We start from the raw sequence: 105,094 nt of genomic DNA, 5'->3' as shown, positions 1-105,094 counted from the left end.
TGGTCGAGGAGATAAGTTTAAAATGTAGGTGAAAGGCCCAGCAATGACATCTGCTCCAATTTTTAATAAATATGTTTTTAAAAGATCAAGACCTTGAGACTGGAGCTGTAGGTACAAATCTGGCAGTACCAATCATCTATCCATGAAAGAGGACCATGGCAGTCCACCTGAAAGTATCCTCATGGGCTGCAGAGATTTAATGTTTTTTTTTTTCCATCAGCTCCACCCCATGCAGGTCAAGTACTCAATGCAGGTTAACAGGGACAGCATGTATAGCTTGGATATTTTCTTTGACCATTCCTGGTGTTCATAATACCAGTGTTACCTCTTAAACAGTGTGGTCCCTTGGCATCACTTCTATCAGTTAACATTATTGTGGGACTTCTGCTGAATGGAATACAGGCAGTGCTGGGTGAACGCTATTTTGTCTGTGTTTCTGGAGCAGGCTAAATGGGCCAGCATAGTCATTAGGTGTGGTGCATTTACAACAAACAATGCACACACAGCAAACCAAAAACACTCCACTCGGAGGGCCAAGTGCTGACAGTGTGGTTATCTCTCTAGGAATCTCTGAAAGCTAGGAGATTGGAGGTATTCAATCCAATCCCAGCTGGCAGTCATTTCTTCAGGCCTGTCCTTCAGTAATTCTCCACAAGTGTCTTAACACCCTACCTGGTCACCACTCATCGTGAATGCCTTCACGCCCATGAATACCCCCAATCCCTGTCAAGTGTGACACATCCCACAGGTTAGATAAGGAAACTGCAAAAGAAAACAAAAGGTGTTTTTTTTGTGTGTGTGTGTGTGTGTGGGCATGTTTAGCTCTGAAATAAAACAGTCAGGTGCCAATTATTGATATACACATGTCTTTGGTAGTGCACTGAAACATTTAATTATCCCTGAAATAAACATTAAAATATTAATTAAAATACAAAATAAGTGAAGCGCAGGATGAAAATACAACAGGGGGACTAGTCCATAAACAAGACTGGAATCTGACTCATTGATTATGTTTCAGAATATTTAATTCCCTCTTTATAACGATTGATAGCCCCTCTTAATCATTTAATGGACATTGTACCACACAGATTTTTCAAGAATGGTTTATTGACATTAAACCAATGAAATTCCAAACAGTATTCACTGAATACAAGATACAAAACAGATACGGACTATAGGCATATATTACAAAGCATGCTTAAAACTAAATATGCCCCAGTATTTATAGGGAATCCTTAACTTGATTAAAACTACTTGTATAGTCATCAATGTGGGTTAATTTCCTCAAGATGTAAATTAAGGGATCCCAATACCCAGTACATAAACCCAGAATGTCTTTGTTTTTGAGTTCTGTTTTCTTCACACTCACCACATTCAGGCATAAATAGGGAGAGTGCACTTCCATGTTCAAAATGGGGATTAAATTTACAATGAATTTCTACAGGTATACCTGATCTGTGGTCAGCTGGCCCTCACTTTGCCCCTTGTGTGCTAGTTGGAAATAAACTGCAACGGAATGGGGTTTGTGAAATTTAGTGTGCATACTATGTACATTTCTCCACGTATAAACTAGTCTGAGAACTAACAATCCATGCAGACTGACAGAAAATGAGTGATTATGCTACTACTGATATATCCTGCATAATTTTACATAAAATTCTGATGTGTGACAAAAAAAAAAACAAGAAGATAAGAGGCTGGAACTGTGACTAGCCATTTTTCTTTTTGTAATGTTTCTCGCAGTAACAAAAAATAAATGTTTCTTTGTTGCAGTATTTATCTCTGGAAGCCATTAGCAAAGAAAAAAGAGTAATTTGCTTCTCCACTTCCTCACCATGAACACCCTGTCCTCCACTTTGCCACGTTCAATAGCATGTCAGGAAGAGAGCCAAGAGAGACAGACAGGTCTGGCAGCAGTGAGGTATATCTGGAGTGCATGTTAACATGACAAAAACCCCTTGCCAGATGGAGGAATAGCTGAGTCTGGGCTAATGTAAAACTCTTAATAGATTCTCGATGTCGTTCCCTCATCAGGGTGTGGACACATGGTCAATACTCATGTTAAATGAAATGTTGGTAAAATTAATCTGAATTCAGAAAACAGAAATTAGAATATTTAAATGTGAGGCATCTTAAGCAATACTACAAAAATTATGAATTGCAAACAAACATGAAATAATAATTATAATGCAAATATACATGTATGTGTGGCACTTATTTCTCATTTATATCAATAATGTTTGCGCTAAACATTCTATCTCTACAGTAATGACACAATCCTGTATTCATGTGCCCCTTCTTCAAAGACAACTTTACAAACTTGCAGTCTGTCTTCTTCTCCTTGGAGCATGCCTTAATAGATATAAAACTGCTTTGAAATGCAAATAAGAAGTTGTTGCAATGTTGTTCACCCCTGGCTGTACAAAAGTCACATATTTTCCCATCAAAACTCTACAAGGCTGTTGAAATGAGGCAGTTGAATTTTCATACTGTACCTTGGCATTTTGTTGGACGAAAATCTTAATTCTATTTGCCATGTATAGTGTCTAACCCAAACGCTAAAGTTTATGCTGGGCTCCTTTTAGAGCTTTAAGTTATGCTTTTCTATGTCTTTACATAAATGGCTGGTTGCTGGCTTTTTGTTGTTTATGGAGACACCCATGTAAAGATTTGCCTGTTTATCTGCTTTGTCCAAACTTGACTCACTATATCATGTTGCTTTGGGATACATTACTAACTCAGGTTATAGGACCCATCTCCATATCCTATGTAGTCTGGTTGGTCACTTGCTGTGCATAAAATGCAGCAATGGTATGTTTTAACCTACAGCTACCAATGCACATCAGCACTAAATTTTGGAAGACAGGTCTGAGTTTTCAGATTGCAGATCGAACAGATGGCTGCACTTTAAGGTACGGAGTGCTCAAACCAAAGCTGCTTGTTTTATGTTTATGCACCATGATCCTGGAATGAGCTGCAGGCCAGTCTCAAACTCGAGTTGCTCATCTCATCGGCTGATTTAAAATGTCTTTTCTAAACTTTCTTCGGCCATAATTTTGTCATTTTGCAAATGACATTGATTCTATACCTTGCTTATTTCCTGTTTGTGTCTTATGCCCAAGTTTTTTTTTTTTTGCCTATTATTAGTATTGTGTACATGTTGTACATTCTTTTAATTGTGATGTCTCTTGGCCAGATCTCGTTTGGAATGTTCTTTATATCGACGGGACATCTTTTGTAAAATGAAACTTGAATAAAAAACATAAAACATTACGAACTAGAGTGGGACTCAGTCGACTGTATACCTGCTCCACCCTTAACAGTTATTGTGACACCCCTAAAACATAATAATTTCTTACCATCGCAATGATTTCACCAAAAAAATTAAATCCATTCATAAATTTTTTATGAATCTTACCAGTCATACCCACCTAAGCAATTGCATGACCTCCCCCCACCTAGCGGTGGAGGACGGAATACACGCAGCAGTTAATAAGCTTCAGTCGAACTGTCACCTAACCTATCATTTTTCGTCCGTCTCGAAGACGTTGTGCTTTTCTATATTTGGGAAAATTATATTTCTAAACCAGGGGTACACTATTTTTTTTCTGTATCAAGGAAAACTGCTCTCCTAGCTTCCGGAAGAATCCTCCCTGCTCCTTTAAGACCGAGGCTGGGAATTCGTAGTGACGTACTGCGTCTAGGAAGAGAGACGAGGGGAGTGCAGCAGCTCAAGCGAACCTCGCCTCTTGCTGCGGTCGGAAGGGGAACAAAACAAAGCAGATAGACCCGTGCCTATAGAAAAAAAGGACACAACGACAGCTCTGTGATGACCGAGACTACTAAAACGCACGTTATTCTACTGTCATGTGGCAGTTTTAATCCCATCACCAAGGGACATATTCATATGTTCGGTAAGCGATTTGGTTTTTTCACTATATTCTTGACGTTCTGATGTTCCAGATGTTGGCTGGAATCCACGCATCTCTCGGGTGAGATTGTGATTGTGTTGGTCCGGTTAAAATAACTGCCATTTGGGCGAAAGCTGTATGTATCGGCGTGTCAAGGTGGGTGCGATTTGATCTGGTCCGTTTCTGACCAGAGACCTTGACTTTACAGTCGCTGTCCATGCGTAGTGGTCCTGAAAGGCCGACGGTTTCACTGACAGCGATATAACCCCTTTTCTTCAAATGAAATTGCTGTACCATGAAATGAATGAGAGGTCGTTTCCACATTGCCTACTTAGTGTGGAATGGAACAATATCAAACTGAACTTGTGAAAGTGAGGTGATCATGTTTACAGTATATGGAATCTTTAGTTCCTTGGCATGTGTCTGTAATTATTATGCATGGCCGCGGTAATTATTTTTAGCTTTCCGCCGTATATATTTAATCAGTGGTACACATAGGATTACGGAATAGGCTATACAATTCTAAGTCAATCAAATATACTATTTATTCATGTGATCAAAGCAGTCAGGAAACAGGATTACATCTAAGGTCTCCCGCAAATATAGCTTTCTTTTGGCACTGTATATAGCGTGTACTGTATATAACTAGCAAGCTGTTTTGGGCTTAGAGTATCACTATCAGACTCTACTGCGTCACTCGGTGTGAATGAGACTGTATGTAACTGTATGTGAATGTAACTCCACCATTTACCTAAAATGTGATGCCGTTTAAACAATGGTAATCAGTGACATTAAATCTGCTTTTTAAGTACATAATATGTATTAAGCTGCGTTAACTGATCAAAATGCTGTCAAATTATTTTTTGTTTCTGTTTCGCTCATGGATTGATGCAATGTAGAAATGGGCTATTGCTCCTGTAGGTAATCATAAATTCTCCGCAATTCCGATGGGTCGCTTCCTTTCGCTAAATTTTAAAACGCGAGAAAACACGAAGTAAAGTTTGCAGTGTTGTAACTGACTTGTGAAACAAAAAAAGATTCTCTTTCCTCCAAAATAGACGAATCGTTACACAACAGACAAAATGCCCGTTGATCTTAAGTATCAAAACATCCCCAATCTGGCGTTTTTCTAACAAGATGAATGAGATTCAGGACCATGTCACTTGAGATGAGACTGAAGCAGGCCTTTTAACTATGGTAACGACAAACATCCCACAGACAAGTTACCTTTGTCATTACCAGTGGAATGGTTGATTTTAGGCGAAGGCAGACAGTCTTTTTTGAAAGGTAGGGGGACTTTCGACCAGTTGAATCATCTTCCCCCTGTTGTGCAGTTGTCCCTTGCAACACCCTTGATTTGTGCCTGATTGGATCGCTTGTTTGGGTGCAGGCCTCGGGAGAGGGGGTGTCGCTTAGTACCATCCTAGAGCAGAGCAGCGTCCTCAGGGCTCCTAAACACTTCATGAAGATTTCCATCAGTCTCCAGTCTTATCTGTCGCTGTGCTGTCGCAGATGGCTTTAACAGTGTAGTGATGTGATTGGTTCTTGTAACATCATCTGTGAAACCAGGTAAGAAAACATTAAGGCCATTTTATGTCTTTTCCTTGCATGGAAAAGACCCATTTGAAACAAAGTTAGATTACCCATAATGTCATTAAACCTTTTTCACTCCAATAAACATCTACTTTTTAGTTGGTATTGTGTTGACTTCAATCTGCAATGAAATGAAATGGCAAAATAACTCAATTGTGCCCTCCCACACACATGGAAACAAAGGATGTATTTAATAGGCTGTATCATTGTTTCATATAATCAATAGTATGAAAAATGACAAATTAACAATGGTGTTTTAATACATCTTTGTCAGAATACACAAACATACAGTGTCCTCCTATACTACAGTATTGAAACAGCTGAATATTTGGTGAAGTGAATCAGGTTAAGTATACCCTGCTTAAAGGTACAATGGCAATGCCCAACCAAGGAAGACTGTACCCTTTTGTAAATGCCCAGTTCTTTAATCATCATGCTGTGTGAGGATAATGTTGTAATTTAAGTGTAAGTAAAGTGTTCTGGCCAGATGTCAGCTGTGTGTGTGTAAATGTTTCTGCCACATAGGGTTTGGAATTAATAAAAAAGCAGTTGAGCTAGCTGACAATATATGCTTTCACTGATTTGACGCGGTAGTCATCGTAGTTACCTAGCATTCAATAAACTGATGTATAGTTAGCTAGCTAGACAAAGTAATAGCAAATGTATTTATATGCTAGATGAAATGTATTAGCTGATTGTAAAGTGATTTTTATCTGAGCAGTTGAAAAGCAATATAACAGGATTTAACATAGTTGCATTATACTGTAAATATTTGTTTATAAGGTAGGTAAATATACAGTAGTGAGATATCAGTTAAGTTATCAGTTGTAGCTACCTTATCTCTCTGTATTAAGACAGGTAACACTTGTAGCTACATTGTCTCTCTGTATTAAGGCAGGTAACACCTGTAGCTACATCATCTCTCTGTACCAAGGCAGGTAACACTTGTGTCTACATAATCTCTCTGTACTAAGGCAGGATACATTGCCTTCCTCCCTTGATATCCCTGTTTCACTTTGGTATTTGTGGAACAAATATAGACAAATATAGACTGTTCTAAAGTACCTTGTAATCTGCTGATGTTTATCTTTTAAAAATATATTAATATATTTTTGAGGTTATTTAGACATTCTATTCGCAGATTTGGGGCCAATGTGCTTTGCCGTTGACTTTGAGTATTACATTTACAAGATTACTGCTTTTCTTCATGTTTCAAAAATGTTTCCATAATGCAATTGACTGTCATCTCGGATTGTTTTGTAAGAAACTAAAAAAAGGGCACTTGCTTAGATGACTCAAAGGTAAGGACAAGGAACATTGCCATTAGGCTTAACAGAGGCCCTGTGCAGTAGTGTGTCTATTTCAGTATCACCTTCACACTGTTGACAATGTTTCCACAGCCAGTAATGGTATTATTGGTTAATCTATTATATAAAACTATATATTTTTTCTTTAAATCTGTAATTAAAATAATCAGGTGTTGCAGGTGTTATTCCTTCTGTTGTTATCTTAACACAAATAACCTAATGTAAATTGTGTTAAGAAAGCCTTCGCATTCTAGTGATGTTGTTTAGGTCATGAAGAAAATAAAACATGCTGGCATGTGTATGCTTGCTGGATATTGTAAAAGATTTCCTACAAGTAAATAAACTACAATCGCCACAGATTTATGGTGATTGAATTATGGTGGCTAACTTTTTTTACTAATTAGCACTTAAGGTTAAAACAAGGTACCAAGTTAATTCTATGACTGAAAGAGCCTTCTAAGACAACAGCAAGCTCATACCTGCTTGCCTAAAATACACTTTAGCAAACAAGTTGTGCAGATTGTGTAATTTTCTCAAGCTAATGCTTTATTATAATAAATTCATTATTAAACCAAATATTTAACCTACGACTGAGTGACAACCACATTGCATTGTTTTTTTTTCTTCAAACTGAAAGAAGATTTGTGGCAAAAAGGTTTATTTATATGGCAGATGTTCTGATCTAGGGAGATTTACAGGGCTTCCATGGAATAATACATTAAAAACATATCACAGGATCAAAAATAAAATCAATATCATGGGTACAAAGGAGCAGGGCTTAGGATAGATAGGCATCCAGGGAAAAACAGTGCCATAATAACAACAAAATAAAAAAGTGCAGATAGCGCTGTTGTAAAGGCAACAATACTTTAAATCTTAGCGTTTACAGAGTGCCCAGCAGTGATTCATAAGAGAAATGCAAACTTGAATCATCATACTGTCATTGCACACACAACGCCTGACAATTTTGCAACAAATATTAGCTTTGAAATAAATCACCTTAAAGTTCTTGATCTACATAAGGAAATGTCTGCCAGCTTATTTTCACCCTCATTGAAGATGAAAACACCCTAAGACGAAATTTGTGAGGCTTTACTAAGCAATTGCATACAGCCACTTTATTCTCTCTTTATTCTGCAAATGAGAAATACCTTGATTCATTTGTACCTGAATTTATTCCAATACAGTTGCTGTTATCAACTTCAGATGATGGCAGACCAATTTTTTTTTTTTTTCATATTTCATCCCTCTGGGTCGACTACACTAAGCCATGCTTAGTGGTTGTCATCCTAGTTTGTAATCGTACTATGTGTGTGTTTGACAGTATTGAGAGCAGAAAGGGGAGCTGGCCTAGTATCTCGGCACAGTGTGAAGGAACCCTCTCAGACTAAAGATGCACAGGGATTACATGTTTTCTATGTTCAGCCATCCCTGATGGTGGATCCTCTGATCTCGTGAAGCAGGTGCTGCTTCTGCTCTCTTTGCATGAACCACAGATCAAACATGAATTCAGGAACTCAAAATATCTTCCTTTCTGGGTTTCCTGTTCAGAGGATTACAGCACGGGGGGGGGATCTTTTTGCATTTTATCTCACAGTGTGCAGGCATGTAACCTATATGTGCGTGACGTCTTTCTCTTTTATCAATTTTGAACTTAACTGAAGCTCGCTGCAAAGGGAAAACACCACTTTTCGCATTCAGTGCACACTGAATGTACCACTTATACCAGTAATTTTATTTTACTAGCTAATCTTGTAAATAATGCACTTAAACTATGAGAGCTCAGAGCAGTAGCTTGAGGGAGTTAAATGTTTTCCCAGATGCACGGGTGATGTGCCTTAAAAGGATTTTGGATATGAGCACTGCATTTCCACATTTGGAAATGAACTGGTCGTAGCATAAAGTGCTAACAGTAAAATTGTTTAAATGCTCAAAGGGTCTGGGAAGCTATTTTATGTCATATCATGGGAGCTGATTTAAATGATTAGTGAATAGTCAAGAGCAACTGAAGCAACTGAAGACAGCGCATATATCCTCTTCCACATCATCAGACATTTAACTGATAAATTACTGTGTATGTTTATTTTACAGTATTTTTCTGTAAACATAGGTTTCAGTTGACAAAAAGCTGGAGCATTTTTTCCCAGTCCTTTTTGTTTGGGTCCAGGGGATGAGGGAATAAAAATGTGATCTCAGCACTTGGAACATTTTGTTCAGGAGTATGTGTCACGCACTGCGTTCCTGCGCCTGCTGTGTTAATAAAACTCCCAGAAACTGGACCGCGCCCCTTTGGCCATCTTGATGAGGAAGAGAGGTTTAGATTGAACAGAATTTATCCGGTCTTCTGGTTCTGCTTTTCTTTGAGTTCTGGCCGAGTTCTGGTGTGTCTCCCTGCCCGCAGGCGCCGACAGCACAGTGCTGAAATAAAACCCTCCCACATGACTGAGCAAAACACTCCAGCCCTCGTCCCCTCTGCCCTCCTGATACATTGTTAGACGGACGGGAGCCTGGTTATTAGAGGTGTGGGCAGCGTGCCACACGTGAAAGGGAGTCTCAGTTCATTGTCTGAAGGCGGCTGGACCAAGGCCAGCCAACCCATGGCCCTAGAGAGCTTCATGTGTGTCCTTTGAATTGAGTAAGTGACATGGATCATGATGATGAAAACATTGTTGGGTGCTGTGAAATACATTGTTACAACATAAACACAGGGGCGGCAGTGGAGTATCGTGGTAAGGTGCAGGGCTTGTAACTGAAAGGTTGCTGGTTTGATCCCCGCTGGGGCACTGCTGTCGTACCCTTGGGAAAGGTATTTAACCCAGAACTGCCTCAGTAGATATTTATCTGTATGAATGGGTAACATGAAAAAATTGTAACTTGTGTAAGTCCCTCTGGATAAGAGCGTCAATGTCAATAATGTAAACATGAAGGACTCTTTCTGGCTGGTGCAGGTTATCCATATCATCTTGCCAGCAGCAGAAAGCCAGCAGAACCACAAAGCATGCTTGACACAACAACATCTGATCTCACATAATAATGAATACAAGAATGAATTATAAAAATATTTCAACGCTGTTAGTATAAAAAATGGACCGCATATTAAAATCGGCAAAGAGTTTTGATTTGGGCCCTTTGACAATAACACTGGCAAATTCTGACTGCTAATCTAGGTCAAGTCGGTCCCCCCTGCTCCAAGCGCATGATGTAGTTACTGTAGGAAGTGTGGAAGGGCGAGTAAAACTGCAGTGCGGATAATATTCTCTGGTCCTTTTGCTTGAACACTAAAGCTATACAAAATTAGACACTTTTTTTAGCTTTGGGGGTAGCAGAATTTGAGGCCTTGAAATAGCTGTCAGTATAGAGACTTTGAATGTAGGTGATGGGGAGGAGTGCAGTATCGTTTAGCACATGCTGATCAGTAAGGATGGAAGGAGCAAAAGAGGAGGAGGGGTAGTCCTGCATGTAAAGGAAAACAGAAATGTGCAGGAAATGACAAAAATGCTCTAAATCTTGGCATGGATATTAAGATTAAATTGCTTTGGGAAAATGTCATGTTAGAATCAATTGAGAGGTCAATAATAGGAATGCGCATCTTGATACGTTTCATATTCAAATATTCTGACTCCAAAGATTGAATTTTCAAGTAATTCAGCCCACGTTTCTCCCTAAAGCACCACAATACTCTATTTCTGTGTAAATAATGACTCACAGCACAGAGAGCTGCATTCACTCACATTTACAGACAGGAAAACTCATGCCAATTACTTATCTGTTATTTTATGCATAGTTTGAAGGCTCGCTTTCCTGAATATTGATGAAGAAAAACATAACTGGATTATTCTTCATTGTTTGATGTTGTCCAATATTGAACAATTAGCGTTTGAATACTGAGTTGAGTAACTGATTGGTAGTCTCACTGTAGAATAGTCATGTTATCAAATACTGCATAAAAAGAGCAGCTTTTACCTTGCTAGGCAGCTAATGAGGTAAAGTAAGAACAAGATGACAATCTACAGTAAGAGCATTATGGTGACCAGGACAAGGAGCACAGCCTGTAACCCAAAGATTGCAACTGTTTCAGTCCCAAGTTAGGGCACTGCTGTGATGCCCTTGGGCAAGGTTCTTAACCTGAACTGCCTCCCGAAACATCCGGCTGTATGAATGGATAACAGGTAAAAACTGTAGCCTGTGTATGTCCCTCTGGATAAGAGTGTCTACTAAGCAAATGTAATGTAATGTAGTTTTCTAGTTAGATAACAGACAGAGAGCTGGAGAGAGTGGTGCATTGCTGTGTCAGTATCAGAGGATAAAGCAAAATTTCATTCTGATGTTTCAGAAAGGTTGGAGTGCAGTTTTCAAATGTCTGCCAAACACTAAGCAAACTACTGCCTTGGAGAAGAAGATAAAACGAACTACATAGCTTAGTATGCTGTTCCAACAGCGAGCTAATATAAATGTACTTTAAACTGTCATTTGCTTGATAATTTAAGCATTTTATGAAATTAAATTTCTTTTTATGATTTGATTTTTTTTTTGTACTTTGGAATCTGAAATTTCTGAAAAAAAAACAATGTTGTTCAAAAAAATGTTCATTTCACATATGGCATCAAGAATTACACTTGCAAACGGGCAGCCAAAGTAACAAATTAGCAGCATTGAACATCACGTCAAAAACACACAGAGGCAATATTAGTGTTTGACTTGCGCTATTTTCTTCTCCTGATGTGCATTCAGGTTTTTTAATATGCACCCAATGACTCATAGAAGTGTATCTACTAGTCTGACATGTTGAGTTTTGCTAGTCTTAAATGTGGAATATGTGTGAACCATGGCTTTTTGCTGGTTTCAGTGAATAAATATGTAACTATAGGCATTATTATGGAAAAGCCCAAAATAGTGTGAGGAGAAACTAATAGATGATTGTGTAAAAACTAATGTGATTTTGTGAGGATCAGAGCAATGGAAGAAAGACAGTTGCATACATATATTAATACATGGGGGAGGCAGGTGTTAATTGGAGCACTAGGCTATTGTAATGGCTACTATTAAGGAGGAGACAGAGACATAGGCATAAAGCTAGAGTATAACTTTGAGAGGGTATGTGGTCTATTTCAGATGTCTGAGGCAAAAATAATACAGACGTGTCATAAGAGGTCACCTAGAGCCAATCACACAAAAGAGCTGTCCTGTTCCTAAAATGGTAAAACCCCTTGCCACATAGAATTTTCTGGCCTCGGGTTTGTTTCATTGTACCGTGTGATGCGTGCTGCAAAAAAAGCAGAGTCATCTTTCTCCGCTGTGCTATCCCCGATTCTGAATGCCATGTTATGGAGGACGGCCAGGTACATCAAGTTCCCCAGCCTCGGGAAGCGATGTCTTCAGAGCTATCGACTGTGCCCATGTTACATTGATTCCCGACTCGAGCACGGAGGAAGGAGACAGAAACAGGAACACAGACACACGCTCATTGATGCTTGTGTGTGACTCCAAAGGTGTTATAACCAACGTTGTGGCACGGCTCATTCATCTGTAGGAATAGCGCTGTTTTTGCGAAAATGAGCGATCGGGAGCATGGGGGTGACTGGCATTTAGGTAGAAAACTGATAGGAAGGGACAGTAAACGTCGTTGTGTATGTGGCATGACTTGGTTTTAAGCCAGCCAGTTGTTTTGTAGCATTTACAGTGATAACGTTTATAACATTAGGTATGCTTATCTTGCTCTTTATTTTAAGGTGACAGTGCATACCCATTATGCACCCAGACTCCTGTTCAGACCCTGACTACCCCAGAGAAAAACTCATGCTTGTGCTTATATTTTTGCACAGTGCCTAAAGTCTTGCCAGCTTCTTTTCCTTTGTGTCCCATGGCTTTTACCATATGGCACATGCTTTTCCATATCCCTCTTGCTGTACTGGTGTTTCGGTGCCGCAGCTCTGTAGCATGTTGGTTCACCTCTCTTCCACCAAAAGGTATTCAAAAGAGTTGGTTTTTAAAATGTTGAGTTTTTCCTACCATGCTTAGAGTGTAGAGTGTAGTAGATCTTGCACAATGTTTGAAACATCTCTTTTCTTCTTATTCCATCTATAAAGGGGAGCTCACAAAGGAGACTGTTGTCAGTGTCATACTGTTCAAGGTCAGGCTGTGTTGGTTTCTGGGTCAGATCTATCCACTTTATAATGCTCTGTAATTCATTTATAATATATTGTATTCATTTTGATATTGGCAGTGTGACCTATGAAGGAAAAGGGTAGTCAGTTTCTTCCTTTTAGTTTCTCAGTTTTAATCAGTTTTTTAGGGCAGGAGTATCTGATTCATGTTGTATTGTATTGCAGTTGTGAACAGTAATGTACTTAGAAAATGGATGTCTCCACAATAAAATCTGTTCTTAACATGATCTTAACCACTTTGATGTTAAAGTTTAGTTGCAGCCACATGCCGCTGAGCAATCTGTTGACTCCAGAACTCCTCCAGACTCTGTGATGTCATCAAATCTGCATGGCAACCTGTCACCATAGCACCATGTAGTACTTGCAATGTTTGTGTGACATTTCTCGACAAGAAAATCCTAGCAGGATATCACAGACAATATTATATATTGTCTTATATTATATATATAAGAATGGTAATATCATTTTCACTTTAAAAACATTGCTGTTAAACCACCTCCGAGAGTCATGAAAATGTCAGCTACAAACAATTTAATGAACAAAATGTTTTACATTTTTTATGAATCCTGTGGTCCTCGTTTGGCACCCTTCCATATGTGAGGAAAAGGAATATATAGTTGTTCTTATTATGTGATGTATTTGATCTTCGTCCACCTTTAAAATTCATAAAATAAAAAGGCTTTCTGCTCCATGGCAGAAAGATGACCTTCAGAAATCAGTGGGCCTACAGGACTACTTAAGCCTGGAAATCCAGCAGTAGTGATTGCCGGTCACACTATAGGTCAATGTGAAATGCCATGCAAACTTTTCATTGCACTGCACATAGAAGTTATTATTGCAGGGTGACAGGAGGAGGGGCAGGGTAGGAAAACTTACTTCTGTACTGTCTAACCTCATCTGAACACACATAATTCAGATACAGCTTCATACAGCCACACAATAAATGGCCAAACTTGGCTTTTGCATACATTCTTCCTAATCTTCTGCTTCTGACGTTAGTTCCCAAGTATTCTGCTACATTGAACTATTGCGAATCTTCCATTACCCCCAATAATAATTCTCACCATTGACTTGTTGGGATGGCCAATATGTAATCATTCAGCCCATAGCTACAACTGTTCATTGTAATGAATTGCAAACTTGCTGCCTCCTTAAATGTGCAAAGTAATATGGGTGATATCACAGGTGTAGCTGCCCATGGATGTGATGGCAAGGCCACAACATCCCATTCAAGGATTATTCCTCTGACCAGTCCCATGAGAAATGCCATCATCTGAATGTTTTCAGAATGAGCAAGTTTAGGTACAGCATAAATCTATCGGTGTTAAAATGGAGCTAAATAAACTGAGGAAGCGATATATGTCACTTTTATGATAATGGCTAAATAAACATGAGATTATTCACTAGCTCACACTGTGCACTTGATTGTTTCTTGGGACCCCCCTGCAGTCATTCTCAAGACACATGTGTATTCCGAACTAGTGATGGGAATAATGGCTCTTTGAAGGGAGCCGAATCTTATGGCTCTGTTCCTTTCCGAGAGCCGTTCAAAAGAACGGCTCATCGTTCGTTTAGGGGGCGGGGATTACTAGGTTTATCTACAAATCAAATCATATAATGATAGTCCTATTGCCAGACCTAATGTCATTGTGTAGTTGTGCTTCACAGCGTAACTGCCAATAAACAATCAGAAGGCAAGGGGAATCTCTCTCTCTCTTAGGAGGGATTGAACCAGCGACCCTTTAGTTACGATTCCTGCTCCATAACCACTATGCTACACTGACTCAACTTAAGACAGGCAGTGAAATTTAGGCACAACGATAAAATGAACGGCTCTCAAGTATGACTCGGATCCCTTTGTTCGTACCAAAGACCCGTTCAAAAGACTCTGATCGTCGCAAACGTGACATCACTATTCCGAACTACTTCGTTTTGTTTTAAGATTTGCTCGAAAGGTGTAAATGGCATTTATGAAGAATTTTCAGCCAGATTCTTAAACTTCAAAGGGAACTGCCCACTAATGTTTTATCTTTGCAGCCCTAGCTTCAGTGTTATTTCCATCACTGAGAGGTTTAATGATTGTGGGCCATGATCGTTAAGATGCCTCATTTTATTTGCATCCACACACAAAAGCGGATTCCTGCTGTGATGGCCTCGTTAAACTGATGGGCCAGAAATGTGGGACCTCAGTCGGCAGTGCTTCTGACAACAGCTGGAGCCGAAGGGCAATGACAGGGACCTCTGAAGATGAATGACTGATTTGGTTGTATCCATATCTATCAAGAATATATGTTGCAGAATGGCTGGCTGTTAAATCTGGGTTTTAGCCTGTATGTTCATGCTATTAATTAGGTAAGGGAATCCAGCTGTTCCCTCATCCACACCTGCCATTGCATTGCAAGATAAATGAGCAATTACAAAGCCTAGTGCATAAAATAATTAAGAGCTAGCATGAAGTAGATATTTAGTGTATTTGGATTATTCTCCACAGGGAAAATGGCAGTGTGACTGCTGAGTGTCTGAAGCCCACCCCATCTCTCTCTCTCTCTCTCTCTCTCTCACACACACACACACACACACACACACACACACACACACACACCTTTAAAATCACCAAGTCTTTAACTAAAGGAGAAATTAATGGATCGGGGGCACAGGAGGGAGGTTTAGGTGTAACAGTGGAGGTGACATATCAAGGTAAGACTGTATTTTGTCACATTTTCCATTTTTCACCAGGAGAGTGAAACAAAATGCAAAATGTTTCTCTCAGTTGGTCTGTGTTTGATCATCCAGAAAGATTCTTGTATTTGTTGGGGCATCTGAATCTGCTTTCAGTTTCTAACGAAAAAATGATGCTGTCAAATTCCAATGTGGCAGACAGTGCTTCAGGAAGAGTATTCTTGGCTAAATATCAGAGTGCAGGCTTCATGGAAGCTGTGGTTTAATGTTTTGCACAGCATTTAATTTCTTGCTCAATTACAAGTGAAAATAGATTGCAACAGAGAGCATGAAAGAGCTTTGCAAACTTGCCAAGCAAACAGGTTCAGGTCTTTCAGTAATTTTACTGAGTTTTAGTAATAAAATCCTACATTACAGTCACAAAACCATAATTACAAGATCTGATTCTGTTCCATCAACCTGCTGCCAAAAATGATCAGAGGAATGTTGCACCACTAAATGCAACTCAGTCTATTTCTGCATCTGAACAACAACAGTGTCTATCAGTGCCAAGCCTGTAGCATAACTTTGGGCCCATCATGACTATTATCAGCCATTAGAAGAAGACCAGTCAGCACAGACTCCATGCCTATTGTTGTTACTTTTGTGATTGGAAGGGTCTTATGGGAAGCTCAGTGATGGTCTCATGGTCAAAAGCTATAGTCATAGCCAAAGACCTTGTGGATGTGCATATGATATGTGGCATCTGTTTGGATCCACTGGCCTCTGTGCCAAACATGGGAACTGGCTGACAATGACATGAACCTGCTGCAAGAGTGTGGGGTTAGGGAAGAGGACAAGAGATAGGAAGCTCAGGCAGAGCAACAGCCACCTAACACCTAAACAGAGGTTCAGGGAAAGCAGTCTCCCACAACAGGGGAGGCCTGATCCAACATTGTGTCAAAAACTAATACTATCACAGGGAAGGAGTGGCAAACCAATCCGCATATTATGGGACAACAGGGTGACTTTTATGACCAGCTCTGACAAAAATAGAAGCCATCGATGTGTGGGCAGAACAGAAGGCAGAAAAACAAAAAATAGAGCTGTCAGCAGTTACGCGGGGAGTGGGTTGGATGCCGGCGGTAATGGAGTGGGCCGCAGGCTGCGCGGCTGCGAAGGCTGCGGTATCACAGCCTGCCAGTCACATATCAAAAAGGTTTCTGTCTTTTCTTGCTGTCTTTAGAAACACGATGGAAGAAGATTCAGGCTAACTGGGACCACCACTGCCCACCAGTACATTTACATTTCGTGTTTGTTGCTGTTCCCCTCCTTTACACTGGCACTGATGTGAACAGGCTTTGTTTGTCTTTGCTGCAATGGCGACACAATCACATCTTCGCTTGTTCCATTCTACACATTTGTCTATTGTTCATTGTTCATTTCTGTCGTACACAGTGTGTGTATGTGTATACGTGTGTATATGTTTGTTTGGTTGGCTTCCGATTCACAAATGCATCTGCATATTATTACTCTGTCTACTGTGTGAATAAAGGCAGTATCAAAGAGAACAGGTTAGATCTGTGGAGGGTAAAGGCACCATAGGGTTTTTCCATTAGCGGATGCGGCCTGGCTGTGGGAGTAATGATTGGCTGAGGCTGGAGATTTGTGCTCCAGGAGCAGCTCCCCTGCAGAAGGTTCCACATCCAGTGCCACGTGCTGGCCTCCGCCACTCTCCAGCCTCATTTAATTTCATTAAAAAAAGCTCAGATCATTTCCTGAAGGACTACCTTATGCAAAGCAGGATTTTTACACAGACAGCTTAAATAGCTGCAATGTTCGCTTTTGAAATGTGAAGGAATATCAGAATATATTCATAACCATGTTTCATTCCATTTCATCTTTAGAATCAGAACCATTCAGAATTTACCTTGTGCATTCATGCTTATAATGTCTGTAAGGAACATATATCCACTTGTGCTCTGAGACAATACCAGTCTTAAAGGTACTAAAGATTTACATTTACATTTACATTTATTTATTTAGCAGACGCTTTTATCCAAAGCGACTTACAAAAGTGCATACAGTAGGTACAGCGACAGTACGGGGACAGGATGTGTACAGTTCCACAATGAGACAGTTCTCAGCTGAGAGCAAGGTCTGTTTGAGGACGCAGTACTATCAGATTTTTACAGTAACAGCCTAAAGGGCAACTAGTACGATATACTTTCGAACGGCAAACTTCAACAACTTCAAACGGCACAATGAGCGTCAGGGTTAAGGCGGCAATAAGAGACAAAATTTAAAAGCACAATTTAAAAAGCACAGCGATTTACGACAGCACTGATGGGCGGGGGGGGGCTGCAATTGTGTGCTGGGTCAGTCCAGGTAGAGTCTGAAGAGGTGCGTCTTCAGGCCCCGTCTGAAGGACTGGGGTGAAGGAGCTGTCCGTAGCGAGACCGGGAGTTCGTTCCACCACTGGGGAGCGATGTAGGCGAAACGCCGATGTCTGGCAGAACGAGCACCTCCTGCCTTGACCATGCAGGGAGCAAGGCGTCCAGTTGCTGCTGAGCGTAGGGGTCGGGCTGGTGTGTAGGGCTGGATGAGTTCTTGGAGGTAGGCAGGGGCTGTCCTGTTGACTGCAGAGAAGGCGAGGGTCAGCGTCTTGAATCTGATCCTGGCAGCGACAGGAAGCCAGTGGAGGGATTTCAGCAGGGGAGTAACATGGGAGAATTTGGGGAGGTTGAAGATCAGTCGGGCAGATGTAAGAATTCTAACTGTAATTGTAATTGTAATGTAAGTTGCTGTGAAGAGTGTCTGCTAAATGACCATAATGTAATGTAAAGTCCCATAGGGCACCACAGTAACGTAACGAGGATAAGTGCTATTCCGCAGATGTCATCCGTGTGACTCAGGCCCCTGATGACTCAAAGGTGTACCAGCAGGAACAAGTATCATATAATACAAATAGCGTAGTAAAAACAGGCCCTAAGTTGGGTTTGTTCAGCATTCAGAGGCAGAAGCCAGTAGCACTTATTGTCAGTCCTGGCTATAAACTAAAGGGAGTCACGTGACATGCACATGTACTCGGATAAAAAATCATATTGTGAGGAATTTTACTTCTGTCATTAATGGCAAGTATATGAGCAGAGAAATATGTCAGTATTATTGAATGTTGATATTTTGTTTCTTAATCAGTTAAAAATCTATTACTGGTAATTGCCATATCCTGGTTTTCAAACAGTGCTCCTTCTCTGCTTTATTGATGTTTACTTTGCTTATAACAAGATCAATATTGAAACACTGGAAAAACGCAAACATGTTTTAACCATTCTATCTTGTAAAATGATGGTGCATCTTTGACACTGGTGTGTCTCATACATTGGCAATTACGCTACATCCTAGCTCTGACAGGTGCATATTGTCACCAGCGCATTCCAGTTTATCAGATATGGATGTCACATATCTGATGGGCTGATGTTTTTGATGGAGCAGCTTGTCGGCGTGTGGAAAGCCTGCTGGGAAATGTATCACAGGTTCATTCATGTCACCAACCGCCTCCGTTGTCAGAGCATGATCAAAGCCCACGTGTGGGAAGCCTGTGAAACAGGGAATGCAGAGGGATTTCATTCAAATGTGTTTTCAGTTCGGTGTTGACTAAAACATGGTTGTGCTACATTAATCAGTTTCACACATGGGTATTCCATGCTCACCCGTTTCACACTCGGTTATGCCAAGTCAACCCATTTCACCTCAGGAAGTTTTGTTTTGATTTCAATTTCTCACCTTTCACAAGATGACTGCTGCTTGATGGTGTGTGAACATTACAGTGTACTTGTCTTGCAGCTGGTGCCTCTCTGAGCAGTTGTGCAACTCTTTGGTTTGTGTGCAACAGAGCAATACATATCTGGCACTGTACAGCAGATTCATCCTAAACATCTCGCATCAGGCCATGTGGAAATGCAGCCACTGTATCCTCTTTTGGTTCATTCCCCTTAGACATCCATCAGTTTCAAACTGTTTTACTTGTCTTGAATTTGCTTCAACTGAGTTTCTTCCAGCTTGATTTTTTCACAATATTAGTAAAATGCAATCTGACATGCTGTGGGTATGTCTTGCAAATCTTCCTGCAAAAAGCACGCCTCTTGTACAAATTCCATTCAACTTGATTGGATACATTTCTGTTCTCTTGTGCAGGAAGTGGACAAGAGTCTCTGCTAAATGAATGTAATGCGATGTAATTCAAAATGGCAAAATATCTAAACTGAACTTTTACCTGGAATACAATCGGACGATTGCTAATCCATGGGCATCTTCAGTTAGGAGAATTTATTGAAGAGAAAACATACCAGGTAAGGTGTACAAGCAGGCAGAGAACATTCTAGTACACAATACAGAGCATGTGTCTTTATTTTACATCCCTGATGGTCCCTCCATTATAGAAGATAAAAGGGAATCATTAATCACTGTCCTCTCTGCCAAACAGTGGGGACTGCGTGTTTATGCATGGAAGTCCATCAAAGGGCCACTAGGGAAGGGGGGGTTCCTGCACCATCAGGCTCCATTGGCTGTAAATCAGATCAACTTACAAGCACATGCAGGGAGACCAGCAAACCATGTTGTCAATATCCCTTAGGGCCGGGACACGCAACATGATCACAATCCCAATTTAGCAATCAATAGTGCAGCCACATCAGGCTTTAAATTTGGTACCTGCATACAAAAATCGCACGTTGTACATCAGGGGTTATGCAGTCTGCCAGTTTTAGTCAATAGACTCCTATCGTGTCTGTGAATACCACTGGAGCTCCTACAAGCTACATACAGAATGTAAAACCAGTCCCCAAAACTCTCATGGTGTGTCAGGCTTTACCAGCCAACCTGACGAAAAGGGCTGCTGGTGACAAATGACAATTTGAGATGGTGGTGTAACAGCTGCTGCCATGGCATTAGATGTTTGGATGTAAACCTGGTCATTCAGATACACTACCCCTCTCATCATTTTTCTATGATTTCTAGTTATCTGAGCATAGTACAGGCTCCCTAGAGAAGTAATAATGGTGACAAGATCTTCACATTGGACAGAGAAGATGGATTATGTTCTGTACTTTAAAACCTCTATAAAAATGATTGTCAATCAAAATCAATCAATAGCAATGTTACTACAAAAACAGGCTTTTTAGGAAATGGCAGACTAGCTAGTTCTTGTAGCTATTCAAGTGAATCTCTTGCCACAGTGGTTCTCTTATCTCTTAAAAATATGTAATATACTTAAAAAACTGTACATCCTAATGTTTTTCAGGTTGTTCCTTACCCATAAATTGGTGGGTATCCAAATGAAGTGCATCAAACTCAGAGAACCCTCCCTTTCTTTTCTATTTTTCACTTGTTCCGATGTCTGAATGAAATATTACCCCTCTCCAGTGAATTATAAGAGAATGGACAGCTGATTTCAAGCTCTCTGCAAGTCAGTCATCTCTTTGCTCCTCCTTGCCTTTAGTCCTTAGTCGCATAGTTTGCATGTTCCCTCCCATTCTCACCATTGCTCACCTACAAAAAGACAACAGCTTTTCCTTCTGCTCTAGTGTTGATTTGCTGCAGGTAACACCAGACTCTTTCTGGCTGTAATAGGGACAGCATCTTCCAGCCGTGTGGCTCAGGCCAAGGAAAAGGATTGCGCTTGAAGAAGAGAATTTGTAGGAGGATGAAATTCAACTGGACAAATATAAACCAGAATGTTCTGTAGTACTGCAGAGAAACAGAGCTAGACAGAGTTGATTGGACATGGTGAATGGCAAATGTAGAAGGCTACTCGGGATGTGCAGCCATGGATGAGAAAGAATGACTTGTGGCACTTGCTTAGCAAATGGAAGACAGAAAAAACATGCATGTATTGCAGCCAACAGGATCTGCAGAATTTGTTAGATAAAACAGGGGGGAAATTTTTAATTTCATGGGAAATGATTTTTGTTGCTATTACAGAAGCTAGGTGATTCATTCAAGGTTGCATGTCTCATGTAAAGGTCCAGCTGAGATAGTATAATGTAATCCTTTCTTATTGACATGATCACCTTTTCATTAATATGAAGGTCCAATACAGATGCATTTGTGCTCATCTGAGAATTTGCGAGAAAAGCTTTAAAACCCAATCAACAGGGTGGTGCTTCAACCAATGAGAGGGAATGAATGAATGAATGGGGTGATGAAATGCATTCTTTGAAACTCATTGCTTTGGAATTGGTTTACAGAATCATGGAAGAATATATATATATATATATATATATATATATATATATATATATATATATATAGTGTTTTAAAACACATCTTCTGTTTTAATTAAGAGTTGTCTTGAGGTGTCATCTATCTATGACCATATTTGCTGCATGTGCATTTCATTGCTCAACATTTTCATTTAAACACTGCAGACCTCATTAATGAAATTAGGCTTTGAGTGCATCAGCCTAGTTAACATCAGATCAGTCTGTCTTCAGCGCGCATTGGCAAAATAAGCATTACATAGCTCTTAGTGCTGCCTGTTGGGTTTTCTTTAATTTACACGCTAAAATGATGTTCCAAATCTACCCCACAATGTTTTTAGATAATATACAAGGCCTGATGATGGTTTTAAGAATTTGGCGCATCACATACATAGCTGACTGCCTCTGTAGTTGTGTAAAATGATTTATAAAATATGCCATACTCTAAATGGGAGGACACACTTCATCTGCTATCCTTCAAGTCTATCCTTCAAGGGGTAGACTTATCTGTATATTTAAACTAAGCACTGTTCATAAATAATCTCTGCAAGATGAGGTACAGCTGTTCCAATTCCAATAGAGCTCAGTGTAATGGTGGTCATACTCAAGGTTTAAACCCCTTGTTTGAAGCAGGTGGCCCATGTTGCCTAGAAACATGTCTAACATGTTTTGCAGGAGTTACAAGAAAGAACAGCCAAAACAAAGTTAGAGGTAGCTCTAAAACGTGTGACCATGGGGAAAGGGGGAGGACAAAACAGAGAATGCTACCCCCCCCCCCCCCCCCCCCCCCCCCCCCCTTTCCCTGGTCACAGAGAGGGCTTCTGTGGGGTAATCAGGATTACCTAAGGGATTTAAACCTAAGATGCAGCATCTTCAAAAAACTTCTGTAAGAAACCAATAATCAGAGCAAGAGCTGTGTAAACCAAGCCAGAACTGGGGTAACGTGCCTAGTATTGCAATTGTGTAAGCAATTCCAGTTCTAGTAAGACCCTTGCCGTGGATACCACAAAAGCATACATAACCGTCCCTCTGTGCATATATCTGTGTCCATGACAATATTTTTCACTCTCTGTTGAACAAGGTATCGGTGCAAGATGCATCCAATACTGTGCTAGCCTACATAGGACCATATTATGAGAGGTATTATAGCAAGTTAATACAATTGTATATTTTAATACAGGGCTGATCAGGTATGGTGAACTGTTACTGATATTATACATTATACTTTCCGTTTTCAAACACTGCATGAGTCCTCTCACATACAGGTAAAGAGTGTGATTTTTTTCTGGTAGGTTTAAATGGGTGGAAAATTGCATAATACTCTTGTTATTGTTGTAAGAGGAGGTTCCATCTCTGCATTTTCAAAGTAGCTTCAAAGTGATCTGATTATAATCGTGAGAAGGTTATTAAACAAGCAGGGAGACACTTCATTCAGTATGACACCAGTTTTGATGACAACAGCTTTCTCAGAACAGAAGCCGCTAAACTCCAAAGGTACCTGGGAATCCAGAGATTAGAATAGTTCTGTTTGGGTGGGGTTTATTTACAATGGTAAATTTTGATAGAGGAGCATGGCTTGTAACCCAAAGCACTGCTTAAATTCCCAGGTGGGATACTGCTGTTGTACTCTTGGGCAAGGTATTTAACCAGAATTGCCTCAATAAATACCCAACTGTGCAAATGGATAGTATAAAAATAATAAAGCTATGTAAGTCACTCTGAATAAGAGCATCTGTGAAGCAGCTGTAATGTGTGTTAATACACATTGTGAAGGAGAGCCTTCACCTGTCCTATACAAACTGAATGTTTGTTAGTCTTGTTAAAATGTTAAATGTTCGCGGGCCTTTTGTCTTCAGTCTAATTCAAACCTACCAATAGGATATCCTGTTTCATTAATTCCATCCAAATCTGTTAATTAATTGTGTAACTGTTTAGCATTGTAATTACCGGATATGTGCCTAAAGCCAGTCATTGGTTAATGGACCATAACCGCCTAATTAGAGGCACATTAAATACAGGTGTGTGGAAGCTGCTAAGAGACTCTTGAGTGGCTTATAGTCAAGACTGTGTTTCTTTGCATTTTAAACTTTTGTTAAGTCTGTCCCTACTGTCCAGTTGTTTTTTTGAGAAGCGCTGCCCGGTTTCTTCACGCCTGTGCAAAATTTGTATAAACAGGTTTGCTGTCCCCAAATCCCACTCCCCTATTTTTCAAACAAGTCATCCCTTTCGGCCCTGTGACACATCACTGGAGAAATACCGGAACACGTTTTCAGAACAGGCTGGGCAGTTTGTCCACTGCCCACTCCGCACAGTGGGAAGAAACGGAAAATCAGCAGGAAAACTAGACACGTTTCCGCCGACGTCTTAATTACCACTGACCCACATATGCCAATTCGACTGTGAAAGCGACAGAGCAGATTTCATTCTTAAATACGAAAAAACGACAGCAATATCGGGGAGCCAAAATACACTGGCTTTGGCAGGACACAAACGATGGACATAATTAGTCATTTTCAGTGCTGTCTAGTTGTTGGCACCCCACACTGGTTATCCTTATGCAATCATTTGATAGAGATTACCCTGCAAAGAATTGGATTTTCAGTTTTGGTGTATTCATGTTCTTACTGTGCTCTCCTTTTCTATATTGTCTGTGTCAGGGTTTCTCAGTCCTACTCCTGGAAGCCCACTGTCCTGCATATCTTCTATCCATCCTTGCTCTACCTACCTGACTGAACTCATCAGTGGCACTTTTGATTAGCTGAGCGCACCTAATTTAATCAAGCAGCAAGGATAGACAGAAGTTATGCAGGACAGTGGGCTTCCCGGAGTAGGACTGAGAAACACTGGTCTAGGTCACTGTTCTGTTATTTTCTTCTTTCACATTTTGTTCAGAACTTCCATCTCCTTCTACATATTAGCTTTATACCTCTGTATTCGCACCCGTTTCACCCTCAGTAACACCTTGTCACAAATTATGTTAGCTGAATAATTAAACTGCATGTATTTACTCACCTCTGTTGCGCTTGCTGAACGCTGTGTGATTTCTATTGTGAAAGGTGCTACATTAAACACAGGCTGACTGAACTGATTGAATCTCCGCACCCTAAGCTCTAATACTCAACAGCGCTGGCACAGTTGCTTCAGACAGGCCCCAGCAGTACAGTAATAGGATTTGATGGCTCTACCTATCTGCTGAGTCGCATTACAGGAATAATTACTGGAATTGCAGTCGGGGAGCCGCATCGCGCTGGCGTTGCAGCTCAGACGCGGGATTCAGGAGGAAAGCCGTAGATCACACTCCATTGGCTCGTCCCACTTTTCCTCTGTAAAATCAGCAGCACAGCTGAGACTGGGGGAGCAGGACCGCTTTCAATAAGTACAAAAATCTTGTCTCACATAGTTGGAAACAAGCAGAGCAGAGCAGGAGTTTTTCTAGGACATGTTGGTTTTCACTGTGGCTAAAGACAGCATTTATTGACTATGGTGCTACAGTTACTGTTAAGGGTCACTTTTACACACCAACCTTGGAATCATCAGTTAGCCATGCTACACCTAGTTGGCTATTATAGATCCTGCACTCTTCACATACACATTCCAACAGCAGCAAAGGCTGGTTTTCGCATTGCGAGTCACACAGTGCTCCGATTAGAGGACACCTACTGTGGTACCTGGTGAGTTACTAGGGTGCGCTGAAACAGCAGCGAGTCCCTGGCTGAAATAACCCAGTCTCAGACTACCCATGTTTAAGCAGTAGCACTATAGTACAGAACAGTAAAGGTCTGTAAGGTTTTACATTTTAGAGAATGAATCAAGAAAATGGGACAATATGACCATTTCTTAGGGACAATTTTGTCAGGGCTCAGGCACGGACTCAGATGTGGACCACGAGTGCTCAGATTCCAGGCGTTTATTAACAGGATAGGCAAACAAGCAGGCAGTCGAAATCAGGCAGGGTCAAATTACCAGGCAGGCAGTCCAAGGGCAGAACAAGGATCAAAACCAGAACAGGCAGGGTCGAACCAAGAAGGCAGGCAGATCAGGCAATCAGGGCAGAACGGCAGGCAAAGACATGTCAAGGAGCGGGCAAGGCAAAAACCAGAAAATCCAAACAAGAAAACACAGGCGGGACCAAGGCAGGTAGAAACACTGTGACAATCTGGCAAACAAGACAGAGACAAGCAGGGTAGATATAGGGCTGGGCTGATGAGGTGATGGGAAGCAGGTGTGCAGGCAGGTAGGTGGAGATGATCAGGTGGGCGGAGACAGGGCGGAGAGCGGGGCAGGGTTAGAACACAAGGAAAACAAAAGCACATGGACATGGGAAAACAAAAACACAACAGCTAGGGGGCGGCACAATTTATTGGTTTGTAGCCGTAGTGATTTTCTGAATTGCTATATTTTTAGTACAGTTGGATTGCTTACATGATGATTGGTCCCTGATAGAAGTGAGTAGAGACTTTTGAAAAGGAGAGGCATGAGTGTCGTTTAGAAATGAAGAAAATGGAGATGGTTTGGAATGAGTATCATAGCTTTGGCCTTTTTATTGAATTTATATAATCTGATAACAATTCTGACCAGTGAATCAGAGGTAGATTGGTGCATTCAAAGGCTAAATTAACCTATAAGTAGATCAAATTATTTTAGTTGGTGTTCTGTACCTTCTCATTGGCTGTTAAAGAAACAGAAGGGGGTTCAAAGGTTAAATATCAAAGAGTTGAAGGGGGAGCAAGAGGTCCTGTCAAGGATTTATGGACAATGGAAAATGTGCAGAAATAGGTTTGATTGTATGGGCAGATGCCACAGTAGATGAATAAAGAATTTTAATCCTGACGCACCAACATTGAGCCACAGAGCCAAATTTCCCTAGAGTTAAAAATAAATCATCTCACTCAATCCAATCATACGCCTGTTCAGCATGGAGAGAAGAGAGGACTTCTTTGGGCTCATAAAGATAAGTTAAAAGTTTATGAAGTTAAAAAAAACATTTACTGGAGAATGACTATCAGCTATGAAACAGGTTTTATCTGGGTGAACGATAATTGGTGTCACTGAGGGAATGAGCTTCTAAAAGTTCTTTTATCTTCTGTACACAGCAAGGACATTGGGCAGTGCTCTCAAGGGTCTTTACCTTAGAATTGTAAACTTTGTGCCTTAAGTCAAAGTTTCAGGGAGTTTGAGGGAGGGCACAGGTGAGCAGCACTATCTACATGTATTGTCAGTGCCATAGGGGTTGAGTGTGCCAGAGCCAGATGGTGTTTGAATTTCACTAATTGAAAACAGGGGAAGTGGGGCTGTTGTAATTGGTGAAATAGTTTTCTGGCATCTTCTCCATGTTCCTAAATGTTTAATTCACACTGTGACAGAAATGTGCTCTGTTTGTCTTGTGGCGAAGGTATTAAATTCAGATTAAAAAAAAGCTTGGTGGTTTGTGCAGGGACATAGTGCTGATCAATGGTTAATATTAATTGAAACAATTCGCAGAGGTATGTTGAGCATTCCTTATTGTTACATGAGGTATAGGATATAATTTGACTCCAGAGATACGCTTGAAGTGACTTCCAAAAACAGATGTGGTTATTTCTGGAGTATAATTAATTTCTGGGGAAGAAATCTATTTCAGATCAGAGGAAGTTATCAAGTTCTTTGTTTGAAAGCAGCAAGGGACTGAAACACCATACATGTTGAGTTGGCATATCTTCAGGAAAGCTGAGTTTCTGTGCTAGTACAGTATGAATATGCGATATTCACTAAGGTTGGGAGAAGATTACTATCAAGTAAACACATGCTAGTTCTGATGACTATCTCAGTAGTCATCTTGGGCAATGGTCTGGTAGTCATGGTCCTGGAGTGCACTGGGGAATAAAAGGAAAACTGTTTCTTGGAAGCGGTGAGTAATATCCATGAGCCAGACATAGAACACGAGAAATTAATTAATAACACAGAACGATTTTGAGCGGAGTTGTTGATTGAGAGTTGTCTAGGGCTTGATTCAGAGAGCTCTGCCAAGAATCAGATGATGGCTTTCAAGATCAGGCATCTAAAGTATGAGGTTATTAACAATGGCAGTTATTACGTTGTGTGTGGGTTCGTGAAAACCGCAGGTGTGTTGAATAAGATCCCTGATTCAATGAAGTAGCAATCATTGTTACCAGATATTGCTTGCCTCTCGGTGGACTAAAATGGCAGTTCCAAAGCATGTGCCATTCTGTTTAGAATTGAAAAGAGGTCCGACTCATCTCCTTTTAAGTTTTACAGAGATTTGTTGAAAAGAGACAAGCGCCTTGAAGAAAAAGTAACCGATTCAGTTTCAGTTCTTTATATTTCAGTTTGTGAAAGTAGTCAGATTTTAATCTGACATGGGCTAATTCTCTCTGAACATTGGGTTTGGGGGGATGGAGGAGCAGGGTGATGAGAGATCTCAGATCTTATATTGATCAGTGTTTGACAGTGAAAGAAAAGAGGGCATAAATTTAATGTAGGTCTGATTAATTTGAGTGTGAATGACTCTGCTCAGCTGTGATGGCAAGCCCTCTGAGCACATTCAGCACCCCTAGAGAGATCTTCAGTCGCATGTTAAGGTGGAGGGGAAGTGCCAAAGTCTTTGTGGATAGAACATTTAGGTGAGACGTTTAGACGCCAATTCATGAAACTTTTTTGGAAATCATAAAGGCTTTCTGACAGACAGCTGGCAGATCTGCAAAATAAATATGAGTTTAGGGATTTAAATAAACACCAAGGTCCAAATGAAGGGCTGAATACATTTTTGTGAAGAAAATGCAAAATTTACACTGTCAGCAGAGGAAGAGATTGTTACATTTGGTATTAGTGTTCTGCACCCTATATCAGACAAAGGAATACTTACACTGATCACTATGGAAGACTCAGTCACAAGGGAGGTAGCTGGGGTTGGGACTTAAAAAATTAAAAAAAGAGCACAGCAGTGGAAAAGCTTGCAGAAGCCATAACAAGCAGATTAAATATCTACAGAAGAAGGACAAGGAGTCACCAGTTGTTCAGGGTGGTATGTTATGTGCATTATACTAACGGCTACATACAGCTTTGCAACACATACAACACATTACAGATACCCAGACAGCCATAGGCTGTAGGAAAGAGGCAGGGGAGAAGACAAGCTGTTTTGGTGAAAGGCACTGAATGAGAGGTAAGCACTGGGAGTTTCCTTCTAGATAGGGCTGTGTAACCACCCGGTTCATACTGACTACCACCAACATCACCCCATCTTTCTAGTTGTGCTCACACCCACAAGCTTTACATCAAATCGACTGCAGTGATAGCACTTCTCCACGTCAGGCAACACAAGTGATTGTGGGTAACTGAATGTTGTGGTCAGGGATGAGGAACAGGGAGTCCAGCATTGAATACTAACACGGTGCCCCAGATGGCTATCGCTTGCAACAGGAATGCTGTGGGTGCCCCGGGCTTAATGCGTTAATGAACCCGATGGTAGTATTAGGAATCAAGGACAAGTGAGAAAAGAAACATCAGCTCACACATGCTTGAAGCACCTGTACGCTGAACAGTCCTCATCTAGTAAGACATACAGGCACACAGTGTCCCTCACACCTGAACAAAGCAGTGGAAAAACTGTAGAAAAATTGGGGGGGCTGGGTCAAAATGCCACTGTGGTGCATAGGTGATGGTATAAATATATATAGACAGAAATTACACTATTCTTAACCCATAATCTGGTTCATAATGAGGGGCAGGTGGAGCAGATGCTGAAAGCCGGGGTGTTTCAAAGGCTAATGGAAGCATGTCATCGCCAGCTGTTATTATGAACAGTGTGTGTCAGAAGGCTTCCGGTATAGATTACACCAAGACTCAAACCACCACTGGTTCATTTCCTATGACAGACATTAGAGATACATTTGAAGGCCTCTATAATGCATGGATTTTCAGCTGTCTGGATCTCAGACTCAAAGACTCAAACCACCACTGGTCCAGTTAATGGCAGGTTTCATTGGTGGTAAATAAACAGGGTAGAAGAGCTTTTTCATGAGTCCTGAGGGATTATTTCCATTCGAGCTGAAAGGGGCGCATCTACATTTAGCTCTTAAGGAATGGAGTAGTATGATGGCTGTTGTTTAAGGGCTGTGTGGTATATGTGGCTGCATGCATAGCCTGCATATAATCAGACTCTCTTATAAACTACAGAAATGCATGTTCATACAGAAGGGAAACCAGTTCTAAGGGCAGGTGCTGGGGAGAGACAAAGTTAAAAATCCAGACATAACAGAGACTATTCTGACCGAACCCTTAGACACATACAGTGTGCTGGAGTGTAGGCCCTGTGAGCTGGCAAAAGTTTATGATGTTGGATTAATGAACATAGATGGGTAGCAAGGAGGTAGGTCTTTTTAACTTATTCATCCAAAAAAGTAATACCATAGTGTAGTGGTGTGTAGGTGTGCTAATGGTCCTATTCCCAAAGGTTGGACCCTATGATGTAAAGGAGTAGACGCTGCATGGAAGAAATGCAGATAGAATGTGCTGGTAAGTCATGTGATGTGATGTTAAGTCATTTTTGCATGAATAATCTGAAAATCCAAAGTTTCATACCAAAATATAGATATTTCAACACCATTTTTGAATAAAAGTTGCATTATGGATGTAACTCTTGTCTCCAGCTAACTTCATTGTTAACACATGTAACACCCGTCAGCCATGTTGCTTGGTTGGGCAGGAGCAGTAAGAGCTCAGCTTTCAAATATGAAAACAGTCTGATGTGAACCACAGCGGAGGACTGTCACCTTATATCATGACACAATATCCTGATCATTGGAATAACTGCCGCAATCACACGTGGTGAATATGGTACCTACGGCTGCTTTAAATTTTAGCAAAACCACGCCAAATAAGAAAAATGTCTTTCACTGTGATTGCATGTGTTGGAAACTTCGACAAAGGGTCAAATCTGTAGCACCCGCGCTGTTGTTAACCATATTGATAGCTGAGCTGACTCTTCCGTTCTCTTCCTTATTGATTTGTTCTTTGTTGACTGTGAGTCATTGCGTTTCTTTTTACATGTGAGCGTCATCCTCACCTGTGACTAAAGAGCCACTTTGTGTTTAACTAAAGCGTGAAACCGAGAATCCAGTTGCATGTTCCAGTGGAGCGAACAGCATTAAAATGCACCATGGCATTCTCGAACATGTGAACTTCAAGCTCTAGTTTAAGCTCTCCTCATTCGCATTCCATCAAAAGCAGCACCAGTTGGCCCATTAGGATGACAAATTCATAAGAGAACCTAAGCTTTTAACTTGACTTGTTGGCTGACAATGCATTCTGGGAATCGTGACAAGCAGTGGCACGTTATTGTCATGTTTTTGCAATATGAATTCAATATGAAGTTAGGTTAATTAAATATGTTAATTCCTAACTGGATTCTCTTTGATCTCAATGGATGTTTATGACCTGTTCTAGGTTCTAGGTCACAAAAATACAGACATATTTATCCATACCGGAGAAATAATGGTGAAAACTCTATAACACACCCTTTTTCATGATCTGCAGAGTCATACCGTTACCTCATCTGAATGCAAGCCTTTCCATTTCTGTAGTCCTCACAGCCTAAAAATATGTGCACATAGTTTTCAGCCAGCTTAATGCATTCGATCCTTCATGCTTTAGACACTTCAAACACTGGAATAAATCAGAGTAAAAAAAAGATTACTGATTGCTGAATATGAAATAAAAAGAAAGTATCTAAAAATGATCCCCCTGAACTCTTTGAAAAACATCTGCACTCTGTAGAACCTGCTTGTTGCTTGTCTGTAGAAAATGCTTGTTTATACATAAATACAATAGCGTATAGTTCCCTAACAAGTATTTTAAAACCTTATACAGCAGGACTTCTCATGGATAATTCTGGAAATGAACACTGAAAATTCCATAGGCTTTTTAATCACTGTTATGAAACATGATTATGAAATAACTTAAAAAATGGCTCCAATGTATAGCAATTATGCAGAACTATACTAACGAAAATGATATATGACTGTAAATAATGGTGAGCAGCTTACGTACTTTATTCTCATTCAGTCAGTCAAAAAATAGAATTAAATGACAGTTATAATGGACTATGTTGTCGGCTCTACAGTTATTTCAGACAGTCTGTGGCAGATGTACAGCCCTATTTAGAGTGCACAAAAAGACAGTGATGTTATCAAAAACTAGACAGGCGAGGCCTGTGTCACTCAAGACTGGTGATGCCCCTAAAAGGAGAATGAATGGGGAAAAACACCTTGGATTAATGCCGTGATTAAAAATATTATTGGGTCCAGTGATTGGATTAATGATACGATTAAAAAAATATATTGCTAGGTCTTGTGAAATCTGCCATTACAGCTTTTAGGAACACTTAAATACTCTTGCATTTCCACCAATCCACACTCAGAGGGAAATGATCTTGTCCTCGATACCCTGCGCTTACAGGTATACATATTAAACAGTTTGCGGTTGATTTAATTGAGGTTAGAGAACCATCCTCCCAAGCACAGCACCCTGGTCCCAGGTTCAGCACTCTAAGAGTGACACCACAGCCGTTGGCTTTGTACGACAGCACACACATACAGAACTGCAGGCTGTAACTCCCATTATCCCACCTCAAACCCCTGGTACAGGTGTGACCACACAATGATGTGAAAGAATGCCATTAAAATATATCAGTCAATGGCTGATTTTTAGTAGTTATTCACCCTTTCACTTGCAGGGTTGAAAACATGCAACAATAAACTCAGACAGCAAGGCATGACAGGGTACTTTCAGAGGAAAAATTGTAATCTTTTAATGCAGCTGGTTTTGGTTTTAGTTTTCATTTCCAATTACCAACAGGTGGATTAGACATGCCTGAGTGTCAGAGAAATTTCCCTTCAAAAGCCGTCAGGAGAGCCCAGACTCAGAACAGCACTATGGAGCTTTGTTAGGCGCTCTTGATTGAAGAGCAGTGGGCAGAGGTTCACTTGGCCAGGAAGGATATTGCAGTTGCCTGATTAAGTAAGGACATTACAGCAATGCAGTCACTCTGAAGGCGAGTCCTAAAATTGGGTTGGCTGGAGTAGTGAGAATGATGAAAGGAGTGTTCCTCTGGGGGTCTGAGGGGAAATCACCCAGGTGTATTCTCGGTGTATTCTGTTCCTAACTCTAAGCACTACAGACGCAACACAAACTATATAGCAACTTCTCAAGTACAAGACTGAAGCGAATTTCTGTGGATGTTAAGGAGGGAGGATCATCAAATTGTATGACATCTGCAAGTCTTCAGCATTCTTATTGTGGGCCAAGTAACTGTCACTAGTTTTTATTTTACCTGTGATTTACTTTTATTTAAAACTTCAATCAAAATGTTCTTTTTCTCTGGTATTCCTGAGCAAACTGGAACCAGTCAGAGTGCTGGTGATCTCAATATTTCGTGCATATCTGCAAAAATAAAGACTGCGCATCTTTAGGGACCACAGTGAGACCATCTAGTACACAGCCTTGATTTGCAGTTTTATTTTCTTTACAGTTTTAATTGCATTGGTACATACCTGATTTTATTCCATCTGAGTATTGTGCTCCTGTACCTTAACTCTGCGTCTTCCTCTCTAGGGAGCCTTGTTCTTGACAGCAAAGTAATTATTTGACTACCTTATTTGGACATGTTGGATATAGCCTGCTTTGTTCCCCTCTGAAATGTCAAATATTCATACACAGCAGTGAGTCATAGTGGTGGGAAAAGACCAAGCTGTAAAGAAACAGAGACTAATGCTTGGGGTGTGTGTATGACAAGCAGACATCTTGAATTTACGGGTCTCTAACATGCGCTTAGATATTTGTGATTTGATAGTTGTTTTTCCTCTCTGCCAATTGATTGGTGAGAAATATAGAATTGCTCTCGTTAGCAAATGTCTTTTTGTGCTCCCCCACCCCCTGTTTTTTGATAGATGTATCAGATTTTATATCAGGACTTCACTCTGCACTGTAAGGCAAGCCTCAGCAGTGCTATCAGGGGATGCACCCAGTCACGTGCGGTAACTGTATACCTGTCTAATTTTTGCAGAGAAAGCCAGAGAATACCTGCACAAGACAGGGCGGTTCATCGTGATTGGTGGCATCATCTCGCCAGTCCATGACTCCTATGGAAAACCGGTAAGAGATTGAAACCATATCGGCACTTATCACCGAGCTACAGCAACAACCTCAGTTCACTGAGGTACACAGTCCTGTAACACTATCCAGGGGCTATGGGGTTCAGTCCTCAAAGGCCCACTGGTACATAATGCAGCATGCTTGTACTCTGAGTGGGTCCTTACTGGAAAGTACATTTACCAGTTCTGATAAAGCATCTAAAATGGTTTATGCTATGACATGTCCTGTTTAATATATTGCTGACACAGACAGACTTAACTTTTCATTTGCAGCCATGGCTTATCAGTCTACTTTCTATTCTATTCATGTGGTCAATCTCAAACACCATGAATGGCATTTATAAAATAGCATGAGTTAAGGGTCTTTCAAGTGGGAATAACAATAGAGTCACTTATGTGAACAGCACTGTCCTTCATTCCACATTTAATACATGTGATGCTATATATGTGATGACAGTTGGTTGGTAAACATGCTTTACAAATCTTAACAACTAAAGAAAATTCCAGCCATTCTTTTCAAATTAGCAGCTCACATCTTGCAGTAGTAGTTCGGACTGAAAAAACACTTGCAAATTCACATGTTGTGTTGTATTCCAGTGGTCAAAAAATGTCCATTCCATTACTAAAGGAGCAGCAGTCTATGTCAGCTTGTGCAATGCTTAACAGGCTCATCCTTCCACGTGTAGGCTGATTCCTACAGCTCACATCCGGGTTCAAGTCTGAACTGTGTCATCCCCAATAATTACTGGGGGTCCATAGTTGGCCACAATTGGGCGTCAGGGAGATGTACCCTCATTTCACTGTCCACTCCCCTGGTGCACTGTGGGACTTGTAGTGTGAAAAGTAGTCTGTATGCAAACTTACCGAAGGATTGGATTCACTTGCTCCAATGCTCCTGCACAAGTGCAGAGGATGTCACAGTGACGAAGCCTTGAGCATAATTGCCTATTGCAAATTTGGGGGACAACTGGCAATTCCAAAATAGAAAAAGGGGGGAAAAGCATACATGAAAATACTAAAGAGACTCATCCTTTATGACATATGTATTTCTGTTTTTTTTATTGTTAGTACTGTTTCAGTATAGCGCTCTCTTACCATAGGGCTGGTTATGTAAACTATAGCTGATTATATGCTACGCTATACTCATGAGGCCCCTTTCTGAAATGAATGCAAAACTTGCCCCAGTTTTCGTGGAGTACAAAGGAAAGAGAAACATGAATATTTCATACAAAAGGAGGAAATGGAGTTGCAGTCAGAGGAACTTGCTGCATTGCCTCGATCGACTTGAAAACCATTTCTTGTTGGGGAAATAAACATGGACATATTTGTCATACCAGGAAAAAAGGGGTCCAGTAATTTTATTTTTGAACAGATACAGAAATGTTGTTCATTTGACACATGGAAAGATAATTGGGCAATTAAGAAGTGGACTGTTTATATATATGCATGGGGTGAAAACAGGGTAGATTATGTGTGTGTGTGAGGTAGTGGTGGATACGCCAGCTGGTGTTTAAACTACAGCTACCAAATTATTAATGAGTTCAGTTTTTAGAAAGAAATGTAACGTGAATGTCATCAGATAAATAAATAAACTGCATAAGTAAATTAAAACAATTAGCATGACTTCCCATGAAACAATGTAGGATGTTTCTGTGTATGTCTGTCTGTGTGGCCTTTGCTTAGCACACATGTCATTGACCACATGTGTGCTTAGCATATGTGTGCTAAATTGTAAAAATGCTGGAATTTGAAGACTAGCTGTAGTCCTCAAATGTTAGGGCACATGTATGTTTGCAAAAAAGCTCTACAATTTAAAGCATTTATACCAGTATGACATGAGGCAACTTACAAGTGAAAATTCTGACCACATTACTGCACAGCCACTTAGAACAATCAAACAAGATACCAAATAAATGCTATCTAGTGTTTCTTCTCTTCTTTCATGTTGCTTTGCCCACTGGTTTCTGATTTTATTATCTGAGGATAATTATAATTATTTAATTATCTGAGGAACTAAGTTGATACAGAATTCATTACTTCTTTCTGAGGGAAGGTGTTTGGCATGTGTCTGGTGGTTTCAGACACATTTATAACAGTTGATTAAATTATTATTTAAGACCGCTAAAAAAAGAGAGAGAATGAAAATCATATACTGACTATAAATGTTGTATTTACCAACTGTCAAACATAAATGTACACAACAACCATTTACAAAAGGCCTTGTGCCAAAACCAACAACATGTAAAACGACCGAAAGGTGGACATCATTCACTTCTCAGTCCCAAAAATATGCACAAATAGAAAAAAATAGGGGTACACAAATCAATCCAACCAAAAATGAAAAGAGATTGATTTTACCTATCTTCAAATGGCCATACAGTCCAGCAAATGTAATCCACAAAATCTGGAAGATGCAAAAACAGATGAGCAAATGTGGGCAAGGGTGTCCTGAAAGGGTATTGTGAGACATTGATGAACAGTCCTTTTAACAGGACTGTTTAACAGTCCAGAACCTTTTAGCAGCAAACTAAATGCCATATTGAACTAATAAGTAAGATCTTACTTGCCTGACAAAACTACCAGGTTTCCTGGTCTACAAATGGACACAACCAAACTTTTATTTATACTTACACAGGTGAGTCTTTGGGTGTGTCTGAGAGTAAACAGGGTTACTCAGTCTAGGTTGATGGACCTTGCCCATTTTGTAACTTACACATGCATGTAAATATGCTCCACTATTCCCTCCATAAATACATTAGTGTAAATATGATCCAGTGTTGCCTCCATAAGCAGGTTAAATGATAACTTCACAAAGCAATATACCTGGAGATTTTTTTTCTTGATGCACTAAATCCTCTCTTTCAGGGTCTGGTTTCCAGCAGACATCGTCTCACTATGTGTCAGCTGGCAGTGCAGTCCTCTGACTGGATAAGGTGAGCGCTGTCCATTTATTTCACACCTAAAATTCAGGTGATATATGGCATAAGGAGGCTATTCATTGTGTTGATGTATTGCATCGATTGCCAGGTGATTGTATTTTTTTACAGTTTTGATATCACCCACAGTTAAATTTGCTGATAACACAAAACTCAGAGGTAAAGAAATGTGTACATTACTAAAATAGTTCAAAAAGACTTCAGTGCGAATCCAAAATTTAAATTACGTTTGTAAACCAAATGTAAAGTTGTGTAGGCATGTAGGCATTATGCTGAAGCAGAAAAAAAGGTAAAACAAATGCTGGAATATTTAGAACTATAAGGGGTGCTTCCCCTCAAAAAATGACCCTGTATTAGTTTTTGATGTTGAACTGGTTGTGAAAAACACATCATTGCTAATGCTAGGTAGCTACTGAGCTACTCAACCATTGAACTATTTAACATTGTGGTAAACATAAGACAGTAAATAAAATAATATAGTAATGTCAGTTGCTGATGGTGATCAGTGATTGTTCCTCATGCTTACTTGCTGACTGTCTCTGGTAATGTATGTACGGCTTTAATAGCCTATAGTAATAAGAAAAAAACAAAAGTAAACTATGTCAGTTGCTGATGCTGATCAGTGATTGTTCCTCATGCTTACTTGCTGACTGTCTCTGGTAATGTATGTACGGCTTTAATAGCCTATAGTAATAAGAAAAAAACAAAAGTAAACTATCATATGAATGAAAAGCTTGTTAAAATGAAAAGTGTTTCTGTCACTTGAAGTTAAAACCCTTCATTCTGTGTTCATTATCATGGTTGGCCATATGGTAATGTTAATAGAGTTTAGGTTGAAGATAAGCTATTTTTATTATCAGAGCTGAACATGTCACTAGGAAGGTGGAACTTCCTAGGTAACCGAAATGTCTTGGACTGGCACTGCACAGTGACAGATGTAATTTATTTTTCACAGCTTGCAACACATGATTAAATCACACACAAATGGTAGCAATGGACCAGAATTTGAAATCACATTAACCTCCCAAAAAATGAAAGTGAGTGATATAGGCAAAAGGGAATTCTCTGACAAAAAAACGTAGGGGAAAAGAGGGCCTAGAGCAGCTGCAGGATGTCATTCATGACTTGACAGATGCATTCCTTTGCATAAATATTCTCCTTGAATAAGAAGATCAGCCAAAATTACCTGGATTTTTTTTTTCAAACAAGCATGTAATAAATGGCGACATAGTTCCATCAGCTAGTCAGCTTTATGAGGTATGTCTGCCACGGTCAGCTGATTTGCGTGAGAGATAAAAATCAAAGAACCGGGCAAAACATATGGCAGGGTATCTGTAGTCACTGACAAATCAACAGATGGAAAAAGATGATTATGCTTTGCATAGCAGTCATGTAATAAGAGGACAAAAGCAGTATTTTAGAGTTAGTTTTTCTTAAACCATATGGTTAATGGATGCCTCCCTGGGGAACCACACAGAAGTGAATGTGAGGACAGCTGGGCTGCTTGCAAAATGTTTGTTTGGGTTGATCACAAAAAGCATGAATAATAACAGGCTCATGAGTCACTTGGAGGATTGGAAGCCTGGAGACCCAAAGGTAAACTGTAAGACTTGGCAACCATAGGAGTGAGTAGGAAGAAATGCAAATGGATCTGAATGGGGGATATTACCTTGGCATGAAATAAGCAATGCACTGTAACTGTGTTTAGGGTGGACCCCTGGGAGTGCTACCAGGATACCTGGCAGACCACCTGTAGCGTGCTGGAGCACCACCGCGATCTCATGAAGGTAAGAGGACTACAGGAAACCAGCATGCAGGCTTGAGAAAGGATGAGTTGACGAAGCAACATTGAGTGCAGACTTGGCCCTATGGCTCAAATTCGAAACCGTGTCGTTTGCCACCGATGACACAGCAGTGGAACAAATCGGCTTTGTTTTGTGGGGCGTGGGGGTGAGTAGATCACCCAGGGTTTGTTCGTCTCACTGCTCGAAGGCAACCGTGATCTGTTAGGTGCCTGGAATTGTTTGGATGACATCAGTGCAGTAGTGTGACTTGTGCTGTCTGTTTTACTGATGTGTGAGTGTATTGGATTGCATTTGTCTTTCAATGTTCCTGTATGGCTGCAAAGGTTGTCGTGGCGATTCCAAAAAAGTTTCTATAAAGGGAAACAAGCATTAAAAATTGTATATGGACCATGAAGATCTACATATACATGCGCATCTACATAAAGATGTAGACATAGTAGTGTCATTTTATGCCAGTCTGCATAATATAAATCAAGACATTGCACATATGCGGTGCCTCACCCCTCCAAGACAAATCTCTCTTTCTCCAGCCTTGCAAAATGTACCCTTGAAATAGATGTCCGCTGTGGCCAACTTCAAGTTAAGGAACAGTGTGTTTTTCTGCAGCAGGGTCTGTTATGTCTGGCTGACATGCTCACTGCGCTGCAGATGCTCCTTTGGACGATGCTGAATATACCCTGAGCTGAATGCTTCAGAATAAACACTGTTTGTATTGTACCATTTCCCAGTAGTCGCATCCTGAATTTGACTGGCTGTTCAGAATGCAGTTCACAGCATTACAGCTAAGTTCACTATCATTGGTTATTATTGATTTTTTTAAATGTAAGCACCATGAGGCAGCTTAAGGTAACAATAAACTGATTTCCTTGTGATATTAAAAGAATCATTGAACATTGAAACCGAGCAGTTCTTTAAGTGATATTAAGAGGGTTCTGATATTAAACAAAATCATCTACTGGGTTCATCTGTGCACCAAATTTGAAACATATTGTCCCACCAGTGACTGAGTTGCACTTATTTGCATACTGTGCACGTGGTGCTTCAGTTTGACTGGCTTGTGGCAGCCATATTACTTCAACTACAGTAAGATCTGAATTTAACAAGGCTGATAGAGGGCAGACCTCTGTATTACATATGCAATTTTTTGTACAAATCACATCATGGGATCATGAGAAGAAATCAAATATGTTTGTGAGTAGAAATGTAAGGGGCACCAAGAAACAGCAAGGGCCTCAATAATCAGAAGGTGTCTACAAAAACATCGCATAAAATTTGAGTTGTATATCTGCTAGTTTTGATAGCGTTTTACAAATAATTTGAGAAGTACATCCATAAAATTGTGCAGCATTTTTCCTACTGTTAATTCATTAGATTTTTTTTTGAAAGTTTAAAAATTAATAAAACCAATGCAATACCACAGCTATTCTGCATCATAAGCAAATGGTTCCATCATTTCAATGCAGCCATACTGTTTTTCTCAACATTTTGAATGCCGAATTCCATGTCAAATATTATGGTGGTTTATGAGATGATCAATGTTCGGTGTTTTTGAGTAGCACCGAAGGTTTTGCATTTCCCATCACTTGTGGCAGCCATGTTTTTAATGGACTAGTAGACCTTGAGGGAGGCATCTCCATGGCAACCAACATTTTCAAACCGCTACTGCATCATGTCTTAAAATGACTGTTATGAGACACCCGCAAGATGGGCGGAATGCCACACTGGCATTTAAATGTGTAAAATTCTGCCACCTATGCAGCTGGGCTAAATTACTGTGGTAGCTTTATTAATGAGTTCAGTGCTTTGGTGCTCTTAGCGGGAGGCTGACAGGAAATGTAATGAGCGTGCCTTCTTCCATAGAGGGTGACGGGGTGCATTCTCTCCAACGTTAACTCCCCGTCCACGACTCCGGTGATTGGACAGCCACAGACTGAGACCCGGCCGATCTACCAGAACAACAACAACATGAGCAACAAGCCCACTGCTGGTAAGAAATGAACGTAATGTAAAAGCGAGTCAATCAGTCCCCCATTTGCAGTTACTTGCGCTGCTTTGAAAAAGCTGGGAAAAGGATGTTTTTTTGACTCTTGGATTTCACTTGGGTAGAACTGTTGGCTAACTGCTCTCGGATTCCAAAGTTAGTCGCAACGGCTTGTGTGTGACAAGCTGTTGTTGTTGTTGTTGTTGCTGAAGATATCACGCAAGCAGCTAGGTCAGCTTTGAACTCCATCTGTCGCTGCAGAACCAAAGAATTCCCGCTATCTCGTTAAAGAATTGTAACAGTTCTCAAAGTGCCTTGAGTATAACAGGAGCTGGGGAAGCCTTGTGGCATGGCACTGCCATGGAGTAATCTCACCCGCTAATGTGCCATCGCCTGGGAGTTCAGCTCTGATTTACTCCGCAGCATTACGGCTGTCTGTGAAATGGATGGAGGTTTTTCTGAGCTCTGCCGTTCCTGTTGCTCCCTGGTAGTTAAGCTGTGAAGATGAATTAGACTCAGAGCTGCGTTGTTTTTATGTTCCTTCTTAGTTTGACTGTGAGGATAAATTCACCTTCGTGCACACTATAACAGCTTTTTTCCCCCTCGTAGTTAAACTGTGGGGGAAGATGAGCGAGAGCCTTGGGAAGATCTGCTGCGTTCGCCCCCATAACGAGCGCTTCACCTTCGTGGGTAAGTCCACAGACAAATCTGCTCCAACCTGTTCATCAGCTCCAAAAGAAACCAGTTTACTTAACCTGATAATACATCTTAGGCATTTCTTCAAAAATGCTGAAATATTTCTTGCCTGACATTATGGGCTTAGTGACCAGATGGAGTCACCCGGGTGACTTTAAGATCAGTGAATCTGCCCAGCACTCAACCCAAAAAGACAATCCCTAAACTTCATGAAATCAACAGTGTGTTGTCTCTCAAATGGTCAACAATAGAATAGAAATATTAGAATAGACAATGAATAGCCAGCAGAGCTACAGTGGAGCAGTATCTATAAAAAGACAACATGCCGGGCTGAACTGACAGGTGATGTAAAAAGTACCTAATGAAATTGTGTTGGAGTAAATTTGATTAAATGCTTGTTTTCATTGTTGTCCCATGTTTTGGCTGATGATGAGATGAGAGACCGCTATCAGACATCTGCATGTGATCACAGCTTCCCCTTGGTCTCACTAGACCTAAGGAAACGGGAGTGATAGAGGGCTTCTCTTACTTGCAGTATAAATGTCATTGATAGTCAATTGCTCATTGATTAATTGCCCACTTAATTCCAATATGGATTTTTAAGTACACGTGTGAAAGTCTGTCTTATGCGTGGTGGTGCTGTTCATAAATTTGTCAAATTTGTCTATATTATCTGATCAGTCTGTCTAGGAGTCTGCAGTGATTTGCCATGGCCTCAGTGAGAGTGATTGAGATCTGTGATTATATGCAGCTGACACAAATGGAAGCCTCACTACATGTAGTCATGTCCATGTGAAACTATATGTAAGAAACTATATGTGCATGTGTATGACCATGTCATGTGATGTCATGCTACAAGCCTAAAATTCCCCCATAATGTGTTAGATTATTCACCTGAGGAACAGCAGTGAGCTAGGCATACGTTTGGCATGACACTGATGAAGGTGGACTGACTGAGCATGAACTGGATCTCTCTGACTCCATCCATTTCTTGTTTCTGTCTGTCTGGAGCAGATGAGAATGCAAACCTGGGAACTGCAATGCGATATGAAGAAATTGGTATGTTAACCGCACTGCCTGTCGTTTATATAGAACAATACCCCAATGAGGAACAAAGTTTGTGTGCTTGAGTGTGCGTGTGTGGTGTGTCTTGAGAGAGAGAGAGAGAGAGAGAGAGAGAGAGAGAGAGAGAGAGAGAGAGAGAGAGTGTGTGTGTGTGTGTGTGTGTGTGCGTGCACATGTGCATATATGTTGTGCATGTGAGAGTGTGTATGTTGTGTGTGAGTGTGTAACTGACCTGCTGTGTGTATTTCAGAGCTGCGTATCCTGTTGCTGTGTGGCAGTGATCTGCTGGATTCCTTCTGCATCCCTGGCCTCTGGAACAACAGTGATGTCAGTATTCTCCATTCCCCCTGACTGTCTCTTTCCTCTTCTCTCACGCCTTCCCCTTGCATATTACATATCCACACAGCTTATCCACATAAGCTTTTCTTGTTATGTTTGGGCATATGTGTTATTACTATGTTTGGGTGGTTTTTTTCATGGTTGATATTTTTCTGGTTGACTGACAATATTTCTAGACAGATAAGGCATTTTTATTAGAAATGTTTGCAGAATATTTTCTGCTGTAATAAAAACAATAATTTGTGTTGTCATCAGTAAGCCATGTTGCCAAATACAAAACATATTTTTATGTACCATGGGAGTCACATTACATAAAACACAGTCTAGCTGTAGTCTGCAAATGCAACAACTAGAGAAATCACTACACTTTGTGAGGCCAATGATACAAAGAAATGAATATACTCAAATTTATTCATTTTTTACTAGTCCACAATTAACCCTCTTCGATACTTTCCTCTCCAAAAACACACAAAATTCCCATAATTATTGTAGATACCTACATGTATATGGAAGAAAAAAATGTCCATTTGTAGCTTTTATTGCACAAACAGTATTTTAGTTACCTAATATGAAAAAATGATATTAGAGCAGTGCAATTTTAGTATACTTTATAGAGCTACCTGGGTTTTCTGTAATGTTGATAGAAAGTTAGTGTAGCTATAATATAGTCAGCAGCCAGTTGGATTCCTTCTTGGGTCAAAGATTCCAGGCAATGGAAGCAAGCTTATGAGCAGCTCTGAAGCCACCATTACCCAAATTGTGTGCAATGTGTGATTTAAGTTGTGTTGGTCACCTGGAACAGATTTTTCTTCTATTGGGAGTAAGCGGAAACCAATTCTCCATTGTAATGATTGGGACACAGTCTTGTAGGAGGTTCTGTCTTTCACACAAGAACACACTGGGATGCTTACTCACCATGGTCAAAACTCAAAATCTCAAAGTCGCACCACAATGGAGGTACATCCTAGTACAAAACAGTGCCCTGTAGATGGGTGCTACACATTAGTGGGAGGCCTGTTACAACTTACTACTTTTGCTACTCTCTTAATAATTAGCACTTTTGAGGTGATAGGTGATACTCTAAATTAAAATCACTGTCATTTGATATTACCATGAAGCCTGGTCTAAACCCCTGAACCCCTCACATTTTTAATAATGCCATTCACAGATTATGATCACTCTTCCATTGGTTAGTAATGAGCACACTCACCTCATGATGTCAGCATGACCATTATCAAAGCAGTCAGATGGAGACCATGTAATACTGATCACTGAGAGGGTCCATAGGTGTCAATAGTATACTATTTAATCCAGTTATTTAATATGAAGAGGGTTGTATATATAGATTTGATTATAAATCTACTCACTTTACTCCACAATCAAAATTGTTTCTCTGCCCATAATGAACTTGAAGCCTCCTTGAGTAGTCACACAGTTTTTAAACTCCTAATAAATCCCTGTGTTCCATTTTTTTAAATCCAGAAATCTTTTCGCCATATTTCATATGTTTTTCATATGTTTAGAAAATGTAGTCTTCTTGTAATATTTAAAGTAGTACCTCTCATGAAACCCTTCATAATCTTTTCATGGTCCCCTCAGATGGAGGTGATTGTGGGGGATTTTGGGATCGTGGTGGTGCCCCGTGATGGTGCGGATACAGAACGGATAATCAACCATTCCTCCGTGCTCCGCAAGTACAAGGTAACGTCCGTGTCATAAACCGGTTTAGCATTTATACAGTCAAACCTGCAGACTCCAAGAGTATAAGCTCAAAGCCTTGTAAATCTGTCAAGGTTTGCCATCACTCTATCAGCTCAGCACTGGTGGTAGAAAATCATCTCTCTGCACATTCAGTCTATTCTAGTGTTTTGACCAGTTGAGAGCCAGTGTGTCCTTGAATTGTAACTGAACCTGGAATGATAAATAGCCTGCGTATATAGCCTAGGGAAATAAGACCGAATAGATAAGGATCTTACATATTTATCATCTTTCAAATGATTCTATGAATCATAGGCAACACATGTAAATGATAAAAATGCTCCCTCCAAATGAGTAATCCTCCCACACTCAGTGTTGCTGATGACAGCATCTGTTTTTAGCGTAGGGTTAAGGACCCAGATGGACACTGTGTAAGCCTAACTCAGTCTAGTTTGATTGGACTGTCTGTTCCCCCTCCTCTACTTTAACAGCATCTCCTCCTGAAATGCTCAGCTGTGGATTACTGCTCCTTGGTAGATTAAGGGAAATTACAAATCCATATAAAAGTGTGATACACTGTCTGATTTCAATCGAACCATTTTCTTTTTCAGGACAACATCATTGTGGTCAAAGATGACATTAACCACCCGATGTCTGTTGTTAGTTCTACCAAGAGCAGGTTAGTGGAAAATAACTGATCAGCCAAATCTTCAAAGTACAGTTATACACCTCTTGCTCCAAAGTCTGTCTACTACATCCTAGGTTAAGACTTGATTTAACCAGCATAGTTAAATTCAAATCACTGTTATTTTACAAACTCAACTCAAACTTCTACAGCTCTGGGGGAAGCTATTCTCTTATCTTGGGCTCTAACCTGGCTGCCTTCTCCACACTCGGCCAAAGGGCTCCTTTTGTGCTGTGCTGATTGCAAGCAGCCATTTCGTTCCCCTTGTGTGAAGAATGCATATGGCCAGGAGATGGCAGCATTTCAGCCACACCTCACCAAATCTGTCTGCCATCACCAACACCATATACAGTATATACACGCAATCAAGAGAAGTAACGCATGGCTCATGGGTGGTAATGACTGCCTATACTGTACCACTTCATTAATGTGAAGACAATCCACAGCTCTGTGATCCAACCAAAAGAAACTCTTTGTAGCATGTGGAAGATTGTAATCTATTCCTACTTTGTCCTCACCTGTTCCTAAGTTAAACTTAAAAGCATGCAACTCAGTTCTGTCTCTATATAATGCAATGTGGTATGAGTTCAACTGCCCCTAAGAAAAATGGCCACTTTGCTGAAATGTCACTGTGCCTCCCCCTTGGTAGACTGGCCCTCCAGCACGGCGACGGACATGTGGTGGACTACCTGAGCCAGCCGGTCATCGACTACATCCTGCAGAGCCAGCTCTACATAAACACCTCTGGATAGAGCGCCCCTGGTGGCGCGGAGGGGAAGAGCCCACCGCCCCTCTTAACTCTCTGTATTTTTTTTTTTGTGTAAAACTTATATTCTTCCTGCTCTTCTGCTAAGCTGTGTACAGGAGCATGGTGTCTCTGTCCCTCCTCACTGTCTCATAGTGACTCACGGGTCTGGTGGTGTACAGCACTGTGTAAGAGGGCCGCGCGTTCCTCAACCCCCCTGACTGCAGTGAGGTTTCTCTTCCCACCATTGCGGGGGTGGGAGTCAGGTGATTCTGTGGATGTGGGTGCGTGGGGGATTGGCGCAGGGGTGTGGGGGAGAGTTGGGATTTGGGGTGGGGGTGGGGGTGGGGTGCAAGGAAGGCACCCTGAATGACGCACCATCGGCCTTCGCTGTTCATTTACTTCCCCCTGACTTTGACTGCATGCTTTTGACATTTTGATTTCGGCATGACCGCTTACTCGTAAAGTAGATTATAGTTCATAGTGAGTGTGTTAGCATAGAACAGCCGGGGAGTAGAGGGTAGCTGTGCACTGAACTCATCTCTCTCTTCAATGTCTGTTCATTGTCGACTAATGTATTGACAATGCTATCTCCTTGCTTCTGGCTCTAGATAACATGAGCCAATGTTTTTCTCTCAGTGGGCATTCATGCATAGATACAGTTTATTATTTCGTGTATATTCTTTTTTTGTGTGCAAAAATAGTTATATGACAAATATTAATCGCCATCTCTTTGCCTTAGGCTGAATTGTAACACATTCCTATTGCCCATAGCTGAAAGGCCACAGTTATCAGACACAGCCCAGCTGTTTCTTCCACCATGTCATGTGTGACAGTACTGAATGCTGGTCTTCTTCAGACTGAAAACTCCACAAAGCTAACACAGCCAAAGGAAGTAAGCATGAATAAAGTGGACCCATGATACTGTCTTTTTTTAAATGTTTACAAAATCTCTACAGGGTTTTCATTTAACGCCGGACGACTTTCCTGTGCGTTGGATATTTGGCCAAACATGCTAAACATGCTAAAAGAATACGAATTAGAAAGAATTTCTATCTGGACAGAACTCTGAAATCAGGACTGGGCACCTGAGAGTCACCACGATAACCCCTCCCCCTCCCTGTGGGAGCGATTGCTCACAAAGCATTTTAAATTCAGTAAAACAACGGTACCATTGAAGCAGTTTTTTTTTTTCCCCAGAGGAATCTTGAGCTCAGTCTGTATCGTTTCAGAAGCTTAGGTCGACTGGTGAAAACAGTAGCTGCTTCTCAGCGACAGGGTTTTTCATTAGACTGGATTGTGTATTGTGTATTTTAGTATGACTTTGGCAAGGGGTCATTCACTGGGGCAGCCATTTTCAGATGTTCAAAACTACAAACGATAGTGCAGACCACTCAGAGAATGTTTTTGTCAACTTAAAATTTTGTTTGTTTCTGTTTGTTCGGTTGTACATTGTAAACCATTAAATACGGCCATTCTAGAGTGATGATGCCATTTAGATTAAAAAAACCTATGAAAATGACTTGTGTTTTTTTCTACAGTGTGGGGATGCCAGGTTTGAGAAACAGGCGCGCTATTTTTATTGTCATTTTATTCGATGCATCATTACAAAAAAAACACAGCAAAACACAGGTACAAACATAATAAATACATTTTAATATGCTGTTTTTAGTCAGATACATTTACACATTAAATAGAAATACAGACACTCTTCAGTAACGTTTTTACACAATGCAGCATGTTTACTTAAGTTCTCACAGCACATTGTTCCTTATTTTACAGCCACGAGACATGACCATTATTAAAGGTCAGATTTGGCTTTCTACCATGATACACATGATGCTTTTAAAAACTTCAAAATACTGCTGGACATTGGAAGAATACCCAGTTTGTGATGTATTAGGTGTCACTGAGTTTAAAATGATACACACTGTATTACATTCACGGAGGACATTATTAGCTGAAAAACAGGTTTCAAGAAGAGGAAATCATGAGGAGGATACGGGGGGAAATTTACCGGGATGGAACACTCGTGAGAACATCCAGTTTTTGGTAGGTAAGTAAAAGTTTCAGCACGCCTCTTGAGAGCCCTGGTGAAAGCAGTTGGATGCACACCGTCATGCTACGCCTCAAGTCCCGGGATTCGAGATGGCAGACCCTTACGGTCTCTCAATGGGCCCCAGGTTGTAGCATCCTGTGGGGATGGCCTTGCGGATGTCCTCCAGGTTGCTGATGTCATCCAGGATGTTGCTGATGTCCGTGTCCATGCTGGAGAGCTGCTCCCTCTGCCTGGCCTCCATCTCCTCCAGCCTCTCGAGGTGGGATGCCAGCCCGTTCACCCGGCCGTGGAAGTCTACCATGGACCCCTCCAGCTTGGCCAGTCGCTCCTCGTCCACACTGCCTGGCTGGCCTGGATATGAGGAATATGAATGATAATGGGTTTGGGGCTGGGTATGAGTTACAGCAGGTAAAAGGCTGGGTATGAGGCAGCAGTGTGATGTAGTGGTAAGGAGTAGAGTTTGTAACCAAAAGGTTGTTAGTTTGATTCCCCGCTGGGGCACTGCTGTTGTACCTTTAGCCAAGGTATAAATTGACAAAACTGTAAGTTGCTCTGGATAAGAGTTTCTGCTAAATAACAGAATGTAATGCAATGTAATGAATATGAGTGAAGGGGTGAGCTGCCTTACTTGACCTATCATCATGGTTTGGAGCACTGTTAGACCCTATATCCACTTTGGTTCTCTGCTTTGGCTTATAGGTCTTATTCCTTGTTTTTGGTTTGGAAAAACAGATTTTGCTCAACTGCTGAATGAAGGTAAATCTAACAAAAATATGGCAGGCTGACTTCCTTTAATCTCTGTAATCTTTTTCATGTTTCACCTTGTCCCATGTGAGATGCAGTAGCTTCCCACTGTTCTATTGACTTCACTTAAGCTCTTTTTTCTTCCCTTCTCCTTGGAGTCTTCTTCTTTACTGCCACCTGTTTCTCTTTGTGACTAAAAGCACCAAAGCACTGCTCCACCATCTCTGTCTCCACTGACTGTTCCAAATGGCTGCACCATGGAAACAGACTGCTAAGCCTCTGAGGACCTTTTCTGGTGAACGGCAAACTGAGAAACCACACCACACCACACCACACCCTAGTTTCTGAACTGTGCTCTGGATGTGTTAATCTGCCTTCAATGATACTACAACACGGGGCCTTTATATGACGAGCCAACAAATAGCGCAATGATGTTGCGACGAAGGCTTCCTGTAAAAGCATTGAAACCGCTGTGTGAGACGGGGTTGTGATCCAGGACGTACCGAGCAGACTCAGGAGGTCATTGATGGCCTTCAGGGTTTCCCCCACAGCCTCTTGGGCGTTCTTCGCGTTGCTATGTGCGCCGACGGCCCCTGCAGCAGCCTGTGGAAAATGAAGAATGAAGTTTAGCTTCAGTTACTGTCTCTCTTTGCTAATCATAGTTAACATGCCACTTCTATGCACACCTCACCACAACATCCTCTGCAACTGCACAGGAGGACTGAAGCTTGACAGATGCAATCCTCGCATACACTAGCTGAGCTACTTAGTGGCTAATACTGTGTATAATACTGTTTAATATTGTTAATACTACAATTCCCACAGTGTACCACAAGAGGTTACAACAGAGGATAGAAGCAACCCCCACTAATGTCAGCTGAGGAACGCATAGGTACCTGATAATCACTAGAGGGTGCTATTGAGCATTGTGGCAAGAGGACCCTGGCTCATATAAATCCACCCAACACCAAGTGAGTGAATTCAGTTATGTTCTGCTACTGCATACTCTCTGTCCTTTTTGGCTAATAACACAGCCCAGATCCAAGCTCAGCAGTGTGGAAGTGCCTACTCTGACAGAGCCTCTCGGCACCCAAACAGCTGACATGCTAATGTTTCACACTAAAGCATTAAATATCAGAGCAGCACTCATCGTGCTGTGAACGGACCTCTTTCACCATCTTGTTCTGCTGTTTGGCGAGGGCCTTCTCCGCTTCCAGCTTCTCACTCGTGGCCGTGGCTTGGGCCTGCAGGCCCTTCAGGTCCTCCGCGAACCTGGTGCTGTCCTTCAGCAGGTTGGAAGAGGCTGTCAAAGTGTCGGGGGCTCCCTGTGGAGACACAGTCAGACACACATTGAATGTCACTTCAAGAGGCTCCACACAGCCTTTACAAAACCACTTCTGGGGTCAGTTCTGATTTGGCAAAAAAAGGCGGCCAGGATCCCATCAGGTCCGCACTATATGCATCACAAAATAGGTTTTTTAACCAAATATCATGCTTGTAACCAACATATGTGGTTTGAAGGAAAAATCCCTTTTAATTGCCATAAATTACCACACATAAAAAATGCTGAAATATGTATGTGGCCCATATCTGAAGTTACTGGTCCTGGTCAACCAGGATTCCAGCCCAGCTTTGTGTCACCCTTCAAAGGCTTCAGTTCGACCTTAGAACACACACGAAGTGTGCTGCTCCAGCTAGTCTGCCGTGCCGGGTAATCGTACCTGCATTCCTGCTAAAGCGTCGTCCAGCTTGCTCACAGTCTCCAGGGCGTCACTGTAGTCTCCCTCTGCGTTGCCCAGGAGGAGCAAGGTCTTGGAGTTGCTGCCCACTGCCTGCTGGATGGTGGCGTTGATGCCCGGGAGCCTCTTTATGGCCTCCTCCGCTTCGGCTTTGTTCAAGCTGATCTGCTTATCAAAATCTTCAGAATACATAACAGCGGAGGTTAATACCATTATCTGCATGCAAAAATACACAGGGACGTTTATTTTACTGCCATTGTTTGGAAGTAGATGTTATATGTTCTGCGCTAAATGCACAAAGTGGGCAATTATCATACTCAATGCGTGGATTTCTTTCCTTATGAAGTGGATACTGTCTGATTTGTTTTTTTTTTTTTTTTTGCACATGTTGCCTTAATGATTCCGAGAGTTCCATAGGAACATATTTGGAAATGTGCTCTGTCACACTAAGAAAATAGCAACATGTCCTGAGGGCTACGCAAATGTGCTTCACTCCTTTAGCCTTGGTCTCTGCCAGCCCTAACTCAAACTACTAATGTTTAAAATGTGTATTTTTGTTGAATACAAAATTACTGAATTTCAGGGCAAACTACAACAATGGGATGTGCAACGTGAGCATTGCACGTTGTAATGGCGAGATGTTTACACAATATTTAACATTGACCTTTAAGAGGGGAAACTAAAACAGTTCTCAGGGTGTGCAGAATGGCTGACTGTGATGATCAGACCATGGATTAAAAAGGAAGTTGTCTTACCTTTCAGCTTGTCAAGGACTTCATCAACCTCATCCAGGTTCGCGACAATGTCCTTCAAAGAATTCTCTGCATCTGCCTTAACGGCGTTTGCTTTCGCCAGAAGCATTTCAGGCTTCTACGAGGATAAGGTAAAAAATATTACTACCGTTGATTAAACCGCCTCCCTTTCATAAGATTAATCTTACAAATGGATTTGTATTAAGCAAACCAGTAGACTATTGTTAGAGCATTTCTATGTATAATTTACATCAAACTTTTCTTAAAGAGGAAAAACTTTCACATATTTACAAGAATGTTTTGATATTAACGGCTGATAAATACAGCTCTTCGGAAGAATTCTAGCAAGAGTTTGAAGAGCTTTGTGAAGAGTAACACTATGAGCAGTAGCCATTTAGTTAGCCAATGTGGGTATTCACCTGTTGAGCGGCTAATCCCTTGGCCAGGAGGTCCTCAAGCTCCGCCCGCTCCGTCTGGATGTAGGACAGGATGTTGTCGTACTCCGTCAGATTCCCCGTGACATCGCCTGTAAGGTTCTTCAACGCCGCGGCCACGCTAGCCATCTCCGTCTGTAAGGACACCAGCAGTGTCACCTCAAGGCGTTCTACATCTACGCATACGATTGGAGGCATGTACAGCTTCCAGTTTGCTATGGATCCCCTGATGCATTTTTACAGTCACATTCTACACTAGCAGCTGTGTGAATCCTCCCAGCTGATTTGTCCTGGAACTTCAGCCAAGCTCTTTAACACCCTTGGCCTTCACACTCACTTTTGATGTAGTGACTGCAGAATGATGACAGATTTTAAATGGGATGATATTTCAACATGTAGTTTTAATTTACAGCTGAAGCTCAGACCTCATATGCAGAGATGACTGCAGTGCAGTGGAAACATTATTCATACAATGTGAAAATCTGTAAGTGCAGTGCAAGTTTTTCACTGCAGTCCTGTCAGTGGTGTACCTTGAGAGGGCCTGGGATGGACTTCTTCAGGGAGGCGATCTGTCTCAAGGCGTCCATCGCCACCCTGCTTTCCTCTTCGGCTGAGGAGCTCAGGCGAGTGGCCTGTCCCTCCAGGGCCTTCACCCGGGCGGAGCTTCTGTCAAACCTGTGAACAGCAGAGTTGTTGTGGTGACTCTGCAAGAGCACTGATTTGCCGGTACTGTGACACAACTTCACACCCTCATGACTACCAGTCAATCAGTCATATACCAAAACCTCAGAATGTTTTGGCATGGTGTTTTGAGCTTTGTGGAGCACCCAATTTGCAAGTGCATCTGCAGGACAGTATAACAGGCGACCAAATCAGGAGGGTTACTCTCAGTAGTACCAAATGAATCCTACTTAGGAGAAGAGGTTTCACCCGGTAGACTCGTGAGGATGTGGAAGGTGAAATTAAAATGTAAGATTCTGCACAGTGTGATGGTAGAGCCCCTTACTTGGTCTTGAGGTCGTTGACCAGCTCGGTGACCTTGTTCTCCCCAGTGATGACAGAGCGCATGAGGACCAGTGCCTTCTCCGCCTCCGCCAGCGCGCCCTTCGCCGTCTGCTCCACTGTCTCCGCCTCCTTCTGGTGCCTGCGGTTGATGTCATCATTTATTTATATATTAGTACATTATTAATATACTTAACAGACGTCCTCATCCAGAGCAATTTACACAGCTGAGGAATCATGTGTTTATACAGCTGGATATTTACTGAACACATGCAGGGTAGCTTGACCAAGGGTGTGACAGTGGTGGCCCATCTGGGAATTAAACAAGCTCCTTTCAGGGTGTAAGTGTCTTCACCACTATGCCACACTGCTGCACTATCATACACGTCTTATCTTCTCATACTGTCATATTATATAATGTATGTATTTTTTTCTTTTTTCTATTATGCATATATACAGTACATATATATACCCTTACCATATATATATATATAATATAATATAACGTAATAATATATATGTACATATATATACCCTTACCATATGTATATATATATATATAATATAATATAACGTAATAATATATATGGTAAGGGCAGATTAGAAGCCCTCTTCACTCCTGAGGAGTAACAGCAGCATAGACACGCCCGACACTCACTTGTCTGCCAGCGCAGTGGCCTTCAGTGCCAGGTGGGAGAAGGTGCTACTCCCTTCAGCCGCCTCGTCACCCGATGGGAATTCCTAAAACACAACACAAGTAAACAGGTAGTGTAAACTCACAATGCAGGTAACAGCCGAGAACGGCAGCCAGCATGTTCAAAAGTCCCTCGTTGCCAGGTGCTCGCTGTTCTTGATAAGAGCTTCTAGGAAGCACGATGATTAAAGTCTGAGGGCTTTGAATGGTGAAGGAAATATGAAGACCGTCAGGGCCTGAGCTACAGCTCACAGCGGGTCTGCGCGGTCTAAGATGCGGCAACGGTCAAACACTCACGGCCTCTCTGATGTCCCGCTTGGCAGTTTCCAGCTTGCGGCGGACGGCGTCGATGAGGAGCTGGGTGTCGGCCACCTTCCTCTGGTAGCTCTGGTCCTGCTGCTTAATGCTGTCCACAGTGTAGGACACGGCCTGCAGGTCTCTGGCCCCAACGACGTGGGCGCTGTTGATCTTTTTGAGACGGGACTGCAGCAGTGCCTCTGTGCCTGTGGAAAACAGCAGCACAGCAATTAAAACACGTGTAAGGTCAACAGCAGCACAGCAGCAAAGACACGTGAGGCTGACTTCGGCACAGCAGTGAGGACACATATACATGTGAACTGAAGCCCAGGTGTCAGCCAATCCTTCAGACTGAAAACTCTGTGAAATGTAATCAAATCCTCACTAGAGGGCAGTGTAGCTCCAACACCCTCCACACGCAGAAAGAGTGCCTGTTGAGAAATGACAGGCAGTTTGTTTACGAGTGGTGCAGCACGTACCACCCGTGACAGGCGGTGCAGGTGGCGGAGCTGCCTGTGACGGGCGGGGGGACTCACCTGAGAGCACGTCAGAGCTCTCCCGCATGCTTTTCACCAGAGCCTCCGCCTCCCCGAGCATCCTCTCCATCTGGGCGTCAGTCACGGGGACGCTGCCGCCCCTGATCCCCTCTAGCAGAGACTCCATCTCCCTCAGCTTGGACAGGTATCTCTCCATCTGCAACACAAGGCGCGGGGTCAAAGATCTGCCGCTCTACAATCAGAGTACGCTGCACGCCTTTCAGCCGAGGTCATAGTGTAATTACTTCAAAGTTAAGGTGAGTCAGTCAGGAAAATGAGATCCCTGGTTCTGCTAATACACAGGAAGACAAAATCGGTGCACATAAGAGTAACCAGCTGTTGGCTTGGGGTTAACATGGATTCTTGGATCAAGATGTGGCCTGAGAAGGTGTTATGAGGGCCATTGCCAGTTCATATGGAAGTGCTTTGCAAAACAGGCGCTTGAAAAGCTTTTGTAACCCGCAGAGATTTCACGCACTCTTGAGTGGGAAGAGCAGACAAAGGGACAACATCTGCAGATCCTACACACTCCCTGACTCCGCTATTTTAAACAAGTGTATGTTATGTGCATGTTTTTTCAACTAAGAAACATAGAAAGCTACCACACAGACAAATGTGTGTTAATACAAGTCAATACAATACAAAAGAACCAGGTTGGAAGTGTTAACCCTATACTAGTGGTATCCAGCCTCTTACCTTGTTCTTGACCTGGTCGAAGCAGGCTGGACACGAAGACTTCTCACACCTGAGCCCTTCAAAGCCCTCTTTGCATGAACACTGACCGCTGTCTCCACACGTGTTTGACACGGACCCCATCGGGTTGCAGTTACAGGCTACAGAGGGGAAGAAAATAACAATACAGTCTTTATACAAGCAGTCCCCGGAGTCTGATGGTCAGAACCATACAATGGTCCTATACAGAAAAACAGTCTTTCTGCTATTGCAGCACCAGTCAAAAGTTTGGACACACCTGATTAAGATAATGGGAAACATGCATTCAAAGACATTCTTATCTTAAAACATATGCTTAAATGCTTGAAATTTGTTTCTTAGACAAGTATCAATCATGAGGTTGATGTCTATGTATGAATTTCTTTCCTAAATTTTTTTTAATTCAAAAAAACATTTTTGGCTATTTTGAAGGATCTAAAATATAAGATTTGATTTGTTTATAACACTGGTCACTGCATAATTCAATTTATGCTAGTTTTGATGTCTTTACTATTATCCTAAAATGTGGAAAATGGTAAAAAATAAAGAAAGGGAAGTATGTCTGAATTTTTGACTGTTACTGGAGTGTCTCTGCTGTAACAGGTGGATTAGGTAAGGGCTGTTGGTCCTGGGATAGGCGGTTCTTACACTTGCAGACGTCGGAGGCATGGCTGTGGTAGAAGCCCTCCTCACAGAGCTCACAGTGGAAGCCTCTGGTGTGGTTCAGGCACTTGAGACACTCCCCGGTAACGTGGTCGCAGTTGCCCACAGCGTTGGGGTCCATGTGCCCACTGCACTGGCAGCGCCGGCACGGCCGTTGGGGGCCGTGCTCCCCCAGGGGGTCACCGTAGAAACCGTCATCGCACAGGTTACACTGAGGGCCTGTTGGAAGGGAGAGCACAAAAAAAAACAACGGATGAATCTACCTTTAATTACTGTAACTATCCAGTGGTTGGACCTACCAACCATACACCATTTAGTCTACTTGGAGGTCTTTCCATGCTTGTGAGTGTACCTGTGCAGTTGGCAAATGATGTTCAAAGATGAGTCAATTAATATTTCTGCTGCTAAATGTGAAATGCCAGTCCAGGCCCAGGCGGGACACGGGCCTCTCAAGGACACTCACCTGTGACCCCAGGTGCGCAGCGGTCACACTTCACCTCCAGAGTCCCCGGCGTCACCGAGCAGGTCCCCCCCTGGGGACACGGGCACCTCCGGCAGCCACGTTGTGCAGGATCAAAGTAATATCCAGAGGAACAGACGTCTCCACTAGGTGTCTCGTCTCCTGAGTAACAATCTCCTGCAACAGAGCACAACGCAAACACAATGGATACTCAGGCTGACATCAGTTTGCATCTAATGACAGCATTTTTGGGAAGATTTCAGCTACAGTCTCAAAAATTGTCCCAGGCTAATTTACAGAGGTATTACTGATTTTTCAATCTATCAGTGAGAAAGTCATGGCTGGGAAGTAGCATTCTCTGATCTTTCAGCAGAAGCACCAAAGAGTAGGTAGAGAAACACCACAGCAGATACCATACAAGCCAAGGGAAGCGTTTTTAAGTTGTGACTGACAGGGTGTTTTAGGTTAGGGTTAGGGTTAGAGTTTTAGTCATGGTTTTCACCAAATGCTTGGTATTTCACTGTGACCTTGTTCATTCATGATCTTGTTCAGTACCAGATAACCAAAAAACAGCAAATCCAGGCAAGCGAATCAACCAATGAATGCGGCTCCAACCTGACAGAGCCATTCTGTGACACCCTCATTTCACTACTTCCCAAGGGGGTTTGTACTCACCAGTCTCGGGGTCACAGGTCCCCCCACGGCATTTGCAGGGCACACAGGGGCTGAGGGGCCCGTCGGCAGGGCTCTGCCTCTTGTACCCCTGGGAGCATCTCTCGCAGAACTGGCCCTCGTACCCGGCGGGGCAGCTGCAGCTCTCCACCCAGCCGGCGGCGACACCGGGCCCACGGCGGGCCGATGTCAGATACACGTTGTCAAGGTAACCGCGACCTGATGGAGGCAGAGTGTTTGAGTCAGAACGAAAATAGAGCAGGTGAACACTTAATTATAGCTGGAATATGCATGGCAATCACTTTGTCTATAATATTGCCATCCTTCTTTACGACTAACATGTTAAAGCTGTTTTACTGACTACATTTTTCAATGAAGATTAATCATAGTGCCTAACTGGTCTAGCCATTAATGCATTCACAAAGACAAAACCCACATCTGTGACATCTGTCATTGTCTTTATATACTTAACAACTGCGGAATGTTTCATTTGTAAACAGGTTATATAATACATAACTGTCTATGCGCAATAGGTAATATGCTAAGTATAACTGTTTAATAACTATTTAATACCACATGTATATTACTCCTCTGAGCCTCATATATACAGCTTTGCCTGCTAGGGCTTTATGAGCAAAAACAGTGATTGTGAGGTGAGAATACATGTCAGCTCTCACCATTTTCACCAAAAGTCCCCCGGATCATGATGGCAGTCAGGTTCTGCAGAAGCTTCTGGAACTGGAGGCTGGTGAGCTGGGGCTGCCACTTATTGCTCGGATCCTCTGTTAGTCTGCAGCAAAGGGGAAAAGTTAATCAGTGTAGCGGCAGACTCATTAATCACAGTTCCATAGCCATGCAAGGTATAAATGTTGCTGAAGATATACATGCACTCAGGAGTGAGTTTACCTGAAGGTATAGGTAGTCTTCTGGCCACAGGGCAGAATGGTCCGCAGATTCCCCAGAGGAGCGGCAACCCTCAGCCCCGCCCCCTCCAGCACCACATCGGATACAGATGGCCGGCGGACTCCCCGGTCAAGCCGCAGCAAAAAGGACAAGGACTGACCGTAGCTCAGGGACTGGTCACCCAAAAATGCATCTATTGATTTGCGAGAGGAAGAAACCGGGTGTGAGGTTTGAGCCATATGAGTTATATGTTAGGCAAAAGGAGCTCCTTCATAGAAGGGAGTTCACATCAAAATAGCAACCTCTCCTCAGTTTGTAGGGGCTGTATTTATGAACGACATTTTAGGTGTCCCTGCTAAGCAGTGGGCTTCACTCTGGATTGGTCAGTTACACACATTAAGGTGGGGATTTCACAGGTGGAAAGCAGGTTAATTGCCCGTCAGATATATAGAAGTGATGCTATTGCTGTCCAGCTAAATGTCTGGAGGAAACCACCACATTCCACAAACAGCTCAATGTCCTTCGCAGTGGAACTCACCTGGAGCAAACAGGTAGACCGGCATGCTGTCCTCTGAGATGACCTCGAGGTCCCTGTGCGTGGGGGACCAGCGGAAGTGCAAATTAGATGGGGTCATGCCATTGGCTAAAGCAGCTCGCCACCCCTCTGGCCCTGAGGAAACAATAAGTCAGCAGGTCACCAGCCAGACCAATGAACATACAGCACACTTTGTTCAACCTTATTCTTTCCACAGTTTAAGTGAGTAACAGAGATAGCGAACAAAAGGAGTGCACTACCTGGGACTGACCCCAGGATCCTCAGTTTCATTCAAAAGCCCAGCCCTGTAACTAGGCCAAAAGGGCACCCCTAACTCCCAAAGATAGGTGGTGCATACAAGGTTTCCCCAAGAAAATTCCCCAATATAGCTGGAGTATTACAGTAATGGTACAATGTTGATAGCAATGCTGCTAGCACTATGCTTCAAAAGAGAAGTGGAGAACTCTCACATTTTTAGTTGAGACAGAGTGTGGGAATTTTCAGTAATTTTTTGCCAGGACATGAGTAATATAGCAAATACATTGCACAATATGCTGTCAAATTGACAATAGTTTGTCATTACTTAGATATAGAATTGTTTCATTTTGATGCACTGTGTTCTTAAAGCAACCTGGCAACACATCATCGTCAGGGTGGAAAACACTCCTCATGCACTGTCAGTTTGTCTTCAACCAGCAACTCAAAAGATCCTTATCGTACCAGGTTTGTTTCAACTGGCTTGGCTCCTTTCAGTTATTTTGAAAGAGTATATCAATGTCCCATCTGTTCAAACTTGCAAGCATTTAGTTTGTTCACATGAGGAGATTTGGACATGGAGATTTGGTGTACATTTGGAAGCAGCTCTCCAGTTTTCCTCCTGGATTAACTGCCTTGTTTTTCTCTGCTTAGATAAAAAGACGAATGCTCTCCTCACCTTAATTTTAAATCTTAGAAATTAGCACGGATGAGACAGTGGCATTTGATGGGGATGAATTTGCCTGTGATGTGAGGACAGCTGTTAACTTATGTTAAGCCCCTATGAGAAAATGCAGCCAGCTAGCCCGCTAACTGACTTCTAACTGCCTTGTCCGCTCACAGCCCGATGGCTGAAATCTGGAACACCCTTTGTAGCGACAGAAAGGCTTTTTTCATATTTTTGTACAGACAATTATAAATAAAGATACGTTGTTTTACCCTTCCTGCTCACAGTTTATGCTTGAATTCTGACCATTCAAGGGTGTCCCTCCAATTAACGGGATGCGCGATACCCGTAGAACTCTAATGAAGAACATGCAGATAGCTTTATGTTTTGCATTGTATCTGAAACTTACCGTTGTCGAAGGTGGAGGTGATGTCGTGGACGGAGTAGCCTTCTGCCGCTGTGCACTCAGAGGAGTGCCCACTGCAGAAACAGGGCAGGCACGCAGGCAGGTCGTTAGCTAGCTGGCCGCCGCTGCTGCTAGAGAGACGACAGCTAGGGAGAGAGAGAGAGACAACCCTGCTTCAATACATACGGTTCATTCCCCATTACAGCGATACAGCCCTGCAGCAGAAATTCATTCTGTAGTGCAGAGGTCCACCGCTAGCTAACATTTTACATGCAAACATTCACAAGCATCATCATATTGTTACGATGACAGAGTGATATTCTTGTGTATGTTCAGTATGTTCAGCATAAATGCGTAAAGTGTTCACTAAGAGTACAGCATACATTCAGGTCATACAAGCATCAGTAGTGGTGGTGGATGGTTCAGACAGTGGAGTTTAAATTCTGGATTGCATTGAAACAACATTGTAAGACCACTGTGTGTTGGTTGAGTATTTCACCTAAATTGCTCTGGACTGAACAAGCTCAAGATAGCATGACTAACCCTGTCTGAACCAGTGTAACAGACATCCAACACTGTGGGAGCAAATCTTTAGTGTGGTAATACCACTGCACTTGATATGAGGTGAAAGCTTCAACGCTGAATGGTACCCACTGCAAACTGCATTACATTTACACTTTTCTGTGCTAAAGAAATTTTATTGGGGTCTCAGGAGTTAATCTGTAGACGACAAGAGACGGGAATAAACTGGCTAGGGAAAATCGTACAACGTAAGACCATAGAGTTCACTTAAATATGAGCAGGCAAAAGAGCAGACGGAAACAGAAACGGGTGGACAGAAGACAGGAGCAGTCTCTCTCACCTCTTGGCGCAGTTGCTCTGAGTGAGTGGAAGTCCATTGGGGCAGCGGTCACACTTATCTCCCTGGATACCTGGCTTACAGCTGCAACGGCCTTGGCTGTCACATCCAGGACTGACTGAACCTGCATTCAACAGCAGCAACAAGACATATGATCTCAAAGACTGCAAAGACTTTCTGGAGGGCTGAAACTTATGAAAGGACATAGGTTAGCAATGGTTGATTTAGCAGGAAAGGGACCTTTTGACTTTAAGGGAAGCCCCCCCCCCCCCCCCCACCTCACTGGTTTACTGATATACAATTTAGTTTTTCAAAGTAATAAAGATAAAGCATCATGTGAATTCTACAGCCTATTTCAGTGTAGTAACGAAAACAACATGAGCTACTTTTCTACATACACTCTGAATAAAACACAAACCTTGTGACATCTTCAGAGGATTGAGACAGATTGTAATGTCTTCCATTGCAGACACACATACATGCATGCATGTTCTGCTCACCTGTTGGGTTGCAGCCGCAAGCCTGGCACTTCTCTCCCGCCCTCTGGTGGTAAAAGCCCTCCTTACACCTCTCACAGTGTCGACCCTCTGTGTTATCCTGGCAGTTCAGACAATGCAAGCCTTGATGGTCCACAGTGCAGTAGTGTGATCTTCCATAGCACTGACACATTGCTGAAACATAAGTCATTTAATCTGTTAGAACAAGGTATATCTTAAAGTCAACATTTAAATCATAAAAATAACAAAGATAGAATATACATACTGTATATAACATTTAAGAATAATAAAAACTGAAAGCTGAAAATGGTTCTGTGTGTGTCTAGTGGAAGAGGAAAAGGGCTTATTTCCTCAGGCTTGGGGGCTGGTGGAGTGACAGTCTGTGTGTCCACGTTGGATACCCAAGGCTGAGAGCTTCCAGATGTTTAAGACATACAGGCACAATGCATTTTTGTAAACTTGTGCAAAAGTATATTGGTGTGTGCTTTGACTTATTGACAGGTGGATATTGCACATACAGAGAATTGTTCTCTGAAATCAAATTTTATTTTTTCTAAAACTGAAATCTACTTTACTCCGTCTCACTACTGACAAGCAGTATGTCCAGCATGGGTCTCGTCTACACGTTAAAGCCAACCTAATGGGGCCACCTCAGAAAGTCTGGCATAACTGGCAAATTTAATAATTTCTGTGACAAAAGCAGAGGTCCCAAAAATGGTCCTTGAGGAATTCACCTTCCTGTAATTATGTTTGGATGCAATTACTGTTATTGTTACTGTCCATGTTCTATCCCTAAGGCCAAGTCTGAATAAACCAGGCGATAATCCATTTAATTCTTGCAGACTTTGCATTAACAATGAGTCAGCTATGCGGTAGTTTGTCGAAGGCTTTTTGAAAGCCTATGTGCAAATATATGATGTCATAATCCTGGTCCAAAACATCTACCATCTTCTTCCCAAACAACAGATCGTGTTGACTTGTGAAACAGAATCTTCCCCTGCAGAATATCATTTATTTTCCTGCATCAAGATGCACACTATCCAATAGCAGTCTTGCACACAATATCTACCCCACAATATCTGGGGTAGCATATGGTATCAGCAAAACTCCAGAGAAAACTATCCCAGAGGTTCGTTTTTGGAGGTTTTTTTTTTTTTTGGTGTGGGGGGGGGGGGGGGGGGGTCCAATACATTTGTCACCTGGTAGAACAAGTGGTCTATCTTCATATTGTAGCAATCATGCCAACAGATGTTGAATTCAGCTGATTTTAACATTAAAAGGTATTTGACACAAACAAATGAATTAGACATAAATTACATTGCATATAAAGGCATATGTACAATCTAAAATAAAGGCAAGAAGTACTGGTATTAGTTTCCCTTTGTCTAATAAGCCTAAATTCTTAAGGGTAAATATAAGTATTAATGTTTATTATCCAAACAGTCTGTAAGTCATACTAGCTCACTGAAATTTGCTCCTGTTGTCCATACAGCAAATTTAAACCAGCGCAGGTTATTCAGATGTTTCATAGCCTTGTCACATCACAGTTCATTTATTGTCTCACTTATTTTCCTGTGCATTGAATTGCTGGGAGGGACATGTTATGGCAAATTGTGGAGCCTGTTGAGTAAGTCTGAGTTTTGATTCAGCAAAAAAACCAGAGGAGACAGGGGCAGGTCAAGGCAAAGATTACAGTCTCTTTCTTTCCATTATATATATATATATATATACATATATATGATGTGATAGAGACCACATCTCAAACCACTGGATTTTTGATCTCATAAAAACCTGACAAACAGTGAATCAACAGTGATTCAATGCGCTGTGGTCAATATATAACAAGGTCTTGATACTGCTGTGGATTTGGCAATGACAGTTGTAGCCTCTGGGCAGTTTTTGTCATGAAGGCAGGTACCACCTAGTAACACTCATGAATTTTTCCAGAATCTCAGACTAATCGTCATACCAAGACCTCATGCCCAAACAGGAGTCTAGCCATCTCCACTGTCTGCCACAATGCCACAGTGTAGCGCTAACTGGTTAGCTAGGTGGCCCAGGGCTCAACCTGGGCCTTCACACTGAGCTGGTTTGGGTCTCCTTGCCAAACCCAGGGAGCAATTCACTGCCCAAAGTTCTTTAATCCCTCTTTCCCGGTCGTTACTCCATGCAGCATTATAACAAGACTGTGCAAAGAAACTGTTGGTTTGCGGGTCCTGCTAGACCTTGTTCTATCCAGTCTCTGAGCCTCACCTACTGAGCAAACACAGATAGCATTACCTCGACTCAATGCAACAATGTGAGGTAATGGGTAAGGAGCAGGGCTTGCAACCCCAAGGTTGCTGGGTTAATTCCCAAGTGGGGCACGGCTGTTGTACCGTGTGAGAAGGTACTTAACCCCAACTGCCGCAGTAAATATCCAAATGGATGAAATGGTGACCAGTCTGGACAAGAGCATTTCCTGAGGTAAGGTAATGTTATCCACCTGCATGTGGTTTATTTTCACATTGAAGACATCATTGGGATCTGGATCCTTTTCATAACACAAATTCTATGTTGCTGGGTTCCCTACATTATATTAAAGTTGCTTAGAAGACAGTCTTGTATTTAATTTTACAATCCATCTAGAATTCATATATACAGCTGCATATTTATGGAGGCAATTTAAGTAAGTAAAAGGACAACAGCAGTAGCCCATCAGTGCCCCATCAGGCACTGGCATGATTTTGATAACAAACTTTACCACTACACCACACTACTGCCCCCAGTGTACCTCGTTTACATATACTCATTATTAACCTGCTATATACAATTAGACAGGGGGACCATGAGGAGCCCGTTCTGTATCGTTGATACTGAGCTAACGTGCTGATAGGAGTAGTTCTGTCTCAACAAACAATCACATCACCGCTTATAGTTGATGTGGTAGAAGCAAGACAAAACATCGAGTGAAAAAGACTCCAAACGAAAATCGAAACTTGAACTGTCTATACAAAAATAAAATTACGTGCGATGGTTAAGCAGAGTTATCTATCCATTATTAGTCATGAGTACTTATTAGACTTCAACCTCCACATATAAAACAGATAATTTAACGATAAAGATAATAACGACAAAGATAATAAAACCGTAATAAGTAGTTATACCCAAATGAAGTGCAATGTTGTACACAATGATAAACTTAAAACAACTGATGATGAACTTAAAACAACAACAATGATCCGTTATTGGTCTTGTCGGGTGTATTCAATTACAACGCACAGCTTTCTGTGGGTGTGAAATATTTCTAAATTATTAGGATCATGTTGTATGTGTTGACCATCCATCAGTATACTCTATATCTTTTAATAAAATTGTGCGTGTTGGTTGCCTTGGAAGTGTGAAAGATTGCCATGTTACCATACAGATAAAGTTCAGAAATGAAGAAAAATGACTTGTACTCACATCCATATCTGTAAGTGGCCTCCACGGGAAACAGAGTGAAAACAGAGAATACACCCAGAAATATCCAGGAGGTCCGCATGTTCGCGAACATTTGTCGTAGAAAAACCAAAGTTGATAACAGTCCAGTAATTTTAAAGACACAAATATCCAATCGTCTTTGAATGAAGCGAATAACTTTTTTTCCAGTCCAGGTAACCGACACCTTTCAGACACCTGATATGAATGTCTGACATCGCGCCTACTGTTTATATCAGCTGGATCGTGACTAATGCTGAGACACGCTTATGTTTCTCAGATTGCAGATTTACTCAGGAGTGATTAAGTGCCAAACCCTGCCCCTCAGCTACAGGAAATAGCGACTGCCGAAATCATGGAACAAGTAATACTTATTCGCACTGAACGGAAGGTGAAGAAAGGCGCTATTTTGTGCGTGAAGTCCAGGCACAGACGTCTTATGTTCTGCTGTCACATTTGGAAAAGCGCTTCTGCTGAATTTGCATTTGGGGCCTGTTGAATCAAGGAGATGCTATATCAAAACTGCCACTGCTGAGAACAGTGTTTTTACTTTAGCCGCAACTAAACCTGCCCAATCATTCTAATAATGATGATGATAATAAACAAATAATATCGAAAAACGTATAAGGTTTTGAAAAAATGTGGCGATGCTTCAGTGTAACGCTCTGAAACAGAAGTGTCTAGAAATGCGTAATTTAATCAAGAAGAGTTGTTATAGGTCTAAAATGTATTCAACTAAAATGTATTGAATTGTTTACCACACTACAAACAAAAGAGAAACTCTTTAATAAAAGTTTTTGACATTTTTCTGGTTGCGTGCCCTGCTTATTCAGACGTTTTGGTTATGATTACAGACTGTCTACACTGTCATCGCATTCATCTGTGTTTCAGACTTTACTTTCATTAACGGTTTCTCCACTATGGTACTTAAGCCCTGTAACTTCAGCTCAGGACCTGGACAAAGGAATTTTAAGCACCACCTCGTGAGATCGCGGTTTGTTTCCAGCTTTCCAAAAACAGGACGCCGCTAGGTAACAGAGACTTATGATCTTGTGGTTGTTAGCAGCAACAGACGTAGGCCAGCGTATTTCTTTCTTCGCAAACCTGTTTAATTATTTTTCAAGGTCACTGATGATGATTTTGTGTACATCGTCGTTCCAGACAATACCATCCAGGTGTGGAACGCTATCTGTTATGTAATCAGACATGTTTTCCATTATTTTTCCATTATTCTTTCCGGTGCGCTATCTAAACATAAATTATTATGTTATACTGCTACTACTACTACTACTACTACTACTACTACTACTACTACTACTACTAATAATAATAATAATAATAATAATAATAATAATAATAATAATCGTGATTTACTTCATGTTTTCCTCGTTCCGGTACTATTCCATGTGTATGACGTACTTCAGCTCTGACGCTAGAGCTTTTCTTGCCCTGGAGGTACGCGATAGGCGTTACTAACCCGAGCGTTTTTGGCGTTTTTTGATGTTGTATCAAGGTGCATACATAACCAGCAAACCTGTCTGGCTCCGTGTTTGGGTTCAAAAACATATCTGATTTCGCTACAACAGCTGATATGTTAATGCCATAACAAAGTGACCTTAATATAAAACTTTCAGAAACAACAAATGTGAAAACTCTCAAATTAAAATAATACCCATATAAGTATAATTTACCCCTGCTACACTACAAAATGAACATATAACGCATGTCAAGTACGCTGTAGTAACATTAATAAGCTTTGGTCATTTGAAAGCACACGTTTGCTTCCAAACACCAGTAGAGGTCAGAATTGTCAGATGGGTCTGGTCACTTTGTTGTGGTCCTCCTTGTTGTGGTATTGAAGCAAATCTGGAATAACTTGGTTGAGTAAAAAGGAATCACAATTTTAAAATAATATACTTAAAAATAAGTGCAGAGTTCTGTAGAGTTAAGTTGATTAATGTGAATGTGTGGAATTGTGGAAGAGACTTCAGCATGACCATCAGTTTATGATCTACAGTTTCAGCAGTATCTGTCTAAACGTAGACTGTAACTGAACATTGAAGTGCACACAGTATCAAAGACTGGTCGGAATTACTCAACCACAGCTCATGCCCAAAGAGCGAAGCCTGTAATTCCTTGGAAAAAAATGCTTTACTTGTATGTCTTAATGTGCACAGTTGGAACATGAAATTCAAAACCTCAGCAAATGTGTTGATTAAGCAGCCAGACTACCTGTCTACCTCATACAGCTTGTTATTTGAAACAAAGACTTATCTCAGTTTTCAATCAAGAATTTAAGCACAAAGGCAGCTGAACGTTTATAGGCATTACTTTAGGTTTAATTTATTTTTGGAAGACCCTCATGATTTTTTGTTTCTTTCCAGCATCTCTTGTAGCAAAATCTTTCACAATGCAAAAACGTCTTTTGCATAAAGTTACAGGGAGTGATCTGTTTCCAGCTAACCGCACCAGGGCCAAAGGGTGTGTGAGCTGGTATCTAAGGATTCGATCATCAGTCAACTGAGCTTGCGCTGTCTGGCCTCACAAAGAGCCCGCCGCTGATTCATGCTCCATCTGTGGGCCTGAATAACCGCTATCATGTTGGGGCACACTGAGGACGTTATGTACATCCCAGCAGAGCACCAGTGAAAACCATTCAGGAGTGACTGCTATAAATATTCACAGGGTTAACGAATTCAGGGGAGAGTGCTTTTAAGTGACACTGAGTTCGCAGATTCAGGAGAGAGTGCTTTCAACAGACACTGAGTTTTTAAGTTCAGGGGAGACTGCTATAAATACACAGTCCACAGATGTTAGTCTCATCCCTTCCCCACTTACATTAATCTTGGAATGAACAATTATAATGGGATCACTTATTTATTAATCTGTTTGTTGAAAACTATCTAAGGCATGTTACATTGTTTAAATGTTGTTGTGTTTATTACACATAACATTAAAGCAGATTCGCTTGTCCTGTTTTCTACACATGGTTAGAATTTGATCTGTTCATACATCTGCAGTTCATGTGAAGTGCCCCACTCCAGAGCAGAAAGCAACATGGCATTTGATTCCCTGCCTAAATGAAGGCCAGTTTAATCTTGACTGTGCTTCAGAATGAGGTTTGAGATTCTTAAGACAACAGAGACACAAGCAGTAAATAGAATCTTTCCCCATGTCTTTTTGGTTCTTAGAACTGTCAAGGTGTTCCAGAATCCATTTAAAGGCAAGACTCATTCAGAGAATATTACTTTGAGATACAACAGAAATGTCAGTCATTCATCACTATTCTTTTCAGCATCATTGGGTGGGACTCCACCCTGATAGTGCAGTTTTTGATAGAAGGCCGTGAAGTGGAAAAGGGGTAGAAAACCAACTACTTTGTAAGGGCAAATGGAAAATAAGTTCATTCTGAGTTGGGCCTGTGCCAGCTTGGGCCACACATTCACAGGTTGCTAATGGAAACAGCCTCTTAGAGACGCTGTATGAAGACAGGCAGTAACAGGCAGCCAATCACTTCCTGCCGTGACTCACTTCCTATGAACTTGTCATTGTGGTGTCAAGACAGCAGGAATATTCCAGTCTCCTCTTCAGCATGGACAACAATACTATGATGTTGTCAATAATGAATTTTGACAATGTAAGAGTATAACTGTCCATTTGCTAAGTAAAAGCAATATATCCTTAAATTCCCTGTTGCACCTACCGCTGGCAGTTAGCAGAATTCTGAATGGTATGTAACGATTGGTTTAGTTGATTTGGATGTTCTTAGCCTAAACTTTTTGTATAGACTTTTGTAAGTTTCTGTGGACAGGAGAACATGTTTAAATTAATAAAGGTTATATTTTTGTGTGGAAAAGAATTGAGTAAAAAAAAATATATATATATAATAAATAATCAAATCTACATCAGAATTGGTCAGCAAATGTTAATCTGTTACAGTGTTCTTGGAAAGGTTGAAGGGAATTCTTTCAACATCCACGAAAGCTGTACACATTATAGGATGGAAATAGGTGCTGTAAAATTCCTTGAGGTATCTGGTTTGATCGCTTTGTAATTACGAAGATGCTGTGCGATTTATATTGGCTGCTTCAGAAGGTGTCGGCTGCATTGTGCTTACTGTTTATCTCTCCACGGCGGCCACACCTGAGCTGGTGCTGGTGGATCCAGACTGAAGGGTGTGGCAGATATGTTCCTGGGTAATGAGTAACACCCTGACTGGGGAAAAGACAGCGCCAGAGGGCAGGGAGTTCGATGCGGTGCGGCCGAGTCAACCTGAAATCAGAGCCACTCCCACCATGCGCAAACAGCTCTGACGGGCCAGAGAGGTGTGGAGTAGAGCACACACACACGCACACAAACAGCTCTGATGAGCCAGCAAGGTGGGGATCCTCTGTGGTCAAGTGGAGGACTGAGGTGGCAGCACCTTACACAGAGCACACACACACACACACACACACACACACACACACACACACACACACACACACACACACACAGCTCTGATGAGCCAGCAAGGTGGGGATCCTCTGTGGTCAAGTGGAGGACTGAGGTGGCAGCACCTTACACAGAGCACACACACACACACACACACACACACACACACACACACACACACATACATACACACACACAGCTCTGATGAGCCAGCAAGGTGGGGAGCAACACACACATACAGAGAGCTCTGACAAAACAGGAAGCTGGGAAGCAGAGCGCGCGCTCACACACACACACACACACACACACACACACACACACACAGCTCTGATGAGCCAGGAAGGTGGGGATCCTCTGTGGTCAAGTGGAGGACTGAGGTGGCAGCACCTTACACAGAGCGCACGCGCACGCGCACACACACACACACACACACACACACACACACACACACACACACACACACACACACACACTCACACACTCACACACTCACACACTCACTCACTCACTCACTCACTCACTCACAAAGACAGACACGCACACTGTAATACCCACACGTACAGAGTGCCCCACCCTGTCCCGACCTCGCCCTACCCTCCAGGGCCTCCTCAACATTCTTCCTCTCTCCCTCTCGCCAACACAAATACATATCTCTTGGGCAGGGCCTAAATACAATCATACCTGCGAGCACACGCACAGGGAACGATCTCATCACTCTGTAATCAAAAGGAGCTTCCCACACTCCCTAGCAACCCAGATGACAGCAGCGGGCAGATCTGTTTGCTTTCATTAGTAACTGCTTCCACATTTATTTTCGCTACTGGAAAATGAGGCTAGAACACAAACTTGTCAGTCTGTTTATCTATAAATATAAAGCACATTGGATTCTTTTTTTATATTGGAAACCTGCCAGAGGAGATAACTGGAAATACTAAGTAGCACAGAAATACGTTACGTAAAATATGTGTGAGTGTGATGATAGTGGATAGAGATGATAGCCCATGGTAACCAGCAGTTTGGAAGAAGCTGTCCTTTGTTTTGTACTGTGTTGTCAGTGCCAGGATGACAGCCATTTTTATATAAAAGCACATGACTAAAGAGACTCTAATGAATTGAGTGTCTCCACAGGGAAGAGGAGACAATAGCAGGGTGTTTCAGCACTGAGGGATGCAATGACAACTGTTCCAAGGCAGAATACTTGCAATCATCCTTACTAAATACAAATTGTACAAACATCTGGAAAGATAATACCATAATAAAGTAAGAATACATGGAATAAACATACTGTATGTACAGTACCAGTCAAAAGCTGGGACACATCTGATTGAGATAATGGGAAATGTACATTCAAAAACATTTTGATCTAAAGACTTTCACTAAAAGGCTTGAAATTTGTTTCTTAGACAAATATAAATAGTGAATAGAGTCCCTACTCCTCTTCAGAGGGGTCAAATAGTGCTGTTGCCTTGCAGCTCGACCCAGTCAAGGTCAAAGGCTAGAAGATCAGCCCCGACAGAATAGGGTAGCTGAAGGAGTTGTGCCGACAAGAAATAGTGATGATGATGCCTATGTATGAATTTCTTTCCAAAAAAAAAAAAAAAAGTTTAATATTTTCTGCTATTTTGAAGACTAAAAATATAAGATAGTTTTGATTTGTTTAACCGTTTTTTGGTCACTGCATAATTCCATTTGTGTTATTTCATACCTTTGCCGGCTTTACTATTGTGGAAATGTGGAAATAAAGGAAAACCCTTCTATGAGTGTGAATGTGTCCGAACCTTTGACTGGTACTGTAGGTTCGAACCAGCTGAGCCCCTCAGATGGCTGTATACAAATGTACTCCATGGTATGGCATTTTACTTTATATTGGACTCTTACATTGGAAAGAGATTCAAACAAAAACAAAAGTAAAAATGCATTTAAAAGCGTCCTCACTCTCACCTGCGTTTAAACCCCACGGTTTGCCTAAACACATTGAAACCAGAGAACCGGCATCTCTGTCAACATTTCAGTTCTGGGCTTTGAAATGTGCAATATATTTATTGATAACGAAGGAAAAGACTTCATGTACTAGTCTCAGTACTCTTCTTGTGTGAACTATTAAGTTTGAGAAATTACTTTGTTAGGTTAAGTTAATTTGTTCAAACATCTTGAACGCGTAAACTCGCCCAGCCTTTACATTCAGACACTGTGTAGCATACCAAATACAGACATGAATTCACTACTTGAATAAAGGAAAACCTGTATATTTTCAGAATGTAAAATAATTGACTGGCAGACAGTTTCAGAAATAACTAATTGGCGGGAATCTGGACAAGGGGGTCTTTGTGTGTCTTTTTTTGGGAAGCTGAACTGCAACAGTGACACAATAAAACCTCCTGTATTCAGCTGAACATCTTCACTGGAGAGAGACCAGCATAAATCTCTGCCAAAAGCATGCCTCATGCCATTCTCACTGGACTATAAAAGCCTTCAATGAATGTTCTTATGCCTCTCTGAATGGCATTTTTATTTTGAATTCCTTACATGCATATGAGAATGTCTGTCTGTGCATTGTCATGGAAAGATGGTTTTTAGGTAGCTAAATTTAACACTGAGTGAAACTTGTGACCAGTGACATCAATCCATCTCCACTGTACAGACTAAAAAAAATATCTGATACGCTATTTCAAATGAGCAACGAGGGTGTTCAAGGAACCATGCTCTTTAATGAATTAATGTAATATTATATGTTTACTATGAATTCTGCTGATAAGATTCACATATATTCAGGACAATTTGATTCTTACAAGGGTCAGATCCTTAAAACGGATGAATGGATAAAAAGAACATTTATGTTTTACACATTTTTCTCTCACTTGAGAAACATCATTAGCCAAATTATTCAAACATGGTACAAAATGTACTTGAATGCAGTGCTTTTATGCAATCCTTTAAATAAATTCATAAAAATAATGAATCATGATTTAAATGTCATCATATGAATTGCTTGCTCTGTGTAGTCTACAATGCTGTGGTGCAGTCAACGTCCTTAACTAGATAACTTAACTCATGATTCCCATTCATTCTGTTTGTGTCTCCACTGGTTCTGTGTTGCCTACAAAGGAGCCTTTTCAGATCACACTTGTTTTCCTTCATTTTTTACACTCTTAATGGTCTTTTAGAATCTCAGTGTCAACTACGGAATGCCAAATTCCACATCTGCAGAACTTTGATAACTTGCCTTTATCGTTAACACTGAAAGCGGCGTTTTGGATCTGTGAAAAGCACTTTCCTTTTTCTTGGCATGTTGACTGACATCCAGGCACTTGACTAAAGTGCAGTATTCTCCTGAAAATACTAAATAAACTGCATTCTTTGTACCACTACACTCATTACAAGTTCTGACTCCAAAGGGCTTAGTACAGGAAATGGTACCATGCAGCACCCAACTGTACTAAAGCCCAGGAAAAAAAAATCTGATTTCATACAAAAACACAACCAATACACACAGCCAATAAGGTGCCGATATGACATTTTACAAAATTACACAGAGCCGAATAACATTTATTTTTTTTAATGGTACAATTTGATTTACAGGCAAATAAGTAATAAACAGGAGTTTATCAGGCCTTTAAAATGTCACTGATCTGAAAAAGAGGTGTTTTGGGATTAAATTTTTTGCAGTGCCCTCTATAGCCAAAGGTTCACAAGTCTGTGCAACACACGCTTATCTAGGATTACACAAACTGGACTTTATAAATAAGAAATACTGTTTTTTATACATAAAAGTGTATACATGTTGCGTTGCATGTTTCCACAATGGCGTGCCCTGTGAGGGTGGAAGAGGGAGTGTGACAGGGAGGACGACCGACGGTCTCTGTGCCCTTACTCGCGGCCTCAGTCGGCTCCCGACCGACACAGCTCCTACCGGACACCGCAACTGAAAGCGGGAGGAAGTCTGGTGTCCTTCTGAGAGGAGAGTGCTGCTGGGAAGTAGCCAGGAGCTGAGGGAAGAGGGGGGGATCAGAGGAAACCCTTTGGTTCAGTCAGTGAAGCTAAGGTGTGAAGGTGCGGCTCAGCTACAGCCTTATTCTGTCGCTCAGTTACGGCGAGACTAAGCGACCATTTCAGAGCTGCTAATGTGAAACAGGACGATAATACAGAAAGGAGGCCGCATTTTATTAAATGTTTTTTTTTCCCCCCGCAGAGTGACTAATGGTGAAGGCACTGCGTGTGAAAGACACATACGTTGTCCTTGTCAGGATAAGAATTAGAATAAGTGGTGAGATTATTACATCCAAATATAAAGGCACAATACTGTTAAAAATTGTTAATTGGCAGCTCTTATCCAAGTTTATTTTTCCTTTTAAGTCAAGCAAATAATGCAGTAAAAATGAAATGTCAGGCGTCTAGCAAGTGGGTTCAAACATCTATGTACTTTTCTCTCAAGACTTGAGTCCTGCAAAGAGGACACAAAGGAGCACTTCTTGTTGCAAAAGTTTTTTTTTTTCTTTCAGTTAATCTGTGACCCCCCCACGGAAAAACAAAACAAAATAAAAGGTAGAGCTATGAGGCGACGACACTGAGCCATGTATACAAGCAAGCATAATACCACAGAAAATATGATATAAATTTATATATTATGTGGAGGTTTCCGTCGCTTTCTTTGTAATAGGACCTATTAGAAGAGACTGTTGGGATTTCGTTATTTTTAATCAGTCAGTCCTGAATCATTTAAGCATATATTTACATGACAATAACATTTCCTCACTCTATATCATAAAAAAACATTCACACAAAAATATAACATTTGAAATAATAATTAGCACCAGTGTATCAGGTAAAGTCTCGCTACGCAAATGTACAAAGTTGCATAGTGTGTGTTGAATTTTGCCTTTAAAAAAAAAAAAAAAAAAAAACAAAAACAAAAAAAACTGTTAATGTGTGATTCGCAATACACCTGTATTAAGCAGCAGCTTCAGGAAAAACAAAAAAACCAAAAACAAAAACATGATTGTGTAGTGTTACGAAAAAAAATAACTGCGTTAAGATTAGATGTTTCACGGCAAGTAGAAGCCTGTCACAAAAGTCAACACCAGCACATTCTGGATCACTCGGAAAGCCACAGCTTCCTGGCTGGGTTGCTTAAAACCGTTCTGTGTGTGTACCTAACGGTGTAGAATGCATTGCATTGAATACTGCTATAGGTGGATGACAGGGAGACAATGACAGGCACGCCCCTGTGGAGTGACTGGAAGATATTAACAATAACGATAAAAAAACAGGAGTCCTTCACTGCTTGGTTTGAACTGTCGGTGTATGATACAAAAGTAAGGAACACACATTATTGGAAAGGGTAGGGGATAACGCCTGTACTGTTAAACACAGCCCAAACAAGCCAATCCCAGATATTTCAAAGTCTGAAGACTACAAACTGGTAGGTATAGCTTATTTCATTCCAGATAAATTAACCTATGGAAACGTAGACTCTAACCTTCCCAGTAGGTTTTGACATTTGGGAAGACTTGGGCTTGGTTCAGACCAGTAAGGCTTTAGGAGCAGTGTGGAGGTTGAGGCGCAGTGCTATGGGGGGTCTTTACACTGAAGGTGAGTCACCTCTCTATACCTGCTGCACTGATGGAACAGGGTGACCATCACTCCTTTCACGTTTCTACACCTACTCACATTGTATTAAAAAAAAAATGCTCTTTCCACTAAATTATCCCATTGAACTGTAACATTGTGGCTTTTCTCTTGCAGTAAAAAAAACAAAAAAAAACAAAACAAAAACAAAAAAAAAAAAAACTGTTTTGGTAAAAAGTGGCGTTCTGCCAGTGTTAGATGTGGGGAGGAGTGGTAGAGAGATGAGGGAGGTGCAAGGGGGTGGGGTTTGTGTGGGGGCAGGGCTAAGGGCGCTCCAAGGAGGCTGTGTTGTAGCAGCCGGCCGGTAGCGTGTTCTTGATGTCGACAAGGTTGCTGATGTCCTTCCGGATCTCGTCAATCTGCCGGTCGTAGTCTTTGATCATGTCCTCCTGGCTCTTGGCGACCGCGTTCAGCTCGGTCAGCTTGCGGTCCAGGTCGCTGCTGTCCATCTGGTCCTTGGCGCGCTTCAGCGACCCGTCGATCTGGTCCAGCTTGCTGATGTCCACTTTGTCGATGTTGCCTGAGTCCAGGGACAGAGCGTGACACTTAACACACCGTTTCATGGTTTTACCTCAATCCCCACCCCTAACATCTGCTACATGTTTTATTTGCGATGTGGTTTGGATTCTGTCATCTAGTGACTGATGTATGGTATTATACTTGGCTTCCCTTGTCTAGTCAGGTTGCACAAGTTAACCAGAAGAGCTAGAATAGTGTTATGCTCACACTCACTGGTCTGTGAGCGTTGTCAGCCTGGTCTGACACTGTTGCATATTCAAATTCAGTGGACACACTTAGGTTATACTGTGCTGGACATCGCTCTGACATTTTTTAAATAACAGAAGTATCACGGCGCTGATTTTTTTTGAGCACTTACCCAACTGCTTGAGCAGGTCGTTGATGGTGTTCAGGACGGTCTTGACCGCGTTCTTGGCTTTGCGCGCGTTGTCCTCGGCCTCCTTGGCTGCGTCCGATGCCTAAGGGTCACAGATAAACAGCACCCCGTCATTTAAACCTCCAACGCATCAACCAGTCAACAGGCATGGGTGACACCACGCTGCCCGATACGGTGTACGGTTTTTACGTGTTATCCATTCACGTAGCTCGACGTGTACCAAGGAAATCTGAGGTAAATACCCTTTGCCCAAGGGAAGAGCAGCATCGGTCTGCTGGGGAATCGAACCCACAATCTCGGGGTTAAGAGTGTGAAATGACGGTAAGGCTCGTACCTCAAATGTAAGGAATACTGTGCAACTGAAAATGTCCCCTGCATTTTGTGTGCACGTAGCGGCAGTTGAAAAAGACATTTCTGTGAGCATATCGCCCACTATGACCGTTTTCCTGCTTTATCACACCCACTCACCATGCCAGCCATCATCATGTCCATGTCCGCATCCCTCCTCTTCTTCTCCAGCTCCTTCTCGGCCGCGCCCAGCTGGTCCATCATCCCGTTCACCTCGTCGTCCAGCTTCATGGTGTCCTGAAAGGCCTTCTCTGCGTCGTTCTTAGTGCCGGCAGCACTCTGTGGGACAGAAGCGCTATGTGTTATTGTTACTAAGTTTAAAATTCTATTTCACTCTGCCTAGAAAAATTGTAAATACTTAATACCTACAACTCAAAGCTGTGCTTAAAATATTCCAGTATGCATTATGCTTGTGAAACTCCTGTTCTTTCTTTAAAAATAAAAAACACTATTTTAGAACAATTCCAAATGTTAAGTCAATTAATAATTTGTACAACTCAGCCGTACAACTCTTCCATAGCACATTTCCCTGCCCACTTTGACTGGCTATGAAAGGCCTTCCTAACGCCAGTCCAAAGCATGTCATGTGACTGTGTGACAGTACCTTCTGCACAGCGCTGGCGATCTTCTCTGCCTCTGCCGCCTTGTTCTTGGCCTCGCGGGCGTCGGCCGCAGCATTGCCCAGCGCTGCCTCGGCCTGTTTGGTTTTCTCGTTGGCAGCGATGATGGTGGCGTTGATCTCCGGGATTTTCTTCATGGCGTCCTCTGCGGCGGTTTTGTTGTCATTGACGCGCTTATCAAAATCTGGAGGGACAGAGGACAGGAATGGGTAGAACAGGGTTATTAACACACTACACATTTTTCAAGCTGAGAAGAGCTGACCCCTGCATATCGGATGTAACAAATATCTGAAACATTTAGCAGTTAGCATCCATTTTACTTGAATCAATACTGACGGTTTAGGGTTTAGCAGTGGTGTAATGGCTGTGAAAATGCAGCGTAGAGTTGAGGTAGTGCAGGGGCAGAAAGTGGAAGACCATGGACAGAGCAAGACAGGAAATCCCAGCCCAGTCTGGCCTAGTCCGGCCCTCACCTCTCAAGTTCGCCAGGATGTCCTGGGCCTCCTGGTAGGTGGACTTCCCTTTCCGGGCCGCCTCCTCGGCCAGCGCCTTGGCGGCGTCGGCCCGGGCCAGCAGCTGATCCGCGGTCTGCAGAGGGGCATCAGCATGCTCGTAACGCACCCACACCAAGACATTTCACCCACAATGCACCATCAAAGTCTCCCTTCAGAACCCAGCTTTCACGTATTAATATGCAGGAGCTACCCTTCTAGCCTGCACTGAATGGACTCAGACTCAGTACAGAACCAAGCTAATAGAGTTCCTGCAAAACCCACTGCAACGCTCCGCGCTTGCATACCACACTTTAGGAGATGGATCTCGATATTGAAGTTAGCAGTTTGATTAAATGCTCTGTTCTGGTTCCTTCTAGAACTCACTACTCCAAGTGCTCTTGATATAATAATCATACTGAAAAAGTGTCACAAGGTTAAACAGGAACCTACCTGCTGCTCTGTCTTGCCCTTCTCCAGGAGTTTCCGGACCTCGGCCTCCTTGCCCTTCAGGTCTTCTCGCAGGTCCATGTACTCCTTCTCCGTCTTGTCAATCAGGTTATCCAGGTCCGAGGCCTCTTTTTTAATCTTGTTTGCCTCATCCTGGGAGAGGTGTAAACATTCCCCTTAAAACCTGAGAGCAAATTAACTGGCCAGACTGACAGAGCCTGCTTGGGAGTTTGCCCTGGACACCACTGATGCTCCTACTTTTTATGGTAAATACCAAAGGGTTCTGAACAGCCGCTGTGAGTTAGGGCCTCAATTTAATGTCTCATCCAGAAGACAGCACCTGCTATAGCACTGTGTCCCCATCACTACACAGTGACATAAGCTTCCGGCAAGATGCAGAAGGAAGAGTGCCTCTATTAGCCACATAACTTCAGTGACCTCATTTCCTGGGAGGCCACCCATCCAAGGACTGATCAGTCCAAGCCCACTTGGTGTCACTGGTGGCAAAACGCAGTCAAGGAGTGCACCGGAAATGGTAAAATCTTATTTTAAGCACCAATATCCACATTTCTCATGATTTCCTGCATCTGCAGTACGATGTAAAAATATGTACCTAGTATGCATATTGCAGACACCTGGGAAGGTCTGCATTCTTGCCCCATAAGTCATCACTGACAGAGGTATAGGATGCACTGCACTGGAGGTTGCTGGACTGCATCCTAGCAGTTCCCACCACCCCTGGCAACATTCTCGTACCAGAGAGCTAACGGCCGAATCTTACCTCGAGTGTCTTGGTGTCGACCGGTGGGAGACTGGTGAGGTTGGCATAGATCTCCAGGGCTTTATTCCCAGCCTCCTCTGCCTCGGCATGCACCTTGTTCGCCTGCTTCTCCAGGTTCTTCGCCAGGTCTTTAGCCGCATTGTACCTGAGGGATTAAAACACTCATTTAATACGTGCGCCTACCGCAACAGTTATGGGAATGACAAGCACATCAGGGGAAGAGCAGTGTGTTAGGGGACTGCCGAGCGCATTAGGGAAATGACAATCAAGTTATGCGAATGATCCGCACTCAGATACTGCAGGAACTTACTTCCTATTGAGTTCTTCAATGTCATTGTTCGTTTTGCCCTCGCCGTCCAGAGTGGTTTTCAGCAGGTTGAGTGCTTTGGTAGAAGTGTCGTTGGCGTCCTTAGCAATCTTCTCGATTTGATCTGCATCCATTTTATGCCTGAGAGTAAAACGCATCAGAAGAAGAATTCTCAGAACTTACACAGCTTAAGCCCATCAAGCAGAGTTGACTTTATTAACACATCAACAGTGTTATAGCACTATTTGCAGAGAACACTTCATTATCAGAGTTATAACAGCACCAGCTGAGAACCCATTAATGCTTCAGCATAACAGGATCAGAAAGTGCTTTATTAATATTTCATTTATAATGTCATAACTCTTACTTGTCAGCCAGTTTCCGAGCTTCCTCTGCCAGGAGTGTCATGTTGTTTGGGTCTCCGGTGCTTGCGGGTGGTTTAATGTCCTACATAAGAGAATTTGTGAAAATTAACTGAAGAAATGTAAACATAATTTACATCTACCAACACATTTCATTGTTGAGAAACATTATGAAACTAAATACACAGAAATGGGCATGATCCCCTGGTGATCCCCTGCTAGTGCAAACACCACAGCCCCAAACACCACACCTTAAACCTGCTCCATCATAACTACCATTCAAAAATATTTCTTTAAACCGGCTCCTCAGTAATTGCTATTTAACACTGCTCTAAGGACCTTCTCCAGCTGGATGATGGGTGTGGCTTTGCTGACATCATCCGAGTTATTCCATGGAATGAAACCAATTTGTTCTGCTGCTGTAGGCTCCCGATCATCACTGGCAGACAACACACGGCTTGAATAGTGTTATGCTCACACTCACTGGTCTGGGAGTGTTGTTAGCCTGGTCTGACACTGTTGCTCATCCAGCTTGAATGGATACATGTGTGTTCTAATGTGGTGGAATTTACTTTTGATAAGAGTGTCTGCTAAATGAATGTAATGCAATGTAAATACACATGATTTGCGCTGCTGTTAATTTAAACCTGCTGCTTAATAACTGATGCCACAGCCCTAAAAAAACGTCCCCTCGAGTCAGGACATCGCAACAGTAACGCACCACTTTTTTGATGGCGTCCTTGGCCTTCTCCAGCTCCGCCCGGGCCCTGTCGATCAGGCCCTCGGCGTCTCGCACCCGGGTGCGGGACTTGTCGGCCAGCACGCCCGTGTCGTCCACGGTGTTGCGGATGTTCATCAGCCGGTTCCACTGCGTGGTCAGCGTGTTGTTGATGTTGTTCAGGCGATCCAGCAGGGCTCTGTCCACATCTAAGAAGAGGGTGCAGCTACAGCTTAGAGCGTGTTCATCAGTTATACAGTTCCAGTCAAAAGTATGGACACACCTGATTAAGATAATGGGAAACATGCATTCAAAGACTAATGCATAAATGCTTTAAATTTGTTTCTTAATAAATACTGAACTTGACACCTAGTTGATGCCTGTATGAATTTCCATGAAAAAATAAAATTAAAAAAAAAAAAAGTTTTTTGGCTACTCTGAAGAATTTAAAATATAATATAGTTCTGATTTAACACTTCCTGTCACTGCATAAATTCCAATTGTGTTATTTCATAATTTTGATGTCTTTACAATCATTCTAAAATGAGGAAAATGGTAAAAATAAAAAAAACCCTTCTATGAGTAGGTGTGCTCGAACTTAACTGGTCCTGTTAAAAGTTAAAACCATGTAAAATGTATTTAAGGACTGACCCACGCCAACCCATGAGTTCAATCCCTATACACCCACCCATGAGTAGTGCTGCAGCCTATGGCAAAGCCAAGGTCCCTTACCACCCCAGAAGTGCAATTAGCTTTTATCTGATGAGTTTATCTGAAAAGATGCAATGGAATGCTACCTCAGAAGAGGCAAGATAGGTTAGAAGGTTAGATAACCATTAGCTAGTTAGCTCATGATTTTAAAAATAGCTTGCTAACAAGATCTGCCATTTAAGATCATGTCAACGCTGGTAAGCTAGATAACTAGCATTCTCTAGTATCCAGTTTTGACATATTAGTTGTTCTGAACTGCTGGTAGAGTTGATCTGTGTTTATGTAACTTGCCAGCATAGATATTCTTGAATATAAATATACAATATATTCTTAATTTGAAAAGTTCAGTTGTGGTAAAAATATTACAAATATTACAACATAACTTTCCAGGAAGAGAAAATGGCATTTTTTAAAAATGGCATTTTTTCTAAATGTAAATCTCAAACAAACTCCAATTCTTGTGTGATGGTGTGGAAATGTCTCACACCTTTGCTGTTCTGGGCCTCCTGCAGCAGGTCCATGATGGCTTTCTCTGCCTCCTTCAGTCGGTCCTCAAAGGCCTTGTCACTAACGTTCTGCTGGGAGGCACCCAAGTTACTAATGAGGGTCTCCAGGTCATGCAGCTTCTGCCTCTGCTGGTTCACCTGTGAAGAACGGAACTCTGGGTCAGACACCCCTTCTCCACTGATGAACATGCAAAAGCACTCACCCATAGCTCAGAGCATTAGATGTACTTCATTATCATTTACATGGAAAATGCCACAGACATACTGATGAGAGCTACTTGAGGGGAAACGTCACATACAGCAGCAGGGGCAGAAATGCAATTCCGCCCCACGAAGCACCAATAGGGTGCGTCTCTGTGCGCACGGGTGTGTGTCCATATGGCTAATGGAGAGCGCTAACCTTGTCCCTCACTAGCGAGTAGCAGGAGGGGCACTGCTGGCAGCCGGGGCGGGAGCGGTTGTAGAAGTAGTTTTCCTCGCACATGTCGCAGCGGACCCCCACGAAGCCCGGGCGGCACTCGCAGCGCCCATCCTCCTTGCACTGGGCAGACTGGGAGCCCTCGGGGTCACAGTCGCAGGCTGGGAGGAGAGGGGGAATGGGGACAGTCAGAGGGCGGGAAAGGACACATTCCTCCGTATTACTATACTGCAACGGCCAGAGTTACACTTTACAGCGACCTCCTCTTCCATATCCCTCCCATTCCTCTGTCCCACCCCACATAATATACCCCAAAGTGCACAATTAAATGAATCCACCTCAGTTCTGTCATATGTGGGAAATATGACAGAACTGAATTCTTCGGCACAGATGGTGTATGTGAAAGAGAGATTTAGCTCTGTGCGGTTCACAGTAAAAGTTCTGTTCCTGCCATTACTGAGGCCGTAAGTGTTCATTTTAGCTGTCTTTTTACAAACACCTGTGATTGGATACTGTGTTTTACACACATCCATAGCGAGCACAAGAACACAGACAGGACCAGAACCTCCTGTTGCCAACCAGAGCCTCCTTCACAAGGAACTGCAGAGGATGGAGGTAACACAGAGGAATAACAGAGTCATAATGGAAGCACACAAATTCTGCAGTTTTTGTCTCACGTTTGCAGCCGGAGGATCCAAAGCCGAAGAAGTTGACCTCGCAGCGTTCGCAGCGCCGGCCTGTGACGCCTGGCTGGCATTCGCACTGGCCACTGGCGATGTCACACTGCCCGTTGGTGGAGCCGATGGGATTGCAGTCGCACCTGCCCAGGTGACAAGGAGGCTTAAACAATTGTACACAACGTGCATCTCTAACAGGAATATGAATCACAGCCGGAACCAAACAGGTCTGGCAGAAGAGCTTTCCTAATGCAAGAGACACTCTCCTCCTCCATAAAGTGACTTTTTATGACCGTTCCCTTTCCCTGCAAGACCTAAACTGACCCAAAGTGACCACCGCCTGCAGTTTAGGCCCCCACCCTGTCCCCTGCGGCTTACCTCTCGCAGCCGCGGCCGCTCTGCAGGTTGTAATAGCCGGGTTCACAGGCGCTGCAGTCGCGGTTGGTGACGTGGGGCAGACACAGGCACTGCCCTGTGATCTGCATGCAGCTGGTTTGCCTGTCTACCGTGCCGTAGGGGGAGCAAGAGCAAGCTGGGGGGAGGGGGGGGAGAGTAAGTGTCTCATTAGGGGGCACAGAAGATGCACCATGTGTCTCTGTGACAGGACAAATTCGGGCAAACCAGGTGCAGACAGCAATGCACAGAATCACAAAAGGTCATGTCGATATCTGATAAATTCATTCACTTTTACTCACTTAGATGTGATGCAGTGATTCACAGCTTACGTACCATTCGTTTATACAGCTGGACCTTCACTGAAGCATTTTGGATTACGCACTTTGCACCACATGGATGTGAAGGAGCACACAGCTACAATTTTACATTACTTTTTCCATTAGAAAAGAAACATGACTGGCTTTACACCTGGTTTAACAAGAAATCTGTTCTATGCAGACCATTACCTCCCATAACTGAGTGGCCTAATTACAAAGTCCACTGAGAACAAGATACTTGCCCCTGTTTAAAGGAAATCAATGGTATAAGTGGTGTGGGGTAATTGAGGTTGGCATTACAGGCCCAGGGACACTCCACCATAAGATTCAAAACTAAAAGTTGGACTTCTAAAAATCTGTGGGAAAAAAAAAAAAAAAAAACGTCAGCTTACGTTTGCACTTGTCACTGGGGTTGGCAGCCAGGGCGTTGCCGTAGAAACCCTCCTTGCAGCGGTCGCAGAAGAAGCCGTCTGTGTTGTAGATGCACTTGAGGCACTCGCCTGTCTCCCGGTTGCAGTTGCCGACGGCGTTGGGGTCGATGTTGTCGCTGCACTTGCATGCCCGGCAGGCCCTGACAGGGCCCTTCTCCCCGAGGGGGTCGCCGAAATACCCATCATCGCACAGCTCACAGCGCTTCCCTGGGGTTCAAACATAATTAACACCTCCGTCAAGATTTAACATGATTTAAGGGATTGTTAAATCCTCAAACATTCCAAGATATCTGAATTCTGAATCTGAAAAGCATTACAAGCTAGTCCTGCAGTATACTAAGACAGCACCTCAACAGTGGCTAAGTGCTTAGTCTAACTTTCAACATTGTGAATCTTGCATATCTTGCAACATCCAACTAGATATATGTACAATACATATTTATTACATATTCCAGGTCAGGGAAATTTCCTACTGAAGGCATCTAGAACACATACTTACTACTTATTCTGCATTGTATGAATACCTACCCACTGGTTGTGTGTGATGAAATTGGAGAACACAGTGTGTAATCCCGGTTCTCAAAGGTAATGAGTAACGCTTTTATTGAGACCCCCCCCAACACCTTTGATAACCTCTCAAACGGAATTCCAACCCACCACTCCCCAATAACCTGTGAGGTCCTGATTTGCTGGTGCTGTTCTAGGTACAGTGACCCGGTGCAGCTAGGTAGTAGGTACCTGTTGTGCCTGTGGGGCAGTTGGTGCAGACCACCTCCTTGGTCTTGGGGACCACAGCGCAGGTAGACCCCCCTGGGCAGGGGCACGGCTTGCAGTCCGAGGGGGTCCCAGCCGTGGAGTCGCCATAGAAACCATCCTTGCACTTCTCGCAGCTGGGTCCGGCAGTGTTGTCTTTGCAGTTACACAACCCTACAGCGGGCAGACGCAGAGAAACATGCCATTCCACTTACATTCACAAGAGGGCACTCCTGGACAACCTATAAGCAAGCTACAAGATTGATGTCAAGATTCAAGATTTATGTCATATTTTACAGCAACACAACACAGGCACTTTACCATCATCCAAAAAAACCATCCTCCAGATATACATCTGATAAATACACATGAACATTCAATTTCTCATGCATACTATCAAAATGGAATCATCAAAATGAGGAATCCAAGTGACATAAGGAGTATGCAATATAATGCTTTCAGCCAGAGCTCACATGTTTTCTTGACTGTTTTACCACTAGTCCAATCTACAATAAGTGAATACTTCACCATTTCATTTCAGCTTCTTGAGAATGCACTGTACAAAAAAAATACTGAACTTACTTGTTATAAGGCTATGTAAGCCGAACCTATTTAACAGGAGGTTACAGTAAAACTAGTTAATTCCTTTGCGTTTTATTTAATAATGCAATTCCAAATGAAACATTTAGATCTTTAATATTGTTCCTTACTGTGAGTCATCCTCAGTTATTACACCCTATTCCTCAAATGTAATGCCACTGCTGTTAAAGATGCAATTGAAATTGTAATTAATCACACTGCATGTCTTCAATGCAAGATCAATCACCATCAATTTCTTTAATTTCCTGACAACCCAGACAATTACTCATGGCCATAAGGTCTAAACCCATTAACACTAGCCTGAGTCTATCATGCCTTGTGACAACAAAACCAATGTAGTGCTCCATTCATCTCAGCTACTTAAATGAAAAAACAAATAATTACAAAGATCCATCTTTGTCTGGGACATGGATCCAAGTTCAATGCAAAATGTAATTGCAATTTTTATAACTCCCTCAGGGAAATATCTGAGGAGTGATTTGGCACTCCTTTCAAAACAGTTTAATAGCTTTAATCCCCTCCTCCTTTCCAAACGCCTATGATCTCCTTTCAGTTACTTGCAGCTCCAGATTTTCCATAGAGAGGCCATTTCAGGTTTACGGCATATGCAATTAGGTGTACTGTTAATTTTTACCTTCTAAAAATATGCTTCTCTCTTCTAAGAAATGTAAAATGAAGGACTCAACTGCATTATTTTAGACTGGAATTTACTGTCAAATTGATTGTGTCACCACTGAGACCCACTCAAAAGGTTACTGTCCCAAGAAAACAGGATGATACATCAAATATTAGAGGGCTAAAGGAGCATGTAATGTTTTAGACATTTTGGGGGAGAGTGGGTAAGGTTTCACCTGCCTGGGGTAAGTCATGGGAATTATGGGTAAACTGTATTTTACCTGTCTCGGGGTCGCAGGTGTCGCTGTGGCCGTTGCAGTTGCAGGGCTCGCAGGTGCTGAAGGGTCCCAGGTCGGGGCGGCTCCTCCGGTATCCCAGGGCGCACTGCTCGCAGAACTGTCCGACGTAGCCCTGTGGGCAGGTGCAGCGCTCCACCCAGCGCGCCGGCGAGCCGGGCCCGCGGCGGGCCGTCATCAGGGAGACGTCGTCCAGGTAACCGGCGCCTGGGGAAGCAGGAAGCGGGAGCTGTTAAGCCACGCAGCACACTCCCTTCACCTTCACCCCTGTGTCCTTCCGCTAATCTGCATGTTTGTACTTACAGCACGGGACGACTGAAACAAGTGCGAGTAATACGCTCTTGTTGAGCCGGTAGTTGTCTCGACGAACTAGCTAATCCTTGACCCATGCTATTTTGACTAGATGCCTTTCTCGATTTTATAGCTGAAACTGTTTTTGACTGAACACATTTAAATGTCCACCAATAAGATCTCCATTTTCTCCTTTCGTTAGCCATCAGTGGTAAGACAGGACGTGATATAGACATAACTACTGAAGGCACGGTGTAGCTTTAAATGGTTTCATAGCAGTGAGGCCAAGCCTGTGATGGTAAGGGCCACTTCTATGCACACAGAGCTCACTCCTCTCCTACCACCATGGGAAACAGAATCATTCAACATCACGCCAACAGAGACCAGCATGAGCTGCCCTCTGTGGGTGGGTTTGTGGCCTTACTTCTTTCGCTGTAGGTGCCACGGATCTTGACGGAGGTCAAGTTGTAGAGCAGCTTCTGGAAGTCGGAGTGGGTCAGACTGGGCCTCCAGGGGTAATCTGTGGCATCGTGCAGTCTGAGGAGAAAAATCAGCACTCATAATCAGCTTAATACTGCACACCTACTCCACAATGCAATCAACCAATGAGAGAGCACTGTACATCCAGACACCAACACTTAGATTTTCAAAATAAGTTTTATTTATTTTATTTATTTTATTTATATAAGTTTCTGTGAGCAACAACCTGAACAACTGTAGATAAAAAGGGTAAAGTGTACGAGAAGTAAAAATGTGCTTAGTTTTACATTTTCTCTGCATCTGAAGTCCTGTTTACACTTTTAATACTAGGTTATTACTCCTCTCTTGAAATGCCTGATTACAAATCTACATTTGATGTTTCAGTTATCCATCTAGTTATCTAGGAGATGTATAAATGATTCCTGTAAATGGATAAATGTTACTACTAACTCTACAAGAGTTACACAAAATTCAAACACTCATGGCCTTTATAAGAGTAGGTATTTTTGCAAAAACAAGACAATGTTTTACACCGTACAACTTCAATGCAAAACCCTGCCTTTCAAACTGGTTCAGTGTTTCCTACCGATCAATCAAAGATCATGATGGTACATGTTCACCTACCTGAACACGTATGTCTGCATGTTCTCGCTGGGGTAGGCATTGCCCTGGGCGATGAGGGGCACAGCAACCCGCAACCCCGCCCCTTCCAGGACCACATCCTCCGCAGAGAGGCGGGTGTCCCGTCGATCAACCCGAAAGCTGAGGGTCAGATTCTGCCCGTAGCTCAGCAGCTGATTGCCGAGGAACTTCTCTGTAGCAATGAAATTGTCGGTACGGCGTAACGTTATAAAAGCTTTTCAAGGTTGCAGTGTAAAAAATAATCTCAACTGATGCTAAATCTACCAGTAGAGTTGTACTGCACCTTCCATACTGCTCCCTACAAACATTTTCACTGTAAATCACACTGAAAACTAAAAGCCGGCAGGTGCACCACCCACTACAGCTACTGAACTACAATGTTTATATTATTTATACAAACAGCTTCCTTAATATGAGGAAGTATATTATCTATACTTATTGTTGGGTAGTTATATTATTTATACTCAGCAATTTCCTACACCTCTCAAAATAAAATGAATGAATACCTTAAAATGTATACAATGTAATTTTGTTTGGGTTCAACTTATACAATGAAAGCGGCTTACAAACACACAAAGCTATAGAACAGTTTCCATGGATTATCTTTGTTTTGTCTGTAACTCTGTGAGGCCAAAACCAAGTGACCATCTGTTACAAAATCCATGAGAGACGGTTTTAAGAGGTTAAGACACTACTAACACACAAAATAATATAAAGAGATAATATACAGAGACTGTTACCAGTCCTATTGCGTACTACACTGATGTATAATATGGAGACTGTGTTACCAGTCCTATGCATGTCATACCTGGAGCCACAAAGTACATGGGGAAATAGTCATCAGAGATGAGGGAGATCTCCTTTCTGCTGGAGGACCACTGGACCCGGACGCTGGAACCATCACGCTGCTGACCGGTCCACTCCTCATCATCTGGGAGGGTAAAGGTCAAAAGCATCACACGCCTAACCTTTACCTGCTCAGACACGATCTGAGAACACCTGTACAACTTTGTCCCTGGTCTCTGTGCATGCTGAATCCTGCTTCTTCACACTCTACTGGTGGTCTGATGGAGTGGCGTAAGATTGTCTTAGTCTGTCTTGACCTATTGTCTTAAAAGCATAAATTCAAATGGTGCTCACACTGATTCACCTTGAATGAGAACAGAATGGGATGGCATCGATAATTAGACATGGGCATATTGATAAATGGCAGCAATCTCCACAGGTATAAAGCTTCCTACCACCGGCAAAAGACCTGTGGTGGTCCATTCAAGTGGAAACACTGAACCACTCTGCATTTTCCCAGGCTAATGACAAAAACATTAACAGCATACACACACATTCCACCTAATCCGTGTTTTATATAGGGGCCTGTATAAGCAGGCCGTGACCTACCAGCAGTGATCTAACTGCACTCCTGTTAATGCATGCAGCACGTATCACAACCTGGCCGACTGCAGGCGCCACCCAGTCGCAGGTAAATAGACTGCGTGTATGTGCTAATAAAAGGCTTTTGTTAGGGGAAAGATTAAGAACCCCGTTCACCTTGAGGTACGGGCTAGCTGAACCTGGGAGACTTGTCTACGCCCTATGGCTAATAATGATCCACAAGGCGCGGTGCCATTAAGGCAGAGAATAAGGAAGGGCTCGTGCAGATAAGATAAACTCGCCTCTTTCGAAGGTGGAGGAGACTCTGTGTATGCTGTAGCCGTCGGCTGTGTCGCAGACGGAGGAGTGCTGGAAGCAGAAGCAGGGGGTGCATCCTTGAGGATTGAGGGGATCCAGGTTGAAGAAGCCCAGCTTACACCTGAAAGAGTCGTCACAGGTTAGTCCAGAGTTCTGACTGGACACGGAAATTTAAAGCTAAACTACTACAATCCCAAAAACAGCACGGTCAACCCTGTCAAAAGCCTGAGACACAAATTTTTGAAGCCACGTGCAACATGACTAGTACTAATCACGCCACGTTATTTCTAATCGATTTTAGCAAAAACAAAAATCTTCAAAATATGCGTTCACGTTTTTTGAGAGAGAGAGAGAGAGAGAGAGAGAGAGAGAGAGAGAGAGAGAGAGAGATGACCTTTATGTTTGCTAGCCAAGGTTTAGATCAGGTGCAACAGACAAAAGTCTACGTTATATGAATGTTGTAATCTAATCATCTGTGTCCATTATCCTAAACTATAAGCAAGGAACTGGTGTCACAACAAAAAATTGGGAGATCTTAGTTACGATAAGTAAAACACAGGGGCAGTTCTGCAGCAGAAGAAAGCTTTATGATTTGGTAAACCTGCTTCTGAATGCAAGATGAGAATTTACACCATGGTGCCATAAGAGAATCCTATGACAACTGCAAATGTGAGCACGACCTTCACTTTTGCTACACTGGTACCCAATCTCTCCAATGACAGACCACTTGTTGAAAATATATGCACTTTGGGTCAGGTAGCAAAATCCTAAATTAGTTCCAGTATCCACTGCCCGGCAACCAAACTTCACTGGAAGAGGGCCAGGTGAGTAGAATCTGAACAGGTCAAACTTAGACCTGGGTCTTCCCAAATGAAACATGATCTCTCTTGGCACACCCGTCTCATATTTTATTGAAGGTTGGCACATACAGTGTACCCTCTAAAGTATCCTTGCATCTTGGGTCATCTATGTTAGTTCCTTCAAGTTATCTTTTTTTCTTTTCTTTGCCAGCGCAACCTCTGAGACTGTACAACTTGTGTTCCAATCTCTAAAACTACAAGCATGAACCCTTGCAGTCTGATACTTCTGCAGACACTGTAGTGTGGGTGTAACACTTCTGCAAGATTATGGGCTACATTAAATAAAGCACTGTATTCATCTTGGATGAAATCATCTTCAGCCCACACACATTTTCTGAGCAAATGAACTTACTTATACAAAGGGCAAACTGACACTCTGGGAATACTGCATTAGAAAAATTTTTACTTCAAGCAACTAACTATTGTTGTATTTTCAATTGCCTCCCATCACAAAGTAACTCCAAAACTATGAAAGAGCTGGCATTTCCTGAAACACATATGGTTACAGAAAATATTTTATCCATAAAAAACAAAGTGTAAGCACATAAATGGGTTATGTGAAGTTTTAATACAAGGGTATGACTGGGTCTCCATGTGCAGGTTTACAAACCAGACAAGTGTCAGATGAAGTCTGGCTAGGAATCACAGGGAGAGAATGAGAACTTAATCAATCCTACTCGTTTTTTCAAAGAATGGTCTCACTTATTTTTACTGAATACCTAGTGTATTTTTCACGTGGCCATTTCTTTGTGTCATTCCCGAGACTTCCGCCTTTCTGGTGACAGCAGCACGTTAACACAGCGTGTGATGTCACAGTGAAGATATAGCCGAGGTGTGTGTGTGTGTGTGTGTGTGTGTGTGTGTGTGTGTGTGTGTGTGTGTGTGTGAGAGAGAAAGACATGAGCCTCGGGCACTCTCTGGCTAATATTAGTTATTCCATCAGAGGCCCCCGGGCACTCAGTGTCTCGCCACGCTCCGAGCCGGAGAAAGGACAGGTTTACAGGCAGCCAGTTTGTCTGAAAGAGGCGGCCGCAGCGGCAGTGGCGGCGGCCGCGGTGAGTGGGGGAGGGGTTAACGGGTCACTGCACAAAATCCGTGGAGTCCCGGCCGGCCTGCCTGCTCCGGCGAGGCCATACAAGGCCAGGCTGCGGAGCTGCGCTGGGAGGGCCGCTATCTCTGCCCTATTTTCTCCTTCAGTGTAGGGGAATGAGTGCCTAATCCTATTTCACAGGCATGCAGCATTTCTTCACTCAGAGACCTCTACAGTATCTAAAAGACACTATTCGTCAATATCCGCGGCTTAAATTTAGAAAAGTGTTATTAATGAGCAGTCCTTTTTCCTCTAAAAAGAGTCCTGAATGGACATTCCTGCTTTACCTGTTGCAAATGTGTTAGCTGCTACTCCCTAACTTTTATTCATCAATGTGGATGCATGGCAGTACATTTGGCTGTTTGCATTACATTAGATCACGGTGATTTAGCAGATGCTCTTATTGAGAGCGACTTACACAGGTTACAATTTTATGCATTTATACAGCTGGATATTTACTGAGGCAGCTGTGGGTTAGGTATCGTGCCCCAGTGGGGAATCGAACCACCAACCTTTCGGTTACGAGCCCTGTTCCTTACCGCTACATCACAATGCTACACTGCTGCAGATGATCACAGTTTGCCCCTGCATTATGCTCACTGCTACCAGGCAGCTCAGCAGGGGTCCTTCCTGTGACCCCTGATAGGTAGGGGAGAGACAGGGCGGGCTACGGTACCTGTCACAGCTGAAGCCCTCCACGTTGTCCTTGCACTGGCAGCGGCCTGTCTGGACGTCACATTCTTGTGTGCTTCCAGAGGGGTTGCATGAGCACGGCCTGGAGAGCAGGAGAAGGGGCACAGACACAGGTGCAAAGAGGTAAACAGGATGGACAAGAGCAACAGCATGCACACAGCTAAATAGGAGGGATAGGATAAACAGCATGCACACAGGTAAATAGGAGGGAGTTCTCCCATCACCTCTACAGGCCTTTAGGTATCCTTCTAAAAGAAACCTACCAGCACATAGCATTAAACAAGAGGATACACAGTGTATGGACAACAAATGTGAGCACAGCAAAAGCCTCTCTGTGACCGGTCTTCACAGAATTGCTGTGATGGATATGACTGACAGTGGTGGGAGGTGTGCTGCTCTCTGATTGGCCGGGTGCGGCTCACCTGCAGCCTGCCTCAGTGAGGGTGTGGTAGCCCGGCTGGCAGCGGTCACACTTCTCTCCCGTCACTCCGGGCTTGCAGCTGCAGCGCCCGCTGGTGTCACACTGAGTGCTGACCGAGCCTGTAGAGGGACAGAGCCTGGTTAATACACACACGCACACACACACACCTATTACTCCACTTTATCTCCTGAGGGACAGGGCCAGCCCAACAGACACACACACACATACACAGACACACACACATACAGAAGCGCGCACGCACAAACACACACACACCTATTACTCCCCTTCATCTCCAGAGGGACAGGGCCAGCCCAACACACACACACACACACACACACACAAAAAACCTCAACACATATATGCATGCACCATTAAGTAACATATATTCTTTCATTTGACTCAATATTTTACTTAAAACATACTTCAAATATAGTGAAATTTCAAAAAATTTGAAATAGTATGCATGCGTGACACAGTGCATGTTGAAAACCACAGATGGGGACCTCAGGGAGGACGGCTGCATCCGCCCAGTTGCCCCAGTGTCGCCATGGTAACTCACCCACGGGGTTGCAGCTGCAGGGGAGGCAGCGGCTGCCGGAGGTGTCCCGGTAGTAGTTGTCCAGGCAGCGCTCGCAGTTGGGCCCATCGGTGTTGTCGGCGCAGTTGCGGCAGTGCCCGCCGTGGCCGGTGGCTCGGTACAGCTCCGGGTCAAAGTAGCACTCTGCAGACTTGCCGTTACAGTTGCATGCTGGGAAAGAGAGCACTCCGTTCAGCTTTCTTGCAGTTTTATAAAGGGGGGATGGGAGGGTGTGTGTGTGTGTGGGAGGGGTCACTCTCAGGCCTAATCAGACAGAACAGCTGAAAGGGAAGGTCTGTCAGGCCTGGCATAGCTGTGGGGGCGTGCGAAAAGTTCAGCCTCGACACTGTGGCACTGGGTCGATTAGTCACGAATTTTCCGAAGGTGACGCAAGTCTGATCCTCCACCTCCCCCGAGAGAGCCAGAGAGAGGATGACACACGAGCGAGGGCCTCGCTGCAAAAACGTTCTGTGGGAAAAAGCAGATGCAGGGTCCATCCCACGGCTATGGGTGGAACTGTGCGTTTCAACGTGGGACTCAGGAAACTAGTGCTTTTGCCTTTATCTAGGGGGAACAACTTCCATCTGGTGACCACGCCAACTGTGTGCATTTACACACATTACATTACATTAGAGGCATTTAGCAGATGCTCTTATCCAGATCGACTTGCATTGGTTACAGTTTTTTTTTTTTTTTAACAATGTTATCCATTTATACAGCTGGATATTTGCTGAGGCAATTCTGGGTACCTTGCCCAAGGGTACAGAAGCAGTGGCCCAGTGGGGAACTGAGATGGCAATGTTTTGATTGCAAGTCCTGTTCCTTAACCAATATGCTACACTGTGACCCCCACACATACACACACATTTCATCAGATATTGCCCCTCCATTACTTCTTCTGTTTGCCCTGCTCTCGGTTTATTCTGTAAATCCCACTTTCCTAGAGACTCTTAGACACCAAGGCATTCTAAGTCTACCTGAACGGGCAGGCAATGATGATAATATGATCAAACAAGTGGTGAGTCATCCTGTTTGCGGATTAAAGCACAGAGGAGGGAGAACAGCGCACGATGGAAAAACGATCAGCAAGTGAAGGCTGCCATATTTCGAAATGTTACAGGCTTGGAATTCCAACAGAAAGGACAGCCCTTTTTCTGTCATTATTTTATATTACATTACATTAGCAGATGCTCTTATCCAGACACTTCCAGCACAATAGAACATAAGTGTATATATGCAAGTTGAATGAGCAACAGTGTCACACCAGGCAAACAACCCCCCCAGACCAGTGAGGGTGAGCATAAAACCATTCAAGCCGTACCCTAAATTAACTTGCGCAACCTAACTAGACAAGGGGTGCTACTTCTAGCCAAGTATACTACCATATTTCAGTCACTAGATCACAGAATCTAAAACATATCGCAATACTACACGTAAATGTGTGTTTCACATTGGAACAGCAATGAATATCAAAATGGAGATTTTCCTGAAGACTATTTATGTTACAGGCAAATGAAAATTAAGCAGGAGCCTTGTATTGGTTTGCACCTTTCTGTTTTCAAACACACATGCCCTGTCATTAGTCTTCCCAAGATCAAAAGGCTGCTACGTGTGGGTAGTAGTTTGCGTTCTCTATTGGAATATGAAAGCTAAAATAATATATCCCACGGTGCTCTGTGTTCACTCTTTTTAAACTTTAGATGGCTACTGTGGATTTTCTGACTGACAGAAGAAAAAGCACAGAAATCACAGCACACTCCAGGCAAATAGAGGGAGTATTTCTTTGCTGAAAAAAAGATTCAGCCTAGATTCATACAGCACTGGCATTTTTCCATCGTTGGTTCCAGCAGAGATTTCCTTGGGCTTTAAAATGCATTAATTCTCTTAAACAGCTGGAGCACTTCAGCGTGGTTCAGGCGAATTCATATGCCCTGTTGAAATGTTTCGGCGCAACATAATTGAAATGAACAGTTAATGAACAGCTTGCAGTAAGGATTTTCAAACGGTCTCATTTTTGACACTGCATCATTTCAGAAGGTCAATCCAATTGTGCGATTCAGAGGTTGGGGGTTCATTGTTTTAAATGGAATGTAAGTTTACGGTCTGATTCCTGTCCTGCCCGAGACAAGCCTGCACTAAATTACAGTTAGGTTTAGAGCACTGTTCCACTCCCAGTCAGGTCTGTATATTACAGTTAGGTTTAGAGCACTGTTCCCAGTCAGGCCTGTACTATAGACTCACGTAGGCACTCGTTGGCGTTCTCGGCCGTTGCTCTCCTCCACGGACGGTCATTGTAGAAGGGCTTGCACACGTTGCAGTCGTCCCCCTCCGTGTTGTGCTTGCAGTTGCACACCAGCCTGTTGGCGCTGTTCTTGATGCACTCGCTGGCGTGGCCATTGCATTTGCACCTGCGAATGAAGGAAGCACACAGGTCCTGCCATTAACCGGCATCAAACCACATAAAGAGTCCTTTAACATCCAAACCTGTATGTTTGAACGTTCATTAAGTCGTTAAGTCAAACAGACTCATCAAGCATGCACAACCCACCTTGCTGAGGTCAGAATGCATTTGAACCTCTTGAGCTTTCAATGACGGAATTAATTAGCCTTGCTCACTGAATTAGTTAGGCTTGTCAATCCAATCAATTAAGATAAATGAGTGAATTAGATACTGAGCAGCTTGGAGACGTCACCTTTGTCCTTCGGAAACAGGATATGTAAAACTCGCCTGGCAGCATCACCCCCCCGGAGAGGGGACATTTCCTGCCTCTCCGCACTGATGTGGCTCAAGCCCCCACCCCCTCCCTGAATACAGCGTGTTCCTCCATTTCTGTGGGAGCTGTAAGTGCAGGCCGTTTCTTTCAAACACCAGTGTCTGTCCACTTCCAAGCCCCCTTGTGAAACGGATCACGCTCCCCCTGCCGCAGATTACATCAGGGCCCCTAATCCTGCAAGAGAAGACCTGCACCGCGGCCTCCCCTGGGTATTGTTTCAGGTGCTCCTTGGCAAGGCCGGGTGAAAAAAGTGATGAGAGGGATCAAGACCGCGGCGCGCGGGGCCTGTTTGACAGATTGTACGTGCGCCTGTTGAAAAAGCTCTCGTCCCGAGGGTCCCTGCGGAAACAAGGGAAGGCGGTGCCTTCGGGGGGATATGGGCTGCCCCGCGGGGCAAAGCCAAGTTTGCGCTCCCTGCTCCGTCACTCAGCGCTCCGGCTCATCTCTCGGCGATCCCTCCCGCCCCACCCCGCCCAGGTCTCGGCGTTCCGTAATCCCGGCCCTCTCGCAGTGGAATGCCAGGAATGCGGGCCTGCGATAGAGCTGCGCTGCACTTTTCAAACAGATTAAGGTGAAAAGACTGCGGCGGCTGGAGTGGGGAGGTGGGGGTGGGGGGGTGGCGGTCGCCGAACGCCCCGGCTCGCCCCCGATCCGCAGCGCCCTCACCTCTCCCCTACTTTTAACAGGACCTCTACTCCCGTGCCACGCACTGATCCAGTGAAGGCCTCAGTCTAAACACCCACACAGCGCGGGGACGCAAACTTCTGTGAGAAAGAGAACGCAGAGCGAATGGGTATCGCGGCCCACCCCCACGACTCGCTTAATCGATTAAACATCCTTCGAATCTCAGGTTAAAGTGACCCTGAGTGGGAAGCAGCGGCTGCTTCGTGAGGTCAGCGAGAACCGAGCACACGATTTTAAACGTCTGCAGAGGAATTCCAGCATGTTCTGCCCTGCACTTTTTGTCTTTCCAAGTTGTGGAATCTGAATCTCAACAGAGAGAATTTGCACTAAACAAACAGACCCTGTGCCTAATGGGCTGGAGTCCTTTCATTCATGGGAACGTTAAAACAAAGAGATTTTTGAAGTAATTGTGAACTGCACTGTGAAACTCGCCACAGGCCTCTGCTCAAAGCCAATATATCCCTTGACTGGCATATTTGTGGAGGTGCGGACACAATATCACTTCTGCACACAAATTCACTTCTGCAGAGGTCTGCCAAATGTTTAAGAGAAGCAATTTTCTTATTAAGAAGCAGTTAAGGACCACATATGACAACAGGCCAGAGCAGTAAAAAAAGAAATTTAATCTGGCGTATATAAAGCCCTGGCATATGGTTAGAAAATGCTTTAGAACACGGTTGAACGAGCTTGTTCTTCTCACAAAGGAAATCGGAGTGGGATGCTTTCCCTCACACGTCAAGTACAATTGAGGCTGTCATTTGAACTGAAATAAAATTTTGAACTGAAAAATCCCAGAAAAAAAAAAAAAAACGGACCAGGACCACGATTCCTACCTTCCTCCCACAGCAAAGTCCGAGATGGCGTAGTAGTAAGACTTGAGGACCTTGGGATCGTTGAAAACCTCGTCTCCAAATGTATTGAGCCTGTTCAGAGTCACCCGAATGTCTGTGGCTGTCACCCATTCCTGAAAGACAATAAGTGCAAGAAATAAGTTAAAGAAAATAACAGTTACTATAATAGAAATCAAGCTCCAGCTTGTAAAGATTTCTGAAAGCTTTTCAAATGGATCTCACCAACAGAAAAAAAGAAATAAAAGGATATAAAGTATGAAATTGTTTAGCTGTTGTAGGAAAAATTTAAAACTGTAAGCATATAACTAGCTAGCCTGCTGGCACAAAGGTAACAATAAGGTATGTAGGATGCAAACTGAGTCCATACATTCTACCTCTCATCTCCATGGTACACTAACTAAGACTCGTATATGTAATGTCTCACTTTTCACAAATTTCAAACACTTTATCTATCACCTTTTGTAAGGGCTCAGGGAATCATTCCTAGGTTTCTCCCCATTATTTCACTGTTTTATTCATGATGTTTTTATTCCTTCAGTGAAAACGTCCCACACAAACCATAGAGCTATACCAAACAGAAGTTAACTGGTTCTACTCATTTTGCAATTTCATTGACAAATCATGAAGAAAACAGTATTGGCTAGCTAGCTAGCTGACTGCATCAAGACTCCGGATTATCTAGTGAGCCATCTGACTGCAAGACTACAGATATGTACCTATGTAACGTAATGTATCTAATTGACTACTTTATGACAAGTACAGATAACACAATTAACTGCCAGCCAGCTAGACATGGCAACCAAAGATATCTGGTGAACCAGCTAGTCAATGTTAATACTTACACCAAAATGTGATTTCTTAACATGTATGTAGTTTTAGTGCCACCTCTTGTATGTTACAAAGGAAAATGTAGGCATTCCAGTAACAAGGGAGCTTCACCAAAGCAAATGAAAAAGGGTTTTTTGGTTTCATTAGTCCATGTTTCCTGTCTGTTTCCTTTGACATTTTAATACTTTATTCAGAACGAATGCAACCAATTTCCAGCAGTTTTAATGTTTTCTCTCCCCCTCTACAGCATCCTGTCTCTCTGAGGTCTTCCCAGCCCTAGACCTGGGGATCTCACGCCCGTGGTTGTTCTCAGCATCACCCTATACCATCCCTAACTGTTCTGGGGTCAGTTACATCTAAACCCAAAGTCATTTTATTTCCTAGAGCTAATGTGACACGGCTTCAGTCCCGAAAGCGTGATTCCTCTCAGGGCTCTGCAGCAGCCCAAACAGGATAAGGACTGTTCCAGAAACCCTGCACACGCTGCAAAACGATGAATAAGATTTACATCTACAGCGCGTATGCGGCAGAGAGGGCGATCCGACAGACGGCCCTTTTTCCCGGGGCAGGTCGGGCCCGTAGCGGAGCGAGAGCCCTGCCTGCGAACCAGGAGGCCATGCCGTTTTCATTATGGCCGACTGCTCCACACATCTGGAGTCCATCATCAGCTGCTGCTCAGTAGGTCAGAACCATCACAATAGAGCGAGACAAAGCAGAGGCTGAAAACCGATCCGGCGCGCTAATGACTCACTGCCTCCCACAATCCATTTTACCTGCTGTTTGTCTGCGCCGCTGGTGGGAAGGCTGTCGGACTTAGTGTTCCCGGCAAACGCTCTCTGTTGAAATTTGGAGGGGGGGGGGGGGATATTGCCCTTATCTGGCATCACGCTTGTCCCTCAGGCTCTACAATAGGATCTAAGCTCTAAGCGCCAGGGATTTTTCTGCGGGGGAGTTTTGTCCGGAGAGTCTGCATTTTGGGCCTGGAAAAAGTGGCAGGGCTGTTGCCCACGATCCCTTCTTGGGCAAACAATCTCAGGCTGTGTTCGTGTTTTCGGAGGTGCTGTAAATCAGACCGTGTTTTCCTCTTTCATTGTCTACGCCGACCTCATCCATTTTAAAGCCCTCCCTTTTCCTTTTGCAATCGTTCTTCTGTGGTGGTAGTGGGAGGTGGGGTGGGGTTGGGGGGGGGGACTGCTGTTGTTATGCAGAAATGCGGTCTGTCTGAACATGTCAGGGACTGGAGGTTAAAAAATAAAGAAACCCAAAGCCTCGAGAGACACAGTCAGAAGGCTGGCCTTCAGCAAAGGTGGTTTTGGGTAGTGAGATCATCGTCCCCCACCCCCCAAGGGGCGAATTTTTGCTGATAGTTCCCCAGCTGTCTGGCCATACCAGACACACAGCTATGACAGTAAGCAACAGAGGAAGGAGTGGGGGTGGGGGTGGGGGTGGGGGTGGGAGGGGGTCAACACTCTAGTGCGAGGAAGAGGTCACCACCGCAACTGTGACATGCTGACATGCTGACCCCCCTCTGACACCTTTACCTTTCCCCGGAGGACATCCGTTACCTGTGTGTACAGCGGTGGTACCGTGTCTCAAAGTCCCCCTCGAGAGGCCCTCCCGGGCCTCATGCACAAAAACAACGCCAAAAGGAGAATCCTGCAGCAAGGCACTGCAAGCTGTGTTACTGAGGGCTGCAAGTGATTACCCCATGCACTGATACCCCGTTAAACCGATCCCCACCCCAATTCAACACTTAACCCAAACTGTGAGGAGACGGTCAAACCCTGACTGCAGGCTGGCCATGTTTCCAAGGGAATGCGGACTCAAACACGAGATGTCTGGGTTGATTTAGCATGAAGGGGTTCGAAGCAGAAATATTTGACCTTTGAGCTCTTTGAACAGATGTACATCTGCAGTCCAGCATTCAAGTAATGCAGAACCATCGGGCTGCGGCAGTGTCATTAATCCCTCTTCATAACTGACAACAGCTACATCGTTAATATAGATATAATGCGCCTATGCTCCCTGTTGAAGAAGCCATGTAGCAGCCGTACAGCTCTCAACATGCAGAACAGCCTCTAAAGTGAAGGAACAGAATATGGAACCTTCAGAACAGCCCCTCTAATGTAAAGGAACAGGCTATGAGACCTACAGAACAGTCTCTAATGTAAAGGAACAGGCTCTCAGACCTAAAGAACAGCCTCTCTAATGTAAATGAACAGGCTATGGGACCAGCAGGACAGTCTCTATAATGTAACGGAACAGGGCATGACACCTCAGAACAGCCTCTCTAATGTAAAGGAACAGACTATGGGACCTTTGGAATAGCAGTACATTCTGCTCCCTGAACTCTGCCCATCTGACACCCTGGAAAGAGATCCCTTCCTGACAGAGTTGAGGGGCTTTGGTATAAATAGCTGAATACCACATGAGAAAGGCTAGAATGAACGGATCTGGCAAGTGGGCTAAATCTGTACAGCGCGCAGAGGTAGAGAATGACATATTCGTTTATTCACAGCCTCCTCTGAGACCTTTACACAGACAGGGAACTTATGGTTTGGAGCAGAAGGTCATTTGACAGGCTAGCTTTGAACAGTCAACTATTATTCCAAAGGTCACCATCTAACAGGCTAATACAAAGGCCAGATGAACTGCTTTTACAATTTTATGTATGCTCATGTGATAAAACTGCTACAAAATACACACGGATGTGACGCACTGCTTTTTTGAATTTGGTGCACACACCCCCATATGACTCAAAATAAACCACTATTGGCTGAGGTGACTGATTCAGGTGTGTGTCTGAAGGTGCAGGTCCGCTGCCAACACCACCCCAGCTGCAGACATCTCTCAGCTAACACACCAAGCCCCGATCTGGCCTAGAGGGAGAGTGTGTACTTGGAGGGGCTTCAACTAAATCCCACGCCTGGTGGGAGAGAGAGACAAACACAAGAGGAAAAACATGCTCAGAGTCCTGGGAACATCTGGATCTCTGCACATACGCTTAACTTCCATGGTGACATTTAAAGACAGACTAATTGGGTACAAACAGCTAGCTACAACTACTCTGACTATGAAAAGTATACATCATAATTACGTGGCATAATTTAAATGTGTCAGCACCATTCCTCTGTATCTTCACTGTAATATAAGTCTCATCGAAATCTGCAATACGTTAAAATGCCCTAACGCTCTGTAATACTGTACCAATCAGCACAGAATACAATATTAACTCTACTCAGATCTCTGGATCTGACACATGATTTTTGCAAGTGGAACAAAACCAAGAACACTTTTCAAATCTGAGGTATCAGTCACCACTCTGTACATGTTCAGTTATTGGATATGAATCCTTTCCCTGTGAAAAACTTCAATTTCATTTAAATTTTCCAACTTCAGAAATGGCAAACTAGGTTGAGGATTCACTAAGAATAAATTTTTAGCAGACATATTTTGGTGTATTTGTGCCTGAGTGATGATTTCAACATTTGTAATTTTAGACTGTGAGCACACCCATAGAACTTGAAACCACTGTACTCATAAATCCAAAAATATCTATTGCCCACACATTTGTGTTTAATATGTTACGCTTTGGGATGGGATTAAAATAATAGCACATAATTACACAACCGAATAGGAAAAGAAAACTGGACAGAACAGGATTGGGACTGTTTAAAACACTTTAACAGAACTCAAGACAAGACAAGGCAAAGGCTACTGAAGTATTTCCTTATCACTCCTCTTAACACTGTTATTGGGCAGCAGTGTGGGACATTGCTGTATTGCCATAGAGCAAAATATTTTAATGAAGCATCCAGCTTTATAAATTGATACGTAAAAAACGTAAGATGGGTAAGTGCGTCTGCTGGGCAAAATAACCTAAATGCAATGTCACTGGTACGCATACAGAGGAGTGTACTCTTTACAGCCGTCTATTCCTGGAGGCTAACAACCACAATCCCCCTGGTTCAGTCAGTCACACTTGCAGAAATAAACCTTTCACTTCCGTAACTCCTACAGAATCAATGACAGCTAAAATATTGCAGCAACTGAAGTGGGGGTTTATTTTTGGGCAAAAAATGCACCCCTATAATGAGCTCTCTGGTCTCTCACAGTTACCATGTCAAAGCCGTGGTGATGCCGCAAGACGGGCCCAGGTCATGTGAGGTCTGGTCTCCGTGGATCAAGTGAAGTGCCTGGACACTCAGGCTCTGTATGTGGCTGCATTGTCCCACATTCTTCCTGTTGGTTTCCAGTATTAATTCAGATGAACTTATGCATCAAGGCTTCAGGATGAAATAAGACAAGGACTAGATACGGTTTCAGGATACAGATTGGTCTGTAATGTAGTGACTAAGAGGAAAGTCAGGCATTTCATGATCAAATCGTTTGAGATATAACCATCTTCTTGCCCTCTGGGTTGATGTGTGGTTGAGCAGGTGAATGTTATTCAGACTGGATTATAGCTCGTGCCAGACACTTCACCACAGTGAAACATGATCCATCATGTCCAATCCGATGTGATGAAACTCAACCTAATATGATTGCCACACCGCCCGGATTTTCTCAAAAAGCCTTCCCGAAATAAACATTTTGCCGGTAACATTCTCAAACTGATCCTTTTTTATAAACTGCTCACGGCATGTGTGACGAATGGTAATCCAGTCTTCAGTGGTTTGGAGTGGTTTCTTAAATGACCTTTACCCTGTCCAATCAAAGTTAATCAAAGAAAAACCATGCAGCGCAACTCTAGTGTATCACAGGCCTAAGTCCTTCTCCTCATGGAGACTATTAAGATTCCCCTTTGCTAGGACCATTCTCAGTAGGGGGGAGAGGCGTGTCCCAGAATAGAAAAGTCTGTGCAGCCATCCCGTCTAAAAAAGAATCAACGTTAACCATGACCTGGGGCCAGTTTAAACTGCCAATTTGCCAGGAGAGGCAAAGCAGAGCCAGCCAAACTGGGCAAACTTTATTGTTATTGACTAATGTATCTTCAGCCTACATTTGTTTGTATGTGTGTCTTTACATTCCCCCCCATACACACCATTACAATCAGTGTGGAGTACTTGAGCAATCATGTTCTACTGAAATCAGACTTTAATATAACACTATGGAAACAGAGTGAGAGCAATAAAGGTAGCAATAACCAATAAAATCTTACATCACATTTCATATGGCATTTGCTTACTGTTTCAACATTTGATTTTTCTGTTGTGCATACATAAGACTTGCATAAACGTTGATTTTAGAGCAGAGGACCCTTTGGGCATCAAAATTGTGAAGGAGTTCCTGGGTTGCAACTGGGTTAATGCAACAGAATGAAGTTTTCATCTCCTTGAGGATGTTTAGTCTTAGAACCCCCTTTGGATGGCTGTGTAAAACAAGAGCAAATTTTGCTAAAAGGAGGTTACAGACTGGCATCGACTCCTTAAGACTACCCATTTCTGTATGCTATTAAAGATGACAGAGAAGATTATATGTGCTTTAACGCTAATACTGACTGTGTTGTCCAATACCAAAGAAAATAGTCTACATGGTAGGCAATTCTGAGGAGACCTTAACATTGTGACAGACTTGAAGCTGTGATTACACAATAGTGTTATGGCCAGTCCATGTTTAAAATTAATGAAAAATTACATATATTATAAAAATAATTTTATAATCTTTGTCTTGGGGATCCATCACCACATCAAATTTTGTGGTCACTTTGAAGTTTTCCTTCATTGAAAAAAAAATATATATATGTGAATTAGTTATAAAACTGGCAGAGCATGTTTCAGCAAGCATGACTGCCGGCAGCCATTTTGCACTTTGCCCCCGTATTTCCTACCTGCAGCTATATTTTCACTCAGAATCATTACAACTAAACAAAACGCCAATGGTTATGGGTGGTCGACCGCAATGCGCATTTAAGAAAATCGGTACTTAAAGTCCGGCAAGATATTGTATCCAATTATATATCACGCATTGAAACAGGATTAAGCCAATCAGGAAATAAGGATTCCTGACTGAATTTAAAAGGCTTAGGCGCCTTAGTGGTCTAAACCTGACGTTGGAGGATATCCAAACAGTCTCATCCTGCCAGACTGGAAGACACTAGAGTGACTCATTCCTCTGATCTCCACAGAGCGCAGGTTGGGCCAGATCAGCCATGGGTTCATACTCTGCTACACTGCAGGAGAAAAACAAGTCACTTGAACTTTGAACAACTTTCTTCAACGCAGAAAGACCAAGAGGGCCATAACCCATAGCCCTACATATCCACAGTGATGCCAGTTAGAACTGGGAAAAAAACAGATCCTGTTGACTCATTCATTTGCATCAAGACTATTAAGCCTGGAACTATATGGGCAGAGGTTTTCAGTGCTGCCAAATATCTAGTTTCCATAAACAGTAACCTTGGTATTACATTATGCATGAAGCACTTGAAGGTTTAGAGCAACAGCTTCACTCCATAGTTTAGCCCTCATTATTGGTTCCATCCAAATAATTTCTCCACTGTATTTCTCACTGCTGTTCACCAGCTTTACTTCTTTACCTTAATCACTAGACAGCAAGACAGCAAGATGGATAACAAGACTAGTTGTGCGCTTCATTTGTTACCTGTAGCTGTAACGGATGTCTGCAGTCACGCCGTCTGCTAAAAGGGAACCGATCTTATCGCCGTGCCTCTGATGAGGCTGCAAAGCTTTGGGCGAGGACGTTCCCACACCTTATCACAAGACATCACAGAATGCAGCGTAATGATGGCTTCAACACCACCTCTCACTGAATGTACTGGAACAGTTTGTACTGTCTGCATAAATCATGCCCAATTGTCTCCAACTGTTTCCATATTTTCTGTAAAAAGGACATGTGTAGGGATGTTGCCAAAGGGGAGGGGTTTCTGGTGATTAGTAGGGTCAGCTCTGAGGAAACAGGTGCTCAGAATGGAGAGCTCTCTGTGGCAAAATGGCTGCCACGCACCAATGCAAGGGTGTTTTCATCCTCTAAATGTGCATTTGAGAGGTTTTGTGGCTGCAATTAGCCAATGAAACTGTAGTTCACACCATCTTGTGTTGCTTTGCTTTAATGTTGTCAAATTTTATAATTACTGCTTTTTTTTTTCAAAACCATTGAGGTGATGTTCTCAGACTGATGTGTTTTACAGCTGGTAAGGACAATGTAGGAGACAACCTAGCTATTCGGATTTGCAGTGAGCTGTTGTAATCTGGATATATAACCCTACTGTTAGCCAACCCCACTGTTGCCATACATATTACAGAATTATATGACACAAAATGGATTACTATAATAATAATAATACAACAGGCCAGGTGTGCGTTCAGAAGCAGACAGGCTGACAGCTGTAAGCTGTATACAAACAGACACATACAGAACAAGCCTGTGGACATCAGCACACGGTTTTCCCTTAGACATTAACAGGGGTAGAGCAGCACACATAATAGTCCATGGAGATACAAAGATACAGTGGACAGTACTACAGCACGCAAGATAGCCTCCTGAGACTGAAAGAATGCAGTTAATTTTTCTGCTGTCACCTACAGCACATACAATGGTCTACGGAGATGCAAAATAAGCACAGTGCTCCTGTTAGTCCAGCTGAAGCCTGCATCAGGGGCTTTACACTCTACAGCTGGGGCAGGGATACACCAAGCCACTGGAGTATTCAGATTAACATTCAGACATAGTACACAAGTCTAACAGCAAGCGGAATTTAAAGATACAACCACCAACCTCTACACAAGGATTCCACAAGAATATACTATACAATGTAGTACAGAGGGGGAAAGAAGGTGGGAGGAGAGCCAATGAGAGAAAGAGAGGGAAGAGGAGAGAGCGAGAGAGAGCAAATGAGGGAGAAACTGACTTGTTAACTTGAATAAATACACTTATGTCCTACTATGCTGGAAGTTGCTCTGGATAAGGGCATCTGCTAAACACATGTAATGTAATGTAGAAAGAGCAGAAGGCATAAGGAGCGAGGGAGGGAGAGAAAGAGACAGAGAGACACACAGAACGAGGCGCTCCTTGCCTGTAGCACGGGGCTGTTGTCGAAGTTGTAGGCGCTGGGCCGCCCCTCCAGCGTGGAGAAGGCCACGTTGCCGCCGGTGAGGGGGGAGATGT

The 105,094-nt window shown here is 42.7% G+C and overlaps 3 protein-coding genes across 4 annotated transcripts in view; 1 reads left to right on the top strand and 2 right to left on the bottom strand.

Annotated features, from left to right (window-relative positions):
* Positions 1-3,611: 3,611 nt before the first annotated feature.
* On the top strand, positions 3,612-46,304 carry nmnat2 (nicotinamide nucleotide adenylyltransferase 2). Its single transcript, XM_036554423.1, has 11 exons — positions 3,612-3,914; positions 33,955-34,043; positions 36,908-36,975; positions 38,687-38,765; positions 40,644-40,770; positions 41,374-41,454; positions 42,475-42,519; positions 42,776-42,852; positions 44,464-44,565; positions 45,174-45,241; positions 45,897-46,304. The coding sequence occupies exons 1-11, from the start codon at positions 3,830-3,832 to the stop codon at positions 45,997-45,999; spliced, it is 924 nt and encodes a 307-aa protein (XP_036410316.1). The 5' UTR covers positions 3,612-3,829; the 3' UTR covers positions 46,000-46,304.
* Positions 46,305-47,815: 1,511 nt separating this feature from the next.
* lamc2 (laminin, gamma 2) lies at positions 47,816-64,522 on the bottom strand. Of its 2 annotated transcripts, XM_036554315.1 has the most exons (22): positions 64,322-64,522; positions 60,881-61,051; positions 60,384-60,504; positions 59,525-59,667; positions 58,197-58,328; positions 57,662-57,851; positions 57,433-57,545; positions 56,759-56,974; positions 56,087-56,260; positions 55,609-55,842; positions 54,946-55,082; positions 54,250-54,406; positions 53,714-53,919; positions 53,381-53,463; positions 52,727-52,864; positions 52,251-52,395; positions 51,706-51,855; positions 51,290-51,404; positions 50,517-50,713; positions 49,962-50,120; positions 49,299-49,398; positions 47,816-48,402 (listed from the first exon to the last, which is right to left on the bottom strand). In XM_036554315.1, exons 1-22 carry the CDS (start codon positions 64,410-64,412, stop codon positions 48,152-48,154), a joined length of 3,423 nt encoding a protein of 1,140 aa, XP_036410208.1. In that variant the 5' UTR covers positions 64,413-64,522; the 3' UTR covers positions 47,816-48,151. The 2 variants fall into 2 exon arrangements, with proteins under 2 accessions (XP_036410208.1, XP_036410209.1); XM_036554316.1 differs by lacking the exons at positions 59,525-59,667; positions 60,384-60,504; positions 60,881-61,051; positions 64,322-64,522 and adding an exon at positions 58,664-58,741.
* A 9,144-nt stretch (positions 64,523-73,666) lies between these two features.
* The window catches only part of lamc1 (laminin, gamma 1), an 84,116-nt gene continuing 52,688 nt past the window's right edge, over positions 73,667-105,094 (bottom strand). Inside the window, exons 2-28 of the mRNA XM_036555008.1 lie at positions 105,003-105,094; positions 96,122-96,252; positions 94,072-94,238; positions 91,813-92,001; positions 91,252-91,369; positions 90,813-90,911; positions 88,171-88,307; positions 87,309-87,431; positions 86,483-86,672; positions 85,803-85,915; positions 85,073-85,294; positions 83,562-83,750; positions 82,785-83,030; positions 82,058-82,211; positions 81,680-81,822; positions 80,985-81,163; positions 80,566-80,722; positions 79,371-79,576; positions 78,655-78,734; positions 78,291-78,428; positions 77,981-78,125; positions 77,203-77,352; positions 76,732-76,846; positions 76,243-76,442; positions 75,759-75,917; positions 75,273-75,372; positions 73,667-74,915 (exon numbers count right to left, since the gene is read on the bottom strand). The exon at positions 105,003-105,094 is cut by the window's right edge and continues 213 nt beyond it. Of these exons, the coding sequence (XP_036410901.1) occupies positions 74,659-74,915; positions 75,273-75,372; positions 75,759-75,917; positions 76,243-76,442; positions 76,732-76,846; positions 77,203-77,352; positions 77,981-78,125; positions 78,291-78,428; positions 78,655-78,734; positions 79,371-79,576; positions 80,566-80,722; positions 80,985-81,163; positions 81,680-81,822; positions 82,058-82,211; positions 82,785-83,030; positions 83,562-83,750; positions 85,073-85,294; positions 85,803-85,915; positions 86,483-86,672; positions 87,309-87,431; positions 88,171-88,307; positions 90,813-90,911; positions 91,252-91,369; positions 91,813-92,001; positions 94,072-94,238; positions 96,122-96,252; positions 105,003-105,094 (4,199 nt within the window). The 3' untranslated portion in view covers positions 73,667-74,658. The remainder of the gene's footprint in view (positions 74,916-75,272; positions 75,373-75,758; positions 75,918-76,242; positions 76,443-76,731; positions 76,847-77,202; positions 77,353-77,980; positions 78,126-78,290; positions 78,429-78,654; positions 78,735-79,370; positions 79,577-80,565; positions 80,723-80,984; positions 81,164-81,679; positions 81,823-82,057; positions 82,212-82,784; positions 83,031-83,561; positions 83,751-85,072; positions 85,295-85,802; positions 85,916-86,482; positions 86,673-87,308; positions 87,432-88,170; positions 88,308-90,812; positions 90,912-91,251; positions 91,370-91,812; positions 92,002-94,071; positions 94,239-96,121; positions 96,253-105,002) is intronic.

Source organism: Megalops cyprinoides, chromosome 20 (assembly GCF_013368585.1).
Source record: "Megalops cyprinoides isolate fMegCyp1 chromosome 20, fMegCyp1.pri, whole genome shotgun sequence".
Lineage (NCBI taxonomy): Eukaryota > Metazoa > Chordata > Actinopteri > Elopiformes > Megalopidae > Megalops > Megalops cyprinoides.
Note: the sequence above shows the minus strand (reverse complement) of the source record. Positions and strands in the feature narration are given on the sequence as shown.

Excerpts from the sequence above, each read along its gene's own strand:
- lamc2 (XM_036554315.1), bottom strand. The coding sequence starts at position 64,412 with ATGTTCGCGAACATGCGGACCTCCTGGATATTTCTGGGTGTATTCTCT. Across the intron at positions 60,505-60,880 it reads TTGCGGCTGCAACCCAACAG|GTTCAGTCAGTCCTGGATGT; the intron begins GTGAGCAGAACA and ends TGTTGAATGCAG. Across the intron at positions 56,975-57,432 it reads GGGGACTTTTGGTGAAAATG|GTCGCGGTTACCTTGACAAC; the intron begins GTGAGAGCTGAC and ends TGCCTCCATCAG.
- nmnat2 (XM_036554423.1), top strand. The coding sequence starts at position 3,830 with ATGACCGAGACTACTAAAACGCACGTTATTCTACTGTCATGTGGCAGT. Across the intron at positions 41,455-42,474 it reads CGAGCGCTTCACCTTCGTGG|ATGAGAATGCAAACCTGGGA; the intron begins GTAAGTCCACAG and ends TGTCTGGAGCAG. Across the intron at positions 45,242-45,896 it reads GTTAGTTCTACCAAGAGCAG|ACTGGCCCTCCAGCACGGCG; the intron begins GTTAGTGGAAAA and ends CCCCCTTGGTAG.